The sequence below is a fragment of the Acromyrmex echinatior genome, chromosome 5 (assembly GCF_024713525.1).
Source record: "Acromyrmex echinatior isolate Ae372 chromosome 5, ASM2471352v2, whole genome shotgun sequence".
Lineage (NCBI taxonomy): Eukaryota > Metazoa > Arthropoda > Insecta > Hymenoptera > Formicidae > Acromyrmex > Acromyrmex echinatior.
This window is the reverse complement of record NC_141856.1, coordinates 14,553,515-14,661,304: the sequence shown is the minus strand read 5'-3', so window position 1 is coordinate 14,661,304 and position 107,790 is coordinate 14,553,515. Positions and strand designations below refer to the sequence as shown.

The 107,790-nt window shown below is 31.5% G+C and overlaps 9 protein-coding genes and 1 pseudogene across 17 annotated transcripts; 6 read left to right on the top strand and 4 right to left on the bottom strand.

The window, feature by feature from the left end:
* Nucleotides 1–28,498: 28,498 nt before the first annotated feature.
* Nucleotides 28,499–30,994, bottom strand: Eth (ecdysis triggering hormone). The gene is made up of 6 exons (XM_087406573.1): nucleotides 30,919–30,994; nucleotides 29,877–29,952; nucleotides 29,532–29,728; nucleotides 29,303–29,384; nucleotides 29,131–29,227; nucleotides 28,499–28,914 (listed from the first exon to the last, which is right to left on the bottom strand). Exons 1-6 carry the CDS (start codon nucleotides 30,952–30,954, stop codon nucleotides 28,851–28,853), a joined length of 552 nt encoding a protein of 183 aa, XP_087262699.1. The 5' UTR covers nucleotides 30,955–30,994; the 3' UTR covers nucleotides 28,499–28,850.
* A 1,101-nt stretch (nucleotides 30,995–32,095) lies between these two features.
* Nucleotides 32,096–33,756, bottom strand: SIFa (neuropeptide SIFamide). Of its 2 annotated transcripts, none has more exons than XM_011065005.2 (3): nucleotides 33,649–33,756; nucleotides 32,877–33,030; nucleotides 32,096–32,461 (listed from the first exon to the last, which is right to left on the bottom strand). In XM_011065005.2, exons 2-3 carry the CDS (start codon nucleotides 33,004–33,006, stop codon nucleotides 32,370–32,372), a joined length of 222 nt encoding a protein of 73 aa, XP_011063307.1. In that variant the 5' UTR covers nucleotides 33,007–33,030; nucleotides 33,649–33,756; the 3' UTR covers nucleotides 32,096–32,369. The 2 variants fall into 2 exon arrangements, with proteins under 2 accessions (XP_011063307.1, XP_011063308.1); XM_011065006.2 differs by lacking the exon at nucleotides 33,649–33,756 and adding an exon at nucleotides 33,211–33,346.
* A 1,130-nt stretch (nucleotides 33,757–34,886) lies between these two features.
* Nucleotides 34,887–38,856, bottom strand: LOC105151331 (uncharacterized). The gene is made up of 2 exons (XM_011065004.2): nucleotides 38,657–38,856; nucleotides 34,887–38,235 (listed from the first exon to the last, which is right to left on the bottom strand). The coding sequence occupies exon 2, from the start codon at nucleotides 38,233–38,235 to the stop codon at nucleotides 37,399–37,401; it is 837 nt and encodes a 278-aa protein (XP_011063306.1). The 5' UTR covers nucleotides 38,657–38,856; the 3' UTR covers nucleotides 34,887–37,398.
* A 5,533-nt stretch (nucleotides 38,857–44,389) lies between these two features.
* Gad1 (glutamate decarboxylase) lies at nucleotides 44,390–69,411 on the top strand. 4 transcript variants are annotated; one of them, XM_011065001.2, is made up of 12 exons: nucleotides 44,390–44,651; nucleotides 45,681–45,805; nucleotides 46,961–47,049; nucleotides 47,684–47,774; nucleotides 50,512–50,748; nucleotides 57,305–57,621; nucleotides 57,917–58,168; nucleotides 58,825–58,892; nucleotides 62,652–62,730; nucleotides 63,938–64,087; nucleotides 64,233–64,427; nucleotides 64,550–69,411. In XM_011065001.2, exons 3-12 carry the CDS (start codon nucleotides 46,993–46,995, stop codon nucleotides 64,721–64,723), a joined length of 1,620 nt encoding a protein of 539 aa, XP_011063303.1. In that variant the 5' UTR covers nucleotides 44,390–44,651; nucleotides 45,681–45,805; nucleotides 46,961–46,992; the 3' UTR covers nucleotides 64,724–69,411. The 4 variants fall into 4 exon arrangements, with proteins under 4 accessions (XP_011063303.1, XP_011063302.1, XP_087262452.1 ...); XM_011065000.2 differs by lacking the exon at nucleotides 45,681–45,805; XM_087406326.1 differs by lacking the exon at nucleotides 46,961–47,049.
* A 427-nt stretch (nucleotides 69,412–69,838) lies between these two features.
* Faa (fumarylacetoacetate hydrolase) lies at nucleotides 69,839–72,452 on the top strand. The gene is made up of 8 exons (XM_011064999.2): nucleotides 69,839–70,023; nucleotides 70,567–70,796; nucleotides 70,882–71,022; nucleotides 71,106–71,359; nucleotides 71,440–71,646; nucleotides 71,749–71,894; nucleotides 72,080–72,197; nucleotides 72,272–72,452. The coding sequence occupies exons 1-8, from the start codon at nucleotides 69,940–69,942 to the stop codon at nucleotides 72,343–72,345; spliced, it is 1,254 nt and encodes a 417-aa protein (XP_011063301.1). The 5' UTR covers nucleotides 69,839–69,939; the 3' UTR covers nucleotides 72,346–72,452.
* A 316-nt stretch (nucleotides 72,453–72,768) lies between these two features.
* LOC105151328 (fas apoptotic inhibitory molecule 1) lies at nucleotides 72,769–74,795 on the top strand. The gene is made up of 5 exons (XM_011064998.2): nucleotides 72,769–72,921; nucleotides 73,731–73,963; nucleotides 74,029–74,154; nucleotides 74,216–74,265; nucleotides 74,377–74,795. The coding sequence occupies exons 1-5, from the start codon at nucleotides 72,902–72,904 to the stop codon at nucleotides 74,536–74,538; spliced, it is 591 nt and encodes a 196-aa protein (XP_011063300.1). The 5' UTR covers nucleotides 72,769–72,901; the 3' UTR covers nucleotides 74,539–74,795.
* A 138-nt stretch (nucleotides 74,796–74,933) lies between these two features.
* Nucleotides 74,934–76,816, top strand: LOC105151360 (cilia- and flagella-associated protein 263-like; annotated as a pseudogene).
* An 862-nt stretch (nucleotides 76,817–77,678) lies between these two features.
* Nucleotides 77,679–83,254, top strand: LOC105151359 (angiotensin-converting enzyme-like). 3 transcript variants are annotated; one of them, XM_087406392.1, is made up of 13 exons: nucleotides 77,679–78,438; nucleotides 78,751–78,888; nucleotides 78,983–79,141; nucleotides 79,333–79,432; nucleotides 79,521–79,664; nucleotides 79,782–80,085; nucleotides 80,177–80,329; nucleotides 80,468–80,592; nucleotides 80,655–80,830; nucleotides 81,012–81,172; nucleotides 81,275–81,397; nucleotides 81,475–81,659; nucleotides 81,736–83,254. In XM_087406392.1, the coding sequence occupies exons 1-13, from the start codon at nucleotides 78,322–78,324 to the stop codon at nucleotides 81,879–81,881; spliced, it is 2,031 nt and encodes a 676-aa protein (XP_087262518.1). In that variant the 5' UTR covers nucleotides 77,679–78,321; the 3' UTR covers nucleotides 81,882–83,254. The 3 variants fall into 3 exon arrangements, with proteins under 3 accessions (XP_087262518.1, XP_011063334.1, XP_087262519.1); XM_011065032.2 differs by having other exon boundaries at nucleotides 77,682–78,438; nucleotides 81,757–83,254; XM_087406393.1 differs by lacking the exon at nucleotides 77,679–78,438 and having other exon boundaries at nucleotides 78,811–78,890.
* On the top strand, nucleotides 83,147–84,838 carry LOC105151327 (mitochondrial inner membrane scaffold 1). Of its 3 annotated transcripts, none has more exons than XM_011064996.2 (6): nucleotides 83,147–83,253; nucleotides 83,421–83,580; nucleotides 83,654–83,942; nucleotides 84,020–84,165; nucleotides 84,241–84,320; nucleotides 84,642–84,838. In XM_011064996.2, exons 2-6 carry the CDS (start codon nucleotides 83,445–83,447, stop codon nucleotides 84,729–84,731), a joined length of 741 nt encoding a protein of 246 aa, XP_011063298.1. In that variant the 5' UTR covers nucleotides 83,147–83,253; nucleotides 83,421–83,444; the 3' UTR covers nucleotides 84,732–84,838. The 3 variants fall into 3 exon arrangements, with proteins under 3 accessions (XP_011063298.1, XP_087262520.1, XP_011063299.1); XM_087406394.1 differs by having other exon boundaries at nucleotides 83,196–83,322; XM_011064997.2 differs by adding an exon at nucleotides 84,455–84,473 and having other exon boundaries at nucleotides 83,211–83,580.
* A 116-nt stretch (nucleotides 84,839–84,954) lies between these two features.
* Nucleotides 84,955–94,041, bottom strand: jub (LIM domain-containing protein jub). Its single transcript, XM_011064994.2, has 6 exons — nucleotides 91,481–94,041; nucleotides 90,219–90,309; nucleotides 87,981–88,150; nucleotides 87,826–87,888; nucleotides 87,566–87,748; nucleotides 84,955–87,466 (listed from the first exon to the last, which is right to left on the bottom strand). The coding sequence occupies exons 1-6, from the start codon at nucleotides 93,401–93,403 to the stop codon at nucleotides 87,245–87,247; spliced, it is 2,652 nt and encodes an 883-aa protein (XP_011063296.1). The 5' UTR covers nucleotides 93,404–94,041; the 3' UTR covers nucleotides 84,955–87,244.
* Nucleotides 94,042–107,790: the final 13,749 nt, after the last annotated feature.

Genomic DNA, 107,790 nt, shown 5'->3' with positions numbered 1-107,790 from the left:
GTAAAACATTTTCTGCATAATCTGATATACTTCGTTAAGTGACTTGTTAAAACATTTTCTTTTTATATTAATTGTGCTTTTGATTTTATTTATATGATTGTTGAACATGAAATCTATGATGGTTAGATATACATTTATCACATCAATTATACTATTTCGATATTATTAATTTAAATTAAAAAATTTTTAAGTACAGGAACAGCGATAATTATTTCATTAATTTAAGTAATAAATATAAAAAAGTAAATAAACTAAGTAAATAAATATAAAATATTAATTTATTTATTAGTTTATATTGATAATACAAAAATAAATTTATTTAAAAATTTCAGTCATATCTTAAAAATATACCTACACGACGCGAAATGCGGTTTAAACAGGAATTGATCGTCGTAGCATAGTGACCTAGAGACATTTCTTTCTGGATTATAATTATGCTTAATCAGACAGAGCAAGCACAATTACTGTCTTGAGCGCGGTTATCCTTTACAATGATATTAGTCGCTAAATTATATGTCATCTATTAACATTGCGTCACGTTTCACTGGCATACAGACGATGTTTCAATTACACGAGGACTTATTTCAGGTATATTGAAGAATTTAATTACAAAATTTTATTGGTAATAAATAATTAACTATATAAATGTCGAAGAAAATGTGAACATACTTTAAGAAATGTTTATATATGTTTATTTAAAAATTCCAGTAATATAAAAAAGTTTAAGTAGAATTCTATTTTATGTTCGTAATGACATTTTAAATATATTTAAAGTATTAATATAAATAATATAAAGTACCTAGTTTTTGCATTCCATTACAATTCTACATTGACGTAAAACGGATCAGTTATATTTCACACATAAAATAACATATTTAATATATAAGAAATAAAAATATATCAATACTAATATTTTTTTCTCCAAACATTATTATGAATAAAGACGCTTCACACTTTTCTATGAATTGGATTGAAAGCTTTTTAAAAATTAGATGTAAATATACAGGAGAGAAATTCCTACAGCAAACTATTAAGAATTATTGTACTTTAGAAGTAATGTTAATTTTAAATATCCGTTTGCGGTATGTAAAACCGTAAAACGGATATTGACGATGGAAATTGATGTTAATGACGAATTAATCTGATCAATATACAAAAACGCGTCGGAAATACGAAGACAAAATACGAAGACGGCACGAGGCTCAAATTTCCTTACGTGTCCCGAACGAAATCACTTCCCTCTTCATAATACCGGTGTACCGATTCGCCCGCGGGAACGGCACTAGGCCAAAAGAGCGTGGCACGCTCTTATGGCGCGAAATTACATTGGGGGCTAATTGCATGGCGGCGGTAGCGCAAACACGTGTCATCAGTGTCGACTACCACCACCATCAACACTACCACTACACACCACTACTACCATCGGCTGCGCCATCACCATGCGATGCGATGCCTATGGTGGATAGCTGCGCGGCCGGTTGTGTACGGTGAATTACGTAATTGAGGTAAATAGCGGCTATCCAGAGTGCAGAGAACTGTGCTAAATAAAATGCCATTCAATTAGACGACAAGAGGACCGCGTAGCTTCAGCGGTACCCGATGTTGTTCTCTCCGCTTTTGAGGGGTACTTCCTAAAGCGGATGGTTTGTCGCCGCTCGAAACTGTGCGTTTTAAAAGTCCTTTAATGAAGTCTGAATTGCGCTTAGTCCTTTGATGAAACGAAGTTTAAATGACGTTAAGTTCCTTCATCTATATAGGGTGTTATGTAATGCACGATACAATTCAGAAAAGTAGCTTGTTTAACGTGCGAAAAAAAGTAAAAGTTTTTTATTGAAAGTAAAATAAAGTTTTCTGTGTTTTAAAAAAACACAGAACATATAAGAAATTTTTGATGATATGTAAAAACGGTAACTTGAAAAATAAATCAAACGGATATTCTGTCTTGCAGTCTCGAATAATTCATGTTTCACACGACGTGGCGTTAAAAATAAGAAACTGTTTCTCGCGAGAAGAGCTCGTAATTCGAGTAGTTTTATGCACGGGAAAAAAAGGGGTAATGCCAGCGCGATGTGGAAACGCATGGACAAATTGCGGCGCAAAGTGGCATTTTGATTTCTCGCTGCCCCGTCGTTTCTCTGTCAAATCAAAAGGACGTAAAAATACTTGCAGATTATAGTGCTAAGTGGCACTTTTATCACTCGCTGTAATTGCGCATGCATCCCGCGAGAACTTTCTCCCGCTCGCTCGTAGTTTCGCAGATTCCGTGACCGTCGATCGATGCACCGCTTACCGCACTTCGGTTGTTTCCTTTCCTTTTTCCCCCTATATGTCAGTTAATGACAGAGCTTGAATACTTGTCACGCTTAAATACTGTGTATCCCGAACGTGAGAGGTAAGATATAATATTTAGAATGAAAGAGTCACATACACACACACACACACATACAAAGCACATGACACACAAACCCACACAAAGCTTTCTTCCATATTATTGACACTCGATACTCTATCATTTTTGTTACATTCACTCCAGATTGATTTTTCTCGTGTCTTATTATTAAAATGATATCTATTAAAATATATTTTTAAAATTAAAAATAGAATCTCAAATAGAGTCATAAGTTTACATACTTAAGCTACATACTACACTCTTATAATTCACGACTAAAAGAATGCTATATCGATAACGTACACACGTATTCTGCGAATATTACTCTCCCTGCCTCGTCCATTACCGGGCGTTGTACAATTTAATCTTTTTATGCGCGATTGAATCGCATTGCGCTTTGCTCGCATGCATCATACATTTTCCATCACGTGCGCCTAACAACGGCGCGTAATATCTACGCGGTCGGCGCTTAAGGTTGCGTATCTACGCCGTGCGAGAGGCATGGAGGAAAAAACAGTGAAGAAGGAAAGACGAAAAAGAGTGCGAGAGAGTAGCAAGTCTTCGAGAGTTTCTCGATGCCCGAAGCAGTGACAAGCTCGGATCATAATTTTCGTACTTTACTGCTCGGCAGTAAAAGCTGGAGCGAGTATAGGTGGGCGTCTCCCGCAAACATTGTGTTTGACCGCGTTCTGCATGGTATTATCGTTCGTTCTAACGTCCGAAAACATTCACTATTTTTAGCACGGGCCACGAAATCTACCGCGCCTCTCTGCTCCGCTTCACTAGAAACACTTTAACGGTCGTCGCGGAATTGATCCTATTAATCTGATATCGCCGAGCGTCGATAATTTATCGGGCGTCGCACGCGTTTTCGAAACACCCTGTACATGAGTACACGCATATCCGTTTATGCGGGCTCGAAATTATAGATCAGGTGCACAGGATCGCAGAAATGTACTCCTCGTTAAGGCGCCAGTGGTATTGAATTTAATGATGCGGTAGTCGAAGGAAATGTAGAACATCTCCGAGAGAACCGAGTGAGAAGTATTTCTTTTAGATAGGGTACATACCGTCATTCAAGAAAATATAGCGAACTGCAAGAAGGCATTGCACCAGAGAAATCGCGTCAATGATCGTTATTAATGTCTTCTGGAAAACTGATTTAAGGGGATTCACATTACATGTGGGTCTTGAGATATTACAGATATCAACAAAGAAAGATAAACGTATGGAGCACGACGTTAGCAATCTACAAATCTATTTTTGAATTTGAATTAATTTTTGCTATTCGCAGAATAATTTTTAGCAATTTTATAAGATCACTTTTTAGATGTTTCTTTTTAGTAAATAATTATACAAATATAATTCTTTTACTGCAATAAAAAAAAAAGATGAGAAACATGAAATATTTGCGAAACTTGATACCGGTTATCTTAAATAAAAAATCGTACATCCTGAGAAAAGTGCATCACGCAGCCAGCGGCTCGAAACGCGACGCTAGAAAGGCGGGAGAGGCAGCGGAATCGTGAGTCTCACGGTGAGTCGTTCGATCGGTACTCACGAGAGTCAAAAGCCTTCGAGGAGTCGGCGACTTACGAGGCGAACGAGGACGAGCCGTCGTTCGAACAAAGAGACTTTCACGAGTGCCCCTGAGGAGGAAGAAAAAGACACTGAGGGGGAGGAGGTAGACGTGCGAAGGGGAGAGCGAAGAGAGCCACGACGAGAAAAACGAGAGGGCGAGGACGCGGCTCCTTCAGAACGAATGAATGGGGCTACTAGCGATGTGGTGCGAGGGATGCCCTGGAGAAGTCGAATTGCCCGCCATTGTGGCGGAATTGATTATCGTATACCAGAGAGGATTCGGAATAAGATACTAAATAATGACAAGATTATAAATGCTGGAACTTGCGCATGTCAAAAAAAACTTTAATATTATTGATAACGGAATTCATGCGTGACGATTTAATCTTAACTTAAATTTACGATCTTAATTAGTTGTAATTATTTTTCTAAACAAAACGACTTAATTACATGATTGCACTTTAAGAATTTAAATCTTATACTAGAGGTATAAATAAATCCTCTCGATTACTTTTTGTTAAAAAAATATATATTAGTAAATGAAACGGTACAAACATTTCAAACGAAATATTTGCCTTTTGAATCTACTTACTTTTTGGCGGCAGCATTTTTCAGGCAGCATACGGATGTCGCAATAAAAGAATATCTCGCAAAACATTTATCGTTTACATCAAAATTATCACTTTTAAATCTTTTAGACCAATCATGGTACGTACGTTCTTTCTGATATAATATTGTTCCCATAAGTCTCCTTCCCATAATATTATTTTGATTGCTTCAATAGCGGTTTTACCGCGATGAAAATAGTACGCAATGATGAATATGCATTTCCAGCGTCGTTTTCAGTTAAACTAAAAGTATAGCTACTCGTCTAAATGCTAATTGTTATATAGCTTTTGAAATGTATATTAAGCAACGTTACAATAATGGAAATATAATTGAGCGCGGAAATGTAAATATACCGTTGTTAGCATCGTCTAAAGTTGACAGGAACTTATTTATGCATATATATATCTAATATTTTTAGTTCATTATGGAAAGAATATTAAGTTTTTTTGACTAATATACATATAGAAATATTAAGCTAATTGTAAGTAATTCCATTTATTTACTTAAAATATTTTATAAATTAATGTGCCTAGTAATGCGCAAAATGATAAGAACAAGATCAATAATGAACAAATTTAGGATATCAATTAATTTAATAAAATTAATGTAATAATCTTTATCAACAAAGATAGTATCAATACTGTACGTTTCGACATAATCTTTATCAGTATTAAAATATTCATAAAAAGTTACATAAAAAAATATTAAAATAAATTATTACAGCGGGACATGATAGGTTGAAAAACGACGAGACGCAGTTAAACATAATTCAAATTGAAGATATAAATAAGAACACGATAAGCTATATTTAAGGTTGAAAGCAGATATATAGCAGCGTAAACATTACATAAAAAAGTATTAAATGATTTATGACAGTCAAGAATTATTTAACATTCTTTTCACATAACAAATTAATACGCTAAGGATCAAATCAATTTATGTTTACTATCGTTAATAAAAATGTTAAATTAATAACATTAAATTGCATATAAATAATTAAAATGAAAATATGAAAATTGTATGCTCAATTAAAAAAATAATTTCTGCATTCGAGATATAAATGAGTTGTAATAAAAATCATATAGTTAAAAATTCTCTTATACTAATAAAAGAAACGATCCTTGTCGTCTTAGGATCAGTGATAGTCGACACTTTAATTTCTCAAAAGCGCCAGGTAGCTAATTTTTGACAACTCGGAGCATCCTGAAATCGGTCAGAAAACAGACGTCCGAAGTGTCGTCCGACCAGACCTCTACTACTCGTACAATCTCACCCTGCAATTAAGTACGACCCGTTTTTCCTAGTTCATTCTCTTACTATCTATTTCCGTATGTCATATATCTTTTTTCTTGACGTAGAGACGAGAAGGAAAACTGACTTTCAAGGTGGTTGCCCTTGCGTGAATGAATGTTCGAAACAAAAAAATGCCGCGATATATCAGAAGGAAAGGGAAGACGTGGAGGATGCGACCGCGAAGGGTGTGGCGAGTTCCACTGGTCCTTTTCAACGAGAGACTGTGTAACACCGGCGGATGTATTCGGTCTTTTCGATTTTGGTCCAACTTTGATGTTTGAAAAGCTCTGTTTGTTCTCTAATATTAATATTTGTCAATACTGTATATGCAGAGCAATTATTCATGCACGCATTTTTACTACAAATATGTATATCATAATTATTCTGACAAATAATGGTGGCGACAAGCTTTTGCATATTTAAAGATAAAATGTATATGTAATGTCCATTACATACCTATATGTATTAGTAAGCTGTTTGTCATTAAATTATCATGAATAAAACATATACGAAGTGTTTCATTTATCATAAGATCAGATGCGCTTTAACTATTATAATAAGCCTTAAAATAACGGCTGAATTAAAATGTTGAATATATATTAAGAGAAATTAGAAATTCATCAATAACGCGGCGTTATAAAGAAAAAATACGTTAATACTTATTATAGTTATTACACTTTATTCCAAAGATAATGGTTTACGCAGAAATAGTTGACTTTTCCTATTCGCTAAGGTGTGAAACGGAAAGGACTTTTTTCATCGTGTTATAGATAGGTATATCCTTTTTTTTTTCACACAACAGCAATCATGAGAAAAGGAAATTCTACAACTCCAACGGGACTTGGAAGTATAATCGTCCGAGGGCAGTGAGCCGCGTAAAAAGGGTGAAGTTTTGAAATGAAGAAGACAGCAATTTGCACGCGTGAAAAATATAACAGAAGGGTTGCGAGTGCTAGGAGCAAAAAACGCCAGAGTCGCGTGCAATCCCGCGGTGCGATTGCGCGACATTCTCAGGCGGCGCATCTTCCTCGTATTTGCAATGACAGTAAAAGAAAATTTCTCTTTTTTTTTCATGAAGTGTCTCTTTGGAAAAATACATCCCCTAAATTATATGACGAAAAAAATACAATAGGAAAAATAGAGCGAAAGAAAAAAAGTGAGTAATTCAAGTATAAAATATTTCATTAAAAAAAAAATTAACATCGAACTATTTTACTTGCGGAAGTAATGTATAAATAAAAAAAATATTTTATACACATAGAAACAATTTTTTGTATAATTATATACAACTATAATTTATTGTATAACTATTAATTCACAAAATAAATGTGCTAATCGGCAAGTAAATGAAATTCATATTTGAATGATAATTCAAAAATTTAAAACATTACATATTTTTTCACACATACGTTAATTTCTAATTTCAGTTCAATACATTAAACAAAATGCTTTTTTAATCACGTCGATTAGTTCAATGAAAAATAATTTATAGTTGTCGAAAAGTCAGAAAATGTTTGTTGACTCGTTATTACAAAAATAGCTGATATCACTACCAAGAGCAGGGGAGTAGCTCATTCTCTTTCGCGTTTCTCATTCTCTTTCTTATACCTAATCGAATCTCACGAGTACCCGCAATTTCTGCGACTTTCCACAAAGGCCTCGCTTGCACGCACGCCATTGCGAATGTATGCGACGAACACCTGGAGTTCTCAAACGATCGTGATGGACTGTTGATAAAAGGAGCTTAAGTGTTCGCACGAAGGGTACGTGGGTGGAATTGAGCGAGAAACTCTGGACGAAGAGCTCCCCAGTTTCTTGCAAAAGGGGTGGCTCACGATCACCATCGAGGTGTATGAATGATGAGAGAGAAAGGAGACCGAGGAGGCGGGTCATCATGGGCGCGTAAAATCATCGAGAAACGCATAGAGTGAGAAGTAACATTCAAACTTATATGAAATGACGTCGCAAAAAAAGAAGAGGAAAGAAACATTAAAAGATGCAGAAAATCATATACCTATAGCACAGATTTACAATTCTTTCACGATAGAGCTGTGACAGTTGTTAACTTCGTTGTAATTGTTTTTGTTAAAATGATAACAAAACAAAATGTTTCCTCGATTTATTCGCATCTTTAAACAACAACAAAGTTGAAAAATTGAGTTGTCACAACATAACTCTATCCTGTCTGCAACGGAAATTTTTCTAATTGCATTTTACTGGTAGGACCATCGCGGAACGCTACTTAGAACGAAGGGCGGGCGGGGGAACGTCATGCAAAAGCAACCGAGGAGGAAAAAGCGAGAACGGCCGAGTGCGCGAAGGAGTTGGAGAGTTACGAACGGGAAAAAGAGAGCACAGGAACGAGAGAAAGACGGCTAGGTAGAGGAGGAGAACGTGAAGGAGAACGCATGGGAGTAGCGAGAGAGAACGTCAGCTGGCCGCGTTCTCGCGTGACGACGCTCCGAACCGCCGCGCCGCGGCCGGCTCGGTTTCCCCCGTGGCGGCGGGAAGACCCGCCTCGTATCTCTGTCCCTCATTACTATTCTATGTGTCGTAGTAGACGACGAGGGCCGTCGTCGCGCATCAGGCCCAGGGTATAGACAACAAGAGAGAAGCGGGCAGTGTGCGTGCGTGCCTGCACCGTGCCGTGTTGTGCGTGCACAGGCGCACGCGCACGTTCACGTCTCGACGAGACTCCCCTTTTTTATATTTTTTTTTTCTCTTGTCCACGTCTCGCTCTTTCTCTCTCTCTCTCTCTCTCTCCTTTTCATTCCTCTCCCATTCTCTCCTCGTCCCTCTCGATTCCCTCCCTTTGTTTTTATTCGCACCCCTGCTCCGGCAGAATGTCAGGGTGCGTGTCTGCGAAGAGCAAGCTCTAGCCACGCTAGCCCGCAGCGCTCGATGTCAACTCGTTGCCACGCATCTGCCTAGCCGGCTGTCACGCTATCGGTGAGCCTGAGAGAGCGAGAATCGGAACGATCTTACGTGTACACGATGAGATCGAACGGGTTCTAAGAGTTTGAGACCGTCGTCGAACTTTTGCGAGATCATCGATGCCCACTTCAGATTTTTTCTCGATTGATCGTTACGAGTGGATCGAGGGGTTCGCGAAGTGGCTACGAGCCATAACTTGCTGAAATATTACAATGCGTACTCTAATCGTCTCGTTGCGCTCTAATATCTCTTATGGTCATAAAGTTTTCTTTGATTTTTAAATCAAATCGATCTATTCTTAATTGATAAAATAGTAGTTATAAATATAAAATAGTAGTAATAGTAGGCTTGGCGGTTTTAAACATGTATTTCATGGTCAATTTACATTTTCTTGGGTTATTTAAGTGAAACTGGATGGAAGATACAAAAGAAATATTAAAACGTGACGGATATACTTCTTTGTTTATATTTCCCTAACGACTGCGCGTGACTCATATTTATATTGCAAATATTGCACAGTTGTTAGTGTAAAAAAATTATCGCAAGAATGTCTAACCTTTTTTCTTTACAGGAAGATTATCAACTTGTTGCGGTGTATTCGTTTTGCCGACGGTTAACACGTCATCGTTTAGAGAGCATATTATCTTATCGAAAAAAAAAAAAAAAAAAAAAAAACGGTACACAAAAGACAACGTACGATAAAAAAGTAAAGTCGTAAATAAAGTTATAAATAAAAATAGTAAAGAATATTTTAAGAAAATTTTTTAAGAAAAATATTTTATGCTTAGAAAATTCTTATGCGATTTTACGATTGTAATAAAATAAAAAATAATATATTATTTTTCATCAACACACACAAAACACACACACATACACATCAATATGATACCGATGTCAAATTATTCTTCTTTACTCAGAATATCTCAGATTCATTGCATTTATACACTCGCGAAAACATTAATTACAATTGCGCGTGTTAATTACCAGAATAAGATAATTGTGTGAAACTTTACAAGATACTTCCGATACACACAACATGCGTTTTATTATTGTATATTAGAAGAAGTATGAATATACAGAAAAAACTTTAGAAGTATTCGATTCCGCAAACCGCAAATTAGCATAACGAACAAAACATCTCGAACAACGAAAAGTTTTATAAAATCAGGCAATATATAAATATCGAATTTATTTTATATGCAATCGATAAATATTAAATTGCGCATTTAATTACGCACGCAGTTATTCCGTATTACTCCATATTCTCAATCCAAAAGTGATGAGGGGAAATTATATTTAAAACAACAAAATAATTAAAGCACAATATGAGATATATTCGATTCTGTTAAATAAATAATTCACATTATCTCGCTACGTAGATAAAACAATAATTCATAACTCGTCCTTTATCAATAAGTGGAATGAATAAATTGCGCGAAATACTTTGCTTTGATAAATAGCTAATATATTTACAGTCGTTAATTACAAGAGTCAATTGATCACGTGAGCTAATAATTGCTGATTACTCATAGGAAATGCATCGCGTTTCGTTGGGTAAAGCGATGACACATGAAGTGACACGTCGCTACCTGCCGGGCTCGAGTCTCTTGCTGGGCGAATGATAACACGCCGGCGACCTTGCGTACTTCGCAACGGCACTTAGCATATCAAAACAAACACCACAAGGCCACGCGCGCGTGTTAGTAAAACTGTCGTTTTAAAATATATTTTCTTCATGTAACACATTTTATAAATTAAATCGTGAAGAATATGCTCTTATTTCTAATTAAATTTTTAATTAAATGGTTATTACACACATGCAATTTATTTTTGCAAATTTATTACTCGGCTAGGGGATTAATTTTGTTCCATTAAGAAAGCATTTTGAAATAGAAATGTTATTAATTAAATCTCAATAAATGAGAGAATTTATTTCTTAAATAATCTGTACAAACGTATGTTAATAATATCAAATTTTAATTGTTATATACGAATTATTTAAATTTTTTTAAAACCTATTGTTTTATATAAAATAAAATTGATCTCGTTTATCGAAGAATCATTACATTAAAATTTTTATCCAAGAGAGAAGTGAAATTGTATGATTTATATAAATTCTGTTCTACTTGAATGAGATGATTCTGAAGAAAGAGCGCGAAGATTCGTCGTGGTGAATTGTAGGGTTAAAAAGGTCCGGTAGAGGGTTAATGCCGTCATCTCTAACCAGAATTGACACGGCACTCATCCCCCTCGCAACGTAATTGGCCCCTTTGCTTTCTAGTCTGATGCCAGAAGGGATTTCTAGAAGTCAGTGGGCAAATCCTATTTCGGCGGCGTTTATATTCGACAGAGAAACCCTGGGGGCCGGCGTTTATTGCTGATCTAATAAAAGTCCCTCGCCTGTCGATTGCCGTAAACATGAGTGTACGTCGTTATATGGCGCCCCATAATTGCCACAATAAATTTGCGCAATCTCCGTCAACGTCAGTTATATTATCACCATGCATTGTTTTAGGAAGCCGGGATATAAACGGCTTTATCTCGGAATTTCTAGTTTACATACCTATTAAAATGTCATTTGTTTGATATTTCTTTTTAGTACGCGAGTAAAGATAAATTATTAATAAATTACGGTTATTAATCTGCTTCATGCAGACACGATATATATGAAGCAGATTAATAACTGTAATTTATTAATAATTTTATCCTTACCTGCGTATTAAATGTAAATATCAAATAAGTGACATTTTAATAGGATAAACTAAAAGTGGATAAATTGTTTTTCAAAGTCTCAAATTACATGTAGGTACTTACGGCATTTAAGGATTATTAAATTATACGACATTACGATATAACAATATTATAGTGAATGCTTATATCAGTTATTATTTAGCATAAATGAACTATAACTAGACATGTTCGTCACCAATTGAATCCGTAATTACATCTTACTTATTTTACGTAACTTTAATCGATGCGTGAACACAGTTGAGATTTATCGTAGACGAACGGCAGGCGCCAGAGATATGCCAAGGGAACAAAGAAGAATTGTTCAGTCGGAAGAGACAGAAACGGAGTCGATGAGAGGGTAGCCAAAATAATTAGCGGGAGGCATCGGGAAGGTCGGGCGGAAGGTCGTGGCCAGGAAGCGGCGTGGGGAGTCCTGTGATCTTAGGGAAGTCACGGGTCAGCTATGTGTGCTTTGCCTGGTTTTTGCTGGCGAATATTACTGCGCGCAATTAGCCGCGGTTCATTAGTTACTGTCCAATCAATCAAGACGCCCGACGGAAGGAAGAGACTTCCTTGTAAACTCATCAGTTTTGTAGAAAGCGCGGCTTGATATTTCCTGTGAAACCGTTTTCTGTGCGTCAACCATGTCGAATGAAATTTTACAATGAGAGGAAAAAAGCTTCATGCAAGACAATATTTACAGAACGACTCTTGTTATTACGCATCTCTTTTATAAAAATGGAGGAGAATTTGAGTTCTCTTTGATGTTTTGATGGTGAAATAGATAAACCTTCCACGCGCTATAATTTTTTTAATGTATAGAATTAGATCTTGATTAATTACAAGGCATCGGCTTCAATTCACCTAATTTCCGAGAAGGATTCGATTGAGGTCAAAGACCAGATCGTGATGGCCCTCAATATTATCGGTAGCTTTCCTTTCTACATATAGATCACAGTAGATGAAGATCATAGCAGATGAAAAAATATTACTATTTTTGCTTGCACATTAAAGGAAAATTACAAATGTAGTTACAAAATTTTTTATGTTATACAAAATCAATATATAATAATTATATTACATTATGTATATAATAAAACTGTAACAATATTTTTCCATGTATGTTTTAAAATTAGCGGTATGAAAATCAAGTTCAAAAACACACGTAGATCATAACGCTATAATTCACGGCATCCATCTTTCTCAGTTTTCTGGTTGATCCTTTCCACGGGAGTTTAAATGAAACTCAGGTAATCTGCCGGGTGCCCGGACTAGGTTCATTAGTCAGGAGACTAAACGCCGTTGCCCCACTCTTGCTAAATAAGCTGTAAGGTCTAGGGACGAACCGGAAAGTCGAGTGTCTCTCGTAACGATGCGCTCGATCGATTATTACTGCATGATCTTGCACAATTCGCTATTTCGCCACCGCGAGCTTCGATTCTCACCTGACGATATCGATAAATTGGCCACTTAAAAATCCATTAATTACAACGAGAAACGCGTGAATAGAATTTTGGGCAAAGTGACTTCCGAACAGGCTGCTCATTCACAAACGTGTCGGATTTATTAATATTTCTTTCAACTGTTTACGTACCTTCCGTTTTTTTATATGAAATTTTATTGAATCTCACAGAAGTTTATGTTTGACGCTATTATTTAATTGTTTATTATTAATGCCGTTGTTAAAGTTAATATAAAAATCAATTACGCGAATTACTAGCCGTTTGCAATCTTTAGGAAAAACTATGAAAGAAGAAATTTTCTTCTTGATAAATGCATCAATAATATAAAGAACATAGGAAATGAAAAATTTTATAAAAACTAATGCTGTTATTAATGCATAAATCAAATATATTTGTTCACTAATAAAAAACGCAACGTTTCGACCATCAGTTTTTGGTCCTCATCAGGGTGACAAAAAAGAAAAATAATTAATAGTATTCATGATTATAATGTATCTGTTTAACAAGTAAATATTAACAAGTCGAATAAACACAATACAAAATTAGTCGAAAGGCGGAAAAATTATTTAAAATGCGCTGTATGTGTTGAGTGAGTAATTAGGTGTCCGATAAGTAATAAAAAGTAACAAAAAAAAGTAAGTCAAAACAATCATAACAATCTGATAGTCAGTTAAAAAAATTATTAATTTTTGAGTCAAAGTAAAAATTAAGTCGCTGAAGTAGATAACAAATAATCGTATTGATGACAATCTGTAACAAATGATAATACAACAAATCGATGAGCAAAGTGACGAAACAATAAAATTCAGACAAGGATAAGAAAAGTAAAAATACAAATAATATATAATAATTTTATAGCAGCGTTGGCTCTTATTAGCTTCCTTCATTTTTTACGTTAGATTTATTCTCAGAACCTCCCTCTATTTTATACTTTTGTCAACATAAAGACCATTAGGCGCGTAAAAGGAACGCGAACATGAATCAAATCCTCACGAATCACGCGAGACAATCGCGAGTTCTCTTTCGACCCGTTGAGGAAAATTTTTTGTTGCCCGGCAGTGGGATGATTTAGACGGTGCTGGTGAGTGGCGCCAGGAGAAGGATTGAGGGCGCTCTCCGACTTCTTTTCTGGGCCTGATTGCGTAGAAGCCGTAGAAGCGTAGCTCTGTCCGCGGCCCTCTGAGGGATTCGAGGAACGGGACGGCGGGAAGAGACAAGGTGAGATAGAAGAAGAACTTTCAGGGCACAGAGGCACTGGCGCCGCGCGCGGCAGCCTCAAAGGGATCCTCCGCACGCCCATCTGTCTCCGCTCCGCCCCTATTCCCGCGCACCATATACATCATGTACGACCGCGACGTACCCACACGACCACCGGGATCCGACATCGTGTCAGGCCACGTCACACATCACCGCCGCTGCGCGAGTGTCCCCTCGAGGGGTTGCTTTACTCCGCGCCCTCCACGCGCTGCTACCTTTGTACCCTACCGGTTTGATCATGCCCTTCCGCGCATTGTAGATGGGCAGAGTTGCGATGGTAGCACCGTCAAACGTGTTATCATCACACTCGGTAACTTCAGTGCCAACTGAGTTTATTCGGTAACGCTCGAATCGATGTCATATCACATTTTCAAGCTAGATGCAAATCAGATTCGCAAATTTTTATAATTTATCACGAATATCCTTAAAGTCAAATCAAAAATTTCAATTAAAGAGATTTAAACATTAAACATTGTTTCAGTTATAATTGTTTTAAATTTTTTGGTAATCTGCCTCCTTTTGTTATCGTATACGCGTTGGTTTTGTGAAAATGAAATATTATTGCATTTTATGCTGTCTGTAATTATATTTGCATATAATGACAATATAATATGCGAAAACAAATAAAATTATTTTGTTTTAACGATAACGTTTTTGGATGGGTATAAGTTTTTTTTATATAAACAGGACTATATACAGTGCTGAGATGTTTATAATGTGAATATAATTACTCAATTTATCTTATAACGTGTTTAAATGTCTTAGGTCTATGTAATTCTCTAATTATACTAGAAACTTGCTATGTGGTAATCAATGTACTTAATTACAGGAACACTCTTACGCGCAATTCGCATGTATCTTATAATCAGACGGCGTGCGGACTTCTCACGATATGATTGATTATGGTTCATATAACTGCACAGCTTCAGCTTTTTGCGTTTCTATGCAGTTTCATGAGGATCTCTTGATCGAAAAATTAAAAAAATTAATTTTATCGTTCAGTAGTCATTCTAATTGTAACGATTTTATGTGATACAATATACATTTCTTATAATAAAGTATTTTAAAATTCGTATTCAAAATTAGACTATTTGAATTTTTAATTATATAATGCACAACAGAACGTGTCTATCTTTTAGCATAAATTATATTGCAATAAGTTCTCCTTTAAATAAATATGACTTCAAAGTCGCATGATTTACTCAATTCCATCTGGATTATTTTTTTAAAGCAGGCGAGCTGTCTACAATAAAAACCTTCGATCTGGAATTAACGAGCCTAAGTGTATCCAACGAAGATTTGCGATCCGTCGATGGCAGCGAAGGGTGGGCATGGACGAGACACGAGAAGAGAACATAACGCCCACGGCAACGAGTCGTTTTACCGAGAAGTAGAGAGCTTGGTGTAGTCAAGAATTTCCCGCGAGGCTCGCGTGTCCCGGATTTCAGGATGGGGCCCTTGTGCATCCTCGAGCATCCTCGATCTCTTCGGAAGAAGACACCTTCGGGGGGTTGACTAGTCGGGCTAGGATACATCCAGGATCACGCGAACCCCCTAAGGCACTAAACTGGCTAGCACGGAAACATCGGCTCGCAAATTTTTTGCGCTCGAGTTACAAGATTCACAACACAGAGCAGTTGTTTACAAAAAAGTGCGTATAATAATTTGAAAAAGTATTCAGTGTGGTTCTATTTTTATTTTTATCGTTAACATAATTTAAAATAAAATTTTTCCCTAGGACAGTAATATTAACTGTTCTCTCCAATTTAAATTTTCATCGGTTAATATATTATTTTATAAGAAACTTATATTCAAATAATAAAATAGAAAAGAGCATATAGAAGCCAGGAATTGTATAAAGTTACTTATAAGTTAAATATAATGAATTTAATAAAAACGAAAAAATATAAAAATATTTATAAAAATATAATAAAAATTTATATTTTGTAAAATATGTTTAACAATAATAAGTAGTAGTGCTAAATTTTATTAAAAGCTCATCGATTTATATTTTATTATTACGAATAGAGATGACGCGATAATTTAGCTGAATGTAATCAAGTTTATGTGAAAGCATATTTAGAAGTATTATTTTATGTAAATTGCAAATTCAACGTATATAGTGAAATTTTATAATATTAATGCTTTTTCCACTCTTTTTGCACTTCAATTTGGACGCGCTAATATTTTTAATGTTCTTAATTACACTTATTATTGTTTAACATTAAGAATTTCATTATTATTTATTAAAATATATTTAATTCTATTTTCTAAAGATACAAAAAATTATGCCCGTGCATTATATCTATATCTATATAACATTTGTGGCGTATCATTTAAGTAACGCTCACTTGAATGGACGATTCAACTTTCGACGCACAGGTAGCTGCAGGGACCGTCAAAAATTGTCATAAATTACTGAAAAGGAAAGCACTGTACGGCAAATAATGATGGCGCGAGACAAGCGATTCTCTTAACGAGCGAGTAACCGATCTTTGAGGTAGAATCGCGGGTGCTACGTGATGATCTCGAATGGATTTAGCACCCAATAAAAATGTGTAAATATTTGATGCAAAAAAAACGTGTCTTCCCTTTTCCACGGCTCTTACGATCCAGGGCCACCCCTGACGAGACTTAAACCACCACTGCGCGGGTCAACCGGTCTCCGATTCTTCGCGGCGGCCTATCTTTGTAGTCCGACGTATCCTCGTTTGTGAAACAAGCCGGCTTACAGGTACCGCGAGACAAAGACCCCGTGTAGCTTGGTGATGGGTATTTAGGGATTCGGTTATAATTGCTTTCGAAGTTTCTGAACCGGTGATATCCCGTGTTCGAGCCTGCTCCATGCCGCTGTCCACGCGGCTTCGTTACGCTTGTTCGGCAAAGATGAATCGTCTTTACCAAATAGAAGATACCAAAATGCTGTCAGGTAGGACATAGAAAGAAAAATACTTGCAGATATCGTATGCTTGAATGCTACTTTATTTACTTAAGATACTTTTATAATAAATTTAATAATATTGTAATTTCTAGTATACATAATTTTCTTCTGTAAATGTTCTACAAATATTATGTAACTAATTCATTTATGTGATGATACGATTTTATTGAATAGTCGATTTTTAAGAGTCTTTTCTTAATTCTTTTTCTCTTTATTTTTAAAATATCTTTAGTGCGTATAAAAAAATAATAGAATTATTGTCGCACGTCTTCATCAATAATACATATATTACAAGGAAATAAAAAAATGTCTACCACAAAAATTAATAAAATCATAACATCTTGTAATTTACAGCCTAACAGTTTTTAAGTATATAATTCTGGAAGCAATTTATTTCATAGAGAACTGTTGAAACAACGATTGATATCGTACCATAATAATTAACATCGTTGTTCAAAATTTTATTGGATTAAAATTTTTTGGTCACAGTCCATTTATTTCGAAAGTAGCCAAGTATTACAAACTAACTTAATTTTCATAACTCTACTTTATCTTTTATAAAATGTTGTACCTTGTTTCCTCTTCCGAGCGCCAGGCGCCAACGTTTCACGCATCTTCAACGGTCGTTTATCTTTTTTCATTCCTTTAGATCACGATTATTCATGATCGCCTATTCTCCATAATTCTGTGAACATTGCCGTGCCTCACTTTGTAAAACAATTATTGCAAGAGGATTTGTGACATCAATATAAATTTTATGATTATTTAAGATCATACTTTAACAAATAAAAACTCCAAGTTTAGTATTTTTACTAGATACGTACAAAATTTCAATCAAACATTTGTCAATTTTAATTTCAAGTTTCAATACTTATTATCTCTCTGTTTCGACACATTTACATTAAATACATTTACATTAAATACATTAAAATAAATATGTTCGGCTCATATGAAACGTGTTTTGTGTTGGCGTTAAAATATATATCTCGAAACTGGCCGGCCAAAGTATCGGACACTATGTTAATAAAAATATCGCGCTGGCGAAACAAATTATCTTTCTTAATATATAGTTTCGCATTGGTTTACTGTCTTCGCCCGTGTTGTCTTTTTCTCTCTTATTTGACACCCGTTTGCAGAGGTGCTCTCTCTTTCTCTCTCTCTCTCTCTCTCTCTCTCTCTCTCTCTCTCTCTCTTTTTCCTCACCTATCCGCTTCGGTGCAAGTCACTCCAGAATAATTTATAACCCGAAGGATCGGCTAAACGGACCGACTAACTTAACTAAATGCCGTGCTAATTTCATTTAACGCCTATGCCTATGTCTTGTCGCTGACCACGGGGAGTTTATCAAGTGGTTCGTGTACCTGTGTGGGCTCAGTCACCTCTTTTGCATGGATTGCTATTTAAGTACGTTTCGATTAGTAGTTCTGTGTATATAATAGAGGCCATGGTATTTTTTCTTACTTTTATCTCTTTCAACAAGTGATAAATAATCTTTTTTACATAACTATATGTAACTAAACACTTGCATCCTGTTCTAACATTCAATATCATAATAAGTTTGAATATTTTAGGAATATTTAATATTTTTTTATTTTAATACAACTGTTAAAAAAGTTTAATTTTATTATTATTCGATGATCATCTATGAGATTTGCTTATTTAATAAAGTACTTTAAAGCAGTCAAACTTTTTTCTTTAATATCCATTTAGTTCAAAAAACCCATCGTTGGCGTGAAGATAGTACTCTCGAGGTCTACAATCTCTTCATTTCTTTTTGGGCGGGTCTTTCGCGGAGACTTAGTGCCACTTCTCACGAGAAACGGGAGGAAAAAAGGTGCAGCCGATAGTTTCTTTCGCCACAGCAATGAAAACCGATTCAATGGCCTCATTAATATAAAGTTTTATCGATTTGGGCCAAGCATAAATTCCGTGAGATGACGGTTTTTTTTGTTTTTTTTAAAGAAACATCATAGAAATGTGCGATTTGACACTCAAATGCGCTTCAGGAAATTACGACGCTACTTCCCAAACAACGATATTAAGAGATTAGTTCGGCTACCGCTTCTCCAAAGAATTTATGAATCGATCATAGGGCGATTATTTTAACGATAATGTCTTATGTTTAGAAAATACAAATAGTTTGGCGTTTTATGATTTCTTCCTAAGTAGAGACGATTTATTATCTCAGAAAAACTTACGCAATGAAACAAAAGGAAAATTTATAATCTGTAATTAAATCGCAAATTTATCTTTATAATTTAAACACATATAAAATACAAACAATAATTACTTCTTGTAAAACTAAAAAAAAAAAAATTTAAATAAAAATTGAACAAACTAACTTTCTGAGCAGTGATTTAAATTGAATTGAAGAACCGAAGAGAGATGAACTTTCTAACTGAAAATTTGAAATTGATGGCATAAATTGACAGTAAACTCTAAGAGGATCCCAACGCTAAATTGCCCACTGCCCTCTTCGAAATAATCACTCTTGAGAAAAGGGACTGACTTTCGAAGATTCTTCCTTTTTTTTCCCTCGAAGGAAACGTCATCTTCGGAGCCGTTTCCTGTCGACGACTAATGCGCCGAGTCAGGCGCCGCGTTGCTTTCTTCCATTCATGTTTTTCACGGGACGATTAATTGCCAGCGCTTGATAATATCAGTACGGTAGCGTCCTTTTGATGCTACTCATTCTCAAGGCCATCTCTAGAGTTAAAAAAAAATAGCTGCGAAAAAAAAGCAAGAAAATTGGAAAAACAGACAAATTTCGAAATTTTGAAGTTCTTTAATCATTTACGAAAATCATGAGGATACTAATAAAAAAATTATATTATTCTAAAATAAATGTTTAGCTTATGAAACTTATATTTATTATTTAAAAAAATATTATATTATATTTTTATGACCTGAGTATATAAATGTTATAAATGTAAAGTTGGACTGGACTATGTGAGTGTTTTTACTAGAATATAAATCCATAAATTATTTAGATTATCATCGGTTTTATAATATTTAAATATCAATACCGTAAGAAAGAGGACATTCACATTTCAATAAAAATTCAAATGACACAAGTACTGACAATGAGAGAACAAGATCGACCATACAGTAGCAGAGATATCTTTCGACTCCGTTGCAACTAACTGAGAAGGCTTTATCTCGGCGAGGTGGATAAAGGATGGTGATTGCTTCTTTTCCTTTTTCCCGTTCTCTCATCGAGTTTCTGCCCCTTCCCCCTTTCGCTCTCGCTCTCTCTTTCTCTTCCAACAGGACGTCGCGCATCTCCACCGTCATTACACTGCATGACAAGGCGCCTCTGTTCCTGCTCCTCAACTTCTCGCCACTTTTTCTGCTCCCTATTCTCGCACCATCTCTTCACACGCTTCTGGACGCGTTACGCCGATGGGAAGACAACAGCCGAGACGCACAATGATTGTCGCGGATGACGCCTTGTATACGAAACGGCGACCTTCCGACCTTTCTTACGCATCTCTATTGTTAGAATCAATCGATGAGCCGGCTAAAAATTGAGAGAATTCAAACTGTTCGAATATATTCGCAAGATTCTTGAAATGATGTTAATATTATGCATGTCTTAGTTTCTTCATTTTTACATTTACGATCTTCCAGTAAAATTCAATTACACATATATGTATAAGGAGACTGAAATGTAATGACTTTAATGAAATTTAGAGCTTTGTCTTCTAAAATTGTATTAAATATTTAAAAAAGAAAATATTTTATCTCGTGCAGAGTTTATCTCTTTTCTCTATCTATAGCGATTAGTTGATCGAATTATCACGGAAGCTAGTTCCCGACAATAGTCTCTTTCTCTTGACGCATAGACAATTATAAGTCGAGGATCATGTCGTGCGGTTAGATCAGTTTGACTTTCATAGAAGTCTATCCGAGAGGAAGTCGGCACGGCAGGTCCTGCAGGTTTACGAGGTCCACACTTGTGCACTAATTGATCCGCGGCTGCCCGTCTGTTCTACCTGCGTGGATGAGAGGGCGGCACGCGGACGAAGGGACGGACAAACGGATACACGCAGGAGTGGAAGCCCGAGTCTACGGCCGAAGCCAAGTACCAGGAACTGGGTCCTGGCTGGCAACACACGACCACGTAGAACGATTACGTGCTTTAGAAGAGGCGCCAGTCTCTCTCCCATCCTTTTCCTCCTTTTCTCATAGTTTTCTCAATTCGTATTCTGCAATTCTAGGGTTTCGGCGGAAATGAAATTGCTTTTATTAAAAAAAAGTCAAAAACTCAAACCATAAATTTTCAAGTTGATATTTTCTACATGACCTAACAACGAATAGACCCGAAAATCTTTCCGTTTGTTCGTATAGAGATATTAAATTGCAGGAGACTTAATATTTTTAATTATAGCCTTTATCACTTTTTGCCAACTCTCAGATTACATAATAATAAACTGACATTCATTTTTAATAGATATATCGAATAGTCAGTAGATATATTAATAGTGCTATGATCAGAAGTTACTGCAAGCAGAACATTTCCACCGTGTCGCCGCGGTTTTTGCACGTGGCGGTCTTTTTCTTTGTTTCTCCGTTGGTATCCGGATGGGCGAGATGCATGGAAGAAACGGAAAGGAAATAAAGAATAAGGTAAAATATAAAGATAAAGAGAGAGAGAGAGAGAGAGAGAGAGAGAGAGAGAGAGAGAGAGAGAGAGAGAGAGAGACGGGAACCCGCGGGTCGGTAAACGCCAAGTTGGCTGTAATGGGTCGCTCTGATCGGACGGTGGTCTCTTTCTCCCTCTTCTCTCTCTCTCTCTCTCTCTCTCTCTCTCTCTCTCTCTCTCTCTCTTTCCCTCATAAAGCCATGGGTCGAGGAGAGCGAATCCGTTGCATGCCACAAATTGACTCAAATATTTACGCAATTGGCATGATAACCGCATTACGTGATTATGTACGGTTGTTGCGCGCGATCCCGATGCTCACCCTCTCGTCCCATCATCAGCACTCTCCGTCACCTCTCTCCTCTTCACCATGTCTCTCGTGGCCTACCTCCACCTCCTCCATGACCTCCCGTATAAACGGCAAATCAGGGTTATTAAACGACCGTTCGCGGGACACGCATTGTTCGCGCTGGCCATGCAACTTCCGCCTCGAAGACCTTCCTGCTAACTTTGCCCCTTGCTCCGCTTCGTTTTTCCGCCTGCACTCGCTTCTCCGCGGTAAACATTATTTTTCTGCACACGAGCTTGCTGGTCCTACAATGTTCATTTTTAAGATACAGCCGATTCCCGGGATTGTGTTTGGTATTTACGTCATTATATTAATGTAGATAGAGGAGGATACGCGAAAAAATTTTGCTAAATCATCTAAAAATTGAAAATAGATATAAATTTGCAAATAATTCTGTTGGATTTTCAATATAATTATGTTGAAAGCTTAAGCATGGTGAGTAATGCTGCAAAAAATTTTGCAATCAGTTGGAGTCCTACATAATTATTTAGATAGTTCAACAAAATTTATTTTCAGATCTGTATCTAGCTAAATTTTTAGATACTTCAGCAAAACTATTCTTTCCGAATATTCTTAAAGATCTTTAAGTATCAAAATAAGGCAATTTATTAAATAAATCTGTTTACGTTAATACACTGATCTGTCATTTATTTTTTAAAGTTATGTTATAATTGTTTGTATAAGTTCATTTATTGTTTATTGTAAGCTATTAATAAATAATCTTTAATAATTATATACAAATTGTATTACAATAAGTAAATTAGCTTTATTCCTGCTGATTAATAATACTGCTCCTTGTTTGAAATTAACGTTTTACATTTTGCAACAATAAATTATTTGTATAAATATCTATTGGCAGGATGAGAGAGTAGCTGCAACATTCGCTCGCCACCTATAACGATTGTGCTTTTAACGTGTCATTTTCATTCCCGAACGGTGCAAAACATCAAGGCCGAAATGTAATAATCGGTCATTTGAATAGATTACTAAATACAACTGGGAAAATACCTACTCACGCAATATTGTACAGACTGCTGATCGGACTAAAGTCGACGCAAAAAGATGACTTGCAGGAAAACTATCACGTGATATTTTTTATTTCGCAAAAAGATACGATTAAACGGCGCACATATTAATGATGCGATGCGTTCGTACTATATTATAATCATGAAAATATATGTAAATTACCGGTTGCAGTACTAGATCTAAGACACGTTCAATTGTATTGATAAAAATAAGTGAAACATATCATGATATTATTAACAAGAAAAATAAAGAAAATAGAGATACAAAATTGCATTTAACAAAATAAGATTATTAGTAAATTGACTGATCAGAATTTATCGAAAATATTTATTCGGCGAGATTCATGTTGTAGTCAGCAGATCTTCACTATAATTCTAAGAATTTTATGAAAGCTACCAATATCTCACATCCCTATCATCCCTGTGAAACATGGCGGCTGCATCTTATAGGCTAATATAAGTTTTGCTTGGCGATTTCGCTTCGATAGTTGCTTCTTCGAAAATACAGTTACTTCAGCTGTCGATCTAACGTCGATCCGTTACGTAACATTCTATGGAAACGTTCACTTGTGTTGGTTCGGGTCGGCACGGAGCGCGCGTTACGTGCGGTTTCCGTAAATTGCTACGTGCGAACCACCGGCCGATCCACGTCGCGCACGATGTACATACTCGTCGACGTGACGGTGTTGGTATCCTTAAGATGCGATCCTGCGAAAAAAAGCACCCCTCGCGCGCAAGTTGGCACGCCGCGCCGCGGGGGAAATCGACTGCCGGAAAAATCGCCGCACGGAAATCGCACATGGCCGATGAAAGCGGCAGAGAAAATGACGTTTCGTGCACGTGCGAATTATGCATCGCGTATGATTATTATGCAAAAAGTGCTAGAGAAAAATTGGAAACGCATGAGGATGTACTGCCGAAGGGATTATGCTTGATCTCACGAATAGGTACATTCGGCGCACAATAACTAATTAGCTGATTTAAATAATGCACGTAATAATTATTTGGAAAGTTACCATGCATGGTAGCAGTTCTAAGGGATATTGATGCGCAGTTTAATCGAGAGGGATTACTTTGAGAATTACATATCCATTATGAACTAATTATTGCTATTGAGTAATACTTATTTCATCGTATGGTGGAAAATGCAAAGGTCACTACGTTCAGAAATTAATTTTTTCTACCTTTTTTATTTATTACCGCTAATATTCTGGAAAATGAGATGTTTTTTATATATACAGATTGTATAAGTTGATAAAACTTTCTTCAGATTGAAATTATATATTGAAGATAATCTGCATCTTCTTACAACTGAATAACTAGTAGGTATTACCTGTTATAGAGATAAACGAACCTATACTTGTATTAAATCACAAAATCATTGTAGCTAAAAGCTATACTTATCTTAAAAAGTAAACAGAACTATACATGCTTAGTTATATTTAACTAAAAAAGTGAAGCTATAAGATATACTTATATCCCTTGTATTCGAAACTTTTCTTAATTCATTGGTCTATAGAAAATGATTTATATTCAACGCAAATAAAAGTCTATAAATATAAAAATACAATTTAATTATTGAATATGCATATATATAATAGAAATAAATTATAAGAAATATAACGGAAGAAAAAGAAAGATTCTTTCCAATATCTCATCCTCCCACCTCATGTTGAGATTTAGGTTATCATGGTAAGAGAGTGAATAGCTTCGCGGTTACTGCATAATGAATTAAAATTACTAGTTGCGGTGAGACGAGACTTGAACACAAAGCATCGCTTTAAAGGCAAGAATTATTGTAATTACAACAGTTTATTGTTACGGGGTACAGGCAATGGCGCAGAATATTGGTGTTCAATGGATCGATGGCGCTATCTAGCGATGTCTTTTTCAGACATGTACCTCAAATGATCTAACTGGCGACATCTTGGGCTCCAATATGGGATACTCTATAATTCCGTTTCTGTACATCGATATTTTAAAATAAAAAAATATTTTTATATTGTAAATTTAAACAAATACTTGCATTAATTACATTTACACGGGTTAATATTTTACGATATTATTATCTAATCCATTTTAACAGAAAATGTTACAAAATGAGAAAAATACCCAAACAGAACAATAAGTCACGACAACGTCAAATTGATGTTAAACTAAATGTGACTAAAAGTAACTTTCAGTAATCAATTTGTAGTCATTTTAATGTCATTTTGATATCATAACAATTTATGTTCTGCTTAGAAAAAATTATATCAAAACATAAATATAAAAGTTAAAAAGATATGAATATTGAATTTTATAAATTTGTGATAAATTTAAATAATCTGTGTTTCAAAGTAAAATAATTTTTTATCAAACTAACACAAAATGCACTAAAAAGAAACATTTCCAGAAAAGGAATCTAACATTTCCAGAGAAAAATCTGGCTTGAGGCTGAGGCTATTAATCTTTACATGATACAAGAATCGCAAGAGATTTTATCGACAGCGAAATGTGACAAACATTTATCCAGTGATCTCAAAGAGAAGTCTGAGAATAAACCCACGTTTTAGATAAGACCTGTTTACTGGCGTCTCTGTGCATATAGAGGGAAGCCTAGGCCGGTATTCATAGTCGAGTCTTATTTCAAGACCGTCTTAAGTAATGTCTTAAGACGCTGATGCAGCCTTCTGATTGGTTTCGTGACTTCTTAAGATCGTACTTAAGATCTTGTACGATCTTGAATATAAAATGCGATTAAATACCGGCTTTAGAGTGAACATGTTTCAAATGGAACCTGTTTACTGGCGCCTTACAAAACGTGTACATAGAGAACTATGTAGCCACGGATATTCCGGCAGGTAACATATCCACAATCTTTAAATTTGTTCTCTGTTTGTACAATATACAATTACGTAATATTGTTGAACAGTGCAATACAAAAATAATTGAAAATTAAAATAATTTAAATTTAAAAAAGATATTAAAAATATGAAATATTCGCAATAATAATAATTGGAATTATAATTTAACTGAAGAATATTCAGACAAAATTTGTCTTCAGAGATGCAGTTTAAATTCTATTTCTCATGATTCACAAATAGTATAATCAGTTCATAAAAAAAGATCGTATGTATTTATATTAATAGTCTTTAAATAGAATAGATATTAAATGTAATCCAGAGATACCTTTGATGAAAATATATTTATAAAAAAAACAAATAAAGTCAGCTTTTTATTGAAACAATCACAAATTATTTAACGCTTCAAAATAATTTTAGATCGAATAAAATCTGTTACAATTAAAAATTATGCGTGCAATCTGTCCTGTATTCCATGGACTTGATTCACCTCGATATATTATATACTCGATGTCCATAATTTTAAACTAATTGGTTAATTTGACATCAGAGACATTACTGTGTCTCTCGATTGATTAACAAGTTGCAATTAACGGTTTGTATTTGTTTCTCAAAACTTTAAATTGATCGACAAGTTGCAATTGACAGCCAAAAAATTCAAATGTTCTATATAAGATTAATTTTTATAAAAATATTTACTAAAAGTTTAAAATCGCGTGGGAGTCTTTAATTAAATATTTTATAATTTCTATTTACGTTTGCGTTTACAATAAAAAGTAATCGTGTAAAAAATTGCTTTTAATATGTGTTTTCCATAGAAACGCTATATTAATAATTATACTAAGAATAATTTTAAGATATTAAAACACTTGATAATTTTTTATATTCTTTAAATGGTTTGGATTATTTTATATTAATTTATAATTTTTATTTTTATAATTTAGTTTTTACGCAATTACCAATAATTTGTGGACAAATTACGGAATAAAATTATATAAATAACACGGAAGAAAATCGGAAATCATAGATTTGTTACTCTTTAGATATGTCCATGTTTATCCTCCAGACATATCCATAACTATACAAGTTAACGTGCATGTGTTGTGGATATAGATATTCTAATAAATAAATTCCATTTAAGACTCGTGCACGTCCATTCTCAAGCTTCTCTCTTTGCAGGTATTAAATCGATTCCTTATCACAATTCAGTCCACCTACGCTTGAATATCTCATGTCATGAGAAATGATCACATGCCCAGGATTTTGCTCTCTCATTAATGATAACCGTTTTCACCTTGTACAAAGTCTAAGTTGTTTCCAATAAGAAACGATGCTCACGATCGTGATAACCGGAGGTCACCACGCATTTATTATAACGAAAACTATATTTTGTCTATGAATTGCCTATCATTTTCCTATTTATCAGTATCTGTCGTTGCTCATCAACATCTCGTACTCATCACATTAAACGATGCCTCGCGGTGTTACGTGCAGTGCGTCTTGAAATTATTTGTCGAGGAATATGCATTTATGTATATACAGCTATACTTTTCTTTACTAAAGGATGCGTTCCATTTGACGCTCACAACGCTCGCAAACATCATTTATCTTTGTTTAACATTTGCTAAACAATAAGGAATAATTTCACGAGTATTGTGAGTGTAAATGGAACTCAACCTAAATATTACGTCGTATTTTCAGTTGTTACATACACGTTTTCGGGAATGTTATAGAATATTGTTATTTGTCGCACGACTGACGCGAAGGTAAGGGGATTCGCATATGCAATTTCAGCGAACAACTGTCGTGCAAGTTGCCATGCATCGAAAAAGTTGGTCTCTTATAAGTATGGGTTCGATTGCGTCGGCAATTTTCCATAAGTCGTGGAAATTACAAACGTTTGTAAAAACACAGTGTATCAGATTAAGCAAAATGCATATAGAAGGAGGGGATGGCAAAAAATTTTCTCTGCAATTTTTGCAACTGTTTCTATCTTAGTTTATAATTTCGATGTTAGTATATGTTATTGTATTAGGCCCGCAGATATTTTTTCTTTATTTTTTTTAGAGTTAATTAATTTTACTTTATTACTTCTTTGTTAATATATATATTTATATTATATTATATGATCTTTTATATTTTTACTGTTAATATTATATATTTATGTTATATTTATCATAAATTATGATAGGTAAAAATCTTAATCTAAATGCCAAAGATTTTATTAAACGAAGTATAAAATTAAAGGTATTAATTATAATACATTTAAAATAAATTGTCTTTTTGTACATAAGATATATAATATGCTAATAATACAAAAAGTAATATATAAAAAACATAATATACTACAGAATTAATTGTAATGAAAAATTGTATTAGGTTTTTTTATTTGGGATACTATAGGAACAAGAGAAGGAAAAATAAAATTTTTCAAATTTCACATTGTCTTCAGATAAATATTCTCACATTGATAAAAACAATCAGAAAAATTGTTTGATTATGAAATGTACAATATTATTAATCTGCATTCTAGACAATTAGTATATTTTCTACAAATTGTCAAATTTTGCTAATACATTGTATATTATTGTAACTTGAAACAAATTAAATGTTACAATTAGTTTAAAAGATTGATTATTTATTGAAATCTCTTTGGTGCAAAAAAATTGAAAAAGGATGAAGCCACTTAATATTTACGTATTTATTGATTTTAATTATTTCCCGTCACCATATAATAACAAAAGCCATATATTATTTAACTTCTCCAAAACGACAAATAATTTCTGGATTTTTGTTATTTTGCTTGTGTAATTGCTGTTCCAGTCCTTTTCTCCCTCTGCCACACTTCATTTTCGATGCTTAAATTAATTAAATAATTATTAAAAAGTTTCAAAATTATTACATAAAACTCAATAATTTGTAAAAGCATGTTTCAAACATCTCAATCTCATAAAAAAAATATATATATATACACATATGTATATTCTAATTAATTATAATATTTTTTAAGTATTAAATTATATTAATTAACAAATTAAATATTTTTTTTCACAATCTGATTTCATAAAACTTACTCGTCACTACCATCTCTTGAATATCCAGCTAATGTTCGCCACAGTTCTTTTGGACCTTCGATTGCTAGAGGAAAGTTCTGCCAGGACCATTCTTCAACTGACAAGAAAAAACAAGGCGTAGGATTATTCAATTAGATATAATACGAAGAAATATATCAATGGAATTGCTAACCTTTTGAAGGATAATCTATGCGCCTTTTAGTTAAATCGGAATAAGTTTCTTGTTCGTCTTGCAGCAATAGAGGGTTGTTTGACTTAAAAAATGCAATTTAAGTATTATTTAGTATAATTATTATATAATAATTATTACATAAATGATATCTTAAAAATATACAATAACACAAATATATACAATAATACAAAAAATTGCAATAATTACGTTAGTTCCAATAATTAGATACCTGTTTGTGTTGATTGCTTCTACCAATTCGGGGTATATGCTTTTCAGCTTTATAAAAAAAATCTTCAAATCTTCCGCTTCGACCTACTCTCGGCAAAGTTGGTATTTTGGCGATTTTCAAGAAGAATGCTGGCACTTCTTCCGCAATTGTATTTTCACATATTAATAACGGCATTATGACGGCTCCAACGAGAAAAGCTGAATATTCATTGCACAAAAAATAATATTGAACATTTTAATATTTAAATAGACAAGGCATTATTCTTTAGATTTATAATTAGACAAGCACTAAACATACATCATCTTTGCAAATTTATACGATATATAAAGATATTATTTAATTTACCATTAAAAAAGACACCTCCGATCCGTCGAGCACATACCCTCTGCAGCATCATTTCGAGAAAGTAACAGTTCAGTGCCTATAATGAATCAAATGTAGTTCAGTCTTCAAGAGCAACTTCACCCTTTGCACATCACATCGATTACACGCCTTAGAATCAGACGCAACAATTAATTTAACAGGTGAACGTGTTTCAATTGACGTGGCATTCTCGATCGCGGTCGACACATAAATAACTGCCATAGAAATCTGCCGATTCTTGCGAAAAGGATGCGTGTCTCGCGGGCATTCGGCGAACACTGAGCGATTTTTCGCGTACGTATGGCTTTTTCCATTATCGCGAAGAGTGGACCGGAGTGCTCAAGGATTGTGGGCGAAGGAGAATCGACGAGAAGTTTGCACGTCGTGAAACCTCATCGTATTTGAATCACGCTGACTGTTTGTCCTCGTTCGCGTAACATGCACAGAAATATTCAATCGCGCACCCGTCCGAGTAAAATGCATTCTATAGAACTGATGTCTCGTAAGATGTTACGGGAAATGTTTGACGCTATGCAATTGCGTGAATAGAAGTAAATAAAGAATTTCCGTAATCGCCAACGCGCGATCGAACGTCTTCAGTAAGAAATTGGAAGTTCTATATATATGTAGATACTTAATTTTTTTCGCATAATAGAAGGCAACGGCACTGAAAATTAATCTATGGAATAATCTTGATCTTAAAAATAATTTTTTAAATAATTGTTATTTCAGATAGTTAATTAAACATACATAATAATAACTATTTTAGTTACAAGCGCTACGAATAAAAATATCTATTTTAACTGTTAAACGATTTACTTCAAAATTCTGTAAAAAGCATATATTATATATTCAGAGATATGATATTTGCTCTTCTCTTTGAGAACCATAAGAAAGATATTGGTTATTCTAATTTAATATCACGGAAATATAATGATAAGAACTAGAGATTTTTTATAAAAATCGAAATTTAATAGAAAGATAGATTTATAATAACGAATAATAACGAATAATATTTCCTTACCTGAAGATAAACTGAATACAATGAACTTAATTCCATTAGGGGGGCCCAGTGTATTTATACTTGATTAAAGAGTAATTAAATATTTAGTTCATGTACGTCTTGTAAATTAACACCAATGTGTTTGTCTTTAACAGTACCGAGAATAAATTTCTCGGCTAGCTTTTATCAGCGGAATATTTATCGTCCACAAGTGAAATATCTCATACTTTAATTTGACATAAATTCTTAACAAATTCTAAAAGAAAAGCCATTTTTGTGCATTTTAACACGATGCAATTTTTACATACAACCAATTTGCCGCAGAATATGATTATTGCTATTAATACTTGAAAATAAAATTTAATATTGTAAAAGTAAAATTTCTTTATCAACACGATTTTGCTACTGCAGTTGAATACTTATATATAGTAGAATATTTATGTACATAAAATATTGTACATATATTTATAAAGTGAGAAAATCAAATATATGTCAATACTTTTGCGATTGCTTCGTATTGCATGTTTTTTCAGCAGTAGACAATAGACAATAACCCTTATTCAAGCAGGTGAATGGTACGTGCTTTCCATATCAAATTGCTTCTAATTTATATTTAACTGAATTGCAATGAACTCTTATAATTATTCAAATTACTCAAATTAAACATTTCGTTAAATACGTGCTTTATTACTTTAGGCATTAAACTATTTTGAAAGTTTTAATTGATAATTATTTTATTATATAATTGTTTAAAAAATTGTCGCAATATTATTGTGTAATAACTTAAATGAAAATAAAGATAAATAGTTATTATAGTTAGTATGATAAAATAAATAAATAAATAAATAAATATATATATATATATATATAAAATATATATTAAACTTTTAATATAAAATCGGTAACATAAATTTTAACTCTTTCGTCAGGAATAAGAGTTTTTGAGAAACAGTAAAATTTTTTATTGTTTAGAATAAAAAAATCTGAAGAAATTCTAGTTTATTTGTCAAAACAACGAGTTTTTATCATCTTGGAAGCCGGACTGTATTTTATTTTTTTTTTTATAAACTTAAATTTAACTACCCAAGTATTAATGATGTTTTTAAAGATTTTAGTTGTCTGCTGAGGGTTAATTAATTTTTTTATATCTTTTTTTTATATAATGAAAAATAGTAGGTAAAAATAATTAAAATACTAATTAGCTCTTGAAATCATAATCCTTTATTTGGGATACTTTTGATAAATAAAGCTAGATCGTGAAAGCTTAAACCATCGTAATTACAATATTGTTGTTTATGTATAAAGTTACGATTAAATATATGACATTTAATGAAACGATTATTGATAGAAGACAATGTGACGAATTTTCAAGCGCATGATTGTAGGTACTTTACAGGAGTCGGTTAGTTACATTGTTTCATGAATCGATTAATTGGCGAGAATCATGGATTGTCTCGGTCGGTTTTTCATCTTCAGTTGGATTCTTGATGAGACAGCCAAGCGGTACAGGTTTCACTGGCGACTTCGCAAATCGCTGATAAAGCGCGGCTGGTAACTTCATAATCTGAAAAGAAAAACAATTTATTGATTATCTTTTGGAAAATAAGAAAAAATAATCAGTCTCAATATAAATTGATGCAATAAAATTCTGTGAACTGTAGTTATTTGTAAGCGAAAAGTATTTTAAGATAAAATTCTTTGAATAATTTTTAACGTAAAAAGGAACGTAGACCGATGAAAGTTTGAAGCACAGAAAATATAGATTTGATTTAAGTATTTTATATATATAATATGCTATATAATAAAAATATATTAATTGATGTTCTAATGCATGAAACATATGAACCATTTAACAAATGGAGTTAATTATCTATTTATGGTAAATATTAAAGTTTAACATAATTTTATTTCAAGCTTTAAAATTGGCCTTTTCTTTATAAAATTAAATTTTGTTATAAATATTTTATAAAAGTACTTACCAGTCACAGTGTTAGATCGTTTGCCGAATATGCTACCGTTGAAAGGTGGTTTTTTATAGGCAGCGTTTGCACTGATGACGAAGGCTACCATGATAACAGCGAGAGTCAGGATAAGGCGAATGGAAACCATGTCGATGCGTTGATTTATTTTCGTCTAAAATAAAAAATAAAGAATTTAGTGAATATTTATAATAACAATTTTTTAAAATTATTATCTCATTTTATTTACTGTCATAAATAAATCATCAGTTTAATAATTAGAAATAAACAATAATAATAAATTTTAAAAAAGTTTATAATAAATAAAATTCAATATAGAACGAAAAAAACTTACTCTTTGAAAAAACGAAAAGAGCTTGCGTGATTCTTAGGAGATTCGGACGCTGAATGTTAAGAACGACGCAAAGCTGTGAGCTTTTATACTCGGGGAAATGATTCGAAGACAAATGTCTCTATCAAATGCAGTCGACCTACATTATTTGTAAGTAACGTCAGAAGTTCGTCCAAGAGGGTATTGATTTATCATAAAATATCAAAATTCGTAATAACTGACGACGATCAATTGTGTATAAAAATAGCACAAAGTCACGCTATGCAATTGAAAAATTATTGAAAAATCACAAATACTTTAGTATGTGAAATGATAGATTCGTTCAAGTATTAAGAAACTCTATATATAGAGGAAGAAAATACATATGTAATGTGAAAATAAGAAAGACTATATAAATTTATATTTGTTTATAATTATTATAATTAAAAATGACGTTTTCACCTGAATGAACGGGATGTATCCGAGAGACGATACTCGACTGATGTCTCTTCGATGGTTGAAACGGCTTTTATAAGAGAGTAGTCTATGTTCTAGGAGAATGTAGTGTGTGAAAAAGATAATAAGCTATCAGAAAATGTAATGTGATTAAAGACCATCCTGATTGCCTTTTACTTTAGGGAAATAAAGATGTTCCGAACGTATTACATAGATCATATATCGCGAAAAAACTTAATAAAGTATCATAATTTAAGATTAATATCTACTTTTATTTAATACTACGGTTTTTATTAAACAATTATATTAAAATACTTTATTGTAAAGTATATTATTAACAGAAATTTAAATTTTATTATTTTATTACTTATGAACTTTAGGATAATAAAAAGTATAGTCCTTTTATTATTTATAAGAAAGTTTAAACAATATGTTTATTAAAAAAGTAATTTTCTAATATTTAATTTTTTTTAACATCGACATCTAATATGAAATATGTTAATATGTTAATTAAAGGAAATATGAAGAATTCCAAATTGTTAGAACTATTGTTTAAAAAAATTATCTTCTAGGTATATATATAATTTTGATAAAAAGAATAAAACAAATTATTGATTAGAGTAGAATAGACAGTTGGATAAATAAAATTCTTCCTTTAAAATTTAATTTTTTAAATAATACCAATAAATGGTATTAAAATAGTATCTATATCTACTGTCAATATAACATCTCTTCTCAGTTAGTGATCTAATTTGAAAGTCTTAGGAAAGGACTTATACCTTTCATCACAGATAAGTTATCATCGACAAAGTACTGTTACTTTTTCTAAGTATGATATTCTCATCGCATCGGTCGATAAAAGGCTTCACTATATTTTCAGCATATGATATAATAATCAGAACTTTCAATATTAATTTTTCAATATTAATTTTTCATTATAAACAAAAAAGATTATTTATTTAAAGAAGATTATTTTTCAAATTAACATTGTCGCAAATTTGTTATATTATTAATCACAAGAAACTTCAATTTTTGTTAAAAAAGGTAATAATATTAAAATAATAACAGAATTTTTCAATTTTGTTATTATAAACAACATATTTATTATTACATAATTAAGTATATACATTAAACTTTTACGACATATATGCATATAATTAATAATATCGACATGATTAATATAAATATAATTAAAAAGGTTGTGTTTTAAAAGGAGTTGAATTATTCGCATGAGTCAATGCATGAATGTTTTAAGCAGTTACTTTATTTAATTTGAAAATTTTTTAAGATAATAGCGTTTCGTATAATGCTATATCACATGTTAGTTACAAAAAGTGATTGTTGCAGATTATATAATTATAATATACATGGATAAAAATATGAGAGAAGGTTAATACGATAACATTGTATCTTTCTTTTATGTTACTACAATATATATGCAATAGAGTAATAATAGACTAATACGAATATTTATATAAATATAATTAATATACGTATATATACAATTAAGTAATTATATAAATAATTACATATACATTATAGTATAAGATAATCAATTATTAGAGCCAAATTTAATCACGCTCTCGATGATCAATCGATTTTTCAGTATTATTATATGTACATAATTAAATTACATTTATAACATTCTTCTTAGACATTCAACAAATAACATTCTATTTAATTTTATTATTCTATTATTCTCGTTCTCTTCATTTGTCTGCTATTAAAAAATTCTCAGAGCTAAAATGTGTGTTTATCGATTGAAAACCGAGAGCGCGATACGATTTAAAATACATCGTATAGGCATATTAGGGTCTACGTCTTATTGTCGCGTCACAACTTTTTCTTCTTAATCTGGCACGATAAACAAACGCCGTCAATTACTCGCTGTACTATCAATACAAATAATTATTTATTTTACAAGGTTAATAGTTTTCCGATTGTAAGCGCACAGTCGATGACAATCGACGACGTATTGATGCCGGCCAAGACTTATCGCACTAAACAACGAGTAAATTATCTGCGCTTTATCAGTATACATTTATTGTTTAAGTAATATCATATAAAGCCGTTGCCAAGAAACAGTAATTTAACTACAAAGTGTGGAAGACGTGGATTTTGTTTCGTTTGCTTATTTAGATATTGTATATATTCTATCGTTGTATAAAAATTATTAATTGCTTTATATAAACTATAATTAGCGCGAGAATGCACGTGCATATCGTGCGCGCATATAAATAGAATTTATTGCATAATACACATATCACACATCGATGTCCTGCTCACACGTCGCAAGCCTTTTGATTAAATGTTTATTATAGATATATTTTAACATAGACGTATATATAGATATAATTAATTTGCTTTAATGAAAAATAACAATTTTTAACACGTAATTAATAAATTTGAAATGATTAACTTCATCAAATTCTTACTGTTTCTTACTGTTTAATAAAGATTATCTATTAGGGAACAAATTTCCATCTTCCATTTATAATTATCGATTAGGAAAAGATTATTTGTTATTAGAATATTTTTATAAGATTAATATATGAGAAACATAAAAGATATACAAAAATATTTTTATTTAAATTACATATTATACTCAGTAGGATAAAAAGGCAATGTTTACGATATATTATAGAATATGATATTGTAAAAACGTAATAATAATATCTGTTAGGATACATTATTAGTTTTTAATTTTAAATTTTTCTTAACTGTTGTAATAGTAATTAAATCGAATGAAATGCATTTAATTGTACATTTTCATAGTGATCATGTTTCATTGCATTAGATTCCTTTGGAAAATTACATATTATCTGAAATATTTAAAAGGATTGTGTATCAATCAAATCACGCGAAATCGATGAAAATTCCAAAAATTCCATCATATTTTCTGAATCAAAATAGAAAATATAATGCAACTTCGTGTGAACTGGACCTGTGTAGAACTGTCTTAGGCCTAAAGCGATTACAATATTAAACATTAAGTGAAAAATCTTATCATTTATATTAATCATTAACTTAGTACTTCGTGATTATATTATTTTACACGTAATTATATTAATACGTGGCAAGTATTAGCCACTAACTTTCTCAGTTCTTCTGTAATAATTTATTTTACTTTTATATTTTTCATTAAACTTTTTGTACAGACTGTATAAAAATGAGAGTAAAAATCGACAAATAAATATAAATATGTGTAAAAATATAAATACATATAAAAATAGAAGAATACAAAAGTATATATAAAAGATATATTAAAAATATAAAAAGATAACTCTATTCTAAAGACAATTCTATTTATAAATGGAACATTATGTGGAATAAACAAATTAATATTTTTATATAGCGCTTGAATTATTAGTCTAACAATAATATTATGTAATTTTTAGGATTACGCATGTAACAATATATTACAATAGATAACAAATTGTTAATTATCCAAAAAAAAAATTTGTTAATTTCTCTTACGTATTACAATTATTATTATACGTTAAACTGGGACAAAAATTAATTTGAATAACAAAATTGAAAAGAAAATCATATATGCTTCAGATTACTTCTATTTTACGTCTCTCTGATTATGACGAGAAACACTTTTGCGTAATAAATTAATTATAAACTGACGATCTATACAAGATATGAAAATTCATGGTCTTCACTCAAACTCTCTCTCCTGTCTGTTATTTTTGTCTATGTATGTTTTATAATTATTCAGTTTTTTAACTCATTTAACATTGACAGACTTCTTTATAAATCGCACGTTTCTGCATGACAATTTGGATTGTTTTCACTATGTTCACCTAATGTTGGGTTGTCCTGATCTTGATAGAAGGAATCTTCAGCAGTCTGTTCCCTGGACAAGTCTAGATTTTCGGAAAGTGGCAAATCACGTTTCTCCTCGTAGTGATGTCGTGGTACCGACTTTATGTCCTCATCCTCCTGTATATCTCCAACCAGTTCCACAGTATCGTCGTCATCGTCGAATTCATCAATCTCACTCTCTTCGATATTTCGTTTTGATCGAGATGAGTCATCTGAGTATGAATTATCTGGATTTAAACATGCTTCTCGCAACTGTCCATATAATATGTTGGCGTCTTTGAACAGTTCTTGACGGATCTCGCATAGGATGATTACGTCGAGAGGTGACTTGAGAATCGTAGTCATGATATCGTTCGCCAATTCCTTTACCAAAAAGTTGAGCCGCCAAGTTTCGTGAAGGCGTATAGTGTTCGGACTCAAAGGTGTTAAAGCATCACAATAACATCCTATACTTGCTTGGAGGGATGATCTTAGAGCAAAACAATTGACTTCCGACGCGATTGATAGTTCGTAAGAGCACAGTTTCAAACAGTGGCTCATAATAGCAACCGTCTGGTGCTCGTCGTTGAGGGACTGGAGCTTGCAGTTTACCTTGGGATATCGGGGAAATAGGCGCACATCCCTCTCTCGCTCGGACTCAGTCTCTGCCCCGGGATTGCAGAGCAGGGCGCAAGCGTCGACCGTGAGAGGTCTTGCTACGCTCGCAGCGCGGCCCACCAACGCCAACACCAACAGGAATATCCAACAGAACGTAGGCGTCATCTGAAAATGATGGCTAATCAATATTCTGAAGGGGATGCGGCTCCGCGTTCCGATGCCAGCTTATTGGAAGGGATGTATGGCTAAGGAGGAATTCCAGGAGTCTGACCGCACTCCCCCGTATGTATATATATATATATATACACAGAGAGTCAGAATAGGATTTCGGTAACCGCTATGTGTATTGGATAAACAAGGAGATGAGCTTAATAATTGCATTTTAGATGATATAATTAACGTTAATAAACGAGTATCGCGGATATTGAATAATGCGATTTTAGCGTCGTATTACTTTAAGAAGTTCTTATTTTGATTTTAAAAATCCGACAAATCATGACAATAAGTTTAATTTAACTGGAAAATTCAAATTATTATAAAGAATATCTTTGAAATAAAATAAAATTTAATAGCACATTCTACTCACTTTTAAAGTAGAAAAGACGATTAAATTTCCGAAACACTTCTTCTGAAACACTTCCTTTAACAGAGTTTTATTAGAACGTTCAGAAATAAAAATCTGCTGTTGAAACGAATATTGATGTTCCTTTCAGTTTAAAGAATCCGTTGAAAGTGACTTTGTTCACTTTCAGAAGAAGTACACACATCGACGTTCAAAATACAAATATCTATTACAGCGCTCAATTCTGATTTTATAATTTCATTCCAAGCAGGGCCGATCTTAGAATAAGTAGAGCCTAGTGCAAATAAATATATTTTTTAAATACATATTAATATTTTCTAATTAGCAAAAAATAAGAGAAAAGATTACAAGTATAATGTCAGGAAAGAATATGATCTAGATATTTATAAAATAATAAAAATAATATTACTTTGAGATATATTTTATATTAAAAGATTTCATCTGAGATCATCTGTCTATATTTATATAAAAAAATAAAGTTCTATATATTTCAAATAGCATTACTTAGAATAACTTTTTTAAAAATTTTCAATACAGTACATTTTTCCGTAATTACGCTGTTATATCTTCAATAACGTAATTTAATAATAGAAAATTTTTAAAAATTAAATTATAAATAATTTTTAGATTATATGAAAAGTCGCAGGCTTAATCATATTTTCTAAAATAATACGAGTGATGTAGTTTTTTTCAGTTCTGGAAAAATTTCAGATTGATATTCTGAACTTGGTGCCTCAAATTCGGTTCTCAATATAGAAAGATTATTTGTACAGATTAAAAGTCTTTTAGAATATATTTAATCATAACAAGCTGTTACTGCTTGATTACAAAAATATGTCAATATATCATAGCAAACTAAATAGGGCCAGAGCATGATCATTGATGCGTGAATATTTTACAGTTTAAATTAGAATTATAAAAACGTCAGACTATTTATCATTAATGATTTTTTAGATAATAGTTGCAAATGATGCCAAATATTCTAATCTGTTTTAAATACTCTTTTTAATTTGAATTATGAAATTATAGAAATATATTCTAAAGAAAAGTCCTAGCATTATTTTTAGAAAATATAATCCTAAATGAGATTTAAAAAAAAAGCATTAAATTAAGAAATATTTATTAGCTAACAATTTTGTGCTACAAAGGCTATATGTTTTTATAATAAGATTTCATAATGGCTTGAAATAGTCATTGTAATTTTTTTATATAAAGAAAATAGTAATATTTATATGTTTTAACTAATTTTTTAGCTGTCATCAATGAAATGTTAATGTATTTAGAGCTGGATATTTGAAAAATAGTATTTGTAAGACAATTGCATTTTGTATTTTCTATTTGAACGAAGCATATAAAAATTTGTATTTTATACTTCGATTATACTAAGATTAATAATCAACTTATTATTTGAATTAGAAAATACAAAAAACTTTTAATCTTTCAATTTTATAAATTAATAAAATAAGTTATTGAAAATATATATTAGATATAAAAATTTTACGGCACATGTGTGTGTGTGTGTGTGTGTGTGTATGTGTTTCAGATTTCCAATAATTTTAAAAATGATTTTGAATTTTATTCATCTAATTGTATCATAATTTGTTACGTTGCATAATAAATTTTTATAACATACTATAAATTACAAAGTTAATTTATTTTAATTTAAACATATATTTCACAATAACAAAATGCGCTGGCAAATTTCGGTTTAATCATTTAAAATTAAACAAGATTAAACTTACTGATTCTATTGTCAATTAAATTGTTTGAGTTTGAATATATAAATATATATATTATGATGATGGCAATCTGTAATCAAATAAATTAATTTATAAAATACAATTAATTTATAAAAAATTACATCTATTTACATTTAATTATATTCAATTATTATACATCATTTTATAATGAAATTGAGATTGTAATAAATAACCAGATTTCTATGTACAAATATACTAATATAAATCTAAAAAAAATTAAAAATTTGTAGCTTACTTATAAAGTATTTAATTTATCAATTTCTCTCCGCTATATTTAAATTTATATTTCAAATTTATATTTTGAATACAATAAAAAATTTAGACGCTAATGATGATATTAGTGATAATCTAAATATTTACAAGTATATTTTACATTATCATAGAAACATATAAATATTATCATAAAAATCATAACATTACAAAAGTTAATATAATTTCGTAAATCATAATTTTCAGTACTTTTAAAAATTATTTATTATTATATCATAGATATTATATTATATCATAAATTAAATTTATTATTATATCATAAATTATATGATTTATTATTCTGATTTTACTATTATGATTCTTGTTACTTTTTTAAATTTTAAATTGCGTAACTGTACAAATTAAATTTCGAAAGTAAATAAAAAATTACATCTCCAAGTTTAATATATTTTAATTTTTTAAAATTACTAAATTTAAAAATTTACATAATCTAACAGATAAAACGTACAGTAATTAAAATTGTAGCTTTAAGAGCAAAGACGAGATATAAATATTTTGCCAAATAATAGAAATAAGTATTTAATAGAATAAACGAATTATATTTTTTAAATGTACAGAAAAACATATATATTCTATTATCAATAAAATAGCAATACAGCTATTATTATATATACAACTATATTATTATTATATCAAAAAACATACATTGATTTTTGATGATATCATTGGAATAATAAATCAAGAATAAATAAATTATTAAAAGTAGACAGTTTTTACATTTGAATCAGATAAATTAAACGTGATCTCCACTTGCCTGTTTGATTTTTTTTCAGATGAATTAAGTGACGTGAATTTTTTAGTAAGAAGTAACTGAAAAAAAATATATGCACAATTAAAAAATTGTAAACAATATTATATTTTATACAAAATTTTAATTTATATTTCCAGTTCTTTATTTTATTCTTTGCCCTTTATATTTAATATGTCTACAAAAAAAGTTCTTGTGTTTGACGATATCGTAATAAATTTGTGAATAAATAAATTGTGAAATTAAATGCACGTACAAATGTGTTGTGCATCATGAAATTCACATGTAAAAAATAATGCAAAAAGGAGCATAAATAGTTATTAATTATAACATAGCAATTTAACTTTTGGCAAGAAATAAATTTTATAAAAATTGCCAATGATTAATTATCGAAGATATTGAAACTTTTTAAAGACCCAATAAAAATGTACTTACTATGAAATGTTTAACAAAATATGTTACATTTAATATGAGAAATCTCTAGAAATCTCTCAGAAGAGATAAAGGAAAAACGAGATAGAGGTATCACAGTAAATTAATGTTATATAACAAATTTTTAATGGTATTATATAGACGTTTAGACGAATTCTTTTCCGAATGTAATATGAAATGTCAATTCGATTTTAGTTTCTCAAGAGATGAAGAATGGAAAGATTGTCAGAACATTTTTGTGGTTGAGTTGCTCTCTTTTAAGGATGAAAGGTGGATATGGGATCGATGCTGTCCGACTACGTGGTTCCATTAAATCGGCGACCTACTCCTTTCCCTGCCACACACAGCTATAGTGTGAAACAACTTGGATCCCCTCTTTAAAACAGTCACCTCGAGTTGATAGTTGCTGCTTGTAGAAACTTCATGCTAAAGCTTTTCAAGCGGCGATAATGCTCCTTCTTGTTAATACATCATGACGACCAAGCTAGTGAACAGCGACATTGTTTCAGACATAACTACTGTCTTCCACTACGACTATAGGAATTCATATATGTGACTATTTAATTGAAATCCGATTTAATAACGATAATGTTATGGTTCAGTAAGATTAATTTTATAAGTATACAATCTCCAGTTGATAACATATGTAATCAGTCAGAGCAAATTTAACGTATTAGATTTTAATTGAATTATTTGTTTGTTAAAGAACTTAAAAGATTGAAAATAATGTTATTTTAATAAATTATAAAGATAAATGGAATGAAATTATTATTGGAATTAATTCGGGGCGCGCGATAATTTAATCATGTCACATAATTTACTTATCATATTTGGAATAATTACATTTAGCGGTAATTGTGTTTTATCGGCATATAATCGATACTTTTACATCATATCATTATTTCAAAAGAAAGGAATAATTAATTAGATACAAAAATGCAATTATTAAAATATTAATATAAAGTTTTACAATTTTGGTATAAATGTATGTATGGGATTTTTCATATACTTTATAATATATTCCTTAATTAGAAACTCTTATTTAAAAATCTGTTTTGATACTCGTATAAATTCTGATTTCGATTTGTTTGTTGTAACGTGAAACATTGACACGGTATTGCAAGAATAGTAAGTTCTCATAGGTCATGTTATATAGGTTGCACCCACATAGAAGATTTACACGCCTACACGAAACGCAAAATATACCGATGTCAGTGAGAGAAGTACGCGTGGTACACTAGTTACGATCCTGGCCCTTTCTGGGTCTCGTCCTGTCCTCCACCTACAACGGAGGACGGTATTGATTAAATTCACCGACGGCCATTTTGTCCCAGCGTTCTATTGGTTGCCGTCCATTTTGTCTTTTCCACCCCCGCCGGTGTAACCATAATCGTTTCTTCCTCTTCTAGTAACGTTGTCCCTGTTTGCTACCTGTTCACGTTCTTTAGCCCCGATCCACCCCCGTTGTCGGCGAAAGACGACGCAGGCGTCACGACATTTTCTGCGGAAGAAATCGGACCATCAGCAATTAGATTCTTCTATGGTAGCCCGTTGCGCATCCTAATGAGCGTTCCGTTTCTGTTCTAGATGTACCTGGAGATATAAACTTAACATTTCAACATTGTCCTCTGATTGGTAAATCGATGACACGTTGATTACTACTTTAAAGAGAGATTTAGTCTATAAAAGAATTATATAAAGTGATCTGTTTATTGATGTTTGATTTTATTTAATTTCTAACTGATAAAAAATTTTGAAAGGCTAAAGAATGAAAGATAACTGTTTCTCTAATAACATTATTTTATATTATTTATATAATAATATTATTATTTCTTTTAGTTTTATTTTTCTTCTTCTTCTAATTATCCTTTTTTTAAAATTCTTTTTTAAAAAGCTGCAAGTAGTGCTATGATTTTATAAGACAATAAAATGATTAATGAGTTTAACAACTTGAATATTATTTTGTTTCTAAGATTATAAATAAAAAAGCTAAAATTGCAACATTTTTAACTGATAATTCTCTATGTTTTGTATCTCTACATTTAACATTTTATCGTCAAGTGCAACGACATAAAGAGTATATGACATAACTGTTGAAATATGCATGCCTTAGAAGTTTATAGACATATCTCTCAGAATTATGTTGAACGTCAATCTATCTCCATCTTTCATTGGTAGTCTGGAGATAAGATTCTTGTTTGCTGAACCCTTTTTCGTCTCAATGACCTTAGATGAATTGAATAATACACAAAAGTATAGTAACAGATAGTTCTGTCATGGAAACCACACGCGAATAGGATAAACAAAAAGATTGGAACACAAAAAAATAAATAAAAAGAAAAATTGGCATATTCGCTTTCCTTTACACTCTTCTTCCCTCTGACGTCAAAAGTGACGTTCGCTTTGGGATTGGTGAAATGGCGACACGCCCTGGTATCTACCACTGTGTTTTATCCTTCAACTCCCACCAGTCGTCTGGACACGGCCACGCCTACGTAAAAGCACCCCCGATTGGGGAGGGTGGCTGCGTAGGTTGCGCGAGATGAAACTGGGTCAGGCAGGCTCGAGGCAGGCCGAGTCAGGCCGAAGCTCGAGAGTCGTCCAGGCGTTTTCGACACGAAGCAGTCCCTTGGAAACCACCCTGAAGCCCGTCGTCGCTTTGCTACTCCGTCGGCATTTCATCCCTAAAATCTACGTTTGTTTCGGGGCAAAATCTAACCTCCGCTGAGACTATAAGTTAAGCCATCCGGCCGCATAGAAGATCCGGCGAAGAAGAAGGCAGGATTAGGTGAGTAGATGAAGGTTGTACTCTAGTAAATAAATCATTTCTTCTTACTATTTTGCAATTTTTTTGTATAAAATTGTGATGTGTGTTACAAAATTGAGGAATGTTTGATTTGTAATGTTTTATTTTGTACGTTAAAAAAAATTATGATTTATAAAATTACAAGATATGGAGTTGGAAAGAATTTGTACAGTATGTATATTTAACAAAATTATTGAAATCAAAGCAAATTAGTCAGCTAGTGATAACAAAATTTGAATGTGTATAATAATTTTGATGTATAATAATATAATAATAACTGTTGAAAGAGATTTTTTAAATAATAAACAAAAAAATTAATAAATAGAAGCAAAAAATTTTAACATTTATATATGTAAAGATAAATTTTTCAAATATTCATCATAATAATCTTTTTTCTGCAAGGATATATAATTTGCTATTTTGCTTTATAAAAATTCTTAAATTTCGAAAATTTAAAATTAAATTGTATCTACGGAAATTGTCAGAAAAAAAATTGTAGAAGCAATTAAAATGCAAAATAAGAAATAATATTAAGAACACAACACACACGTGATTTTTTTGAAAAACGGATACTTACGTAAAAACTGAAGAAGAAATTAAAATGTGAAATAAAAATAATATTGCTAAAATACACACACACACACACACACACACACAATAATGTTGCGATTTTTAAAAAATTATTAAATTAAAACACCACTTGTTACAAAAGAGGTTTATCTATTTTTTAAACTCTGTTCGAAAACTTAATATAGATTATATACACGCGTGTTTTTCTTTACTTTAAAATATAAAAAGCGTCTGTATGTTGATACAAACAAATAAATAATGACAATATATCTTAGTATGTAATATCATATATTCTTTCTTTCAATACATTCATTAATCATGCATGTTTCATAAACATTCTAATCTCTTCTTTACATTTTCTTCTAGTGCATGTTTTAATGTTATATAAAGGAATTGGTGGTCTCTTCCGGATTTTTTCCAGCTTATTTCTCATGCTTCCAGGACCGCTCTATTGATTCAGAGAGCAAAGCGATCTCTGATTGCTTGAGAAATTCAAGAAGGCTACCCTTTTAAACTTAGAACACAAAGAGCGATTTATAGTCTGAGTTCACTTACTCTACGGTTAGGTACATATTTCTAAAATAGTTAATAGCTGCGTTTATAAAAAAAAGCAACTTTGCAACTATTATATTATAAGTTTTTAATATGATTGGTTCATAATATTGATTTAAGGAAATAAGAAAAAGAACTAGTCATATTAAGTTTTACAACAGTTGCAAAGTTGCTTTTTCTGTTGAACATAACTAATGATAAACTAAATTTTATTCGTTGTATGCTCTGTTCAATTCTCACGACTTTATATGTGTGTATTATACTTATTATAAGTTCGAATTCTTTTGTCTTCCATCTGCGATAGCACCCGATTGAATATGATTGATCTGTGCTTTTTCGAAGTATTGTATTTTTACTTACTAAAATTTCCTTCTTCATTTTTTTCTAAAATTCACTTCCATAGACAATAAAAGCGACTTTTAGCATATTCAAGGATTTTTTAACCATCTTATGCACATGTTTTTATGCAATCACACACTCGATGTTATATACTATTATATTATATTATTTTATTTTTTTAATAACTTTTTATTAACTTTATTCTTTATATTTGAATAATAATTCCGTCTTTTATTTTTTTATAATTCTTTACATAATAGTATTAGTTGTTGGAATTAATTCGTAGCGTTTTTAATGAAAGAATGTTATTTATTTCACATGAGCATTAAAAAATACATTAATGAAAGTACTTCCCATCACTTGTAAAACGCTACGAATTAATTCCAACACCTAATATAATTTTTCTTTTTTTAAATTAATTTTTTATTAATTATTATTTAAATTTTCTAACGTTTATTTCTCTATATATTTTTATTTATGGTTTCAGAGAGCCTATTTTAAGTATTACTGCTTTTGCTTTAAAAACACATGTTTGATGAAAAAGAATAAATATGAGAAAAGAATAAATATGGATCGGTTAGCATGGAATTTGCAATATACTTTTCAATATGATTTTTTATGATATTTTTTAGTGGTAAAGCTTTGTGTTCTAGGAATTAATTAAAAAAGTCCACAAACTGCTCTCTGTCCATGTTTCTTCGGTCGCTCAGCCTATCGTGGTTACCACGACAATTTTCGCTTAACAATTTCGCAATCACGCTGAAACTCGCCGAAGACTCGACGCCGCAGTACGTCGTGACTGAAGCGAAATCTATTGTTGATTGTTGTAGGAACTGTTGAGGCGAGGGACACAAGCAGAGACATGGACAATGTGCAAATGATCGGCACTAAAATCACAGCGATCAAGGAATACTTATATGTAAGGCATCCACATTGCACGTCATTCATTACGTCTGCTCATTTAGATGCTCATAGAGTTCGACACATTGACAATGTCTTTATCAAATACCTTTATTTCATTATGATTATGTCCTTGTTTTTATATTTGATCGATGAAACCAATTGAAATTTACAAAGGAATATAATTCCTCAGATTCCACTCATCTTTCGAATACGTATGACATTTAAATTGTACAACACAAACCGAAACTTTTCATAATAGTACACGGAAATTATATATCTCCAATGTTTATATGTCAATGAGTGAATTGTACATATTGCATACCAGTCGATGGACATAGTGTTTGTGGAAACATTGTCGACAATGTCTATCTCTCTGATTTCAATCGTAACTACAACTAGGGATTTTTAGGCTAACCGTGTTAATTTTTTAGTTTCCAGCACACGCGATTGCCGATATTTATAACAATTAATATGGTTAATTTATATAAGTGATTTTTTAATTTAAATTAAGTTGATTAATAAATATTTCTGATCAATAAAAATTTACTTTTAATATTTGCTAGAAATTAATCCAATTAAATTAAAAATTATGTATAAGTTAAATTATGCAAAGCGTATCATAAAAGGAATGTTATTACTTTGGATTTCAGAACTTCGCACGCACGCATTCACCTACCAGACTAATGAGTTCCGAAAACACTTATTCGCTCTCTAAAGAGCATTGCAACTTAAAGTACTCGGGTAAGTGACAATTATGAGATCATTTTTAGTTAATATTTATATTAGAGTATCACTGCATGATTTTGGTAAAAAGACAAATACCTCGCGGACAACTAATAAACGTGTGATGCATGAATGCTGCTTCTCACTTATATATTAAACTACAATTGTAATAATAATAATAATAGTTGTAATATTTCATTAGCATTGTTTGGCACTCACAAAATTGATATATAAAATAAAATAAAAAAACAAATTATCAATACATTCTATGTACGCAAATCTCACGCAAACGCAGGTTTGGCTTTTTGAGAGCAAAATCAAAGAGTCACAATATTGTCCTAATTTCGTAAGGCCTGTCGGTCGGAAGGGTGCATAATAATAGAGGATTTAGAATTATTCTAAAGAGGTTGGTAGGTGCCGAGTGGCTGAGGACAGATTACACGCCACAGGGAGACGGAAGGGTTTGTCATCCTCGTCGTTCGAGAAGTGTTAGCGACCGATAACGACACGTGCGTGCTGCTTGTAGAATTGTCAATATTCAATGGATTCTTGCTTCGAAGATTAATTTTTAAACAATTAACGATCATAAATCTCGCGCGAAAACGAGAATTTAATGTAAAAACATAAGTGAATTACGTCGTAACGCGAAATCTGCGGTATTACTATGAATTAAGGTCATAATCCGGCTTATAAATCGGTGTGACTAATTGCCATGTGTAACTACCCTCAGAAGGCACTTTGATTACAGTCGAAATGCGAGGGTCTAGACACATCTGGTACCAAATAATTATACAGTGGTAGATATATCGATTCCGAGCGATACATTTGAGAAAATCAATAAAATATCACGTATAGGATTAGAATACGAAAAATTATCGCATTTAAAACTGTATATATTTGTTATATATTCGAACAGTGTATCTTTCAGAATTTCTGATATTACATATTCTAACGAAAAATATTAATTAGTAAATAGAACACAGACACCAATTAGATGTGATGCCCATAACGTAATGAAATCTTGAACGACTGCTACGGGCTTATTTGTATCTCGAAAAGTGCTATAAACCTCGAGAAAAAAGTGGAGGTCTTTGGACATTAGATTGATGGAGCTGGATTAGTTGAATCCGACCGCTGGAAGCCGGGGATTTTCCTTGTCTAACCATAGGCTCAAGGCAATTCACCATAAGTTTTCGTACGCCCTTCTTTCTTTAGTCGGCTTTTATTTAGCGTCCTTATGATCATGATTGAAAAAATACTCTTATCGATCGAAGAGCAAAACTTAAAAAAAAAAAAGTACTGGCCAAGGACGGTCTTTTGAAATTTTTATTTTTAGAAAATATTTTCTCTCGAATATTAAAGTAATTTTTGTTATATGATCAAAGATTTAATAAAATTGTTATTTAAATTTATATTAAACTAATGAAGCACAATAACGTGCTTACAATTAACAATAAACTTACAAAATTCTGGCATTCCTTTTATATAAAATGTTATCAATATATATTTTAAAATAATAGAATACAATATGTTTTTACAATATTAAAAGATATGAAAATAAAAATGTAATTGTACATTTTGTTAAGAAATCTCATTCGTACCTTACCGTCTTAAAATGCTAAATAATAATTTAAAAGCAAAGTCTCATAATATAGCTCTGCTGTTTATCCATGGGATCACCTTAATGCAATGGGAAAACGAGGGGATGGTTCACTTCATGGGATACTTTATGGTTACGTTACGATAGAAGGACAGTTCAATTTACCGAGGATTTACCACGAGCGCATTGAAATGTTGCAACGACTTTGTTCTGTCTTCATTGAATGTATGATTCAACGATCCAGAGTTAGCACACACATATACATATATATTATTAGGAAACATTGTCTTATATACTTTGCTCGCAATTGTGAAAATAATTTTGATATTTAGCATGTAAAATTTAAAAATTATATATTTGAATATTAATATAATTTTATTTATAATTTTATTAATAATTTTATAAGTTTAATGATAAATTAAGTAAGTTTAATATAGAGATAATTTAATTTAGTATAAAGATATCTTTCAGAATTTCTGATATTAATTAAATAAAGGAATAAAGCTTATATTGAAAATTATATTTATTGAAATAATTTGTATCGTGCATGATAGTGCAATAAATTGCATGCTATTGTATTAATAGACAAACATAGTGTCAAGATATCAGACAAGTTCGCTGTGAACAGAGGAGAAGAGAGAAGAAAAATATACATAAGATGGTGTCATCCCACCAAACAAGTGAGAGTGTGTCAATATAGGTCTATACTTTCAATTGTTTGATGAGGTGAAATCATTCAAATCGCGCGTTGTCTTCAAGGATGCTATCAAAAATGGTAGGTTGAATGACAGCCAAAAGGAATTTTGTCAGTGCGGTATTAATTGCTATAGTAGAAGAGATTTCACTTGATCTCAACAATTAGAGAGTTATCGTGGTTATTGCATTGTATTGCAGCTAAATTATTATATAAATATTATTCTATTTTATTTCTAAAAATTATAAAGATTAAATTTGATAATAAAATATATTATACAACAATATTATATAATAATATATAATTTGTTTCAAAAACTCATTAACGATTCAATCAAATCTATGCATGCATGATTGTGCCGCTCATTACGTGTTTTTTTATTGATGGTTATCATAAAATCATTATTTAACAAATGAACGAGACAAAGAAATCGCGCTTACAATTTTTTATTTTGTTCACAGACATTCTGCCGCATAATGCAGAGGGTTATCCGGCGACTAGAGAGTTCTTGATGAAGGTAGTGGACATCCTGTTGGACTTCGTCAAATCAACGAATGATAGAAATGCGAAGATCCTCGACTTTCATCATCCTGCCGACATGATGCGTCTACTTGATTTAGAAATTCCTGACACCGGATTGACTCTCCAACAACTCTTATTAGATTGTTCTACAACTTTGAAGTATCAAGTGAAGACCGGTAAGAATATTCAAACTATTTCTGTTTTCTTTTATATTAAAACAAATAATAAAATTTCGATCTAACATCAATCAACTTTTCAAACAACTTTTAATTCATTAACCATGTCTGTAAATGAGTTGACTGTTAGTAAAATACTTGTAATTTTGTAAGTAATATTACAAGTGTATAATATGTAATTTTAAAATCTAATAAATAATATTTAAATCTTTTCAATAATAGAGAATAAACTAATAGAAATTAGACATATAAATGTATAAATTACTTCATTGTTTTAATTACTGTTAGAGTCTTTATACTAAAAAGTAAATGTATATGCTCTAAAGAAAACAGTCGTCACATAATTATTAAAAAGTTTAATTATAACTAACTTTTTTGGAAAAAATATAATAATAAGAATAAAAGCTTGAATTTTTGAGAATAAATAAATACTAATATCAAAAATGAACAATTTTGAATTATTTTGCAAATTCAAATTTATTACAATTTTGTTATATGATACAGATAATATTTCGACTATGGTCATCTAATATATGCGTTTGTGGGAAAATTTTTATTTGAATTTTAATTGAGACGTCTTGAATGTTTCGAAACTGAAGCATTTAGCGACGTTACAAAAAAACAGATATACTTATAGGAATGTAAATATTTACGTATCAAATAATTATTCGTTCGCCGATTTTTATTACTGAAGAGCCTCTCTATTCTTTGTATTTTTATAGCTTTCTAAAATTATTTCATATGCACGCAAAAAAAACTCTTAGTAGACTTATTTTTTACTGTGTACATAAAAATATTTATGCGTCAAAATTATTCAAATTCATGTCAACGCTAAACATAAAATGCATGACGTTGAGATAGTGGACCAAAAAATACTGCAAAAAGTGAAAGCCCTATCAAGAGTAGCGTTTTAACGTTGTGCTATCGCACGTTCCTATCCCTTAGGGTGATAAGCCACATAATTTCATATTCAATTTAGCATACGCGCTCGCAAGGGTGAAGATAAGGTAGCGACAGACACTGCCAATGAAACTCGACGGCTATCGGCCAACCCTCAAAATATAGACACCGACGTCGTTTGTAATAAATGGACAGACGCACACGATAACTATAGAACAGATATTTCTGTGCCATCTCTTTTATGTCACATCCCGTATTATTGGAAATAATAAAACATCTTCTAGAAAAAGCTGCTATGTATATTTTTACTTCGTTATTTTTACACTTCTGCATAAGTTCTTTTTAAAAATATATAAGTTAATTAAAAAATTTATTTTATATGTATATTTATGTAAAGTAAAACCTTCTTCTTTTAATATTTAATGATCAACTAGATTTTGTCACATGAAAATTTTAATAACATTTTAATAAATATATAAAACAACAAATTTAGAAAGTTATAATTTAATTTTTCTACGTATATTATTTATTGTCTTTGTATGAGAATATAATTCTTTTTGATTCTTTTTGAATTTTTTTATCAATTTGGCAAATCTCTTATCATAAACTTTACACGATACAAAATAAATTATTCTTCAATCTTTTTAGTAAAACTAAGTTTACTTTAACAAAACACGAATAAAGAGAGATAAATGCATCCAATATACATAGACGAGTTTTAGTTTACAGAATTTTATTTTAATAACGTTTATCTATCGATGCGACTGAATAGCAATATAAAGGCTGGATGAAATACCAAAAGTCAACCGCGAATCTCCCAGCGTGCGAAAGTTCGCTATCTCGGTAGGATTCGATTACCAGCTTGAATGGATGGTAATGTACAATAGGACAGAGCTAACTAAACTTAGGCAGGAATCCCGTTTGTCCGCAGCCCATGTAAAAGGAATTGAGGGCCGCGTGATCATCCCCCCGTTATCGAAGGGCGCGTGCACGATACGTGCCGACAAAAACTTGTTATTAGATTATATACCACAAGATTCGGGAGCCCTTCACATATCAGGTTTGGAAGAGCGAGGGAGGGAGATCTACACTCGGCTATAGAAAAACGTTCTAGCCATGAAGAATATCAACTGATATGTATCGATGTAGAAGTCGTTCTTTTAGAAGGACGGATATATCAGAAATATGTTGAAAGGTGTCGATAACGATACGGTATCGGGAATGGTTTATGGAATCAAACCTGTTAATAGATATCGATAATAATAGTACAATTGATAAAACAATACAATCTAAACATTTAAACAAATATTAAGTAGTCACGCCTAGTCAGAAATTTTGAAAAAAAAATCGATTTTTCAAAAACTACATTTTTGAAAGTATATGTGTTATATAATCTTGGAATAGGTGACTGTGTAAGTTGAAAAATATTCAGTATAGACTGCACTTGAAATTTCGAATAAATTTTTCTCAAAAACTACTTTTTCAAAATCGCAAGATATTTGAGATACTGTTACACCTTTTATATAAATCTATACATACTCTCTCTCTTTAAAAAATTTACGAAAATTCGTTTTTTTCGTGATTATAAGCGTAGCACTTTAAGGAAAAAAATGTATTCGCAACGATAATATAGTAGTTTCTAATGCTATTCTGAAATAAAAAAATATAATAGGAAAGTAGAAATTTACAATATATAAATTAATTTAAAGTATTTAAACAATATAAACAGTGTATATTGGAAGATATTTTTATTGACAAATTGTAAATGACAATATCTCTAATCAATTTGTGATTGATTAATTTTAATGATTAAATTTTTATGATTCGTATCTTTATGTATAAATATATTCAATACATATTCATTGATAAAGTATCGTAACAGAATTCAACAAAACGTATGTTCCATATACTACAATCCACAAAACTTGTATAAACTCTAGAAATCTGTGACATATCGAAATTCCAGCTGCGTGAAAAGAAGCTGAAGGTTATCGAATTGAATATAATTCTTTTTCTAGGTCACATAACATGCATATCGAATATTATTTGATATTCGATACTTCGCGTAATCCATTTCATCTGTATTTTTATTGTTATATATGAAATAATATCTCGAATTGGATGATCTTTCTTTTATTCACAGATTACAATTGCTTGTGGAATAAAACAATTATAAAAAATTGTAACATAAAGTCACAAGTAATACAATAATACAATAACTTAAAAAATAATTAATAGATTTAATTTTCTTACATAACTACAATTCAAAATAGAATTGTTTAAATTTTTTTTTATGTTATAAATGTGATATAAAAATACCAACGTTATTGCTAACATAAGTTTGTACTATCGGGGCACTATCGGGGTGGCGAATTTCAATAGGATTGGTGTAATTAAGAGCCATTTCTACATGATTTTTCCTTAGTAGAATAGAGGGGAAACAGTAAATAGGGGCGAAACCCAGCTGCAGAGGGTACAACGCGATATAGGGATAGCGGTATTTCGCGAAGCTTTTGCACGGCAGCATCAAACTGCAGCGGAGGAATTTAAATTGATATCGATAGTTCATCGTGGAATGCGCAAATCGGTTCGTCACGGAATGCGAAAATCGCCGTATCACGTGGGAGCTATTCCGATGATGGTTTTTGTTAAAAAAGATCGAACGTATCAAGCATTTAAAATACGCAGTTCCTATTGGCAGAATAAAAGAACATTGCACCTATTTACTATAAGTTATCTGATTGGAAAGAAATAATATTATAAAATTTATCGCTATAAAATGACGTTATTAGATATTAAAATACATAATTAAATATTATGATATATTTTTCTCAAAATGTAAAATAATTTACAGAGTATTCCTATCTTTCAGTAGAAACATTTATATATTTTAGTAATAAAATAAAAGTTACAATTTTTCACAATATGAACAAAAGACGTAAAAGAAGCATATTACAATACAATATTTTGCAAAGTGCTTTATAATATAACAGCAATGCCAAGCACAATGTTACCTTCCTTATGAGCAATATGATTGATTGCGCAATATTAATGTTAAGCCCGAGTTACACACTTCGCTCCATACAAATCCTGAGCCCTATAATATATCACCGCAGCCTGCTCAAAGCAGGTTCTCCTTGCGTTTTCTCTTTTTCCCGACTATGCGAGGGCAGGAGCAAATTAGTCGGAAAATGATTCCCTGGATAGCATAATCGCTACGAAGAACCAACCGCGGTTGAGACAAATCGTTTATTGTATTGTATTGTAACAGAAAATCGAAATCTATAGATACACAGTCAATGTTAAACATTTAGTTAAACGCAAACATATGATTACAAAAGGAAATAAGATATAACCAAACATAATCTCTTTGAATTTATATTGTAAATCAGTTTATTTCACTCAAAACTCATTACATCAATCTTCGTTTCATCATCATTCTTATTCGTCCATATCCAAAAATTACGAAATTAGTAGAAATTGTATAAATAAGAAACGAAAATATCAGCTAATAATATGAGAGCAGTTAATTCAGTGTAATTTTCTATAAGAACTTGCTAGAACTTTACACAATCCTGAATTCGCGACACAAATCTACATAACGCAAAGCGGCTTATCTTGCACCAGTTGGTCGTACGTGTTTGTTTTCCTGAACGGTATATACGCGTGCAGTCGTTTGAGAGCCTCTGCAAACAATCTAGTCGAGCAGCGACGCGTGTGACGCGCAAAATGCGGGCGCTTCGGACCATCGAATCCTGTTCCACCCTTGGCTAGGACGCTATTCTGTCGCCCTGCCAGACGGGAAGAAGAGAGAAGATCGTCTTCTCGCAGACCCCTCAACCGGACGCGTGCCACGATCCACGGACCGAGATAATTACGAATAACAGTACGACAAACGGCAAATACCACCATCTGATATCGTGTTTGAGGCGATTTTCGTGCCAAACCATTGATATGCTTCAATCGATGATGGTCTATGTAACTATTTACAAAGATTATTGAAATGATCAAAACTTCTTTCAAGATGGATGAGAAAATAATGTCTATCAGGTGTTTGCAAAATGATATAAATTTTTAGAGCAGAAGTAACACAAACTGTTAGTATTATAGAGATTAAAAAGTACAAAATAAGTGGTACAATTTCGAATATGGTACAATTCTAAACAAAACAAAATTTGGATCCAATTTTCGAAGTTTAAGTTCGATAATTTTCTCATTGTATGGAGAACATTGAAGAGTACCAAACAGGAAAAAATTAAACTTGAAAAGTTGAATTCAAATCTTATTTCGTTCAAAATTGTACCATCTTCTCCTATAGCAATTATAAAGCATATAGTTAATAAGAGGAATATCATTCGTTTCGATTTATAGTTGTGATAATATTTTTTAAGCAATATTTATACTATTTTATGCACAATCGCTCCATTAATGGAATTCCTTTAATGGAAATACGTGGTCCGCGTTTGTGAAGAGAATCCTCAGACAAGAATCGGAGATTATCCTACTAGGCCTTTAACGTCGGTTCGACTTTACCACGCATCGAATCCCAGGCTGTTGCCATCAGTGAAGGGCAATGTCCGTAGCTCGTCGTGATACCACGTGTCAATCATTGCTTAAAATCAGAAAATTAAAGTGTGATTAAATAGACAAATAACGCGTTTACTTATTATTTCTCATAAACTTGTAATAATATTATCAGTGTTAAAAATTTCGATTTCTTAGATAAATGCTATTTAATATATTTAAAATAATATTTAAAATAATTTTTGCAATATCAATTTGAGATATTTAAGTCCGTTTAATGTTTTATACAACGCCTCTCATATATCAACATGTGTGAGATAAAGCATAAGATTATTGAGCACACGAGGGTCAAAGTTTTTCGATACCGGATATTCGAAGAAGTGAATCCATCATATTTCAAGGATCAAGGGATTTACGCTATCCTAAAAAAGGTGATAGTATTCGTAGGGTTCTTTTATGTGATGTCTGAGTTCCATTGATTGTTTCCGGATGAAATATGAAAGAAAATATGAGAAAATGTTTTTCTTAAATTTTGATCAATCATTTTTCTTTTCTTTGTTTGTAGCTTCTTCGCATTTTCTTCTTTTTATGAATATTTTTTAAATACTATATATGATTTAAACTAAATGAGTTTAAGGCGGAACGCAAATAGCGGATTAGAAGGCTGAAATGTCTAGGAATTTATGTCAGAAAGAGAGAGAAAATAAAGTACTCGCTCCCCTAGTTGCATCAGAAGGCTAGGCTCCCATCGAATAGAAGCATTAGGCCTGATCCTCGCGCGATGTTCAGCCGAGCGGATGACAACGTACTCGGGAAGAGCTTAAATCTCTCTCTTACCGCCTTTCCTCTTGCATGCCTTTAACTTACTCGACATTACAAGGTCGTGTGTAACACAATAAAACTTGGACACGTGCCATGTCAAAATTATTAATTACTTTGCTATTAAGAACCACTTGTCAACAATCACTGCAGTCACGATCGTCAGAATGATTGATCGGCAAAGTAGTAATTAATTTTTCGTTACATTTGCATAATTTTCGACATGGATACGCACTTTAGTGAAATTTCAATCAAATGAAATTAGACTGCGAGTTTTCTCTGAGGCAAAAAACTTTTTTCCTCTTGATTTTAGGACATCCACGTTTCTTCAACCAACTATCATGCGGTCTCGATTTAATGTCGATGGCTGGCGAGTGGTTAACTGCGACAGCCAACACAAATATGTTTACCTATGAAATCGCTCCTGTATTCATTCTAATGGAGCATGTTGTTCTACAAAAAATGCGCGAGCTTATAGGCTGGAGCGGCGGTGATTCTATTCTCGCACCAGGAGGATCTATTAGCAATCTTTACGCCTTCCTTGCGGCCAGGCATAAGATGTTCCCGTACTATAAAGAAAAAGGACTCTCTGCTATTGGAGGACAACTAGTTATGTTTACGTCCGATCAGGTTCGTGTTTGAATTTAAATGTTTAATAATGTAATTCACGATTCCCACGATTTTCAAAAATTTTCTTTACAAAATTCAGCTTTCAATAATTGTTAGCAGAAAATGAGAACTACAGAAAAATTGAGTAGTTACATATAGAGTCGTTACATATAGCGTAAAAAATATTAGATAATAAATTTGTTAAAACACTTTTTTAAAAATTAAAATTATATAAATTTCAAAAAGTTAACCTTTTATACGTCTTTATAAGAGGAAATTGATAGTTCATCAAAGCGTGAATTATTAATGCCTGCAGTGCCATTATTCTGTGAAATCATGCGCGTCCGTTTGCGGCCTCGGTACGGATAATTGCGTGATGGTGCCTAGTGACGAACGTGGTCGCATTATTCCATCGAAACTGGAGGAATTAATCCTGGAGCGTAAGGCCAAAGGTCATATACCATTCTTCGTGAATGCCACTGCAGGAACAACAGTTATCGGTGCATTTGATTCGATCCCGGAAATCGCTGATATCTGTCAAAAATACAATCTATGGCTACATGTCGACGTGAGTAACACTTCTCGGGGGAAAAAAAAAAAAAATGAAATATGTACATAATATTTAATATATATTTATCTTGTTTTTGTACATAATTATGTTCTAAAACATATAATTTTAAACGTTTGTTTGAACATCTTAATAATTATACAATGTAATATAAACGTAATATAAAACAATATTTATTTCCAAATTTTTTTTAGATATTGAGCATAAATATGTATATTAATTATCAATTAATTTTAATATTATACACAACCCATCTGGTAATAACTAAGTAGTAAATAATAAGAACATTACAAAACAGTAAATAATAAAAGAGATGTCAATTTAACTGAATAACTTCGAATTTCTACTTAAGCAGTACCGTTTCAAACTAGATGTGCTTATGCAATCAAGCTCATTCAAACACGATTTAAGCTGTAAATGCCAAACGAGTAAGAACCTTAACTTAAATAATAGATGTGGGAAGCGGCAGAAGTTACGGCATCAATACTGTATCCGCGTTACAGGGGAAGTTCAGAAAATACCGGATCTATAAGTCAGATTAAGAAGTGCTTAATGAAATCCCACATTTCGCATATCTTTTATGTTAATTTTTCTCATCATTTTTCCATCATCGAGTATTTAATCTATCGTCAAATAATCATTTATTTCTGTTCCAGGCGGCTTGGGGTGGTGGACTGCTTCTGTCGAGAAAGTACAGACATCCGAGATTGACCGGCATCGAACGGTGAGTGCTAAATTTAATATTAAAATTTATTTTGATTTATATCTTCTATTTTAATAGTTAAAAAAGTAAATAAACATAATTTGTGTTAATCATTTTTTAATTAAAATTATCATAGATAATTTATCATAGATAATTTGTCACCATTTTTCAAATCAAATATTGTTATTTTCCTATGTACGTCTTTTTATAAATGTTATGTATCTATTTTACAAATCCTTATTGCCTTATTTACAATTTTACTTACTCCCGCATCTGAATATCGCGCATATACGTTCGATGTAAGGGAGATTCTATCCACGAGTTTTATAGTTTATTGAAGCTTAGTTGGGCTTACGTATAATGGACTTCTCTAAAAAACACTTCGATGCGTATAGCATATACGGGATAAAATCAATACACTCCTTTCAAGATGGTTGTGATTCGAACGTCAGGCGCTGCAAATGATTTTACATGAGAATAGTCGAAGGCAGTCAGCCCGTAATGTATTGCTCGCATAAACCGCGATTAGCATGCTATGAGGGGTTGGCGTCAGATTATATTAGAGAATTTTTTACATTAAAAATAATTTATTATACGGGAAATTTGAACAAGTATTCCAAAGTAATGGGAAATATTATAACATATATTTTTACGTTATAAATAGATAATATATTTTTCACATATTAATAATTAAATTTTAGATTTATTATTAATTACAATATATATTAAAAATTGTGGAAAAATACAGTGATCAACCGAATGTTTTAATAGACGGAATTCAGTGCAAATTATATTTACAAAAAAATCTGCGAGAAAATGCGCAACTTGTGATTCACCTTGTATATCTGTGGACACGAATTCAACGGAACCCTTCGAGCTGTGATAGGGGTCAGGGGTACGAACGAGACATGCATGGGGTTGGCGAGATTAATCCACGATTTGCATCCAGGCGCATCTGCTCCCTCGATTCAGACAATCCCTGACCTGAAAATCGGTGTGAGAAGTCTCTAGGGAATGATTTGTGTACAGAAAGAGATGGCAATTCATCTATCAGAATATACCACAATATCTTTCAAGAATGTCGATAAGGGCATTGTATTTTATCTACGTTAAGATATAATAATAAATATATTGATAATGATATTTTTTAAATCGACAAATTCGTAATTAAAATGAATTTTTATACTTATTTTATAAACTCTTCAACATATATTTTGCTGCAAATATTTCCAATTTATCTGGAGACTATCACAGTACGAGTTTTTTTTTTCGCTATCTCGATCGTAGATGAACGTTCGTCATTTTTCTGCGTGGACTGTATTACGACGGGAACTTCCTTCCTGGAAGTCTTGATTAAAATGGCAAACGAAAGGCGCGTATAGAAAGATCCGACGCATGAGCAACAGCTGGATCAGTTCCCTGGAGCACATTTGCAGAACAGAATTCTCCTCTTATATCGACGCGCCGCGGCCACCATCGTGCCTTCCTCCGCAAGCCTGAAATAAAAGCCCATGCCTTGACAATGCCGGATTAAACTCGTACAAAGAGAACTACCTCCCTCGTTCTCGGGTTGGTCCTCTTTCTTCCTCCTCTGTTCCCTTTACATCCGCGTCCCAGATTACACAGAATCGAGAAAGAACGCTGTGATTTCTCCTTCATCGTAAAGTTGAAATGATCGCTCTTAAAAAGATAGGTCGGTGAAGACTGCGCGGGTGTATGTGAAATTCAGAGTTCGGAGTGTAGCCATTTGTTAAAAGTAGAAATTCAGAGTACTTATTCAACTTTCTTCAAGTCAATTCTGAATTCTTAATTACAAGTTTCTAGTTTCTCTTAATCTCTTTTGAGGAAGTCTAATTATTATTTAATCCTTATTATTATAGATATCGTCTACTTTCTATAGAAAATGTCTGACTTGTATTTTCATAAGACTTATCTTCTCTCTATCGTTAAAAGAATATACTTGCCGATAAGAATTAAGCATTCTATTAGCATCCCTTCGATCATTATTGAGTTGGAAGCGTAAGTTTTACGTTACCGATATAGAACATAGAACTTTCACATATATATACGTGCATTACGCTAAGGGTGTGAGTAATTAACATCCCCTGTAATATATATCAAGCGGCTTTTGGGGTTGGCACCTTGGATGAATTTAAAAGTGAATGGAGAGGCGCCGTATGCGCCAGTTTCAGCTGTGAATCGCATTAATCACTTGCTTTATACACGCTTCTCAAGTAAGGCCTGTGCGTCTTATGTGAAGAAAAAAGTTTGTACCTAATTCTTCTTTTCTATTAAATACTCCTCAATTTTCGTAAAAAGTTTATATTAAGTTTTACGTAAAAAGTATAAAGTGCTATTTTAATTTTAATTTATTACTATAATTAAGATATAAAAAAATGATAAATTACGAAATAATTTAAACAAATACTTTCTTGCCTAAATTAATATTTTCTTTTAAATAAGTTTTTTATTGCATCAATCATTTATTCAAATTTAAAATGAAGAATATTATAGAATATTTGTTTTGCTTGCCAAATTTAATATAAAAAAGTATAAATAATTATAAGTTCTTTGCAGACCGTAACAAAAAATAAAGATAAATAAAAATAGAAAATGGACGTTAATGTTAATTTTTGTATTTAAAAAATATTACATAAGAATTATATAGATTATAAGAGATCGAATTCTATTTGTTTTAAACAAATTAAAGGTTTATTTGAGTCAAACGAATAGATATGTATGTCGATTTGTAACATAAAGAAGGATGCACACGAGTGAATAATGGATAACGTCTGTTAATGACGCGAATCGCGCTTCAAGGGTGCTTCAAGAGTACCCTCGTATCATTCACAGGATGTTCAGGCAGCACGCAGGACTGGCGCGCGATAAACATGTCACTTGCCAAGTATCAAATATTTATCATAAAGCACGCAACTTATGTACTTGAAGCAAAGTTTTACAAAAAATAACACGTACCTTTTCAGTTTTCCACAAATCCCATATAATTTTATCTATGTATAGATAATTATAACAAATATTTATCACAACACTATGTTTTATTATTTGTCATATTTTTCATTGGATTTCTTTTAATTCTTTTATGCTTCAATAATTTTGCACAACATTAATCGCTAAAACAAAACCACAAATTTGGGTCGAGGAATGTGAATGTGGATTCTCACATATCACAATGCTTTTTCAAGGATTAAGAAGGGTTAGAGGTTTTTACCGTCGGAGTGGGTCTCCGAGGACCAGGGAGTTAAATCCGGTCCCGTGGCTATATTAATAGCTCTTCTCTCGAATTGATAGACCCCCTTCCGTGGACACGGCGGGAAGATAACTCATATTTTATCCCCTATTGGTTCCCGTGGGAGTGGATAAGAGTTTGACGACCAGCTGAGATCGGCTGGCTTTTTCAGTCAGCTCAGTGAAGGCTCGCTTCGACAGGTTGCTGATAAGGCAAAAGAAGAATAATTTTCTGCACTTTTCGTAAAATGTACGACTTATTTGATACACTTTTGTTATCACAGAGACCTTTCCTATAAGATAAAATTGAAGTGAGTTTTTCTTAGCATAAAGTTATACTTTGTACATTTACAAAGAAACCTAATGATATCTTTAATGTTTAGGAGAAAAACATAAATACATTATTATTTACTTTTATCGCATAAATTCCACATTTAAAAGTATACAAATTAAATATCTTTTAAAAATATAAAAATTAGATATCAAAGAAAATATGAAATTTTTGTGAAATTCCAACAATGTTTGATTTTTCAGAGCTGATTCAGTGACATGGAACCCACATAAACTTATGGGAGCTCTGCTTCAATGTTCCAGTATTCACTTTAAGGAAGACGTAAGTTACTGAAATTAAACGTTATTAATTAGATATTTTCATTAAAACAAAAAAAATCTTTAAATTATCAAAATTATAAATAATTATTATCAGTAATCTAATTCAACAGGAAATACTATAAAAAAATATTATTAATATTATTTTCTTGTTTGTGTCATTTATATATCATTCCAATTTCTGACATTTTATTTTTCCTTTTTTAATATTTTATTCTCACACGACTGAGATGTTAAGAAATAAATATCTAAAATAATAATATGCACAAATAAACAGTAACATTGCACATCCACGTTTAAGGCGTCGTACTTTTAGAAATCTTCCCTGTTTCCGAGAGCACTGAAATTCCTGCATCGCGTAAGGGCAACGAGACAACACTAGTCGCATTCCAAGGGGTAGACCTACGTGCCGGGGCGCTTGGCACTACAGGAATTTAATTAAACTAAGAGATAACATATGTTGCCGTCCGTCTACAGCGCACGCTGTCGGGGAGGGTCTATCTCCCCACGCGACTCAGTTATTGCTAACTCCGAACTTCCCCTTCGGATATTAAAATTCCGTGCACCGGCTGCCGCGAGATATCCAGGGGAGAACGCGTCGTGCTTTTGTCGGACCGCGTTGCCGTTGACGTTGAAGCGCGATGTCCAAAGGATGCTTTGTTACAACATTGACAATTGTGTTGTTTCATCTGTTGATACAGGTCTGCAAGACGCGTATATGAAAGTATTTATTTTTTTATATTTATGACTATAATAATAAAATAATTACTCCCTACTACTTGTCAGCATTAGAAGACAGTAGGCAATAATAATAATGCTTAAACATGGGAATTAAAGGATTTTTTTCTTAGCTTAAAAATACAGCATTCGTTAGTTACGTAAATCAACATTATATAAAATTCTCTAAGTGACGTAGAACATTTGTAAATAAGCGATTAAAAAATAATCTTGTCTAAAACAATGGTGGTCAATAATGGAGTGCATTGGTGCGGCATATCCGCCATTTTGTAAATTCAATATCCTGAGTATTCCTCCTCACGCGCATGTGTTGAAGTGTCGTATCGACCCAGACGGACTCGCCCTCTTCCTCCTCCGGCGACCTGTCAATCGTAAACCATGCGAAACAATTCCGGAAACGCTTCGTTATCGGAAAAATGTTATAGACACCCGTCTCTCGTACGTTGAAAGCGAGAGCTGTTTCCATTTTGCAGGGGCTACTGATCAGCTGTAACCAAATGTCCGCGGAATACCTGTTTATGACGGACAAGCTGTACGACGTGAGGTACGACACTGGCGATAAGGTCATTCAATGCGGGCGTCACAACGACATTTTCAAGCTTTGGTTGCAATGGCGCGCCAAGGTACAAAATCCATTGTTACAGAAAGGCGATTTCATGCTTTTTCATTAGGCGTCAACATTCTCCTCGGCATTATTCTCAATAACATATAGGCTGTATTTCCACAGCGATTGAAACTGGGAAATGAATCTATTACTTTATCATTTAGGGAACAGAGGGTTTCGAGAAGCACATGGATCGGCTGATGGAACTGGCGGAGTACATGGTTAGAAGGATTAAACAAATGCCCGACAAATATTATTTGATCCTCGAACCTGAATTAGTGAACGTCTGTTTTTGGTATCTACCTACGCGCGTACGAAATATGCCACATACCGCGGAGAGAATAAAAATCTTAGGCGAGGTGCGTTTGATGAATTTAAAGACATACAAAGTATAATGTCTAATAAAGCCGAACAAAGTTCAATTTTAAAAGTTTTCTTCCGAAGAAATTTTAGAATAAGAGAGAACTGTTTATGCTTCTAGATATGTCCAATTCTGAAAGGTCGCATGATGCAAGCTGGCACTCTGATGGTTGGTTATCAACCAGATGATCGACGGCCCAACTTCTTCAGGAACATCATTTCCAGTGCCGCTGTAACGGAGGCCGACGTTGATTTTCTCCTGGCTGAGATGGATCGATTGGGCCATGACTTGTAAGAAATCTGTCCATATATAGGCAATATAGGCATTAATCGTACGATGTGCAGCGATTAGCCGACTGGTACACCATATCCGTGATTTGTCTGATAATAAATGCGACACGTTCTAAAACTGTTATAAATTTCGAGGCTCAGGTCATAAAATTCAGAATCATCAATATGAACGTAAGGCATACGAAGAAATAGGCGATTGTATTATTACGATGGGAAAGAATATCCCTGGTTTTATTTTCTCTGATTTTTCCGTTAAAATGACATTACATTTTAATAACGCAAATGTCGTAAATTATTTATTTTACTTGAATAAGGTTTTATTTATTAACCAAGATTATAACTTTTTGTAAACTTTTACACATAGTGTAAAGATATCAATTTCTAATTAATTTAGTATCTATTTAAATTTCATTAGACTGAGCAAGGAAAACACTTCTTGTGAATTCTTTAGACTATTATACATTTATCCGTGAACATTCATTCATTGTTTTATAACATGTTTTATAAAATATAATGAATCGATATAGTTTATATACTATAGTTCATTAGTTCATTAGAAGAATAATTTAATTTGACTCATTATTGAATAGAAAAGGCGATGATATTAATGAAAGATTGATGTGTAGTTAAACGCTTCTTTATTCTGCGACCAGTTTGCAGCAGCTACCTGCACGTCGAAAAATATACATAGTATATAAGTTTTCTAGATTTAAACGAAATACACGGCATATCCAAAAAACGAAGTTATGAGTCAAGTTACAAAGTTAAAGATGCTTCCGGCCGTAAGCTATGCAGATTTGTTATTTTTTTGCTGCTCGATGCGCGATAATATTTATGCAAGTGATAAAATATTGATCACTCATTAATCGAAGCAATAATAGTGTACATCTGCTTTCCAAATGAAACATTTAAATAAAAATTTTCATCTTGAAACGCGGATTAGGATGTCGTTCAAAATTTATATATTGAAAATTTTATTTTAATGTGTATACTACTTTTGTGCATGACATATCAAATTACTTTTGATAAATTTAGTATAAAGTTACAAATAATCTCTCGTCTTTAAATTTATAAAAGAATGTTTTCTTCTTGCAAATATTTTATATATTTACGAACATGTTAAATTAAATATATTTAATTTGTTAACTAATTTTTGTACAGTTTATTTGAAGATTCTATATACCATTTACTGTGTCTTACGCTCTTATTAAGCTTTCCTTTTTGTCCATTGCTTATTAAATGTCTCAAATATTTTTGAAATCCTTAATAGTTAAAATTATTAAATTATTGTTACGTAGGTAAAATTATTTGACAAGCTTGCTAAAAATTATACACAATTAATTAAAGTCGAAAAAAATAAATTCCCACGCATTCAAATAAAAATATTTACTATAATTTAATCAGAATCTGCAATTTGTCCATAATACACTGAAACGAAAGCAAGTATGTTTTCTGACTGTGTGAAAATCCGTTTAGAATGTAAATTGTAAGCACTGTGGCTAATCTGTTGGAATTTAAATGTTGCTCTGTCCCCATTGTACGATTTGCAACGAATCGTCAGCCAATAGCTACGGAATAGAAAATTTCTATCGCCGTAGCGTTAGGGATAGATAGCACAAATATGACATTATTTTCCATAGAAAATAGATTTAACACCGGATGTTATTCTGTTGGAATATTGACGAAGTTTATAATTTATCGATTGTTTGCGAAGACAACGTTACGAGATGGACTTCATCTATTATATACAAAAATATATGTATATTATAATTTACTGTTAAACAATTCTAATTGAAAGGAGAGTATTAATATATATTTAATATAGATATATAAAAAAAAGTATAAATATATAAATATATCAAAACATATATTTAGTGTTGAAATTTTAAGAATACAAAACACAAACCCATGAAAGTACATGCTTTTTCGAATATTCGCGAACGGTTGTCATTTTTTATAATTAGTTCGATTCTGTTAGAAATTTGTAATATTATTCAAACGTCATAAACACACTATTGAAAGTAATGATTGCACATCACAATAAATTGTGCAATGCAACAATTATTTTCAATATTCTCTTATATTAATTTCCAAGAAAGTATAATCTGTAATTTTCTGATATTTATTGATGATAATTCATTTCCTTTTATTTCGTGAGCATTATTTGAAATTATACAAATAATAGATACGTACTATAAACACAGTAAATTTATTACGAATGACGATCACAAGCGTTTCGATCTGTTTGACACTTGCAATAGAACAATTCTATAGATTTCGATTCACTCGCCAATAACAAGAAAAAGACATTTAAGTAAGTAATATGAAATATCTAGATGTAACTACACAATTATAAGTGTATTTATGTACACACGCATCTTCGAATCACACCGTGTTTCTTTTCTGTTCTGACGACTGCCGTGCCGTAGCGACAGTTAATTGAGTTTAAACAAATATATTTAAATGGGGAACCGCAGTTAGTGCCGGGATTAAATTAATACAGGATTATTCGAAGTAGAAAACAATCGATATATCCTGTTACTTGTAATTTAATGCCAAAGATGTTATTCCTATGTACTTAAATGAAAGCGCTTGTGGCTGATGGATTATAGCGGGTGATGTCAATTCAATTTGAAACGTTTATAATGTGTAAAATATAAAGCGCATTATACATATATGCTGAACTCTGCCTCAATGAGACAAATAAATATAAAATTCATTAAAAAGAAAGTAATTTATTATGTAGTGTGTTGATACTTTTAGGTAAAAAGAAAAATAAAAGATTTATTTTTCTTTATTTAAAATATATTCATCCTTTATCTGCTCTTATATAAAATTTGTATATAAAAGGTCATTAATAAGAATTTTTATTGCCATTTGAAATAAGAATATAAACATTTTTTTAATATGATAATTTTTTATATTACGTAGAAAATATAAAAGTTTTTATAAAGTAGTTTTTAAACAAATTACAGCTAATGTTGCCAAAATTTGGAGTTAAAATTAAATTGTATTTGTTGATCCAGAGTTCAAGCAATTTATTTGCAATCACTGTGCGCCAAAGAAGGGACAAAATGTATTTTTCGAGAAGAAAATTAATTAAATGATTCACATCTGACCAGTAAACCGATACCTGTAAAAAAGAATTCTATCGAATTATTGTTAATTATTATTCATAATTCTATCGGCGTTGCGAGTTTTTTTAGATATAGTTGTTGGCACTGCCGACATAGTAATCAATGCTACTCATAAACGAATTTCTCTCGTAATTACACACGTCTTATTAATTCCCGTGTAAATGATCGTTTTTTAAGCGAAGAGTGATATATTTGTACGGAAATACTCGTCCCTGTAGACTCCTAATTAATTTGCTTATATAATTAGCAGATATACTGATACGTTTGGTATCGTATTTTCCGTAATATTTTTACGCATATTTGCAGTTTAATGTCAGTATAATAGATATTAGAGTAATAATATTAATGTAGTAAAGTATTAAAATATCAATTTATTAGATAAATTACACTAATAAAAATTTAGAATTGCAAATGTTATATTAATTTTTTGTAGATAATCAGTAAATCATATTATAAAAAAATTTGTACATAAAATGCCATTTAATGCGTGTGAATATTTTACATATTGTTGGCGCGATATAAAATTTTTTTTTTAATAAATATTTAATTCTTATATATAATATTGTGCATATATACTGAGAAAAAATTTATTAAATCTTAACATATTTTTTTTCAATAATACTAATTTAATATTTACTTACGTCAGTAAATAAATTGACTCAATAAAAAAATGATAATTGAAATTAATGATTCCTGTATTAAATAAACATATGTTTAAATTTAATAAAAATCTGGTACTATTCAAACAAATATTTATTAAAATTTAGTACATTTTTTTCAGTGTAACATATATTTAAATATCATGTAGATTTTTAAAACTGCACGATTTACATTTTTGTACAATGCACTTTTACCATATGTGCCATCTCCTGTATTTATAACATATATGTCATCACTCCGCTTTTATAACATATATGTTATATTACACATATTAAATCTCATTATTATTATATGTTTAAAGCACTGTGCTATTTATAAATTTGTTTTGCCTTTTTCGACGGTCTACATCGACGAGAAATACGTATGTATGTATGTATGTATTCAACTAAATCTTTTACTTCAATTGTGTTAACGAAGTAAAATATTGTCTCATTCTAATAAATGTCATTAATATGACTAAGTTCTTTTACTGGCGATTTATCGCGCCGACTTTAGAAGTCGTCAATCTCATTAATTATTAGTCTAATTATTAGTCTAAGTTGATAAACGAAGCAAAGCAACAACAAAGTCCCACGTCTTCCAAACGATGAGAGTATTGATTAGTGATTTAGCGAAGAAAACCTCGAAATATAATACTTTCGAAGGGAAAGCTGTCCTCGTATACTGTAATGAGAAATACATTTATATATATATATATACATACATAGAAAAAATATATATGTACATGCGTGTGCGTAAGATGTCGTTGATATGTGAACGAGAAGCGAAAGTCAAGAGTATGTGCGGCGATGTAGGATCTTTGCTAGCACATAACTGTTGTTCGAATATCGCCTACACCTAATTGCCCTTATTATCCACTGTATATCAATGTCTAATAAACTGCTGTTATCCCAAATTATTAGTGTAACTCGTATAAATCACTTGTTTCTATTTTCTTTTTTTTTTAACTTATGTGAAGATTTTACACATTAAATAAAATATATTGACACTATATGTTATTTTTGCAAAATTCCCACTAAAATTAAAAAAAAATTAGAGACTTTTTAAGAATTTATTTTTACCAATTTTATTTATACCAATTTAATGTCAAAGAATTTATTAATTAAAGAAAATAAGTGAGCTGGAACATGTATTATATATGTTACACAACAATAGTTAGTGTTTTTTATCGTATTTAACAAGTTTAACTGATCAATATTCAAGGTAAAATTAAAAGTCGATTATAAATGATTTTCATTGCATTAATGAACAGAACTAGTTAAACCAGAGGCTCGCCGACAACGAACATCGTAAACAGGTATAAATTATTTCCCAATCTAGCTTGGTGGGATCTCACGCTACTTATCAGATTGTCGTTACTGTCGTTAGTGGCATATGCAACAGAAACCGACTCAACAGACAGACGTTCATAGTAGCTGTAACCATGAAATCTTTCATCGATTACTCGGCATCTAGCGATTTTCCGCTTGAAAATTTACCGTACGGAATCTTCTCAACGAAAGATAAGGTGAGCAAAAACTAATTACATCATAGATCGCGTACAAATCATGCCACGTCATATGATTTCAAAACAATTCTAAATATAAGTATGTAACTACGCATTTTCAACTTCATTATGGTTTAGGAAGTCATGAATTATATTGTAACAAAATATAGTAATCTTTTATGGATTTTTGTCATATTTTTGAAAAATTATTGGAAAAGTTGTACAATAAAATATAAAATAAGTTGCATATTTCTTCATGAAACAACTAACAACAAAGAATGGAATGTTTCTTCTTGAAAATTCTTGCTCGCATTCAACGCCGTCTAGTAGAAATTTATATTATGGTACCATCAGCTGGTATATTACTGTCGTTCGATAATTCTAATATTTTCATAAATTCTTCATTAAATTATATTATTTTATACTATGAAAAAATTGTCAGATTTATTAGATATGATATTAAAATACAAAATTTATAATAATACTTTATTAATTATATAACAGCTATATACTACTATATTATGATAGATAGATATAATATAAATAATATTTAAAATATTTTAGCCAGATAAAAAAATTGGTGTGGCAATTGGTGATCAAATTTTGAATTTAAATGCTATCGCAAATTATTTCGATGGACCATTGTTGGAAAGTAAGCAAGATGTGTTTCGTCGTGATTGTTTGAATGATTTTATGTCTCTCGGAAGGCCAGCATGGCTAGAAGCAAGATCTAAACTTCAAGAGCTGCTGTCTGCCAGTAATGATACTTTGCAAGATCCTGAAATCCACTCTAAGTGAGAAATCAACAAACGAAAATTAATATAAAAAATTTAGCTCTTTAAAAAATGTATTATAATCTCTGCGTAACATCTTTTTTAGAATTTTTGTCGCCCAGAAAGATGCTATAATGCATTTACCAGCCAAGATCGGAGATTACACTGATTTTTATTCCTCTCTTAATCATGCTACAAATGTCGGTATCATGTTCCGTGGGAAAGAAAATCCGCTGATGCCAAATTGGTAATTTTCTTATTAATATTATTTTATGATTGTTCTTTAAAAATTACTTGTACTGTAGAATAAAATAATTTATATTTTTACAGGAAATATTTGCCAGTTGGCTATCACGGAAGAGCAAGTTCCATTGTTGTGTCAGGCACACCCATAAGACGACCGTGTGGTCAAACACTTCCGGTTGAAGGTGCAGCACCTGTTTTTGGGCCCTGCAGATTAATGGATTTCGAGCTCGAAGTTGCTTTCTTTGTCGGTGGCCCACCTACAAACCTAGGTGATACTGTTCCAGCTTCTAAAGCGTATGATCATATTTTTGGGATGGTCTTGATGAATGATTGGAGCGGTACGAAATATAACTGAAAGAACTTTAATTAATTAAAATTTTTATTCTGATTTTTTTATTTTTCTTTCTGTTTTGCATAGCAAGGGACATTCAGAAATGGGAGTACGTGCCATTAGGACCATTCGGTTCAAAGAATTTGGGTACGACAATTTCTCCATGGATAGTTACAATGGAAGCTCTAGATGCTTTCAAAGTACCAAATATGACTCAAGATCCAGAACCGTTTCCGTATTTGCAACATAACGAGTCTTGTAACTTCGATATTAAATTGGAAGTTGACCTTAAACGTAAGCTGTTATTTTTTTTATTACTTTTCTTATAGTTCACATTCCCGTATTGCTTAAACATTTTATCTTATTGTATAAAAAATAATTTTAATTTTTTTGCAGCATCAAGTGGTGTAATCACGACCATATGCCGGAGCAACTTTTCACACATGTACTGGACTCCGCAACAACAACTGGCGCATCATACTATTACAGGATGTAACATTAATCCTGGAGATTTAATGGGATCCGGCACTATAAGTGGAAACGTGCGTTTAAAATTTAGTATTTAATCTAGTATCGGCATTAATTTAGTATCGGCATTATTAATATAATTAATATATTAAATTAGCTTTTGTCATATTTATCTGTTGACTTTTTTCGTAATTTCTATTTTTTTTAAATTACATAAATTATGAATTTTATTTTACATTTTATAATATAAAATATTTAGACTTCGGATTCTTATGGTTCAATGCTCGAATTGTGTTGGAAAGGCACACATAATATTGCACTAAAAGATGGTACAACAAGAAAATTCCTTCGAGATGATGATGAAATCATTATTCGTGGTAAATAAATCAATTATTTATTATAATATATGTACATATAAAATTACATAATTATTTATTTCATTGTTTTCTAGGTTATTGTGTTGGCGATGGTTATAAAGTCGGTTTTGGAACATGTACGGGAAAATTGTTACCTGCTAATAACTAACAAATGAAATTGGTGCACAAGGCAAAATTATATTCTTTGTGTTACTGTCTTTTATATATTTTATATTAGATTTGTAATACTTTGATAAATTACTTATTACATACTTACTTCCTATCTAATTTATTTTTCCAATTCATTAATAACAAGATAAAAAAACATTTAATTTTAAGTTAAAATTAAATCAAATTTAATTATACACATATTAATTAAGCCGCGGAGTTTCTATCAAGAAATCCTATATACGTAAAGATGTTTACCAATCATATTTTTTGCTTCATTAATTATAAAATGATTATAATATAATTAATTATGTATATGATAATTATTATTATGATTATTATTATGATAATTATTTATGTATATAATATTTTGCATTTGTTAATAAATACAATTTATGTAGCCGAAATATGTAAAAACTAAACGGTTTACTACAATGTGCTTAAAGAAATAATATGTGTGGTATGACGTACAAAATAACTCGATTATTGATTGCGAGGATAGTCACAGTAAAGTCGATCAATAAGGAGGCCAGTACAGGTACAGGTATAGAAGAAACATGGCAGGCGTTCTACTTCGGTAAGTAAAATACACAAATTTAAGTTATAACAATGTTCTTATTTTTAAAAGATTATTTAATATACATTATTTCAATCTATCTCGCTGTGTTACCAATATCTTTATTTTCATAAATGTAAGTTACGCAATATTAAAGAGTTAATGCATTTGTAATTGTACTGTAGCAATAATATGAATATTTCGTTCGTTTAAACACACACACAAGCAGGTATATGCATAGATTTTCTACTATTTATAGAAATAAAAAAAAATATATATATATATATATGCATATACATATTTTTAGAGTTGGGAAACAACATGTTATTTGTAATGTCATTAGCCACTATAGATTTTAAATTCGATCAATTAGTGACATAGATAAGTAATTGTCATACTAAAAAAACGTTATCAAAATTTGATGAAAAAATAATGAAATTATAACGATTTGTCAAATTTTAAATAACGATAAATAAATTATTTTTTTAATTAGCGACGAATAACGGCAATAAATTATTTTTATAAAGTAACTTTCCTAATTCTGCACATTCTAATTATTATCCTAACTTTATTACGCATTCTAATCATTATCCTAACTTTATTACACAGTCTCTAATGTTGTTTCCTGTAATTATTTTCGAAAGTGATATATTGATTGCTCCATACAAATGCTGTTTGTAATAGTACTTTACATTTAGCATTAATTTATAATATCAACATTTACATATAATCTTTTTATACGTATATGCAGTATTTATATTGCATTATACAGTGTTTTATTATTATTGATTTTTAAATACTATATAGCATTTATTTTAACGTCTATTTAGAAGTCTTCATAATCTGGAAACTTCAGCAAACGAACCTACTGCCAAATGGACCGTTCCTTTGAGTGACGGGAATCATGTGGTAGAATTTGAACATGGAACAGCAACAGGCCGGCGTATAGTAAAAATCGATGGCAATAATATAGTTCATAGAGATTGGATGTTTCGTCTAGTCGGTGATGAAGTCTTTATGTTTAATAATATCAAATTTATAATCAGAGTCGATCCAATGCCAGGTAAAGCCTTATTATTATTTTATCCTTGCGATGATAAATATTATATCGTTACAACGATTATATAGGTTTGAAGTATTCTTATTCGTTGTGGGTGAACGGAAAGAGCTACAAGCAATTTGTTCAGTCGCAATCAAAAATACTAGAAGCTTGGTTGGCCAAAGTTGAGAACGAAGAATACAGAATTGTATTAGGTAATTCATCAAAGCAGTTAATATATTGTATAAAAATAATCTTATTTTATAACAATTGCAGATAAACACGCTCACAGCGTTTGGGTGAATGGACAAGAAGTGGAAGTTGAGGTAATAATAATAAGAATAGAAATATCCATTATTATGCTTTTATGTATTCAATATTTAGCAAATGTTGTTTAATGTGAAAAATATATAAATTAAATAACGATTTGTACATAGAATGAATTTATGGACGGCGGCGCAGAAATTCTTTTCTCCGTTGGTGATTTACCGGCCGCTATTAGATCTTACAGTTCGGAACAAAAAGAAATCGGTATAGCGTACGTTTTATACATCAATGACATTGAAATACAACAAGAAGCTTTAGTGGAAGAGTCTTAGATATGCGTCTTAATTCTTCTAACTAAATTTTTCGTGTTTGATATTAATCGATAAGTAGATGCACATCATCGATAATTATAATTTACGTATATCATTAAATAACTATATAAATGTGAAACACAGTATTAAAAAAAATGTTATTCTTGTAATACATATTTAAATGTAATATTAGCACTATCAAAAATGTGTGCCATATAATTTATATACGTTTTTTAAACTATAAAATAAATTTGTACGTAAATGCAATACATTATAAATATACTTGTTTTAATTTACCCAAAAATACATTTTATTATTAAAAAGTAATACTTGAAGATAGCTGGAATTTATATTTTTGTTTGCGTGACATAAAAACTGTGACAGAATTATTTAAATATATATGTTTATTATGTAATTTTAGGTATTTACAATATAAAATGTCAAATTTTAAATGATCTAAAAAGATTATGTTATTTAAAGATTAAACGTGAAAGACTAAACATGATACGACAAAATAGTACCTTTAGTGCCGGATCTTCAGTTTTAACTAAACAAGATGAATTCTGTTATTATGAAGGTATAAAGAAATCTATGTAATTTAATTATATCTTAAAAATCATAAAAAATTTCATTGACATCGATCTAGATATGACAGAAACGGAATTACGACAAGTACTTGAAAATGTTATTTATTCGAATGTATTACTGAGGTTAGAAAATGACATTTTTGAACGGTACCTTATGCGTCGAAATCCTGAAAGTGTTCAAAGTAAATTTTTTTATCTAATTCATATATATTTCAAATTTTTCTGAAATTCCAATATTCCCATTTTAAGTTAAACTTTTCGCAGATATATTGATATTAACTTTACCTTTTAATATATCTTGTCTAGAAATAACGCAAATCTTAGAAACCGCTAAACGCGTACAAAAAATCGCACCTCAACACAGTCGTATATCACCCGTTACGAGCGCAAGCGGAAGTCTTGCGAATGTTCGCGACAAAGATTCAGCTAGCGTCAGCGACACGCCAAGTCGACACGTCACGCCAAGTCTTTTAACAGCTAAAGCACTAAATGGAGGAATAAAGTTCGTCCGCCAGACATTATAACTTCTGCTACAGTTTCATCAGTTACAATTACAATTACATTTCTTGCTGAATCGTAGACTTACATATATGCATCGTATCGAAATGGTAAACACCGAAATCCGGGAATTACAGAAAAAACTAAAAAAAATCGAACAAACGTCTACAAAGAAAAAGATATATTTGCGAGCACGAATAGAAGAAAATCAGATCAGCATTCATGAAATTTTAAAGAATAGGGAAGAATTTGAAGAAAATGTTGTACAGAAAGGCGTAGATATCATTACCGGGAAAATACCGGCTGAAAAGTTTATCAGGTTATGATAAACATCCCACAGTTATATGTTAACTCCTTGATAATTATAGATTATATAAAGATATAAAAGATCTAAATATATTATGTAGATTTATAGAAGAATCCTTGAAAGTAGTCGACTTAATAATAGAAAAAAACAGATTGAAGATGGCTACCATAAAGTGTCAGATAAGAAAAGTCAAGTTGCAGCTGAAGCATAGAAAAGAGGGCGAGACTTTACGCGTCATAGACTTCGAACAATTGAAAATAGAAAATAAAATTTGCGTACAAAAAATCGACGAGAAAAATCAGTATTTGCTCGAAATGAAGAGAAACGCGGGTAAGAGACAGATAATAGATTTTTTTTTGCAAACAATTAAATCAACAAAGTTTAATTTATTATAGGCCGTTATACTATTACATTAAGCAAACATAAGAAAAAAGTGGACGGTCTGATGTTAATTATGAATCAAGTAAGAAACAAAATTGTTTCTAAGAAACAGGAGATTGTAAAATTGCAATCAAAACAAATTGCTACAAAAATTGAAATAGATAAAGAGAAAGAACAACTTAAATCGATAATGGAATTAATAAATAATTTTGAGGTAACATTTGTTTTTATTGTCTATAACTTGATGTTAAATTTTAATATATATATTTTTATGAAGATTTCTTTTAGAACAATATTTAATTTTTTATACAAAAGCTTATGACTTGAAAAAATAAAAGAATATTTGTAATTATTTATTATCCTATTAATTATAAAAAAAATATTGTATATGCAGATTCCGAGTGTTGTAGATTCTATTAAATTGCGTATGAAGCTACAGGAATCACAAAAAATCCATAAGCAACTAAGCAGACAACGAGAAATTCACCGAATAACATTCAAGTCTCGGAAACAAAATGCATTTTAATATGCATAGTAATAGATTTTTGTAATTGTTTAGGAAATATTTAATAAATTTAAATAATATTTTATGTTATTTAACAAATTATAACAAATAGTATTGCTAATCTTTGTTCTCAGAGTTTTTCTGTTTTTAGGAAAGTCAAAATATTTATTCGCTCTACTGTATTGACAATCAAATCATAAAATAGTAGACACAATTACATGAAATCAAGAAGATATAATGTGTCTCTCTTTACTTTTGTACCGTAAAAAATAGATTTAAGTATTTTAAAGTATACCGTTGTAGAAAATACTCTGAACAGTTGAGAGCAGTGTAGTGTAGTAATGTAGCAGTGAGTTAAAGTCTTGTTACAAACTTACATTTAAGAAATCGCAGTATATCTTTTAATATTATTTAATCGATTTAAAAGTGTATTGTAAATATATTTAATAATTGAAGTTATATTTATCTATCCGAATTTATATATTTAAGTTTTTAAATAAAATTAAAGAAATGTGTATGTTTCGGTTTTTATTATAAAAACGGTTTTCATTCAGCAATATGATACAAGTATAGGATCTATACATATCCAATTATTTCTAATACATTTTATTGAGAACAATTTATCTAATTTTTTAATAAATACATACATATTTATTTATATACGTATATGTATATAAGAAATCATTTTTATTAATTAACTTTATTATGTTGTACTTTTTGTTTTAATGAATATGTCATTTTAATAAATTTTCTGTAGAGAGAAATACAAGGTCGAAGTTAACGTTAAACGAAGACTTTTTACTATTATTGTGACACATATATAATGACGTAATTATAAAGTTAAAGCGATGTAGAAAGATTTTGGCGTGTGCTACGATGCGTTAGGTAGTTACGCTTCATGCACCGATAGTGCCTGTCCCTTCCTCTTTTTGCCTATGGAATATCCGTCCCGGAAAAGCCCATCTCTCTTTCTGCCACGATTCAGTTTTACTGCGACGACAGCATCGAGCCTTGGCTCTTTAATTCAGTTGTCGAACGACTGACTGATTGTTGTGCTAAAGTCTATAAATTTAAGGAACATTGTGTTTACACAGTAGGATGTCATAATATATGTTATAATAATTCAATTTTCTTTAAATTTTTGATACATGACGTTATCTGAGTTTGATTTAAATTATGGTTCAGTTTGTGTTGGAAACAGTGTAAACTTTTATATTATGCAAAACTTATACAAACATTAACAAGAAATATTATTCTTCTGTTATTTAACATTCTTATTTAATTCTTAATAAAGATGAAACAATGATATCAGAATATTGGCGCAATAAAAAACACTAAATATAAATAATATAATGTATAATTGTTCATGCATATTTCTTTAAGTCATTATTGTGCTTATTTATTTATTTATATATTTATACTGTAATAAATTATTTACTATACTATACTGAATAAACCTATAAACTGTATAAGAATGTTTTGTTGAGAATGAAAAACATCTTAAAATATATACAAAGAGGTTTGTCATGTCAATTACTGATGCAACGATAAATTTACTACAGAGAATAATGACAGGAATTCGAAATGTTATTGCGTTTTTTGTTATTGTGTTATATGGAGAGACGCATGGAAAATATTTGGAGGTAAGACTGTGAATCAATTTACTATCATTATTTTAATTGTCAAAGTTAAATTTCCGATTGTTCATACTTTGGAAATTATAGCTTTTATTTTCCGAAATATGCCAGTTAACTTATATGTACATTCGAAATTATTATCATTGTACTATATGTTTAATACAGTAGATTTTTTATTTATTTAACTGTCTTAATTTCTTTTTTCAAATAAAATACAACTTTGTTCGATTATTTGATGCTATTAGTAATTATTGCTATTAATAATAATTATAATAAACTAGTATTGAAATATTTTTTTCTTTTTTATGTCATTTAAAGGGCCTCAACGTGAATTTAGGAGATGCTCTTGTATTCCTTAGGGAATATGATAGTGCAGCTTCGTTAATGTGTACGAGAGTGATGATAGCCCAATGGAACTTTGCGACAAACGTTACTGATACAAACCATCAAAAAATGGTGTAAAAACTTTTTTAATTAATACAAACGACATAAAAATGATTTGCTTTAATTTTTTATATATGGCACTTAATCTTATCTAATATCTCATTAGGTGGACGAACAAATATTAAAATTAAAATTTGAAAGAGCTTCTTGGCGGAAAGCAGTTACTTTTGCTTGGAGTCGAATACCAGATCCTTTGGCAAGAAGGGAACTTAAAATGATCGCTACGAAAGGTCGAAGTTCCCTGACTGATGATAAATTTAATGAGGTAGATAAATATCTCAGTGAAAATAATATTATATTAATTTTTAATTCTTTACTCATCATGTAATTGCAATTGTTTGATCAATTACTATTAATTATTATTAAATATCAAAAAATAAATGTTATTAAATGATTATAATCTGCGATTCTATCTATCACTGCTTTTATTTATGTATAATTGTATCCAATTTACAGATACATCGTTTGATAGCAGAGATGAAAGAGATTTATGTTAAAGCCAGAGTATGTTCGTACAAACAAATTGATGGCGAATGTAATTTGAGTTTGGATTACGGTTAGTCAATCAATTTAATTTATTACATAGCACATAAAAGAAATAAATGTATATAATATGCTTTTATTCAGAAGTAAATTATTTTTAGATCTAAATAAAATAATGGCAACGTCAAAAGATTACGACGAATTATTGCATTATTGGCATGCTTGGCATGAAGTAATTGGTCCACAATTACAAAATAAATACTTGAGATATGTTCAATTGGCAAATCGAGCAGCTAAATTGAATGGTATGAAAAGCTTTGATCTTAAATAGTTTTATTCTGCTGCATAAAAATATTTATTAAAATTATATCAATAAAAATGCACATTTAAAGAGTTAATAATCAAAATGTATTTCTTGGAAGGTTTTGCTGATGCTGGCGATCAGATGAGAGAGTTATTTGAAGATGAATATTTCCAACAAAATATGGCGGAGATAATGTCAGCAATAACTCCACTCTATAAAAATCTTTTCACTTATGTGCGATCAAAACTGATTGAAAGATACGGTGATAGAATACGCGAGGATGGACCTTTACCGGCACATGTTTTAGGAGATATGTGGTCTCAAAATTGGGAAGGTTTGTTCGAGTTAGTGCAACCATTTCCTGCAAGCCGAAAGCTCGATGTAACTTTGGATATGATGATTCAAGGTATTACTCCAATAAGGTATGTTTCAAATTATACAAAAATTTCATAAATATGTAAATTTATAAAATATGAATAATTTTCTAAAAGAATGTTTTTGTAATATTAAAAGGATGTTTCAAATAGCGGAAGAATTTTTTACTTCGCTCGGAATGAAACCGATGCCACCGGAATTCTGGAAATTTTCTATATTAGAAAAACCTATTGATAGAGAAATTAAATGCACTCCTAGTGCGTGGGATTTTTGTAATAGAATTGATTACAGGTAGCTATTTTTAATATTTTTGTCACACAGCAAAAAAAAAATTAATTTTTTAAATTCTTATTTTATTTTAATATATCTTTCTTTGTATTATATCAAATGGCAGAGTACTCCAAATTGCATTCTGTTACATAATTGCAGGATAAAACAGTGTACTAGAGTCACAATGGAAGATTTGTTATCTACCCATTATGAAATGGCCCATTTGCAATATTATTTACAATACAAGGATCATCCATTGCTATTCCGAAACGAAGCAATTCCAGGTATACCTATTTTATATATTTCATAGAATTATGTATTCTATTATCAACAATTTTATAATTAGGATTCCATGAAGCTGTTAGTGATGCCATTGGTTTATCCATTTTTACTCGTCAACATTTACATAAAATTGGGCTGCACAATAATTTAACGGACAATTATGATAGTAGCATAAATTTTTTAATGTTAATGGCACTTCGCAAAGTAGCTTATATGCCGTTTGCTTATATAGTTGATCGGGTAAGTAATAAATAAACAATTAAATAATTAATAATAACTAATACATAATTTCCGTATATGATAGACATGTTTTTATTATTACTTATTCATTTATAAAATAATTTTTGAAGATATAAAAATATAAAATTGGAAATTAAACAATGAAATAATTAAATCATAAACGTATTTACTTTTCCAAAAGTGGAGATGGCGCGTATTTAGTGACGGCGTGGAAGATATGACAGCGCATTGGTGGGAATTAAGATTGCAATATCAAGGCATTGTTCCACCTGTACCCAGATTTGAAAGGAATTTTGATCCAGCAGCGAAATATCACATCCCAGCAGACAGTCCTTATGCCAAGTAGAAATATAATAAATTATAGACAGTATTAATATATAAAAATACGTATTTTTATATAAATACTATCTATACTTACATTACTTTTATATCTTTTATTTCTAGGTATTTTGTAAGTACTGTATTACAGTTTCAACTGTTCCAATCTTTGTGTGAAATTTCTGGTCATATTGGCGAATTGCACACTTGCGATCTTTATAGATCACGAGAAGCAGGTCGATTACTATCGTATGTAAAATTTGCAAAAGTATTAATAAAATAGCAATGACTAATTTATAAAGAACATGCGATTTTCGTATTTACAGAGATATTCTGTCAATGGGAGCTTCTAGACCGTGGCAAGACGTTGTTAGACATATGACAAGAAGCAGGACGAACAGAATAGACGCTGGTGCCATGCTCAAATATTTTGAGCCTTTAAATGCATGGTTAAAACGACAAAATGAGATGCAACCTGTGATCGGCTGGATCACAAGTCGCGATGACAGAGGTTAATTTAATATTAATATTTAAATGACTTAAAATATCATCCAATAAAAAGTACAAAGTGTATCTTGTAAAAATAGGAATTTTTCATTTTATTTCAGAATTATTCGCACAATGGTACGAAAACAATGCACGAAGAATTGAATTGTGGAGTTTATTTCCTCTGCTTGTAACTGCTAAAATTATTATTTATATTAATAATTATATATTACATCCAGTGATTTAAAGTCTTTATAAATCTTTTTACATATATTATAGAAAGGAAGAAGTTATTTTAGCTTAACTAATTATGTATGTATTATAAAAAATAGTTTGTTTGTAAAAAGATTCTGGTGTTTATAAGGTATATTTTTATTATCTTTGTTTAATTTAATTATTATTTTTTTACTTTAACTGCGATATTTTTCAAGAAGAATTTTAAATTACATTAACTCCTGTAAAAAAAAATGATCTTTAATATTATTTCGTTGATAATATACATTTTGTTGCACCAATTTTTTTATCTCTTTTTTTATTTATAGATATCTATTTTTCTTAGAACATATTATCTCTTTTTCTACTTTCTTTTCTTTTAGCTTTTTAAATTTGGTAGAAATTTTTAAAAATTATACGTAAGATGTATGTACACTCATTAACTAAAAAGTTACAACGCTTTTTTCGGTTTGGAATGCAACCTACTCACCGATTGCTTCTTACTTATGAATCTAATCATTTACGTGCTCAACGTGCACATAATTACATCAATTTATTATTTACTTCATTATATTTTTTCATGGATTCAGATGAATTCATATATTTGTATACCAATCAGCTATTTAATTTATGTCTAAAATAGCCTCAGAATCTGTAATCTTCCTTTAGGTCCTTAACTTTAGCTTGCCAATGTTATTTTTTGTTACCTTCCCGGTCACACCAGAGTCTGTGGAACCCAACAACTTTGTCAGGCTATCTCTGAACTGAATGCATACTGTTCAGCTCAAAACGTGTGAAATTTATATTTCGAACTCGGACAAAGACAGACAAATATAAATCAAAGAAATAATACATTTATTTTCAATTAATTACTATCGTATGGTTAACAAAAATTTCATTGGAAAAATTCACAAAAAATTGAATCGATTGAATCGTGAGTGTAAAAAGTATTACTCAGAGGAAATTTTAAAAATTTTTATATTTTTAGAAAGAGTAAAAAACATTAATTAGGAATTTATTAACAGCTAATAATAGAATAAATTATTGAAACAATATTTTTCGAAATTATCTTATCTAAAGAGATACAATTATTAAAATATGTCATCTTCTAATTAAGAAATTAAAAAATTGCTTTTTGAGAAGAATGGCAATTTATTTCACCAACCATCACGCAAAACTTCATTTTCAGTATCCAAAAATCTTTAAGAAATACCTTGTCTGATTCAAAATTCATTATTGACTACAACAGATTTATACAATTAAGCGTTATTCAGCAATTTCTGAACCACAGATGTCACTACTGATGACATTGGCAATATTGACGTCTAGTCTGCCGTCTGGTTGCATCATTCGAGAATCGAGTTCATTATTCAATGCAGAGTGTGATTGTGGTATGATATGTCAAGGTATGGAGATTTTGTGATGACCACGTCATTTGAGTATTACACGATCAAAATCACAAACGAGCAACAATTGTAAAACTCTCATAAGTTTTCAATACTCATATTTGTCGAATTTTTATCACACATGTGGCATTTTGCGAAGATATAAGGTTATTGTAATTTTTGGTTAGGAAAAGAAGCGGCGTTTTTCGAACATGGATGTAGTTTTCGCTCGTGGATTGAGATTTAGTGTTGAATTAAGTAATGCTTCAATATTGTTAACAAAATATCTTCCATTGTCAGCATGTTACACATGTCGTATCAATACACGTTCGAAGTCAGCATTTCCTGGTAAGTTAAAATATGAACATGGTGAAGTTCAATAGATTCAATATGGATTATCAAGCTTATATTTCATTTGCAGAAAGATATCATTGTTATAAGGCCGCGTCGCATAATTCCTTAGGCCTTGTAAATAATATATTTGTTTATCAAAAATCATTGAAACAAGAGATTAACAAAAATGGTGTTACTCTGGCATATTATTCGGACTTTAAACAAAGCTCTGATGATGAAAAACCTCAAACAGAACAAAAATTGACAATATTTCAAAAAATGAAACAAATGACTAAAGATTACTGGCATGTGTTAATACCTGTGCATGTAATTACTTCTATAGGATGGATAGCTATATTCTATACTGCTGTTAGGAAGTACGTATATACTAATGGAATTAATATGTTGTTTGAGAGTTTGGCAATTAATCAACATAAAAACTTTATATTTTTAGTGGTGTGGATATAGTCCAGTTGTTGGAATATATGAATTTTAGCGAGAAATACATAGATTTAGTGCGTAATTCGAATGCTGGTGATTTGGCCATTACTTATGCTCTTTATAAGATATTTACCCCAATCAGATATACTGTTACTGTTGGTTTGTAATTTTAATATGTTATGTGTATAATAGATAATTTGCGCATTATATTTTAAATATTTATACTAATAACAGGAGGAACGACAATGGCAATTCGATATTTGAGCAAATTAGGCTACGTGAAGGCATTGTCATTCAAGCTTCAATCAGTAGAGGTGAGTAATGTACCTGAAATGCAATGTCATTTTCTGAAATTGAAGAAATAAACTGTTTGACATATAATTATATCTGTGTTTGTATTTGAAATATCTTCTTGTCTGTTTTCTTTTTACATGCACACATGGTGCAGCCTGCGGGCAAAGCTATGAGTAGGTTACCGATCACGATTAATCTCAAGTATATCGTACTGATCTCTCTTGCTTTTATTTTTGGCGAGGTGCTCTTATCGCGTAAAGAGTAACATTTGATAGATTTTTTATTTCTCGATCTCATGGCGACATGTATACTCTTCGTAATCGCCTTTAATCGTGTTGTAGCCAGTACAGTCAAATAAACATGCAGCAGAACACAAGAAAAAATTCAAGACAGAATATACGGACCGACACTCGGAATCGCCAAAATCATAAATATTACTGCCACACTATGTCGGACCTATTGGTCGGATTGGGCTCGATGTAGCTCGAGGATTTGTTGTATATTTCTGTTCATAAATATATTGCATCATTGTAAATTATTTCCTGCATTAAATATTCCTTCATTATTTATCCCGTTCATCATTTCTCATGCAGTCGAAGTATAATATATCAAAGAATACAATGGATCAATGCAAAATATCGAATAAAAAATTCATTTACTGCAGTTTGTCTTTATTGAAGGATAGTCATTTATACATATGCAATTTAAATAAGATTATACTAGTTATCTACAATATGCACGCGAATTTAAAATTGTATATAACAATTACGCTTAGACCTGAAGAATAACAATAGTTATTTGGCAGCTCGAGTTGTGCGTCTTTCAATGCTATAATATTGTCGTATATTGATCGCTATAGCACGCTTACATATTTTTCCAGTCTCGATTCTATGCTTTGTGCGAAAACATTGCAGTCAAAGTTAAAGATTACGAAGTGTATCCCGATGAACTTCAATATTACGAGTACTCGCAGCGAATCGTTATATCTGACTTAATAAATACTATCAATGAATATGAAGTACAATGAAACTTGATCGATAGAGGAAATTTGCAGGAATGTTCCTGAGATTCATATTTCCATCATAAATTTGTATACTATTACAATAAACATTAAAAAATGTTGTATATACACATGTTAAAAAGTATGAAGTTTTTGCTTAAAAACGCATAATTATTATGCTACTATATCACAGTTGCCTGCGCAACTAATCATTCTAATGAAACCATTGCATTCGCAGAATAGTATCTTTACTAAATATAATAAATAAGAATCGCATATATTAAATGTACCACTTATCTAGATTCTAAATTATCTTCGATTAAAAAGAACTTGTACTCATAATCATATGCTACGTGTACTGACATGTCAAATTGATCCCAGAAGATAATATAATATTGCAATTTCTTAATTGAAACTAGTTTTATTACTAATTTATTTTGTTTAAAAATTGGAATAATTAAAATCACATTTTTTCCTACAAATATTCCCAGGACGCGACAGATTAAATATTTTTATCGTACATTAATTAACAGCCTATCGACATGTATTGACTCGATAATTTGCTTTTCATAAGAAATATTGATAATTACTCAGAGCAAGATGTCGTCTGTTTAACATTAATTAGTCATTCTTATGATGAATGTGACGTTTAAAATAATGTCCAAACATCGTAAAAATTGCGATTTGCCACAGGTACATAAGTCGACATAAAAAATGCATTATTTTTTTCGTGTTATTGACGGTTGCAAGATGTCCATTTGACGTCATTAATTAGTTATTCTTATGACGAATCTATACGGTTCCTGAGATGAAATGAAAATTACAAAAATGTACAAATTTGCTAGGTGTTAAAGTTATAAATATTCTAATAAATTCAATTACTTTTGTAATTTTTATTTCATTTTAAAAATAATAAGTTCCTTGACGTTCCTAAATATCGTAAAAATGACGTGAATTCTTATATTTCTTATAAGAATCCTGTGTAATAAGTAATGTAAAACCGATTGAACCGATGATTAATTTTCACTAACGTTATGAATAAATATTTAAAGACAGATTTATGGATAATCGTATTTGTTGCGAATGTCTTTTATACAGTTCTATTTCTGCCGAGCTGTGACAAATTATGTAGCAAATATGTCAAAGGTTAGTTTCGTATATAGTTCGTTTTTATTTCAAGATATTTAATAATATTTTAAGATGCTAATACACTCAACAAGAGATGACTATCAAATCGACATAATTAACATCGTATCATCAATATCATCAATATATTATCGTATCATCAATATATTATATTTGTATTGATGTCGACTCGATATCAATTTGATGAGTCATTTCTCATTGAGACAAGTTTGTAATTGATTTACGATATCTTAAGATTGATATTGATATTGTAACTATACTGTATAAATATTCGCCAGTCTGCTTGATTTTTTATCATTAATCTGCTTTTAACAAATTTTGACATATTCTTACTAGATCCTGCATCTGTAACTTTTTTTGCCATTCTCTAGAATCTGTTGTCGATAGATTTTGATTGTCTTGATTGGGAGTAATCGAGAAAGTTTATAATTAAAACGATATAATAGTAAATAGATCATACCAGTTTTGCAAAAAAAGTTTTAATATCTTAGTTGTTTTTGATGATCTAAAGATTAGAGTTGAAAGCTCTTATCTCAATTAAATTAAAAACATTAATTGATATCACACATTGTCGCTTTTTCCTGTTTTCTAATCAATTTTGTCAAGAAAATCTATTTTCAAAACTAGACCCTAATACGTATTACGATATATATGTATGTATATCCTGATCCTATACCATTCAGAAATATATGTTAATATTTCTTCGTTTTATTTAATTGATTTTCATAATATTCTTTATCGGATTAGTGTTACGTGCGCAATTCGAAAGCTCCAGCAGATGCTTGAACGTCAGTACACTTAGCCCATAAACTGATAGCTAGCGGACACCGGTTGCGGTGCCCTCGGTTGCATATGCGATATGCGTTGGATGTGACACGCACGACACATAAGTCTGCCATCAAGTGGGTAGCACCGTTTATCCGGCTCGTCGGTCAACTGCATGCCACAATCCTCACAAACGTAGCAGTCCACATGAAAGTCTTTGTCCATCGAGACTACCCTGACCGTTTCCTCAGTTCCCTAAAATAGAAAAGAACACAGCTCGTAAAAAGAGATTTTATCGGGAACGCCTGCCATGCGGCTTAATGACGTAAGCGAGTTAATTTCCAGCGCGCATACCTCAACCGGCGTGATTCCCTTTCCACAAGATGCACACTTAGGTGCGAACATTCTGTGGTAATCGTTTACACAATAAATCTTATTGTCAACATCGACCGTAAAGGGAACGCCATCGAGACATTCGTTGCACACGCAACATCTGAAGCAGCCCGGGTGATATGATTTGCCCATGGCTTGCAGTATCTGAAAGCAAAAGGTGATGTTACACTGAATTACAATAGAAATCTAACGGATGATAATGATCGACTCTCGTCGCCTACCATTTCCATGATAAGGTGGCCGCAAATCGCGCACTTCTCGGCCGTTTGTTGGAAACCAGAATACTGCGAACCCAACAATTTATATGAGTTACGTGAATTAAGTGTGATTTCAATAACTGTTATTTCCGTCATCAGCATTAAAATAGCTCACATACCAAGTAATCCTCTTCACAGTAAACCCTGCCATGAACGTTGTAGAAAGCTTTACCGCGGAGAGCCCTTCCGCAGGAACAGCATATAAAGCAATTGGTATGATAGAGATTACCCATTGCTTGACAAGCTTGTCCGGCACCGGTCACTTTCTCACCACATGTATGACAAATACCTATCATCAAGAAATATTAATGTGAAACTTTATGCGCTACTTATTACGAAATAATAAAGAAGAAATATGAATCCTTTCATTGCGACATACATACCAAAAAATTGTTTGTCGAACAACATTACAAATATTTCTAAACATTTACACTTTTACGAATTAAAAATTGCCTATATCCAACAATTCATATAATTTAAATGATTATAATAAACTAGAAATATAAATCGTAATTCAATGGAAAATTGATTACATCATGAAGCAAAAATCATTTGTAGCGCAATGTATTCGTGCGGAGTTCAAGAATACGAGAATTGAGGTTTACCCATCGGGGAGTTAAAAATATACCCATCGATGAACGTGACAATGTGGCACATTTTCGCACGTTCATAATTTAAAAATCATTTAAAAATCATTCAGTTTATTGTGGATGAACAGATGAAAAATGCGAACTCACAGCTCTCGATAGGCAATAGCAATCCTGCCATCCCTTAGCTCAATCGTTTTCTAAAACTGCACCTACACTAGCTGTTTATTACAACTTGGTCTCATTAGACTAGATTGGACTAGAATCCGAGTTGGACTGGTCTATCTATAATGAGATTTGCTCCCGAGCACAGCGATACGGCTACGCGTATAGGACGTTACACGAAGACTACTAACTGTCTAAGTATGAAAACGACTAGAGAGACATTACATTCGCCTAAACGTTTGTCACTTCTCGACTGACATTGCTTCGCTCAACCGAGGTTCCTGTCTGTTGTGCTCCATTCCTTATTGCGCGATTTTAGGCTGCGTTCACATTTATTTTCTAAATTATCGTGATACTTTTCTAATTATCTACATTATAGCATCTTCTTTTGCCTTTCTTTGTATTGCTTATTTAACATTTTCAAGAAAGCAAAGTTAATAATCTTCATCATTTTGATACAATATTTTATTAAATTGTTGTAGCATCGATAATTTTATTCTACTGTAATCGAGATTTTATCTTATTTATGTTAATAATAGATTTGTTTGATCAAATTTAATATCATCATTTGACACGTAGATATTTAAAATACATCATTTAATTTCTTCAGATTTTTTATAGTTCTTAAAAGTGAAGAAATTAAGAACTACCTCATTTTTAATGTCAAAACAATAATATCTATTATATTAAAGCGCAAAAAATATTAGATTTTTAGAAAAAATATAATAATAACAACATAAAATGGTTTATTACGGAAAAAAGAAAAAGGAAGAAATAGATTTAATAGAATATTTTTAGTTTATACTTCTCATGTTAAATATATAATTAGCATGAATAGAATACATAACAGAAATAGAAGAAGAGAGAAAGACAGCAAGGGAAGCAAAAAATTTAATTTGTTCATTTTGCGTCAGGCATAATCTTGTAAACTGCGTAGTTGAAGAATATATACCGTCGTACTTGACACGAGGAAACCATAGAAACTATTAATCGCATATTGTTGTATCGACCTAACACGTTGCATGTTACCGACATTAATACGAATGTTACTTTAATACCTTTAAAAAGTCGTAAGATTCAAGTGAGCTGTCTATTTGTATATGCAACTATGCATCGCATTCGTCCTCAGCCCTTTACGCAAGAGAAAGACGTGAGAGAGGTACGTGGGTGGAAGCTAACACAGCACGTAAGAGAGTGAATGTCAACGAATTGTCGCGCTAAAAAGTATTGCGACGCATCGAAACTCGATTCCGTTTTCCGAAACCGGTCTACTGTGAACTCACGCCGTGGGAATTGGCACAGCCTTCGTATCGTGCCTTTTAGCGTTTCAGAGAAATATCTAAAATTATGGATTTACTTGGGGCGATCGTAACCGTGCGAACCTGCGATCATCGTTTCCTTAATCTTTCTGTTTTTTATTACAAGTATGAAAGAAAAACAAAAAAAAAAATTGTAGATAACGCCAAAAAGCATTTGAAAGTGATAATTTAGATTTACATTAAATAATACGTGTCTAGGATAGCTCATTCGCGTAAAAATATGAAACATGAGTCTCGGTTTTCTGAGACGAGTGAATAAACATTGAGTAAGCAAATTTTTTCTTACCAAAATATTCTCCTTCTTCCTCTTGTTTTTCCATTTCTTCTTCGAGTTGTCTCGTTAATTCCTCTATTTTTCTTTCTGCTTCTGTTGGTCCCTGAGAGAAGTAATTTGCATGAAAAACATTAATCATTAACATTAAAAATTAATCATTAACAATCAAATATCGAATCTATGCGTGATGTATACGATAAAAACTGCCTAACTATTATTTTAAATAAAATTGAGTCAAGAAATTAATGAATAGCGGTTATTATTCATCACTTCATTATATACAGACTATTTATAAAGTAATATTAAAATTTTTTAAAAACACGGACTCTTATTTTTTATACTCAAACGCCTGATATAGAACTTCAAATATTATAAAATTCTATTCTTTTTTTAGTTTTTTCGTTGTTTTTGATGTGTGATAAATAAATAGAAGTAGGGAAAAACGAAAAGACGAGAACAGAAAATGGTAAAATAAACTTATATGTAAAATATTCGGTGAATGCACGTCATTGTCAGCGATGAGCAATTTACCGGTTATGACTCATTGAATACGTGAAGAAAGAATTTTTTGGAGATGAAATCATAAGCACTTTTTCAAATTTTATGCGTACAGAATGTATTATGTATATTTAAGCAACAAAGAAGTGTAAGATGCTAAGAAATAAATATGTAGCATTTGCAAATTATATTTTTATTTCAAGTACGAGTTAAATGGCAGATTTGTTTTTTATATTTAAATTAATGTACATTTTTTGCACTTAAAATAAAATAGATATATTTAATAATTGCGAAAAGAAAAGTGGAGTGTAGCAATAAGAAATACATCTTTTATTGTCATAGGACAGACATTATGTAAAATAAATAAAATTGTCGGTATTAATGAGATAATCATTAAAATAAGATAGAAAAGACATATCTTCAAAATTATCATGATCTTTGAAAATTTGAACAAAAACTACATTAGTGTCGATAATCTTTACTTTTTAAATAGATTGCATTAAGTGCGATAAGACTAATTTAAATGGAGTAAGATTACGCTTTGTTGTGTTAAAAGAACATTGCTTATCTTTCCTGTAAAATATAATTTATATATCACAATTACAATAATTCAGTTATAATTATTTTCATTAATTTTTAGTAAAACATGAAATAATATATGATAAAAGTATAGAGGGCAGAAAAAAATACATAGACATAAGATTTCTGAAATGAATTTGTTAAGTAAATAAGAACATAGTTTTTAATGGACATTTTGCAAGTAGTAACAAACTTACCGAAGGTCTAGAAATGACATTGTAGGGTAACAGTCCCTTGCCAGGTGCTGGCTTGATTGGCGGACTAACAGATTTTCTCTCTTCTGCTTCCGAATCCGAAGGTCTTTGCAATACAGGTACACCAGCACTTAAGAGTACAGGCCCTGCAACTCCACTGGTAACACCAGGAGGAAGGCTCGTGATCCTGGGACCAGCATTAGCATCAATTTCATTGGTCGTGGTTGAAGCACTATTGACAGGAGCTTGTACCTGTCCACGTATAGGACTTCCAATAGAATTGGTAGATGAAAGAGATAGTCCATGTCTTGGCGAATTAATTATATTTTGCGAAGCAATATCTAATGGTATTTGACCATGCGTTGGACTTGTTTTCGGGGATTCTCTTACTGCATTATTATTGGCGACAATAGCCCTAGTAGGATCACTTCGGCTTGGAGAGTATAAAGATGAACTCCTTGCAGATGGGAGATCTGACACATCTGACATGTAGTTTCTATCACTTTGTTGCAGTGTGCCTAATCTCAAATGTTCTGCTGAGCGATTTGAAGAATAAACAGGAGAATTTCTGGCAGGGAAATTTTCTTGATGATGATAGTTTCTATCACTCTGAGGCATTGAACGATTTGGAGAATAACATGGAGGATTACGACATGCTGTCTGTTCTCCTGGGCGAATTCCGTATACTGGAGAATTTCTGGTTTGCGAGTCTCCTGTGAAATTTGTATTTGTAGTCCTTGAAGAAACTTCATACGGCTTATAATTGATTTGCGAATTATCCTGTCGAAATTGAGGAGGTTGGTTATTATCAACCTGATTTGTAGCACGAAATCCTTGTTGTCCACTTATAGTATTTTCCAATGAACCGCGATAATGATGAGGTTCTGGTGGTAAACGTATCGGAGGGGATTCACTATGGTATGGTAAACCAGATCTCGAAGATTGTTGCTGCTGCTGATCAGTGCTGTAGTTAAAGTTTCTATTTGGTGGTTGCAATTCGGAGGGAGGTACGTAAGCGCTTCTACCAGATTGAAGATCTGAGGAAGCAGAGGATGAGCTCTGTAAGTACTTAGCAGTAGATGAATCGATTGATCGCTGTAAACTTGAACTATCGTAACTTTGACCGCGTAAACTTCCACTTCTTTGTTGGGTATATGATAAACTTTGAGTCATTCCACGTTGATTTTGAGATTGACCCACTTTTCCAGTCATAACAACGTAGTCACCGCCATTGATGTTTGCTGGATGATAATAATTCGGTGGAACTTGAGGTCCCGGTTTGTTCTGCATGCTCTCAGAAAAGTGCACTTCCTGTATGTTTTCGTATACTGGTGGTGCTTCATATGGCGGTAATTCTTTTGCTGGTGATGCACTTTGATAACGATTGCCAGTTGGCACTTGCGGTTGAGCTTTTCTATAATTGCCTTCATAGGAATCACCAACTAGAGAACCTCTAGGACTACTTTTGGGGCTTTTCCTAGATTCTATTGGATGGTAATAAGGAGGATGTGGTTGACTCTGCTGCGGATAGTAATCTATATTCTCATAAACAGGAGCCTGTTGATGGCTTGCACGAGTCTGATTTTGTTGTTGTTGCTGTTGCTGCGCATTGATTTGTTCTACTGGTTTCGGTGTAGCAAATCGTGAAGCAGCTATTATGTTTTCACGCTCATATAATTTATATTCAGTGGCGGCTGCCTGTCTAGAGATATCCGAAGAATTGCCTTCAATAAAGCTTTCAATAGCGCCAACCGGTCTACCAGACGCTCTAGCATCGTTTCTGTTAATCGCATTTCTTGACACGGGTACTTGGGCTTCGGGTCTCGAACCCGAGCCTCTAGCGGTACCACCAGCATCCGCAGTGTCATCTCCAAGATGCAAATAACCTAATTTTTGTACGTAAGAAGTATCTGCCGAATTGCACATTGGCAGTGATTCTCGTTGGCACGATGATAAGTCAGAATGTCGTCGAATGATCTTCCGCGTGCAGTTTAATTGAATTTCCAAAATGAAGGCACTGTCGACGAATTCGATTTAAAGCTACTGGACATCATATATGTAATGTTACAGTAACTAGGTGATTTGTTTGTCAAAACGATTTCAATTCGCTTTTGCCTCGTCCTTCTTCTTCTCTTTTACTTTTTTCAATTCTTCTTACGTGTACGGTCTCATAATCTTCTCACGGGTTAGTACGAAATCCGATGTAAGATATATGCTACGTCAGGCCACTAAATACTTTTTTCTTCTTCGATTTCGGACTACGCCCCTCGACCAGGGCGCCTCAGATTTGTGTTGTTGCTCCTCGAGTTTAACACGCCGACCGGCGCACACCTCGGGTTTCTCTCGATTCGACACCGAAAAATCACCACCTGCGAAAATTCATGCGACAGCGCAAACGCACGTAGGAACGCAAGAATATTAAGTCAGCATCATCGTCTCTTGTCAAGACAGAAACCTGCGACAGGTGTCGTGGTATTATAGGACTGTTTTCTTGCTACTTCTTATCATGAAGTGGCGCTAAATGTAAGTTTCAAGCAATGTGGGCTATCCCAGTAACGTGGGTAAACCGTTTCTGAATAGTTCTCTGTACAGAACCGTTCAGCGATTAGTTGCTGGTGCCATCAGTGGTGTGAATGAAAACTAGAGATGTAACTCTGATTCTGTATGTGTTTAACCGTTTGTGGGATAATAATTAATTTCTTCATGTAATGAAAAGAAAAATATTTATTTTAAAATTCTAAACTTTTTTATGTGAATTATTTTTTTGAAAACAGCTTTACAAATTTTTTAAACCAAATATATTTTATTTTATTACTTTTTAAAATGTTTTTAATAATATTCGATTAATTCTGTGAATTGTAAATTTTATTATAATTTTTTCCTAGTTAGAAAACTGAATTGTTTTTATCCCACAATTTTTAACAGAGGCAGATCTTTTTAATAATAACGATATCGGAGCTAATAAGCGAAATAAAATAAATAATAGGAATAAGTAAAATGCAAATGATGATGAGAGATATTAGAAATAGATTTTGCTTAAAATTATTTAAAATGTGTTAGAAGAGCATGATAGTGTTTGTATAGTTGTAACTGTTGTGGAATAATGTAATGACATGTAATTTTATTAAATTTTATTTATTTTATATTCACTTTGACATATACCTTCTTTTTGAAAAAAAAAGAATATTTCAAAATATGGCAAATAAATTACAATTAGCTAATATTTCAATAAATATATAAATATATATAATATGCTTTGACACACAAGTTCACAGATTGTGTTTATTAATTCTGGAAACGGTATCATATCCACTAATGAATTATATACTTTAATCCGAAAGAGATATTTTGTCGTTCTTCTTACTAACTCTGCTTTCATTCTAATTAAATTTAATTATGCGTTTTCGCGTATGACCTATAAAGATAATTCCCAACGCAATTGCACTGGGATTCAAGATCCAGGATAATCAAGGGTTTGTATGCAGTCGCGCGGCTCATCTCATAATCGATGAATTCTGAGAAATGTGCCAGCGATGAAACTAATTGCGCTAAATTCTTATTCTTTATCTTTTTATTCTCTTCATCTTGAACTGTAACATCTTCAGATGAATGGATTAATTATCGCATTAAGTTTATTTATCATATCAATCAAATGCGATCTACATATAGTTTCTGAGATCTAATTGCTTGAGATCATAATTCTCGGTTAATTAATAAATAGATGCTTTTGTATCTAACAATTCTAATTGTTATAAGTAGGTAATTCTATGAATACTGTGTAATTTATGTTTAAATTAATATATAATTAATAATTTTATTTATTTTAGTAAGAGAGAGTGAGAATTTATTAATTCGAAAATACAAAATTGTACATTTATAATTAAAGAATTTATAAGTTTACAACTCCACATTGATACAAATTATCTAATTGATTAAGAATCAAATTGATAGCTAAGAAATTAACAATCTTACGATTTACGATTGTATATACTGATAAACATAAAAAATGTGAATGTATCTAATCTGATCGTTACGATGACGTAGCTTAATACTTGTCGTAATCACGTCTCGCTGTCGTCCTACGCAGGAAAGTAACCAAGTTTTCACCCGTCGCATATCGCAGCTGTTAGCCGCGCGGCGCGATAGCGTGGGTGTCGTGACCTCACTCAACGAAAACCTTATATTTCCGAAAGGTGAGTAAAAAACAGACTTGAAGCCCTCTCGTACCACCCACGAGACAGTCGGCACCCACGTTTCGCCAGGCACCTGTGCGACTAGCCGGTCGGATTGGCCAATACCGGTTGATCGATCGATCGATCCAGCTTATGATGCAATCTCTTCTATTCAAGATTCGATTTCTGATTAATTCGCGAATATTGTTGAGGCATCTGTCGCTGTCCATATGTTTCTCTTTAATTGTGTCTGTTAAAAATAAGTTTCTATGAAATGCTCAAAGTGTACAAGATAATTGATATCTTTACTTTTATTTTTCTGATAATCGCTAGATAATTTATTATTTTCCGATAACAAAGTTTTTTACTGTAATTCAATTATTTGTGTGCGACTTAAGTGAGAAGTTACAAAAGTTGTCCGTTATGTATACTTATTTATTTCTTATCGTTGTAGATATCAGGCAGTATCGCATGAGCGTGTGTATGCAAAGTGCGTACTGTAAGACGTATTGCAACTCGAGCGGAAGTGCAGTGATCAACACGCACGACATGGCAGCGCATTCTCGTCGCAGGGATCTTTATTTGACATAAAGTCTGATACACGTGTCTCGTCGATACGACAATAAACAAGTTAACCATGTTTATGCGAACACTTTATATACACATTGAACCGCGCGTAAACATGTCTAATGATTTAGGCAGGAAAGGAGGGATTTATAAAAAAGTTTACAATACAGTCGGAAATATGCACATGCATACATAATCGTAAAAATATTTACTTATACGTATAGAAACGTATTGTATAGAAAATTAAAATTGATATGATGTAAATCTGTTGTTCGTATGTACGTTTGAAGTACTGATAATTAACTATCCAGATAGCACCAAAGAGAGTTCGAAAAGAATTTTTTTTACTTCCGACTTACGAAATAGATTCCTGTTTCATCCGATTCATGTTCTAAAAGTATTTCTGAGAGTCCCAAAAGATTTTGTTTTTATGCTATCAATTGTGAATTTTTTTTCAGATTTAAAGATAAAAAAATAAAAGATATTCTTTTTCTAGTCTTTTTCTATTTAATTTTATGTAAGATTAAATTATACTTTATTTTTATATAAATTAAATATCATTTTCGTTAAAAATAATATACATACAAATAGCGTATAAATATAATTATATATTATATTATTAATATATTAGGTGTTGGAATTAATTCGTAGCGTTTTTAATGAAAGAATGTTATTTATTTCACATGAGCATTAAAAAATACATTAATGAAAGTACTTCCCATCACTTGTAAAACGCTACGAATTAATTCCAACACCTAATATATATATAATTATTAATATATAATAATATATATATTTTTGAATTTATTTTTACTAAATTACACTATTCCATGAACTTAAAAATACTTTGCAAATTCAAATAGATTAGTTATATTATTTGGGTTATCTGCCTCAGGCAAGTAGGCGGTGCTTATGCAGCGATACAATTTGTTTTCCGACTAGGCAGAGAAAAATTTCATCGCAAAAAGTATTATGGCGAGATCATTTAATTAGCTGGCAATGTAATTAAGCAGAGAGTGTTATATATTACGTGAAAGTAAACTGATTAGTATCATCTTTTGATGTCTTATAATTTGATGAAAATATGCAAGATTTTTAGATAGTAAAAGTATATCGAAAATCTCATACTTTCTTTGATTATTTTTATTAAAATTATGTTAGTAAAAATGCCATTTATTTTAAATGACTAATTAAAAATTTAATAGTTTTCATAAATGATTGATAAAAAAATTTCTAATAAAAAAATTGTAATAATAATAGTTAAAATATAAGATGTTATTTTTGCTTTATTGTAAAACGTTTTGTTTTTTTCTTTTCTTTTCGAATTATAATTTCCATAATTTTTTTGTTATCGAGTAAAATTGTCCTTACAATTACTTCAATAAAAGTCACAAGCATTCAAATTACGCAAAGCATCATCATAGGCAAGTCGTCCAAACAAGTAAACAGAGTGTAACGAAAAATGAAAACGTACGCAAGACACATGATCGTAAAACATGTATTATGAAACGAATGCTCGTCAGCTATGTAAAATGCGCGAATTTCGTCGGTACGACACACTCATCTGGCAATCTGTTTCTTCACTCGTAACAACGTTACATTCCGTTGTCGTCGTTTTTTGTGCCATCGAATCGAATTCTTGTACCTTCCAAGTTGCCTCGAGCAGCGGAAATCTTCTGCGTTCCGATAGCAAGTATATGCTAGTGCACGCGCTTCCGTTCTACGATCACGAACTTCCACATTGGTGTCGGTTGACACGTACGCATATATCAATATATATTTCTTAGTAACTATTTTGACAAAAATTTGACCTGAAACTGGTGAAACGTGTCACACCATGAAACGTGTGCATCGCGATTTTTTATGCGTTTCTATTCCAGATTTTCTCTCTCTTTCTTTTTTCCTTAACGTGAAAAATCAGGTCTTTGTCAAATGCTTTCATTATTATTTCGATAGTAGGATAATTAGGTTACGATATTGAATGTTTTCTGATTGACAATGACAAAAATCTTATTATTCTCGCGAAGATATATGAGAGAAAGGAAACAACAAAATTAAGTTTAATGGACATAATGATGGCAAAGTGGCGAAATTCGTATTTCCCTCTGGCTAAGAAATACTTGTCATGATTTACAACCGTATTCAAAATTTCTTACAGGACAGATTGAGAGAAGATTGGAAGATGTTACAGATGCAGAAATAAAATGGTAAAATGATATTAGTTTGAATCGGTTAAATTGATATTAAAAGATTTAATTTGTTATTTATATGCGTCATTAAGTAGAAATTATGTAATTTTCTTAATAAGAAATATTTTTCCACTTGTTAAGAATGACATAAAAATGTGCACTTAAATTTTTTATGAATGTAATTGATTAGCTTCAAATGGCCCAAAAAGTGTAAACATATTTGGACGTAAGTAGACGTTTACACAAAATGCTATATATGTTTATTTTTTAATTAAAATAGATTTACACAAATTTATATCTATAAAAATGTACGAAAGTAATTGCTTAATATATTGTAACAAAATATATTGTAACAGTATAGAAGTCCGAGTTCGTGTACCCAGATTGTACATCTTTATTGATGAACCTTCCGCTGCAAATGCCCGAAGAAATATCCTGAGATGCAGCCAGTATCTGCGACCGCTGTTCCCATCCATCCTCAAGAGGACAATAGGTTCTTCTGACAAAGAGAAGAGGTTGCTTTCCTTTCTCAGAGTTCTGTACGAGCTAGAACCGCGACCGACTCGCCACGCTGGCTTTCGAACGTCGTTGTCTTGAAACCAAGAGCAATCCACAGTGAGATAAATGAAGAACAAAAAAGTCCAACAAACACTATTATATAGATTTGCAGAATTTGAACTATACTTTTAGAACAACTTAAGGAATTATTATCAGACATTTGAATAAATTTAACAAAAATTTGTAGTTTAATTGAACGATTGATATTGTAGAAGCAAATCTTTAATTCGATATCTGAATAAAATACTGCAAAGTGTTTATCAGTTACTATTTAAAACTAACAGTTTGGGGAGGAGAGTATAGAAAACAATAGGATGAAAAATTGTTTGGGAACGCGGAAAATAAGGAGAACATAACTTCGCACTTCCAGCAAGATGATACATACGTTATAAAGACTTAATTTGGCTGTCTCACGCGACTCAGAAAGGCCGTTATACGCGAAGGACGCTTCCCACGTTATATCGTGACAGATGTGCGGTACCCTCTGTCTATTTCGTACGGGCGTGTGTATCGTGAATACGGTGAAAATAGCGCTGTACCCATGCGGGCAAATCTTGATTTTATCAGCGAATTCCTTCGTTTATGTGCTAAATTTGCTAAAGATATTTCCACGAGATCATTAGTATATGAAATGAATTGTATATTAAGGATTTTTTTATGATACCGTTCTTGGAATACGGTAACTGCTACAATGCCAAGTTAGATGGGAGATAGTTATTATTACAATTAGTTGCTAATTTTGCTTTTACTTCTTTTTAACTGTCGCGCCGTTAGAAGTTATTAAAAGTTAGAATACGTCAATGAATGACAGCGACAAGTTTTCCTTAATACGTCAATGGAGTTACGGCAAGAGAATTCTGGAAACTGGATTACGCAATTTGTGTATGTGTAAGATTGGAAGAATGTTATGGATCGAGAATCGATGAGATTCAGTCTCGGTTCGTCGAGGTCGCACGAGACGGTCACGCGCCACTAACTCCACGGTATGAATGTCGAAACACTCTGAAAAGTCTGATACTTGTCGCACGTTTCACAATTTTGTCAAATATAAAAATAAAAAAATATTAATACAAGTATCACAAAATATTAAAGTGAAAGTTATGACTTGTCATTATAATTGTCACTTTTATCAGAAATAAAGTGACAATTATGGAAACTGTAATTAACAAATTAAGAAGTTACAAAATCTAAGATTATAAAGACTTTTTAGCGAGACGTAGAGAGTCAAAACTATAATAATAGCATTTCATATTTATGTGTACGCGCGCATCAGAAAGATTCAAATACTATCTCACGGAGTTCTGCTTTCTCTTATCATTTGTATATCGCTGTCAGTCAGGCGGTAGGAACGTTCAATTTCCTCCAGTCACTTTGTCGACATAAATCATAGATCGCGTACAAACGAAAGCGCGCGGAAAGACCCTCGCGCGCCTTGCCCACCGGAAATATTAAACTCGTACGAAACACAGGTGCAATTCGGAATGCAGAGCAAATGCCTTCGCCGGAACTGCATAACCGTAATGCGGTGAAAACTTGATCGTATAATTTTGCGATATCCTGAAATTAAGTGGCAGCAATTAATACGATCTCTCGAAGAATGCGGGAATGGTGTTTTAGAACAGTTCTAGCACGGGGAATATCGATGCTCGGCAAATACTTGACATCAACTGCTTATTATGCTTTTATGTTAGTTATATAATAATTACGCATTACATCTTTATGTGAAACTGACGATTTTGCTTGCTATTTTGTTCCCAGATGATATAGAAGCAAAAAATATATAAATAATATTTTCATAATCAAGAATATGTTCTGAATATTTCCAGACACTAATTGTTGATCAGGTTTTTCCACGAAAATGATATTGTTCCGTAAATATAGATCAAAGAAGAATGAAAGTATTAAATTAGAAAGTAACAAAATATAATTCTGAGAAGTATTAAGAAATAACCAGATTGTGACGTTAATTTAATATTTCCCATGACATTTAATTCTTAATAAGTGTTGTGAAAATATTTTAAAGTAACATTATTAAAGAAGTAAACTGTGGCACAAAAGAAAATAAAAAATTATGAAAAACTATAGTTTTGATCGATAAAACTAAATGACTTAATTAAATGTAAAAATACTTTTTTATATGATACTTCATATAGTATAATAAAAATAAATGTAATATATATTTTAACAAAAAATTTTCTGAATAACGGCATTATTTATAAAAAGATTTTATTTGTTGAATTTTTCTTTTTTTTTTTTTTCTCGTTGAAGGGAAAGACCGGAATTTGATTCATTTGCTTGGTGATGTCGAACGGAACTTGTTTGAATCGAATCATTCAAGTTACTTTACACGCGATCGGTTTGATTGAGGCCTGAGAAATGTTCGATTCATCCCAAGAAAACAGGAATTACCTGTACTTTTAACTCGCTACACGGAAGAATTTAGTTGCAAGGACTGTCAATTATTATTGATTAAAGTTTCCCGAAGGCCATGATAACATTTTTAACCAGTTACAGAATTTTTTTTGCAATATATATAATTCTTTTAACATATATATAATATATATGTATAATAAAAAATTTAATATTCTTCCATTGATGAATATTATTTAATTATGTATTACAAATTTCTCTGCTCTTCTAACATTTTTTTATGTTTATTTAAATTATTAATTGATAAGGAACAATAACAAAAAAATTAACTGAAAATGCAACAAATTTATTTTTATATTATTTTCTGTTTATTTTATTTCGTATCTTTACTAATTTCTAATAACACTGTTAACTTGTAATTTTACGTTGTACATTTGGAGAATAGTCTCTAAATTACTATATTTTATAATCGACATTTATAGTGATGTAATCTCTTTTATTGCTATGATAAAGTAATCGTCGCAGGAAATTTACGTAACATTGTGAGAAAATGGAATCTCAGCGTTCTAAATAACTTAGAAATCGCAAAATACTTTACATAACTCAAAATGGACACATTATTTATGGTTGACGAATATATAAATCATTATATCAATATGAAATATAAACCAAAGACGCACATTTTTTATAAATCTCCAAAATTATGATATTTCATTTATATAAAACACTGTTTGTTGTCGTTATTATAAATATATGTATTTAAATAATATATATTTAATGTATTGAACGTATGACTGAGAATTATACTTATTAATTAGTTAGCATAAGAAAGACGTACATTATTCTAAGCACGATAATGTTTGTAATTAAATCATCAAATTTCTATACATTTTAGTCACAAATACTTTGCTTCTAGACTTTAATTATTCGCAAAACAATTTAAACAGCTCTTGGGACAATGATTAAGACAAGAAATTAGCGATTGCTTTGTAATTTATCGCCTACTAGTGCGTGCCTATTGTCCATAGAGACAAGATTAGAACGTTTACATCTAACAGTAAATTGCCCCTGAACGTGACAAAATGAATGGCAGCAACTTGACACGCAACTTCAAATGTCGTCATGTAAATAGACGCGCTCATAAATCCAGCTTTGCAATGGATTGTTGATATTTACTTTCCATTAGTTCTCATTAGCCGTGTAATTGCTGGAGATAAATCGTAACTGCAAATATTCTCTTTGATATTTAAAAAGCATAGAAGTTCCTAGTATATTTATATATTAAAAAATAGATGACCTAAAATAGAGTTTATGTTTTTATTATGATTACTTACGACTATTGTTATAACTTTTATTTGATTAATCATTACATGGATATTAAAAATTTAATAAATGCATCCAGTGTCGGCTCTTTATTGACATTAAACATTTACATTTGGTTTATTTACACATTTACTTTTCCAAAATAAGAAAAATGATTTTAATGTAATGAGTTAAGTAGTTTAATTAGCATACCGATCCTTCATTCATGCGACTTTCTCTTTGCAATTATTGCGACGAGGATTTTCCCATCGTTAAATTAAATTAGGCTGAGATCATGGATTCCGGGTCAACAACGAAAAATGTATTATTCCGACGTATTTCTCCCGTCATTAAGTAGATCCTGCGTCAAGAGCAAATCATCAGTAATGAACAATGCATTGCGACAAATGTATATCAACTCATGGATATCATGCTCATTGGTGTTACTGGATTTATTATTCGACATTAATATGCAGCGCGTGTCAAGATAACGTTAATTTACTTTATTTAAAGATATGGTTATGGCTATATGTAATTTTCTTATATATTGAATGAAAATAATTACATGAGATCACATGAGATTTGAAAGGTTGAGAAAAGCGGAAAAGTTCAATTTATTGAAGATTATTAACTTGATAAAACTGGTTGGATCGTAAAACTCATTGACCAAACGATACCGTTGGCAAGTTGTTCACGGATGTTAATGCAAATTTCAAGCTGTGCTCGCGTAAGAAACGTGGTAGCGAGTGTTAATCTGTTTTCTCGTAACATTATATCGCTTGCTGTAGCTTTTTTTTATCGTATCGTACCGTTATCTGCGAAAACGCTACACAGCGCGTTATATTTATTTTTTAGTTATCTTGGCGAGTAACACTATCAATTGATGAAATCGTCTGTCTTCGTTTGGCGGAAATCATGCTCCCGTTCGACGGCTTACACGCGAGCCTCGCCTCACACGTTGCACAACATTTCGTATCCCGCTGCAGTCGTGTCGTTTGACGCGGGCTTCTACAATCGTGCGTGGGTACGTGAATACAATCCAGCAATGCAAGTGCGTAGACGCAACTCAGCCGACGCGACGATGCAATTCTCGGTATGGCATGAAACGTTAGTAGGAAGTTGCGGCAACTTCGACGCGGTTCTGAGAGACATATTTATATTTACTGATTAGTTGCAAGTGAGAATTATTTATAATAAGAGATAAAGAATAATTAACATGATTATACGTTTGAATTAAATATTGTTGGCTAAAAACCTCTCTGTTGTAAAAATTTCTCTGTTGTAACAGAGTTACTACTTGATTATTCAAATGTTGGAGAATATAATAATGTAGTCATTGCATAAAACTGGATTGAAATCGTCTGAGAAAAATAGAGAAATTCCATTTATTTCGTTACGGTTTGATAGGTGTGGTTCCGCCGGAAGTGGAAGCGAATTAAGCGTCGTCGTGCCGGAAATGCACGGCAAGACCACGTGAAACAGATCAGGTCGTCATTGTTCTCCACGAAATCACTATTCCGGAAGCACCGAGTTTCCGGAAACACATGAATATGTTTGACAAGGAGGATTTGATCTTACTGAAGATAGAAAGTAACTTCGCGGTATAATTAATTAAAAATAATGTGCTTTCGCTAATTATATACTGCATTCTAGATCGATCGCTCCTGCTGTTTTCTAAGATTTAAGGATTAGAAATTACGTGCAGTTGAATAATAGCAATTTTTAAATAAATTTATACAATACGTATATTACGCATGTGGAAAAAAATAAAATTAATAATTGTACACCAATGGAGAATAGATAAGATCAAATAATGAAATTAATTATTACTAAGAAATTTCTTTAGAGAAGGTGTAGCGATTGAGCGAAAGCATGACTGTATCTTAGACCGATATCGAGCCATCCAATGTAATAAGTTAATGAGAAGTAAATGAGAGTATGTTAGTGAACGATTTTATATTAAAATCCAACTGGATTTTGATCCCATTCACCGTAATGTGCGTAAAATAGAAATAGAATATAAGTGATACATAATTAATTTTATGGTTGATTACGCTACAGAAGTACGATACAACACTTATATGACTTTGCATGTTTTCCATAATACTATACCGCAATTCCGCTATTATTTCTCCTGTCTCACGAAGTTCCAACTTTTTCCACGAACATGACTGCCTATCTGTCGCTTCGTCTTTCATCGTAGCCGTTCCATATAATCATATCGAAGTACTTTATCACGTGAATACATGAATTAATGGTCCGTGTTTGCACGCGTCGTTCGTAAGGGTGGAAAATGCAATGTTCGACCGCACCTAAGGGCGCGGCTTTCGAGGGTGCGGTATTTGCTGCACGCACGTGTAGACACCCTTATTCTTCATCCCCATGACAGCAGACTGGGGCTATTTAATTTTCTTACTAAGCATCAACCCAAATATTCCGGTAATGGAACTTCTACAATTAGGAACGTCTACAATTTAGATCATTAGTTTATACAAAAGGTAATAATAATGTGTTTCAAGAGCACATTTTCCTTTCTCATATTTCAACTTTAGAGAGTACAGTTTTCGTTGTCATAAGTTATAAGTGATATAGTTGCACGATTTAACAGTTAGAAGATTTCAAACAATGTATCAATATTTATAGTCGACAAGGATTATGAATATGTACGACCTTCTGTGAGCAGTTTTCGCAATCACTTCTTCACATCGTTTCTTTGTCTTCTGTGATTAATATTCCGTAATAAAAAAAAAACGTTATAATGGTAGAGAATGCTTTTTACATTTTTTATTAATAACTTTTAACGAACAACAACGAGCGATAGTTAAAAATCTTGAAGGTTACCCAAAATCATGATCTTAACAACATATATCAAGGTCATGTGATGGGCTTCCACCATTTCAATATTTATCATTGCAAAATCAATAAACATAATAACAATATTATGTTTATAATAAACAATATTATATGACTATTGATTATGATAAACAAAAATGATTTCATTCTTTGGCGATCATTGTTTGAAAGTGTTTGTTTTAATTGTTGTTTATAATATGAGTTCGAATTGTTTAGTCTACTATCATAGATGATATATATTTCCATGCGCTAGCCTTTCTTATCACTTTACACATTTTTGTAATTTATACAGATTTAAGTTATATTGCAACATATTTTATTGCAGTTACATAAATTGTAATAAAATGAAATAGAATACAAAATAAGCAATAATAATAAAAAATTATTTCAAATTTTTGTTTTAAAAATAAAAAATAATTTTTAATATTCTATTAATGTATTGACATTTCTTTCAAAATACAATTTTTCCAACCTTTTGGGAGCGAGCTCTTGTTTTGTTCATTGCCCCTCGTTGCCCTCTGTCAATTATCTTAAGAAATCCGAAAGTTCATGAAGCGTGTAATGTAAGTCAATCATCCTAGGGATTATAAGAGCTGACCTATATGTGCGCAACCACTCCCAAATCACAAACTTGCTGCCAGTGCACTGTCATGTAGGAAATAATCAATTGTATAACCGAGAAGGGTGGGGCATGATATTATTACAAATTCGATTTAGTTTTAACAATTCAAGTACAACGTTATGTATTGCAATTCATGCCCAAAATTAGGCTCTTCCATTATTAATTTATGCATCTCAGATAACATTAATCTTTCACTGTCCAACCAAGTTTGTATTAAAGCTACGCATAATATTTATGTAGATTATTAATCTCCATAAACGTAGACTATTAATCTTTGTAAGTGTCTTTAAATTTATAATGACGTGCATGTTTTTATTCGCAAAAGCATTAAACGAATCGAATAAATCAACTGATAAAACCTATAAAATAGATGATTTGTTTAAATTATTCAATAACATGTAGAAATAACAGTGACTTTATTTCCGAAAGAAAGTTTAAGTAATTATTATTTTTTTCTACGAATTGTCTTTTTAGCTTCATATTTTCTCTACAAAGGGATGATATGGAGCTGTCGCTCGATATGGAACTGTTATACAGAACATATGGAATGAGTAACTTTTATCAGAGATACGAAGATGTTTCTCAAATTCTTTCTGAAATCGTGAGAGATGAAAATAATAATAACATACACTTGGCTCATTGCGTTTACAAAATGTTTTTATTTTTTAAATACACAAAAATATAAATTTTATTTACAACGTATTGTCTTTGGTATTATCTTGAAAATGAGGTATTGTATCCAACATGCTGATTTAGGTTTAATAATAATAATAATAAGATACGTCAGGTAAACTTTTCATACAAAAAGGGCCTTGTCCCACCGAGAGTAAAAGATAAATATATATTCACAGTGTGTGTATGAAGTTTCATAGTTGTGGCTATCATACAAATTTGAATCTCGGATTCCTTAACGCTTCTGATGTTTGCTAGCTTTCGTGTTATCATACGTAAAGTGAGAAAATCTACAAGATTAGTTTTTATATTTATTTTTCTTCTCGTTCCCACTGACAAAAGGATGACTTTGAACCCTTTATTTGACTAATTCTTTTCTTGCCTAATTCTAGTATAATAAATTTATCTAGTGTAATACCGGTATAGAATATAATTTTTATCTTTATTTGATCTACTATATAATCAAAATAAATTTTTATTGTCCTGCAAATAAAAAAATATTCTTATTAATTAATAAAAAGTATATAATTGTTAATCGAACATATTAATATATTTTTTAATTCTTTATTTTATCAATAATAATAATAACAAGTCAGTATATCAATAATAATAATAATAATAATAATAATAAAGAAAGAATGCAGAAAAAGAGAATAGTATCTAGACATACTATTTCTAAAAGACAATTATTGTTCTTTTCTTCAAGAATCGAGAATACATTCTGACCGCGATCGATGTACTTTAATAGCAATTTCATGATGCGGCAAGGTCCAGCTTCCGCTCTGCGTGACGAAGCTCATTTCCGGCACAATTCCGTGCCCTATCAAAGGGGAACCCCTAACAAGTATTTTTTCTCCCTTCATCGACGACTTCAACCACTATTTCCTATAGGCTATATATAGTATTATATATTATAGCTTAAGAAAAATATTAAAATATCTGTAAATTCAAAATAAGAAATATTTATTTCAATATTCAAATTTTATAATATTTTTGTATTAACAGTTT

Coding starts and splice junctions, on each gene's coding strand:
- Eth (XM_087406573.1), bottom strand. CDS start 30,954: ATGGAATTAAGTTCATTGTATTCAGTTTATCTTCAG. Junction 29,729..29,876: donor CGGAGGTGTCTTTTTTAATG/GTAAATTAAATA, acceptor ATGAATATTCAG/CTTTTCTCGTTGGAGCCGTC. Junction 29,385..29,531: donor GAAGCAATCAACACAAACAG/GTATCTAATTAT, acceptor GCATTTTTTAAG/TCAAACAACCCTCTATTGCT.
- SIFa (XM_011065005.2), bottom strand. CDS start 33,006: ATGGTTTCCATTCGCCTTATCCTGACTCTCGCTGTTATCATGGTAGCC. Junction 32,462..32,876: donor ACGATCTAACACTGTGACTG/GTAAGTACTTTT, acceptor TTTTCTTTTCAG/ATTATGAAGTTACCAGCCGC.
- LOC105151331 (XM_011065004.2), bottom strand. CDS start 38,235: ATGACGCCTACGTTCTGTTGGATATTCCTGTTGGTGTTGGCGTTGGTG.
- Gad1 (XM_011065000.2), top strand. CDS start 46,993: ATGGACAATGTGCAAATGATCGGCACTAAAATCACAGCGATCAAGGAA. Junction 47,775..50,511: donor TTGCAACTTAAAGTACTCGG/GTAAGTGACAAT, acceptor TTTTGTTCACAG/ACATTCTGCCGCATAATGCA. Junction 58,893..62,651: donor AGATTGACCGGCATCGAACG/GTGAGTGCTAAA, acceptor TTGATTTTTCAG/AGCTGATTCAGTGACATGGA.
- Faa (XM_011064999.2), top strand. CDS start 69,940: ATGAAATCTTTCATCGATTACTCGGCATCTAGCGATTTTCCGCTTGAA. Junction 70,024..70,566: donor TCTTCTCAACGAAAGATAAG/GTGAGCAAAAAC, acceptor AAAATATTTTAG/CCAGATAAAAAAATTGGTGT. Junction 71,895..72,079: donor CCGGCACTATAAGTGGAAAC/GTGCGTTTAAAA, acceptor TAAAATATTTAG/ACTTCGGATTCTTATGGTTC.
- LOC105151328 (XM_011064998.2), top strand. CDS start 72,902: ATGGCAGGCGTTCTACTTCG. Junction 72,922..73,730: donor ATGGCAGGCGTTCTACTTCG/GTAAGTAAAATA, acceptor ACGTCTATTTAG/AAGTCTTCATAATCTGGAAA. Junction 74,266..74,376: donor GACAAGAAGTGGAAGTTGAG/GTAATAATAATA, acceptor ATTTGTACATAG/AATGAATTTATGGACGGCGG.
- LOC105151359 (XM_087406392.1), top strand. CDS start 78,322: ATGTCAATTACTGATGCAACGATAAATTTACTACAGAGAATAATGACA. Junction 79,142..79,332: donor CTGATGATAAATTTAATGAG/GTAGATAAATAT, acceptor TCCAATTTACAG/ATACATCGTTTGATAGCAGA. Junction 81,660..81,735: donor CACAAGTCGCGATGACAGAG/GTTAATTTAATA, acceptor TTGTAAAAATAG/GAATTTTTCATTTTATTTCA.
- LOC105151327 (XM_011064996.2), top strand. CDS start 83,445: ATGGATGTAGTTTTCGCTCGTGGATTGAGATTTAGTGTTGAATTAAGT. Junction 83,943..84,019: donor TTCTATACTGCTGTTAGGAA/GTACGTATATAC, acceptor TTATATTTTTAG/TGGTGTGGATATAGTCCAGT. Junction 84,166..84,240: donor CAGATATACTGTTACTGTTG/GTTTGTAATTTT, acceptor TACTAATAACAG/GAGGAACGACAATGGCAATT.
- jub (XM_011064994.2), bottom strand. CDS start 93,403: ATGTGCAATTCGGCAGATACTTCTTACGTACAAAAATTAGGTTATTTG. Junction 88,151..90,218: donor GGAAGAAGGAGAATATTTTG/GTAAGAAAAAAT, acceptor TCTTGATGATAG/GTATTTGTCATACATGTGGT. Junction 87,467..87,565: donor AGGGAATCACGCCGGTTGAG/GTATGCGCGCTG, acceptor TTTCTATTTTAG/GGAACTGAGGAAACGGTCAG.